The sequence below is a fragment of the Anomaloglossus baeobatrachus genome, chromosome 11 (assembly GCF_048569485.1).
Source record: "Anomaloglossus baeobatrachus isolate aAnoBae1 chromosome 11, aAnoBae1.hap1, whole genome shotgun sequence".
Taxonomy (NCBI): domain Eukaryota; kingdom Metazoa; phylum Chordata; class Amphibia; order Anura; family Aromobatidae; genus Anomaloglossus; species Anomaloglossus baeobatrachus.
Genome location: NC_134363.1, coordinates 63,004,351 through 63,148,529, shown reverse-complemented (window position 1 = coordinate 63,148,529; position 144,179 = coordinate 63,004,351). Strand labels below are relative to the sequence as shown.

Sequence of the window (144,179 nt, the reverse complement as noted above, 5' to 3'; positions counted from 1 at the left end):
ACCTACCCCCAGGGACTCAGAAGACCAGTGCCAGTAACACCAAAAAACACATGGAGCTGTACAAAAATTCTTTATTGGAAAGCGGGTTACGGATCAAGGCATCAGGGGAGGGAAAAACACACAATAATGCCGGACAACGGACGTTTCGCGCCCTCTCGGGGTGCTTCCACGGGTCCACTGGACCCGTGGAAGCACCCCGAGAGGGCACAAAATGGCCGTTGTCCAGCATGTTTGTGTGTTTTTCCCTCCCCTAATGCCCTAATCCATAACCCGCTTTCCAATAAAGGATTTTTGTACAGCTTCACCGCTGAGTGCCTTTTCATCTTTTTTCATTGCATTTTGCATGTGTTTTTGCTTTAAAAGAGCACCACAGTGATTTTTTTTGCCTGGCTGCTGAAGGTATTTACCACTGTGAACTGTGGTGTTTGATGCCTTTTTATCGGTGATGGTTTAACGGAGCCTCCAGTGTTACTGCTTGAACAGTGCCCAGCGTTTTCGCCTATGAACCTCTTGATTGAACCCAAACCTGTCCCTTGTACCTGTTCCAGTGTTCCTGTCCAGCCTGTACCTGCCATCCTGTCTGTGCCAGCTGACCTGTCCGTATGAGATATCCAGTATGTTCCTGCCATCTCATCAGATACCCTGAGTCTAAACCTGCATTCCTGACACCTGGGGTCAGCTGCCGCAGAACCGGCGACTGCTTTGGAGTGGTGCCTGGCGCCTACCTGCAGTACAAGCACCATCAGTGGCAAAAATGAAAACCAGATAGTCGCTTAGTCACACTCCACCCGGGTAAGCCCAGCCCTGTGGTTCAGTGGGTTCGCACCCACCAGCGTGATAACAGTTAGTTAGGATACCTAAGTTGCAATGCCCTGCACATGAGGTAAGAGACATGACTATATCAGGAGATCTATACTACATTTCTAATTGGATGTATTTGCTAATATTATTATTATTACACGTACTACATATTGGGATAGGATCTTGAAGATGGGCATAACCCTTTAATAAGAGTAAAACTATAGCGAGGTTTATGGTTTCACTATGTCATTTTTCCTTGGATAAATTATCAGCCAGCACAGAAGTAATAAATGGTAAGGAAATAGAACAAGGAGACAGGAAGGAAACGCAGGAAGCAAACTGAGTAAGGGAACAGAGGCAGGCGTGACTATGTTACCTCTGCCAGTATCTCTGTACATTGGAAGATAGCTTGTAAAGTACAGCTCAAAAATAAATTTTTGATTATCCAAATAATGTAAAACTGAGTTTATTTTCATAAAATAAATTAGAGATTTTTTTAGTAAAATGTCTCACAAACCAGCGCTGAAATATAAGAGGAGAGTTAATTTAATTAATTAATTTTATTAGAACAAGAGTCCTAATTCCTACTGCTGATCAAGGACAATTATAAAAATAAAAATAAAAACTTTTTAAGCATAAAAGGACTGCAATATCGTGGGGCCCCGGCCGGCGGCAGCCACGATATGGTACAGGAATATTAAATTGACAAGGTACCTAATTCAGTTAATAAAAATACTCAAGGATAAATACATATGTATGTTTAAAATAGCTGTGAAAGTTCGGTCACAAAAGCAATCCAGCAACCCATAAATAAAAGCAATCCTCCTACTTCAGGATACCTGCAACAAGGTTAGAGTTCTGTGCTTTGTTAAATTCTTACACGCTGCACTCAATCACGGTCCCTGGTTAGAGTTAAATATACCGCGCTCCTAACGAGGAGTATAGCGGTAACTAAACCAGTGCACCGGGGGCCCGTGCCAGATCCCCAGTGTATGTTACCTGACGCCGGCACCAGTCAGGAGGGTTCCGTGAGATGTGGTCTTTGCGTGGGACAGATTTTTCTCCCAGCTGAAGAGATTGAGTAATGCTGGGTCTCGATGCACAGGGATTTGAGTCCAGACACCCGGGTGCCAAATAAGAGTTGTTGAGGATGCAGGGTTAGATTGTCCTGAATTGTAGGCTTCGCTGTAAGCTGCGCTGGATGCTTGATTGGGCATATACCTGCCAGAATTCCTTCCTCAAGGAAGGGGACCGGTGACACCCCCGAAACGCGCGTCGGATTGTGCTCAGTCCTTGCTTGTGAAGTGGACGTAATTGTCCTTGCTCTTCACTGACCACGAGACCTGCCGGATTTCTGGCAGGTATATGCCCAATCAAGCATCCAGCGCAGCTTACAGCGAAGCCTACAATTCAGGACAATCTAACCCTGCATCCTCAACAACTCTTATTTGGCACCCGGGTGTCTGGACTCAAATCCCTGTGCATCGAGACCCAGCATTACTCAATCTCTTCAGCTGGGAGAAAAATCTGTCCCACGCAAAGACCACATCTCACGGAACCCTCCTGACTGGTGCCGGCGTCAGGTAACATACACTGGGGATCTGGCACGGGCCCCCGGTGCACTGGTTTAGTTACTGCTTTACTCCTCGTTAGGAGCGCGGTATATTCAACTCTAACCAGGGACCGTGATTGAGTGCAGCGTGTAAGAATTTAACAAAGCACAGAACTCTAACCTTGTTGCAGGTATCCTGAAGTAGGAGGATTGCTTTTATTTATGGGCCGCTGGATTGCTTTTGTGACCGAACTTTCACAGCTATTTTAAACATACATATGTATTTATCCTTGAGTATTTTTATTAACTGAATTAGGTACCTTGTCAATTTAATATTCCTGTACCATATCGTGGCTGCCGCCGGCCGGGGCCCCACGATATTGCAGTCCTTTTATGCTTAAAAATTTTTTATTTTTATTTTTATAATTGTCCTTGTTCAGCAGTAGGAATTAGGACTCTTGTTCTAATAAAATTAATTAATTAAATTAACTCTCCTCTTATATTTCAGCGCTGGTTTGTGAGACATTTTACTAAAAAAATCTCTAATTTATTTTATGTAAATTTATTTGGGCAACTTTTTGGGGTGGTTTTTTCCTTTAAACCAGCTGCAGAATTATAAGTTTACTATTGGGTCAAGCGCTTACTATTGTCTTAGGACAACATTTTCTATTGAGTTTATTTTCATCTTTACATTAACCGACCTCTGATGTATTGTGTTGTGGTAATTTAAAAAGCAGCCACTAGATGTCAGAATTGTCTGACTAGTTAAATCTATCAAAACTTGATATGTAATAATATGCACCATTCATTTCATGCTGCTTTACATGGAAAGAGGGCTTATATTATACGCACAATACGTCAGAATCCAAGCGTGGTGACGTCATTGCGCGGTGCCTGGACGCTGATGTCCTGTGCGTTCGAGCACCAATCAGGATCCTGGTTTAGGGGAGTATATGATGGTTTTATTTTTATTAAAAAGTGTGGTGGGACTGTGGGGGCTTCATAAAATATGGGCGCCCTTATACATTGCAGGGAATACTATGTGGGCCCTTATACATTATAGGTAATCCCATTGCCATCATGCAGTGTTGAGGGCTTGTATACAGTGTGAGAGCTATTGTGGGGGCTGTCAAACTCTAGGGGTAGTTATACAATGTGGGAGCTAATGTGAGGGACAACATACAGTTTGGGACCATTAAACAGTGTGTCGGCTAATGTGAGGGCTATTATACAGGAGGTCATTATGCTGTATTTTGGGTGAACTCTCAGCCCATCACACTGTGTAAAAGGAAGGGGAGCTGTGGGTCCATCATACTACATATAGGGGAGCTGTGAGCCCACCATACTGTGTATAGGGGAGCTGTGAGTGTAGCGCCCCTAAACCCTTCAGGGCACTACAAAGTACTACATCCCACCAAAGATGCAGGGCCTACCCCCAGGGACCTGGAAGACTAATGCCGGTAACTGCAAAACACATTGTAATCCCAGTTTTACCCATCCCCACAGACTGGTGACAGACTAGACATGGACCCAATGGATGGTCACCCAGGGGTGGAACTGATCCAGTCCACTAGACAACGACCAGGTGCCAGGGGACAAACAATCAGTGAGTTAGAGTGAGTAAGTGGAAGTGAGAGGACACGGACGTAACTGCTCTGACACAGGAGTGTAACAGAGACCTGAGAGCTCAGGCGTGCGGTTGCCGGAAGAGTACGGCGAAGTACTCCCGGAACCAAAGCACCGACGGGGCACAGAGCCCTAGGTCAGGCAAATGCTCTAGGCAGACCTGATAAAAATTTGCACAGTGAGGGGACCATCCAGGACCTCACTGACCTTAGAAGTCTGGGGGCACCAGCAGTAACGGGAGAACCAGGGAACGGAACGGAATACTGACCCTACAGGGTTCACACTGCCCGCCATACAGACCAGAGACTGAAAGTCAAACAGGAGGGGACCCAAAGACGCTCTAAGCCACGGAGACCCACCAACTTGAGAAAGGTGCAGGGGAAAGAAGCCACCAAGCCCCAACCGGCACTGGGACTAAAAGGAACCAGAGGTGAATACCAGCCTTCCTCCGGGTACCAGTTACCATTTACTGTGAGTAAAGAGAACCAGTTAAACAGTAACCCCTCGTGTGGCCTCTCCTTCTTTCTGCGCCTAACTCCATCACCTACCCCATGAGACCCTGGCCCTACATCCAGGCTGCCATGACATCAGCCCCAGCGGAACAACTGTGCAGCGGCGGATCCATCACCATAACCGCAACCCGCAAGTTGTGTCACGACAAACTTTATTGAACATTCCCTTCTATATAAACCCCTTTTTAAAGCCACCCCCAGGGTCATGGAATCAGAGAACGGCCACCCAGTGACACATCCCAGTAGTACACTGCCCGGGACCGAGTACTCCATAGCCCTGGGTGACAAATGAACCCATGATAATATCTATAGGGGAGCTGTGGACCCATCATACTGTGTATAGGAGAGCTGTGAGCCCATCATATTGTACGTAGGGGAGCTGTGAGCCCATCATAATATCTATAGGGGAGCTGTGGGCGCATCATACTTTGTATAGGGGAGCTGTGGGCTGATCATACTGTGTATAGGGGAGCTGTGAGCCCATCACATTTTACATAGGGGAGCTGTAAGCCCATCATAATATCTATAAGCAGCTGTGGGCCCATCATACTGTGAATAGGGGAGCTGTGAGTCCATCATATTGTACATAGGGGAGCTGAAAGCCCATCATAATATCTATAGGGGAGCTGTGGGCCCATCATACTGAGTATAGGGGAGCTGTGAGCCCATCATATTGCATATAGAGGAGCTGTGAGCCCATCATAATATATATAGGGGAGCTGTGGGCGCATCATACTTTGTATAGGGGAGCTGTGTGCCGATCATACTTTGTATAGGTTAGCTGTGAGCCCATCATATTGTACATAGGGGAGCTGTAAGCCCATCATAATATCTATAGGGGAGCTGTGAGCCCATCATACTGTGTATAGGGGAGCTGTGAGCCCATCATATTGTAAATAGGGGAGCTGTAAGCCCATCATAATGTGGCGCCCTGCACTAGCCAGGTCGTCACAGATAACACACAAACACCCCACCCCCATTAGACAGGGACACCAGCCAAACACAAAAACCCTTGTTGCCTCCCTCCAGTGTCTGATGTCCGCACCAGGTGGGGCGGAGCCAAGTGGTTGGCCCCACCCACCGAGGAGTTCACAGGCCTGGAGGCGGGAAAAGTGGCAGTTGAGTGTTGGAGTTTGAAGTGAGAGGAGAAAACACTTGAGTGTCTGGGTTTGTGGCCCAGGCACTGACAGCAAGGTTGGCAGACGGTGGTGGCTGTCTGCAGGAGTGGTGGAGCAACGCGGAACCGTAGGACCGGGGTCGGGCGTTGGCCCGCCGGTACCGACCGGGGAACGAAGTGAAGCCAGCACACACAGGCAGGGCCATCGGACCCCGACCAGGCTTGGAGCCGCCGACATTAGTCAAATCCGAATGTGACCGGAACCCCAGGGGTTTCCTCACAGCAAAAGTCCCGATTGAAGGCAAACGCCCACACCATGAGGGTATACAGCTACCGCTTAAGGCTAGAGACCCAAGGGCCAGTGCCTGTGGGCAAACGGGCTCCTCCGGTACCCATACACCGGGGAGCGGACTACCGTTGGGGATCCATAGTAGTCAAACGAGAACATCAAGGTGCAGAGAAAGACAGCCGCCATCACCTGTCCGGGGAGAGACACAGCAGCCGGCTGCAGGACCCGTCCATCCAGCCGTTTGGTTTACCGAGGACTTTGTACATTTCTTACTGAGTGAGTACGCCCGTGCTATCCGGCACCGCGCCGCGCTGTCCCTGCAAACCTGCCCCTCACCAACTCTGCCTCCCCGTCACATCATTGGGCCCCGGGACCACCGACCCCCACCCACGGAGGGGGAAAACAACATCCCAGCTGCTCCCTACCATCGCTCCCGGGATCCCCGTCACCAGCAGCGGTGGTGCCCATCTTCACCACGACCCGTGGGTGGCGTTACGGACTAAATCCCCCAAACCAACCACCCCTTTCACTCACAGGCGAGGAGCGCCGCTCGAATCCCTGGATCCGGCCCACCACTCGAGCCACCGAGCAGCAGCCGCCGCAGCAGTGCCAGAACCGAGCATTAGCGAGAGCGCAGCAGCGGCGGTGTCCTCCCCGCCCACGACAACTTGGCGTCATGAAAAGGATTGAACCCCTCTACTTACCAGTAGAAGTGCACCATGTGGTCTCTGCCGGTGGTGTCCGGCCGAAAATTTTGAAGCGCCGCTATCTTGGCGCGAAAATCTCCCGCTCAAGCGTCTTCTCCGAGCAGGGAAGGCGCGAAAGCGAAGCCCCGCCCCCAATACACGGAAGTGCTGAAGAGAACCAAGGGGGGGCAGGTGTGTGTCTGCCTAATGTATCCGAGGCTATAAAAGCGGGGACGCCAGGACTCTGCAAAGCTAACCAGTTCCTGGAAGCAGCTTGCAACATGTCCGCACCATCTGAGAGGCCTGAGTCTCCGGAGCCTGCCCCCGGGACGGCGGCATTGGCTGAACACCCAAGTGATGCTGTTGTGCTGCTGTAACCGGGCCCAAGTACGGGAGCTGTTAGATCGCTGGACCGCTGAGATGGAAGAGCTGGCTGCGGTCGCGCGGGCGCATGAAATAGAGACCATGCTAGAGGAGCTGGTGAGAGACCCACACCCTTGTGTCCCTAAAGGACCGGCCTCTGCGGCTGAAGGACTCGGTCTACCCCTGGCACCAGCAGGGCCCGACCCATCGCCTGTGTTGACCGCCCGTACAACCCCGCTCAGACCGCCATCCCCGATGGAGGTGGCGGAGTCCGTTTTGCCCCGCCAGGGCCCGGAGGCCCGAGAGGAAGCCAGACAATCAACAGCCCGAGGGGGTGGCTTAGAAGAACCGATGGCAGACCTCCGTACACCGGCTGACGACAGGTCACCTGCCACTGAGGAGCCACGAGTCTAGGCTCAGCTGGAAACCGTTACCGACCTGCCAGGTCCCACCATTAACCCCCTGGAGTCAGAGGACAGCGGCTTGGGGGCTGACACGGAGCCTGTCTCGGAGGAGGAGGGAGTCTTCGGCTTGTATGACATGGAGGTCACTTACATCCCTCGGAGCGGAAATAATGGATACTGGGCCGCTCTTCCACGTCGCGCCTGCTGTGCGCTGGAGGGGCTGGAACCCGTGCTTCTTCACCTGAAGCCGGGTGAGGAGTACGGAAGTGAGCAATAGTGGCAGCGGCCCGCCATTGCAAGCAGTTGTCCCCTGTTGGGATCCTCAGCAGTTTAAATGAATGACATTAATCAACCGTGACCTTCATCTGATTGTCTACCTGATTATTCCGGCCGTTGCCGGCAAGTTGTCCCCGGAGGGACTCTCTGTGTTTGTACCACCTGCATGAAAGACTACTCATGAACATGGCAGGGAACTGGCAGGCCACCCACGAACTGGTGGGCATGTAAATAGTTTTATGGGATGGAAACCGTTGCCGCCTCCGGAGAGGCAGATTGGAGGAAGGGCCCGCAGCAGAGCAGGCTGGGGCCCGGCCACCACCAGGACCGGTGGCTATCCTCCGGGGGTCAGGGGTCCCCCTGGACGTGGGGTCCCCTGAAGTGACAGCCGGGTGCGAGTAGCCGTACCCGTTCCTGCTTGGGCAGCCTGAACCTGGACTGGGGTCAAGGGGTGCTGCCCACTTCTTAGGGGCAGCATCAGGGCTAGGTTGCTTCGGTGGGAGAGCGGAAGACATCTGTCCGTCAGTATTAAAAATGTTTTTGTTTATATGTGCAACGTTTAAGTGTCTTCACAAAAATTGCTTACATGTTTGAAATGTTTACATGTTATTTATCTTTTTACAGTTTTTGAAAAAAATTAAAACCGGTGATGGACGGGCAGCCCGCGGACGGTCTGCATTTCACCAAGGGGGAATGTGGCGCCCTGGACTAGCCAGGTCGTCACAGATAACACACAAACACCCCACCCCCATTAGACAGGGACACCAGCCAAACACAAAAACCCTTGTTGCCTCCCTCCAGTGTCTGATGTCCACACCAGGTGGGGCAGAGCCAAGCGGTTGGCCCCACCCACCGAGGAGTTCACAGGCCTGGAGGCGGGAAAAGTGGCAGTTGAGTGTTGGAGTTTGAAGTGAGAGGAGCAAACACTTGAGTGTCTGGGTTTGTGGCCCAGGCACTGACAGCAAGGTTGGCAGACGGTGGTGGCCGTCTGCAGGAGTGGTGGAGCAACGCGGAACCGTAGGACGGGGGTCGGGCGTTGGCCCGCCAGTACCGACCGGGGAGCGAAGTGAAGCCAGCACACACAGGCAGGGCCATCGGACCCCGACCAGGTTTGGAGCCACCGACAATAGTCAACTCCGAATGTGACCGGAACTCCAGGGGTTTCCTAACAGCAAAAGTCCTGATTGAAGGCAACCGCCCACACCGTGAGGGTATACAGCTACCGCCTAAGGCTAGAGACCCAAGGGCCAGCGCCTGCGGGCAAACGGGCTCCTCTGGTACCCATACACCGGGGAGCGGACTACCGTTGGGGATCCATAGTAGTCAAACGAAAACATCAAGGTGCAGGGAAAGACAGCCGCCATCACCTGTCCGGGGAGAAACACTGCAGCCGGCTGCGGGACCCGTCCATCCAGCCATTTGGTTTACCGAGGACTTTGTACCTTTCTTGCTGAGTGAGTACACCCGTGTCATCCGGCACCGCGCCGCGCTGTCCCTGCAACCCTGCACCTCACCAACCCTGCCTCCCCGTCACATAATTGGGCCCCGGGACCACCGACCCCTACCCACGGAGGGGGAAAACAACATCTCCCCGTCACCAGCAGCGGTGGTGCCAATGTGGCGCCCTGGACAAGCCAGGACGTCACAGGTACTGCAACAACACACCCCACACCCCGGCTAGGCACATCAAAGTCAGACAAAAATCCTTGTTGCCTCCCTCCAGAGGCTGATGTCCACACCAGGGGGTGGAGCCAGGCGGTTGGCCCCACCCACCGAGGAGTTCACAGTCCTGGAGGCGGGAAAAGGAAGGGGAGAGTAGAGTTCAGTTGGAGAGTGGAAGAGTGCGGTGGTAGTGGAGCAGACTGACCGTGTCCGGGAGCGTGGCCCGGGCACATACAGCAAGGTTGGCAGACAGTGGTGACCGTCTGCAGGATGGGCTGATTGACGTGAACCGTAAGGACCGGGGACGGGCGGTGGCCCGCCGGTACCGGATCGGGGAGCGAAGAGAAGCCAGCACCATTCGGCAGGGCCTACGGACCCCGACCAGGCTTGGAGTCGCCGTAAAACCGGTCAAATCCGTTAGCGAAGGGAACCTCCGGGGTTTCTCAGCAGTCAAGACCCGATTGAAGGCAACCGCTCAAACCGTGAAGGGAAATACAGTCACCGCCAAGGCTACAGTTCCCAGGGCCAGAGCCTGCGGGCAAAAGGGGCTCCCTCAGCATCCATCATAGCTGGGGAGTGGGTTACCGGTGGGAAGCCATCAGAACCTAGAACATAACACAGGTGCAGGGAAAGGCAGTCACCGCCAACCTACCGGGAGAAGAACCACCGCAGCCGTCTGTGGGACCCGTACATCCAGCCGTTTGTTTTACCGGAGACTTTGCATTCATCATTGGCTGAGTGAGTACCACCGTGCCGTGCGGCACCGCGCTGCCCCCGCGACCCTGCACCTCACCATGCCCCGTAACTCACCTGCCATTCCTCCCTCACCGGGCCCCGGGACAACCAACCCCCATACCCACGGAGGGGAAAAACAACATCTAAGCTGCTCCCTGTCATCACTCCCGGGATCCCCGTCCAGAGTAGCGGTGGTGTCACAACCTCACAACAACTGTGGGTGGCGTCACGGACAATAAATCCCCAAAACCATTCCCCTTTTCTCTCACGGGCGAGGAGCGCCGCTCGAGTCCCCGGATCCGGCCCGCCGCTCGAGCCACCGAGCAGCAAGCGAAGCAGCAGCAGTGCCGGACCCGAGCATGGTGAGCGCAGCGCGTCTTCCCCGCCCGCGACAACTTGGCGTCAGGAACAGGATCTTACCGCTCTGCCGTCTGGTAGAGGTGTGCCTTGTGACCGCCGGAGGTGTCCGGCCGAAAATTTTGAGAAGCCGCCATTTTGGGCGCGAAAAATCCCCGCTCGAGCGTCTCCTCGAGCAGTGGAGGCGCGAAGGCCGAAACCCCGCCCCTGTAGAGGAGGAGACGGAAAAAGACTAAGGGGGACGGATGGCGTCTGGCCGCATGTAGCCCGCGGCTATAAAAGCAGGGACGCCAGGACCCTGCGGCCATCTTTTGATTCCTGGAAGAGGCCGCCGCAGCGATGCACCAACCGTCCCGCAGCACTGTAGCCCCCGCGCGTGGGACCGCGGCGTGAGTAGAGGTCCGGACCGCTCAGCTACAACAACGGCTGCAGATCCGTGTGCAGCTCCTCTTGGAGGAGTGGGAGGCCGACATGGCGGAGGTGGTGGCGGCCATATGGAGACGCGAGGTGGAGGGAGTTCTGGAAGAGCGGGTAAGTGACCCACGCCCCTGTACCCCTAGCGGGTCGGTCATCGCGGCCGAGGGGCCCGGTCTACACCCGCTCACCCTGCTACCTCCCCCGCTACCCGTGTTGGCTGCTGCTGCCCCGTCACTAGGCCCGCTACCACCACAATCGGTAGCGGTACCCTGCCAATCCGCCCCGGCGGACCGACCTGCAGCAGAAGCCCGACACCGCCCTGAACCGCTTCCATGGAAGAAGCCGAAGGCTGAGCCCATCAGCGAAGATACACCGGAGACACCTGTGACTGTGCCTGGCCCCGTACCGCCCCCGGCAGCCCGTCTTGTGCAGGAGGAGGCGGAGGCTCAGCGGGAGAGGACCCCTGTACCCATTCCCCATGCCTCGGCTGAGGCCGCGTCGGGTCGCCGCTGTAAGGCAGCACCCCAGGCCATGACACCGCGGGACCTGCCGCCCAGAACGCTAGTAGTGGGCAGTGTGAAGGAGGTCTCGCGGGGCCCGATCCACACGCAGGGGCCCACCGTAGCCCCTTACTGGGACAGGGAGCAGACCCCGCTGGGCCAGGAAATCGCGGAGAGGGAGAGGAGGAAGGCGGAGCTGGTAGCCCGCACGATTAGAGAAAAGGAGAGCCTCCGCCTGGCCACCTTCCGCGTACGGGGCCCGATCTATGAGGGGCAAGTGAGGAGGTTTGACGTCCGTCGGGGGTACGGACTCATATATGAGCCGGGCCTGGAGGCCGAAGTCTTTATAGCCCGACGGGACGTCAATGCCCACCTGCCGGAGGACCACCCGGGCCGCAACCTGATGCCGGGAGATTTGGTCCAGTACACCAGGCACTGCGGGGAGAGGGGTTGGTTTTCTCTGGACGCTAAGCTGAGGGGCAGTCAAGAGGCCCGAGTACCAGCCCAGCCCCCTCCTCCGGCCGAGACCGTGGATTTGAAGTGAGTCAGCGGTCCACCGTTGCCGGCAGTTGACCCCGTTGGGACCACGAGTACCGTTAAAAGTTTGAATGATAAGATTGAATCAACCGAAGAAGTGTATCTGATTGGAACCGTGATTGAACCGGCCGTTGCTGGCAACTAGTCCCCGTGGGGACTGTCTGCAACCGTTGCGTAAGGAACTGCTTACGGACAAGCCCGAGAACTTGCAGGGCAACCACAAACTTGTGGAATGTAAATAATTGGCTTAAACCGTTACCGCCTCCGGAGAGGCTGTTTTGGGAGGATGGGCCTGGAGGAAATGGCCAGGCCCAGGCCCGCCACTACCGTAACCGGTGGCGATCCTCCGGGGGTTCAGGGGTCCCCATGGACGCGGCTCCCCTGAAAGAGACTGTACCCACTCGGGCAACTTGGTTCTGGACTGGGGTCAAGGGGTGCTGCCCACTTCTTAGGGGCAGCATCAGGGCCAGGTTGTTTGGGTGGGAGAAGAGCGGAAGCCGTTACCGTTTAATAAACATATACCGTTAGCAATGTTTAAGAATGTGCCTCCCAATATGGGAAGTTTGACTAGAAATGCTTGTGTTTTAAATGTTTTTACTCTTTTGCAGTTAACAAAAATAAAACCGGTGATGGACGGGCAGCCCGCGGACGGTCTGCATTTTACTAAGGGGGAATGTGGCGCCCTGGACAAGCCAGGACGTCACAGGTACTGCAACAACACACCCCACACCCCGGCTAGGCACATCAAAGTCAGACAAAAATCCTTGTTGCCTCCCTCCAGGGGCTGATGTCCACACCAGGGGGTGGAGCCAGGCGGTTAGCCCCACCCACCAAGGAGTTCACAGTCCTGGAGGCAGGAAAAGGAAGGGGAGAGTAGAGTTCAGTAGGAGAGTGGAAGAGTGCGGTGGTAGTGGAGCAGACTGACCGTGTCCGGGTGCGTGGCCCGGGCACATACAGCAAGGTTGGCAGACGGTGGTGACCGTCTGCAGGAGGGGCTGATTGATGTGAACCGTAAGGACCGGGGACGGGTGGTGGCCTGCCGGTACTGGATCGGGGAGCGAAGAGAAGCCAGCACCATTCGGCAGGGCCTACGGACCCCGACCAGGCTTGGAGTCGCCGTAAAACCGGTCAAATCCGTTAGCGAAGGGAACCGCCGGGGTTTCTCAGCAGTCAAGACCCGATTGAAGGCAACCACTGAAACCGTGACGGGAAATACAGTCACTGCCAAGGCTACAGTTCCCAGGGCCAGAGCCTGCGGGCAAAAGGGGCTCCCTCAGCCTCCATCCAAGCTGGGGAGCGGGTTACCGGTGGGAAGCCATCAGAACCGAGGACATAACACAGGTGCAGGGAAAGGCAGTCACCACCAACCTACCGGGAGAAAAACCACCGCAGCCGTCTGTGGGACCCGTCCATCCAGCCGTTTGTTTTACCGGAGACTTTGCATTCATCATTGGCTGAGTGAGTACCACCGTGCCATGCGGCACCGCGCTGCCCCCGCGACCCTGCACCTCACCATGTCCCGTAACCCACCTGCCATTCCTCCCTCACCGGGCCCCGGGACAACCAACCAACTACCCACGGAGGGGAAAAACAACATCTAAGCTGCTCCCTGTCATCGCTCCCGGGATCCCCGTCCAGAGCAGCGGTGGTGTCACAACCTCACCACAACCGTGGGTGGCGTCACGGACAATAAATCCCGAAAACCATTCCCCTTTTCACTCACGGGCGAGGAGCGCCGCTCGAGTCCCCGGATCCGGCCCGCCGCTCGAGCCAACGAGCAGCAAGCGAAGCAGCAGCAGTGCCGGACCCGAGCCTGGTGAGCGCAGCACGTCCTCCCCTCCCGCGACACCCATCTTCACCACGACCCGTGGGTGGCGTCACGGACTAAATCCCCCAAACCAACCACCCTTTCACTCACGGGCGAGGAGCGCCGCTCGAGTCCCCGGATCTGGCCCACCGCTCGAGCCACTGAGCAGCAGCAGCAGCAGCGCCGGACCCGAGCGTTAGCGAGAGCGCAGCAGCGGCGGCGTCCTCCCCGCCAGCGACAACTGTGTATAGGGGAGCTTTGGGCCCATCATACTGAGTATAGGGGAGCTTTGAGCCCATCATATTGTATATAGAGGAGCTGTGAGCCCATCATAATAAATATAGGGGAGCTGTGGGTGCATAATACTTTATATAGGGGAGCTGTGGGCCGATCAAACTTTGTATAGGGGAGCTCTCAGCCCATTATATTGTACATAGGGGAGCTGTGAGCCCATCATAATATCTATAGGGGAGCTGTGGGCTCATCATACTGTGTATAGGGGAGCTGTGCTCCCATCATATTGTATATAGAGAAGCTGTGAGCCCATCATAATGTGACGCCCTGGACTAGCCAGGGTGTCACAGACACAACACCACACACACCCCTTCCCCGGACAGGTGACAACAGTCACACTAAAATCCTTGTTGCCACCCTCCAGGGTCTGATGTCCACACCAGGTGGGGCAGAGTCAGGCGGTTGGCCTCGCGCACCGAGGAGTTTACAGGCCTGGAGGCGGGAAAACACAGTTCAGTTGAGTTGAGACAGAGAGGGGAGAGGAGAGAGACACACACAGGCGGACCTGAGTCCAGGCCCGCCAGTTGAACTGCTAGTGTCTAGGTCGGAGCCCAGGCACTTCCAGCAAGGTCGGCAGACGGTGGTGGCCTTCTGCAGGAGTTGGTGTACGGTTGGTGGAACCGTAGGACCGGGGACGGGCAGTGGCCCGCCGGTACCGAACCGGGGAGCTGATTGGAGGCCAGGCACCAGGCAGGGTACTCAGACCCCGACTAGGCTAGAAGCCGCCCTGATAGTCAAATTTACTGATTGCGGTCTGGACCTCAGGGGTTCATTCCCACCCAAGTCCCGATTGAAGGCAACAGCCCAACCATCCAGGATAAGTGCCACCGCTAAAGGCAAGAGATCCAAAGGGCCAGCGTCTGCGGGCAAACGGGCTCCTACGACACTTACACGCCAGGGAGCGGACTACCGATGTTCAGGCACAGGAGTCAATATCTACATAACACAGGTGCAGGGAAACGACAGCCATCACAAACCTGTCCAGGGAGAACACTACAGCCGGCTGTGGGCCCCGTCCATCTGACCGTTTGGTTTACCAGAGACTCCGTTATCTTGTGGCAGAGTGAGTACACCAGTGCCGTCAGGCACCGCAACACTGCATTCTGCACCCCGGCCCTCACCTTCCCGCGGGCCCCCGGGACCATCTCCCCTGCCCACGGAGGGGTTAACACCGAGCTGCATAACACCGTCCCCGGTAGGCCTAGTCAACGGCAGCGGTGGTGTCCACCATACAATCACCACATCCCGTGGGTGGCGTCACAAACTTTATCAATTCCACCAAACAATCACCCAAACCCGTGCGTGCACTGCCACTACTCCTTTCAGAGCAACGTGACCCCTGGGTCCGTGAGAGGCTCGAGCCACCCACCGTACGAGCACGGAACCGAGTGGCTCGGCGGCCACAGCTGAGGCCGCGGGGCGGTACAATAATATATAAGGGAGCTGTGGGCGCTTCATACTTTGTATAGGGGAGCTGTGGGCCCATCATACTGTGTATAGAGGAGCGGTGGGCCCATCATACTTTGTATATGAGAGCTGTGAGCGATTAATGAAAGCACTACTAGCAATTAGATCGCTTTCCCACAGCACTCTCTCCTCCTCCACCCAGCATGGCATCTGGAATGCACTGCATCTAGCCCTGGGTAGAGAAGATAGCGTTGTGGGCTTGTGAAGATACTTGTGAGGTAGAGAAGATAATGTTGTGGGGTAGAGAAGATACCTGTGGAGTAGAGAATATAGCGTTGTGGGCAAGTGCAGATACCTGTGGGGTAGAGAAGATAAGATTGTGTGGTAGTGAAGATACCTGCGGGGTAGAAAAGATACCTATGGGGTAGTGAAGATAGTGTTGTAAGGGGTAGCCGGACCCCTGGTAGTGAAGGAGCGGTTTTTCCCCCCTGAAAACGCCACAGTAGTATGGTGGCAAATTGTAAATGTTGATGGTAAAATGTTACCTGTCATAAACTGTTTCCCCACTAGGTGCCAGTGTAGAGCAGTGGTTCCCCTGGTAACAGTGGCAGGGAAGGAAGGGGCAGGGCAGCCTAGGTGGGGAAGGAAGGGTTCTGAATGCAGAGTCCAGTGTGCAGTGAGATGTGAGAGGCGAGCAAGCTCGGTCTGAGGTGACGGGGCAGAGTGTGGGAGTGAGACGAGGCAGTCAGCCTGAGTGAGTACTCTTGGCTAGAAAGCAGAGGAAACCCATGAGAAACAGTGGAAGAGTTGGGACTAGTCCGGAGCCGGTGGTGTGTACTAGAGTGGAGTGCAGCTATCAGGGGGATAACAAGTGGCCCCTGCAGGCGAAGGTTAGTGCCCTGACAAAGAAGTGGAGAGGTGAGAACTTATCCAGAGCCGGTAGTGTGTGCTGGATCTGCCCTACAGTAAATCCGGGTTAGAGCGCAGCTACTAGGGGGTTAACGTATGTCCCCTGCAGGCAAAGGAAAGTGCCCGTAGAGAAAAAGGAAACCGTTTTTGTAGAAAAGGACCTGTAACTTGTAACGTACTAAAGTAAACCTGCTGCAAACAAAAAGATGGAAGCTTTGTTTAATAAATCGGTGTTTGGTTTATCCGCTGCCTGCAATTGTCTCTTTCCTGAAAGTGAAAAAGGAGCTGGAGAGCTGAGAAAGAACGCTGTCATGAATGGGCCCCATGCATCCACACTCTGCCCCAACAACACACCTGTTTTGCAAGTAACGGCCGGGCCGGGGTTCAGCCTGCGGCCCACAAGGCGAGGGGACCCGACTACACCCCCTGAGGCACCCCCTGCCCCCGTTACAAACTGGCGTAGTCGGCAGGATCAAGCCCGCAGAAGAGAAACCCCGAGCAGAGACCAAGTGGTGCCTGATGTACTGAACAGGCCACAAGATGGCGGCAAGATGGCGGCCGTCCTCATGGATTTAGTGAAGGCGCGAAAAGTGGGCGCCAAACCAAAAGCGCTGGGCTGGCCTGTAAGGAAGAAGCCCGGAGTGCAATGCCCAAAGAGGGGAGGTGCTTGCCCCGAGATACTGCAGAGGTCTAGAGACGTGGGCGGCGCCGCAAGAAAGAAGAGGCGTCGCAAACGCTGTGCCGACCTGGTGGGTGAGGCCGGGGGCGGAGTATGGGCAGAAGCGGGAAAAGAAGAACCGCCTCCACCTTCCCCGGCGCGATTGCAACCCCGGCAGTGGAAGAAGAAGCAAACTCCAATTCCTGGACCAAGCAGAATGGAGAACAGAGCGTGGCGCGCTCAGCATAAGCAAGCACTCGCTGAAGCCTGTGGGCTGAAGAGTACCCCGACAGTCGCGCCAAAAGCGGCCGCCGAACCTACGGCTGGAGACAAGCCAAGAGAAGCATCTGCATTACTGGTGATACATCAGAGTATGGTGTCGCACCCGGTAGTTGTTGTCGGCAGCCCACTGCGGTCCCGTCCAGCTACCCCCTCACCCCCGCAGGAGGCTGAAGGGCCTGAACCGGAGAAGGAAGTACCGGAACCACCGGGTTATGAGCCGTTTCGTAGGCTACCCCGCTTACCTGGACAGTCCCTCTCCGACCATGTGAGGGCCCAGCGGGCCGAATGGCTGCGTGCATACCACCCAGCGTGAAGAGGTGGTCATCCGGAAGAGACGTCTGTTTGCTGTTAGGAGCCAGCGAATGTTACAGCTCAAGCAACGTTAAAAGTACTGAACCCGGGAGGAGCTTAATGCAGAACTGTGCGTGGACTCCTTCCGTGACTGTTAAGAAGGAATCTTGTTGTCCTGTTGTTTTCTGCCCACCCAAAGACCGGGAGCGCTTGGAAATAGCCTCCGGGCAGAAGGTCAGCTAAGACCGGCAGCGCCTGAGGAGGGCCTCCGGGCAGATGTGCGACTAAGACCGGGAGCTTCCCTGGAGGGACTCCGGGCACCAAACTTGTGTGCCAGTCTGTGTGTTTTAAGTATTGTGTTTTCCTACATGTGTTGTTTTGCAGATACGAACCTCGCCAGGAGGCTGAGGTTAAAGAGGGGAGGAATGTAAGGGGTAGCCGGACCCCTGGTAGTGAAGGAGCGGTTTTTCCCCCCTGAAAACGCCACAGTAGTATGGTGGCAAATTGTAAATGTTGATGGTAAAATGTTACCTGTCATAAACTGTTTCCCCACTAGGTGCCAGTGTAGAGCAGTGGTTCCCCTGGTAACAGTGGCAGGGAAGGAAGGGGCAGGGCAGCCTAGGTGGGGAAGGAAGGGTTCTGAATGCAGAGTCCAGTGTGCAGTGAGATGTGAGAGGCGAGCAAGCTCGGTCTGAGGTGACGGGGCAGAGTGTGGGAGTGAGACGAGGCAGTCAGCCTGAGTGAGTACTCTTGGCTAGAAAGCAGAGGAAACCCATGAGAAACAGTGGAAGAGTTGGGACTAGTCCGGAGCCGGTGGTGTGTACTAGAGTGGAGTGCAGCTATCAGGGGGATAACAAGTGGCCCCTGCAGGCGAAGGTTAGTGCCCTGACAAAGAAGTGGAGAGGTGAGAACTTATCCAGAGCCGGTAGTGTGTGCTGGATCTGCCCTACAGTAAATCCGGGTTAGAGCGCAGCTACTAGGGGGTTAACGTATGTCCCCTGCAGGCAAAGGAAAGTGCCCGTAGAGAAAAAGGAAACCGTTTTTGTAGAAAAGGACCTGTAACTTGTAACGTACTAAAGTAAACCTGCTGCAAACAAAAAGATGGAAGCTTTGTTTAATAAATCGGTGTTTGGTTTATCTGCTGCCTGCAATTGTCTCTTTCCTGAAAGTGAAGAAGGAGCTGGAGAGCACAGAAAGAACGCTGTCATGAATGGGCCCCATGCATCCACACTCTGCCCCAACAACACACCTGTTTTGCAAGTAACGGCCGGGCCGGGGTTCAGCCTGCGGCCCACAAGGCGAGGGGACCCGACTACACCCCCTGAGGCACCCCCTGCCCCCGTTACAGTGTTGTGGGCTAGTGAAGATACCTGTGGGGTACAGAAGATAGCGTTGTGGGGATGGGAAGATATTATTGTGGGATAGTGAAGATACCCGTGGGGTAGAAAAGATACCTGTGGGTTAAAATAGAAACTTGTGAGGTAGAGAAGATACCTGTGGGTAGAGAAGATACATGTGGGGTAGAGAAGATATGAGAGTTGTGAATACATCCTGTTTAGCTGAGGTCGGGGCAGGTTTGTGTTAGAAAACAGGTTGCTTGAATGTGATAAAGCCTTCCTTTGAGGGTGATTTTGTCCAGCAGGTTTGCAATCATGGAAGCTTGCTGAGGCTTTTTTGTGAGGTTGTTATGCCAAAGTTGTATATTAATTTGTTGCATTATGCTGTGCACAAGGGACAACCAAGTCAATAGATGAGTAGATTGTGGCATTGAAGAACACAATAGCTGGAGTGAGGATATGGGGAAGAGTGCAAGAAAAGAGTGTGAATGTCTGGGCAGAAGAGCTTTCTGTGGGGAGGTTCTATTTGCTGACAACTCTACGTAATGTTCACAATGTCATTAGATTAGGGGGTTTACATTGTCTTTATTTTCACCCCATAAGTAGGACTGTGTCACTTTTTCTAGTGCTCAGTTTGTGGGAAGAACCATTCAATAATAGGGGACTGGTTTGCCCCTCTTCTTAAGAAAGTGTTGTCCATTTTCATGAGAAGAGACAAGATAACGTAACTCCAGCAAAAACACATGAAACTGCACCATTTACAATTTTTTTTTCTGTGGCTTGTTTTGTTTGAGTTAATATGAATTATATCCACAAGGTGGCAGTATACTGCTGCTTATTAGAAAATGAATTCACAGACCTACTGAGCCCATTTATGAAGACCAACTATGAGTAGCATGAAGATACCATGATGACCTATGAAGTGACTCACTAGATGTAGAAACTTTAGAAAATATAGAAAAATGTAGAAAAAGTTAAGGATTCTATGTACTCTTCTTAATAACGGTAGGTGAAACCTGAAAAGTGGGAAACAATTTTAATAAGAATCACCAGTTGTATTAGTCTTCGTGTTAACCAAAAAAATGGGTTCTCTGTAAAAGTAGCAAAATGTAAACTTGCATTAATAAATTTACTCTATATTGATTCTTTTTCTTAATAAAAACATATTACTATATCATACCTCCCAACTTTTGAAGAACAGAAAAGGCACAAATTCTGCGGCTCGCAAAGCACACCGCAGTGAATTTTGATTACGCCCCTAGCCACACCCATTTAGCAGTAAAGGTCATTCAGCAGATGCCCCTGACTGTTCATTCATAGTCATAGCAGCCAGAACTTTCTCATATTTACTTTGCACATGTTGCTGTGCCGCCCCAGCAGCGTATCGAGCCGCTCGGGTCCGGGGGAGGTAACTACTCGTGGCTCTAGGGTCTCCGGACCTGGGGGCCTGGGGCCACACTCTAAAGTAAAAGGGGTATATTTACAGGGGATTTGGTATAGTTCGTGACGTCACCCGTGGTATACGGTAATTGGGAGAACCGCTGCTGCCGTTGGGAGTACCGGGGTGATGGAGTGGGGCAGCAAGGTGTCGTTGCCCTCCACGAGTAGGGGAAGGCCCCGGGACTCTAGATGGTGCTCTGGGATGCAGGGACGCAGTGCAGGGATCAGTCGGGTACTCACTCAGTCAATAAGCAGACAACAGGGTAAACCAAGTCTCTGAACACCGTTGCCTCTCGAGGGAAGCTCGTCCGGGTCTCGTTCCCTGCAGTGCTGCTGGTGGTCTGTGACCTGCCTCTTGGCACCAAAGTTTTAGATTGTCCGTTGTGGCCCGGGAGCTTGGAGCTTTCCGGGCCCCGCTCCCCACTATGGCTAAGTTAAGGAGCCTGCTCTCAGGAGCTCACGCTTGGGATTTCAGTGGGCTGCTTGCAAGGAAAGCCCTATCCCCCTCGTTGTGCTAGTGCCCCCAATCTCTGAGCTGGTGGGAACAGTCCATAAAGGCCCTATTCTCCTCAGGTTAATTGCCGAGTTGCCTGAAGTTTCTCCCCGACCAAGGGTCCGTGTACCCCATTGTGCCATCGGTCCCGGACCGGTGATAGGACCAGGCTGCTGGTCGTCCTCCTTGACGGGTTCCAGGCACCTAGCCTCAATCCCCTGCGACCGGGGGTCCGACTTCTCTAGGTCCAGACCACTGTCTGCCACCTAGTTTACTTCTCCCATGGGAGCTCCAACTCCCAGCTTCCTCAGAGCCCCTCACAGCGCGAGGGTTACCACTCCACTGAACTGACACCTCACACCTCCCTTCCTGACCCCTAGGTGGGCGGCCCTATTCCTACTTGAGCAACCCACTGGTGTGCCTGACAGGTGTGGTGCTGGGTGTATCTAGGATTTGTGAATGCTGATGGAAGCAACACTGCAGGATGGAGACCCAGAACCATGGGTGGTCGAATACTGCATGGGGAGGGCAGTTTGTACAGTACCCTGTGACGACCTGAATAGTCCAGGGGCGTCACATTGCTTATTTGTGCCTATAAGACCGTGTTCACACGTTGCATAAATCCTGTATTTTTTGTTTTCTGCTGGCTTCTGCACCAAACTACACAATAACAATCCTCTCTGATTATTGCATTTTTGCCGCATTTTTTATGCCTTTTCCCCATTATTTCTTGCGTTTTTGGTGCAGATGTGAAGCCGCATTTTTCACTGTTTTTATAGTACAGAAAAGCTTTAATTCTGCATTTCTAAAAGTAACTGCAGTTTTTTCCTGCATGTTTTTAAAGCTCCACATAGAAAACTGTAGAGGAAAAAAAGTACGAAAACTGCAGAGTTCAGCGGCGTCTTTTCATGAAATCACATCCACTTTGCTTGGACAATTAGTCACAGCAGAAATTATGTGCAAAAAAAGCAGCAGAAGTAAATGCAGCATTTACGCTACATGTGAACACGGATTAAATGTCCAAGCAGAGTGGATGAGACGTCATGAAATCTCCGTCCTTGGAGCACCTAAGGGCGCTGCTGAACTGTGCAGTTTTGGTGTTTTTTTTTCTCTAGCGGCTTCTTTGTGGACCCTGAAAAAAAATACAAGAGAAAAAATGGCGTTACGTTTTAAACGTAGAATCAAAGCTTTCCTGTACTATTAAAGCATTAAAAACCTGGATTCACATCTGCACCAAACTTATCAAATGTCGGGGAAAATGAATAAAAAATGCAGCAAACACGCAATAATTAGAAAAGATTGTTATTGCGCTCAAGGTGCAGACACCTGCATAAAAAAACCGCAGCGTTTACGCTATTATCTGAACACGGCCTCAGCGATACATTTTTAATACTTTTTTTATTGGTTAAATAGAGAAAAATCAATTGCGCCATGTTTTTGCACCATTTACCGATCCCCATAAATAATCTGATTGCTGTGTTGTTTGGGTCATTACAATTACAGGGACACCAAATACAGTATGTCCATGTTATTTGATGATTTGTGATGTTTGTTATTTTATAAAAAAGTTCAATAAAATTACATTATACTAATTCGTCTAAATAGAAGGAAAAAAACTCTTTTTCTCCACATCTAGAATACAGGACATAGAGATACTGCTCTGTACAATGTATCTCTATGTCCTGTGTAATCAGAGGCTGTAATGCAGATTCATGTATATAAAATCTCCCTTTGACATCATCAAAGCTGGTGGCTCAACAGCTAGGACATGTAGGGACTACTAGAACATGCTTGAAAGTTGCTGGTTTGCTTCCAAGTGGGGAGAAAATAAAGAAAACATGTATTTTTTTCTCATTTCTTTATAGTAGTTTTATGGGAACAAAAGAATCTAACTTCTTCCTTTAGCTACATAGAGATGCAGTATATATCTCTATGTAACTGAATAATCTGCTTCTGGCTTCTCTGCCTGAAATACAGGTTAAGATTACCAAATCCTTCTATTCCTTTCAGTTCAGGCAGTGGCTCAATGGTATAGCTGCTGTTTATGGACATGTAGTTGATGAGTTTGAGTCCTGTCCTGGTAAACCAAATCAGATGAGAATTCAATTTATGCACTGTACTTAGTTAATTTATGGACTGCACTGAGAGGACCGGGACAAGATCTGTGAATAGTGGGACTGCGGGAGACAGCTCTCAAATCGGGACAGTCCTGCTGAATCCGGGAATGTTGGGAGGTATGCTATATCCAAATATATATATATTGCGGAACACCCAGAAGACATTGGAAGATGCGTAATAAAGTCCATAGCGACGTATTGCCAGGGAGCTTACTGAACTGGAAGTGGAATAAGACATCCCGTTGGGACTTGTTTAGGAGTTTTGTTTTGTGCATGTGAAGGGCAGGCAGAAACTAAAGGCCGCTTTACACGCAACGACATTGCTAATGAGATATCGTTGGGGTCACGGAATTTGTGACGCACATATGGCCTCATTAGTGACGTCGTTGAGTGTGACACCTACGAGCGACCGCTAATGATCAAAAATACTCACCTAATCGTTGATCGTTGACACGCCGTTCCTTTCCCAAATATCGTTGCTGGTGCTGGACGCAGGTTGTTCGTTGTTCCTGAGGCAGCATACATCGCTATGTGTGACATCCTGGGAACAACGAACCACAGCGTCCCTGCGTCCTCCAGCAATGAGGTGGGCGTGTCGTTAATGCGGCTGGTCTCCGCCCTTCCGCTTCTATTGGCGGGCCGCTGAGTGACGTCGCTGTGACTGTGCACGAACCTCCCCCTTAAAAAAAAGGTTGTTCGCCGGCCACAGCGACGTCGTTAGGAAGGTAAGTATGTGTGACGCGTACTAGCGATATTGTGCGCCACGGGCAGCGATTTGCCCGTGACGCACAAACGACGGGGGCGGGTGCTTTCAAGAGCGTGTAAAGCAGCCTTTATTCTACAATATCTTTTTACATGTTCGGCCACCAATAATGTCACTAGATAAGAAGGAAGGTCTTCTTCTGACCGGCATGATCAGCTAGCAACACCTTCTTTCTGTCAGACTCCAAGATGATAGTCTTGTTATCATCTTGCAAGGGTCAATGATGTGCTGAAGGTCTCCTCTTGGTCAGTGGGAAGAAAGAACCTTGAAAGTGTGTCCAACTTGACATTCTTATCTGTCAGATGGAAATGTGGGACAAAGTCAAAATGAACAAAGAGCAGCTACCATCTAGCCTGCCGGGGATTCACCCTGTGCACTGACTGCTGATAGTCCAAGTTATTGTAGCCAGTGTATATCATTAGTGGATGTACTGCACCCTCAAAAAGGTATCGCAACGCCTCCAAAGACATTGTAATATCCAACAACTCACAATCTCCAATTGTGTAGTCCCATTTCAGGAGCCGAGAAGGCCTTAGAGAAGAAGCCACAGGTCACTATCCGTCCGGAGGAAGCTTTCTGCATGAGGACTGCTCCAAGTCCCAAAGATGAAGCATCCACTTCCAGGAAGAATTGCTTATTTAACTTGGGCCTATGGAGCACATGAACAGAAGAGAATGCTTGCTTTTAGGGAGATAAACGCCTTCTCTGCCATCGGAGTCCAGACCTTCAGGTTGGCGCACTTATAAATCATGGCTAGAGATTAGAGCAGTTTGTGACAAAAAGTGAGGAATAAATTGCCGGTAATAGTTGGCAAATCCTTGAAAAGGCTGGATAGCTTTAACACCCACAGGATGTGACCATTTGAGAATTGAAGACACCTTCTATGGATATATCTCCAACCACATGTCAGAGATTATATAACCTAGGAAGGGAAACCAGGATTGTTCAAAGAGACCCTTCTCAAATTTGGCGTACAGGCGATTCTCTCTCAATCTCTGCAGCACCTGGCAAACATTCCTCCAAAGGGAAAGCAGGTCCAGAGAGAAGACCAAGATATCGTCTAGATAGACCACTACGCACGTATAGAGGAGATCACGGAAGACGTCATTAGCAAACTCTTGTAAGACAGCTGGGGTATTACTAAGACTGAATACCATAACACGGTACTTGTAGTGGCTTTCCAGGGTGTTGAAAGTGGTCTACCATTCACTCCCCTCACATATGCAGATCATAATGTATGCCCCTTGTAGATCAAGCTTGGTAAAGATCCTGGCTCCTCTCAGATGATCAAGTAATTTCGATATGAGAGGTAATGAATATTTTTTCTTGATCATAATCTGATTGAGACCTCTATAGTCAATATGTGCCACCCCCGTGCCAGCAGCCGGGCTGCTCGGATCCGGATCCGCGGTGGCTCGAGCGGTCTCCGGACCCGGGGGTCGTGCGGCCACTCAAATTAAGGGGGTATTTGCAGGGGATGGTGTGGAAAGTTTGTGATGCCACCCATGGTGTGTGGTAAGGTAGAGTACCACCGCTGCAGTTGGGAGTACCCGGTGGCGATAGTGTGGGCAGCCAGGTGTTTAACCCCTCCACGGGTAGGGGGAATGCCCCGGGACTCGGTGATAAGGATAGGGATGTGCGGTCGGGACGGTAAGGTTCACTTGTGTACTCACACTCAGTCCAATAACGCTGACACCGACAACTGTGGTAAACCAAAGTTCTGGACACCACTGCCGCTGGGAGGGAGCACGCCTGGATCCCGTGCCCGTTGGTGTTGCCTGTTAGTCTATGACCTTTGCCTTGGCACCTTGTCTTCTAGTTGGTCCCTTTAGTGTGAAACTAATTGGGTCCCGCTCCCCAGTATGGCTAACTGGGTGAGCTTGCTCTCAGGTTTCACGCTTGGGATTTTCTGGACTGTATGCGTGGAAAGTTCTATCCCCCTCGTTGCGCTAGTACCCCGATTTTGGAGTGGGTGGAGAATGGATCTTGAAAGCTCCGTCCTCGTCGGGTAAATTGTCAGGACGACTGAAGCTACTCCCTGACCTAGGGTCCACATACCCCGTCGTGCCCTGGACCCTGCCCGGTGATGGCACAAGGCCGCCGGCTGTCCTCCTCGACAGTCCGTGCCCCTTGTTACGATCCCCTGCGGCCGGGGTCCAGCTCCTACCAGGCCCAGACCGTCTGCCACCTAGTAGTTCCAAGGAGCCCAGCTCCTGACCTCCTCTCACTTTCACCTCCAACACTACACTGCCTGCTCTTGACACTCCTGACCTCCCCTTAACCAACCCCCCCAAGTTGGCGACCCTATTCCACTCAGGCCGTCCACTAGTGTGTCTGGTGAGTGTGGTGCAGAGTGTTCCTAGGATTTTGATTAGCTTGTTCTTGGCAACACCAAAGTTTAGGGACCCTTAACCAAGGAGGAGGTGGATATTGTACAGAAAGGCAGATTGCACAATACCCTGTGACGACCTAATAGGCCAGGGCGTCACAAATATATTACCGGAGAGTACCCTAGCCCCTTCCGGTGAGGAGGACTTTTAGATAAACCCTCTAGCCAGGTTCTCCTTGATGTGGTCTGACATGGCCTGACTTTCTGCCAGCGATAAAGGATAGATATGACCTCAAGGAGGGTAATATATCGGAAGAAGATCTATAGAACAGTCATACGGTCTATGAGGAGGTAACGTCTCCTCTTCTTATGCAATCTTTTTACATAGTGACCCCAATCATGAGGGAATGAGTCCCAGCGGGTGGGAAAAATCATGATCCTACTGCAAGGGGGTCCTCAGATTTTGGGCATTTTCTTTATCTCCACTAGTCCCAGAACAGTCATCTGTTGATTCCTTTTTTGACGCATTAGGATTGATCTATGACAAACCTGACTGTGTCCAGGTGTCAGAAGCAAAGATCATGAATTTTACGCAGGGGGCAGCACCTCTGAGGACTATAGTTTCGAGTTCCATCAATGGTCCTCTGAAGTTCTTTGGAATGACGCAGCTCTCAAATGCCAGTTCAACAGAGGCCTCTCGGAAACTCTTAAGGATACTCTGGCTCTGCATACTCCATTTTGTTCCTTGGCAGAGGTCATGTCGCAGGCTATTCATATGGAATGTAGAATTCGTAAGGGACACGATGAACGACAAGTGGTTTCAGTCTTTTTTCCCAGATTAATGAACTTATCTGAGGCGGAACTTATGGAGGTGGTTAAAGCCAGATCAAGGACCATTGACAAAAGACGACAATGTGATCTCAGGCTCTGTTTCTATTGATATCACGCTGGACATTTCCTTAAGAACTGTTTGGAACACTCTGAAACAAGCAAGCCATCAGGAGAATAGTAAACGGATGAGAATAAAGGAACCGCACTCTGTCCGCTGTGCTGGGTAATGTTTATTCAACACACGTGCATGGTGAGAGGCTGGAGACGCACTGTGAGCTGGCTCCTCTAAGACGGACGACGGCCGTTTCGCCCACAAATTGGGCTTCCACGGGTCCACATGTGGAGCTACAGCTACGCCCCTTTTAAAGGAGCGCTCACAGATTGCCTGAAGCCCACATAAAAACAAAAGGAGATTGTACATGTGCATAATAATAAAATATAATCATGTTGTACATATATTAAAATCTTCAAACATGTTTACAATGAAGAATATAAAAAGATTTATGTAAAAAAGCAGACAATGAAGTAATTTTTTACAGGAACACAGTCAAATCAACCCGATCGTTTAACCCTTGTGGACCTTGCGCCCCATAATTAATAATAAGCCTGGCCTCTTCTTGCAATAGAAGTTTATGTAGGTCACCCCCCTTGAGAGGGAGAGAGACCTTCTTTAGGCCGGCAAAACGCAATACGTCGGGGTTACTGTCATAGTACTCCTGAATATGTGAGATTAATCTGGGAGACCCTTTTCCTGATGTTACTGAACTATAATGTTCCCTAAAACGTATGTATAGACACCTGATTGTTTTGCCTATGTAGAACCTGCCGCAAGGGCAGAGGACTACATAGACCACAAATTTTGTCTTACATGAAATAAACTCATGGACAGTGTGCATATGCGAGCCTACCTGCAGGGAACGACCACTCAAATGTAAGTTACAAAAGCGACAATGACCACACTGGTAATTACCAGGTGGGCAACATTTGTCCAGCCAAGTCCCAGGGCTGGTGAGTCTGTTCCTCACAAGTTTATCACGCAGATTGCCGCATCGTCTGAATGACACTAGAGGGTTGGAATTAGTCCTCTCAGATAAGGCAGAATCCTTCTCCAGGATATGCCATTTTCTGCATAACGCACTCCTAATAGCGTGCTCCAAAGGTCCAAATTTAAAGTTGAAAACAAACCTCTCCAAATCACAAGCATTCCTTTTGGTGCGGTTCTTGCAGACAAATGTGGTGCCGGACGAGTTGGCCCTCTCACAGGCCGAATCTACCAATTGTTTGGGATAACCCCTCTGTTGCAATCTTATTTTCAAATCTTGAGATTGTTGCAAAAAAGATTCCTCCGAACTGTTAGCCCTACGTACTCTCAAAAATTGACTGTAGGGCAAACCCATTTTTGTGTGGAGCGGGTGCGCACTTTGATAGTGTAAGAGGGAATTAGATGCTGTGGGTTTTCTGAACAACCGAGTATGGATGTCCCCATCCCTGATGGAGACCTCAATATCCAAAAAATTGAGGGTATCGCCACCATATGAGGAAGTGAAGGACATATTCATCGTGTTGCAGATATTAAGATATGACACAAAGTCAGCAAAAAGGGCCTCAGTGCCGGCCCACACGATGAATATGTCATCCACATACCTCAAATAGTGGCGAATGTATCTCAAAAAAGGATTGGTGTCAGAAAAAACATGTTTGGATTCAAAGGAGCCCAAAAATATATTGGCCATGGCACAAGAGACAGGGGTACCCATAGCGGTACCCCTGCACTGCAGGTACCAACGGTCCAAAAACATAAAAGCGTTCTTAGACAGAACAAAATCAAGGGCTTCCTCAATAAAATCACAAAAAAGCACATCTTTTCCCGTCTGTGCCACTGTCTCTCTAACAGCCTGTATACCCAATTTATGAGGAATACGGGTATACAGACTTTCCACATCAATGGAAGCCAGGGAAAAACCCTCCTGCCATGTCATACCTTTGAGCAGAGTCAAAAAGTCACCGCTATCTTTTACATAAGAGGGGATATGACTCATAATAGGTCTTAAGAGCCAATCCAAATAATGCGACAAAGGCTCAGTTAAAGAGCCGATGCCCGCCACTATTGGACGACCCGGTGGATTATCCCTACACTTATGTATTTTTGGCATGCAGTACACAAAGATAACTATGCTGCCTTAACTGCTGAATTAGACACATTAAAACAAGACACCCGGGCACAGATGTCTGTAGATGAATGGAATGTTTTTTGTTAGAAATTGGATAAACGATTGGTAATCGTTCAGACTGAGATAAAACATAGAAAAAGGGAGAAATTCCTGAGAGACAAAAAGGATTATGAAAAGAAACAGATTTTTTGTTGGACCAAAGATGGGGCACGTAATTATAGACAAAGAGCACATATAAAAAGGAGGGGTAACCCTGGCTCCAATAAGGGGTACTGGACCACGGACTCAGAATCCAGTGGATCTGAGGACGTAGTTCCAGGCCCCTCTGGAACAATGCCCCATGATGCCAGACCGACCACCCCTTTAGGAAACGCACCCGACGGGGGGGGGTAGGAAAAGGCACAAGAGGCAAGGGTCGCAAAAGAAAGTCTGTGACTTGGAGGAGTTAGGTTCTCAGCCTGACTCTTGTCTCTCAACTGATACGATTATAAATCTGACATCGCATACCCTTACTCCTGATATGATCTCTGTGCTAACCAAGGGTTTCAAGTTTTGTGTCCCAGAAAATTTTGATTTCGCTGATTTCAAGATTGACCTGTTTAAAGCCATTAGAAAATTCACCTGTATAAATATTTTAGAACATCACCTGAAGGGACAGGGACGGTTCCGGCCGGGCATGTTCCGTGTGGTGTGGCTGATTCTCAGCTTGATGTTACAGGGGCTTTTAATCCTGAAATTTTTCAGGATGCTAGGCTATTGCTTAGTTTGAATGAATCGCAGCAGTCAACTGGCACAGCTGATGGGGACATCGCCCCACCTTTGGAGAGATTTACCAAAGGTGTTAGATCTGATTTTTGTCCCCCTACTGTGCCAGGAAACTTGATCGATTTATATCAAGAGGCGGTCTTGAAAGACGTGGAATCTTTATTCTATGTCAAACCTATTCAGAATTTAAGTTGGAAAGAAAAAAACGCGATATGTATCATGCAAAGTTGGGAGGACACGGTGTTCCGGGAGGCTGACAAGGGGGGCAACGTGGTCCTCCTAGCTAGGCATGATTATATCCGGGAATGTAATAGGCAGTTGGCGGACATCTCCACATATGTCCCCCTTCGTTCTAATCCAATTCAAGACTTCAAAAAATCTTTGGTGCGTTTGTTAGACAAATATGTGGGGCTGGGGTTTTTGTCCCGCTCACAGGCTGATAAATTGGTTCCACCCTTCCCGACTAAGCCCCACTGGTATTGCATACCAAAAATACATAAGTGTAGGGATAATCCACCGGGTCGTCCAATAGTGGCGGGCATCGGCTCTTTAACTGAGCCTTTGTCGCATTATTTGGATTGGCTCTTAAGACCTATTATGAGTCATATCCACTCTTATGTAAAAGATAGCGGTGACTTTTTGACTCTGCTCAAAGGTATGACATGGCAGGAGGGTTTTTCCCTGGCTTCCATTGATGTGGAAAGTCTGTATACCCGTATTCCTCATAAATTGGGTATACAGGCTGTTAGAGAGACGGTGGCACAGACGGGAAAAGATGTGCTTTTTTGTGATTTTATTGAGGAAGCCCTTGATTTTGTTCTGTCTAAGAACGCTTTTATGTTTTTGGACCGTTGGTACCTGCAGTGCAGGGGTACCGCTATGGGTACCCCTGTCTCTTGTGCCATGGCCAATATATTTTTGGGCTCCTTTGAATCCAAACATGTTTTTTCTGACACCAATCCTTTTTTGAGATACATTCGCCACTATTTGAGGTATGTGGATGACATATTCATCGTGTGGGCCGGCACTGAGGCCCTTTTTGCTGACTTTGTGTCATATCTTAATATCTGCAACACGATGAATATGTCCTTCACTTCCTCATATGGTGGCGATACCCTCAATTTTTTGGATATTGAGGTCTCCATCAGGGATGGGGACATCCATACTCGGTTGTTCAGAAAACCCACAGCATCTAATTCCCTCTTACACTATCAAAGTGCGCACCCGCTCCACACAAAAATGGGTTTGCCCTACAGTCAATTTTTGAGAGTACGTAGGGCTAACAGTTCGGAGGAATCTTTTTTGCAACAATCCCAAGATTTGAAAATAAGATTGAAACAGAGGGGTTATCCCAAAAAATTGGTAGATTCGGCCTGTGAGAGGGCCAACTCGTCCGGCACCACATTTGTCTGCAAGAACCGCACCAAAAGGAATGCTTGTGATTTGGAGAGGTTTGTTTTCAACTTTAAATTTGGACCTTTGGAGCACGCTATTAGGAGTGCGTTATGCAGAAACTGGCATATCCTGGAGAAGGATTCTGCCTTATCTGAGAGGACTAATTCCAACCCTCTAGTGTCATTCAGACGATGCGGCAATCTGCGTGATAAACTTGTGAGGAACAGACTCACCAGCCCTGGGACTTGGCTGGACAAATGTTGCCCACCTGGTAATTACCAGTGTGGTCATTGTCGCTTTTGTAACTTACATTTGAGTGGTCGTTCCCTGCAGGTAGGCTCGCATATGCACACTGTCCATGAGTTTATTTCATGTAAGACAAAATTTGTGGTCTATGTAGTCCTCTGCCCTTGCAGCAGGTTCTACATAGGCAAAACAATCAGGTGTCTATACATACGTTTTAGGGAACATTATAGTTCAGTAACATCAGGAAAAGGGTCTCCCAGATTAATCTCACATATTCAGGAGCACTATGACAGTAACCCCGACGTATTGCGTTTTGCCGGCCTAAAGAAGGTCTCTCTCCCTCTCAAGGGGGGTGACCTACATAAACTTCTATTGCAAGAAGAGGCCAGGCTTATTATTAATTATGGGGCGCAAGGTCCACAAGGGTTAAACGATCGGGTTGATTTGACTGTGTTCCTGTAAAAAATTACTTCATTGTCTGCTTTTTTACATAAATCTTTTTATATTCTTCATTGTAAACATGTTTGAAGATTTTAATATATGTACAACATGATTATATTTTATTATTATGCACATGTACAATCTCCTTTTGTTTTTATGTGGGCTTCAGGCAATCTGTGAGCGCTCCTTTAAAAGGGGCGTAGCTGTAGCTCCACATGTGGACCCGTGGAAGCCCAATTTGTGGGCGAAACGGCCGTCGTCCGTCTTAGAGGAGCCAGCTCACAGTGCGTCTCCAGCCTCTCACCATGCACGTGTGTTGAATAAACATTACCCAGCACAGCGGACAGAGTGCGGTTCCTTTATTCTCATCCGTTTACTATTGGACTGTCTTCCATTACCAGCACCCCGCTTCTGGACTTTGGTTTTCTCAGGCTCTCCATTCGGGCACAGGTGATATTGCAGGCGATACCGCAGGTAACGTGCGGTGGTGCAGGACCTATAATCTTACTTTGCCATCGGGAGAATGCCTAAGGGTACCGTCACACTAAACGACGTACCAGCGATTCTGACCACGATATGACCTGGTCAGGATCGCTGGTACGTCGCTACAGGGTTGCTAGTGAGCTGTCAAACAGTCAGATCTCACCAGCGACCAGCCACCAGCCACCAGCGACTTCGTGTAATGATGCTGCGCTTGGTAACCAGGGTAAATATCGGATAACTAAGCAAAGCGCTTTGCTTGGTTACCCAATATTTACCCTGGTTACCAGCGTACACCACTTACAGGCTGCCCGCTCTGGCTCCCTGTATACGTAGCTAGGGTACACATCGGGTAACTAAGCAAAGCGCTTTGCTTGGTTACCCGATATTTACCCTGGCTACGTGTGCAGGGAGCCAGCGCTGGCAACCTGTAAGCAGCGTACGCTGGTAACCAGGGTAAATATTGGGTAACCAAGCAAAGCGTTTTGCTTAGTTACCTGATATTTATTCTGGCTACCAGCGTACGCTGCTTACACAGAGTCGGTGCTCTTTGGTCTTCCGCAGTCAAACACGTCGATGCGTGATGCACAGTGGGAGACCAACGAGCAAAAAATCAACCAGAACAGTATGTAACTGTCGCGGGCGGGGAGGAGGGTGGCAACGCTGCGCTCTCCCACTGCTCGGGTCCGGCCGCCGCTGCTCTGCGGCTGCTGCTGCTTGGTGGCTCGAGCGATGGGCCGGATCCCGGGGACTCGAGCAGCGCTCCTCGCCCGTGAGTGAAAGGGGGGTTGTTTTGGTGGTGGGGATTTGGTTATTGTCCGTGACGCCACCCACGGTTGTGGTGATTTTAGTGACACCACCGCTGCTCTGAACGGGGATCCCGGGAGCGGTGACTGGAGCAGCTAAGTTGTTAGTCCTCCCCTCCGTGGGTAGGGGGTTGATGGTCCTGGGGCCCGGTGATGTGGTAGGACAGGATGGCAGGCGGGTTACGGGGCCTGGCGAGGTGCAGGGACGCGGGAGCAGCGCTGTGCCGTACGGCACTGTGGTACTCACTCAGCCTGAGACGTTGACACAGTTCACGGTAAAACACACGGCTGGAAAGACGGTTCCCACGGACGGCTGCTGTTGCTTTTCCCCGGTAGTTAACGGTGACTGTCTCTTTCCCTGCACCTAATAGTTCTGTTGGTTCCGATGGGTTCCCACCGATAACCCGCTCCCCGGCTTGGATATGGGCCGGAGGAGCCCCTCTTTGCCCGCAGGCGCTGGCCCTGAGAAACTGGTGCCTTGGCGGTGGCGGTGTCTCTCTCATACGGTTGGACTTTTGCCTTCAATCGGGACTTAGTTGTTTGGAAACCCGGAGGTCCCCTTCACTGACGGATTTGGCAAATTACGGCGACTCCAAGCCTTGCCGGGGTCCGAAAGGCCCCTGCTAATGGTGCTGTCCTCTCTTTGTGTACCGGTCCGGTACCGCCAGGCCACCACCCGTCCACGGTCCTTTCGGCAACTCCGATCAGCCACTCCTGCAGACGCTCACCGCCGTCTGCTAACCTTGCTGTCTCTGTCCGGGGCACACACCCGGACGCAGTCTGTTTGCTGCTCTCTTGCCACTTTTCTCCTCACACTTCCACCGTCTAAACTCAACTCTCACTTTTCCCGCCTCCAGGGCTGTGAACTCCTCGGTGGGCGGGACCAACCGTCTGGCCCACCCCCTGGTGTGAACATCAGCCCCTGGAGGAAGGCAACAAGGGTTTTTGGTTTTAGCTCTGATGTGCCTAACTGGGGTGTAGGGTGTGGTGATGTAGTTACCTGTGACCCCTGGCTTGCCCAGGGCGTCACATTACGATCAGAGATTTCACAGCAGGGGCCAGGTCGCTGCTTAGTGTCACATACACCGAGATCGCTGATGGGTTCCCTGGTACGTCACGAAACCTGTGACTCAGCAGCGATCTCGCTATGTGAGAAGTACCCCTAAGTCTGGATGATTATCAAGGAGGTCACCCAGACTTCCAGATACCTTTTTACTCCTCAGATAAAATATTGTTGAATGCGTAACTACTTTTCCAAAATCAGTCATTATCAGCATTCACTTTCATTGACTGTGGGTCTGCAGCCAACTCCAATGATTTAGGACTGGTTTTGAAACTAGGATTAGGGACAGTTAGGTTGGAAGGACCCATTCAAAATGTGGCCATTGACAGAATGCCATTACTCCAGAACCTTCTACAGCGCGTATCGGTGGAATTCACACTCAAAATGGGAACCCCACTTGAGTACACCTCCTGTTATGTATTGGATAATTTACCTCTGGGGTTGTTTTGGGGAATTCCATGGCTCCAAATTCATAATCCTGCATTTAATTGGTGTCTGAAGGATATTGTTAAGTGGAGTCACTATTGTCATAAAGACTATCTTAATTCTATACAGGTTTTCTCCAATAGTCTTGGTCTGGTGGGGCACCTGAAGGACTTTGGAGTGTGTTCTTTGAAAAAGAAGCATAGATATTACCTCCCCATCGTCCTTATAACTGTATTATCAATCTTATCCCTAATGCCATATTACCAAAAGCTCATCTGTATAATCTATCCTGAACAGACCACCATGAAATAATATGTAAACAACAGTTTATGGAGAGTTCATATTCATCCTTCCTCCTCGCCTGTTGCTGCTGGATTTTACTTTGCTAAAAAGAAAAACAGAGATCTCTATCCTTGCCTCAATTTCTGTGAATTAAACAAAATTACTGTTCAAAATTCTTACCCACTTCTACCTATCCCCAACCTATATACTGTAATCATCTTAAGGGGGCTAAATGTTTTTCCAAACTTGTGTCTCATGTTGTTTGGCTCAAAACTCGCCGAGTGTCTTAGCAGCATCTGACGCTGTTCACACTGCAGAGTCTGACACTCCACACTATGCCTTTGGTGCTTCTGAGTTACACAGACAGGCCCGGGTGTCGACCAGCTGAATTATCATTAGTGATCGGGCTTGCAAGAGTTTATTTGTGCTAGTGTCGAGGGCTGGGGCCAGCTTTCCCCGTCGCGGGGGCTGCTCGAGGAGATCGCGGTCGGATCTGGTGCCTTCTCCTCGGTGGCTCGAGCGGGCCGGACCTGGGGCTCGAGCAGCGCTCCTCACCCACGAGTGAAAAGGGAGGGGAGTTGAATTTTTGGGATGGATGGAGTGTTCATGACGCCACCCACGAGTTGTAGTGACGGTGGGCACCACCGCTGATGGTGACGGGGTTCCCGGGAGCGATGGCGGGGAGCAGCTAGGTGTTGGCCCCTCCGTGGGTAGGGGCTGTTGGTCCCGGGGCCCGGTAGGAGGTTGGATTCCTCAGGATGGGTTTTGGAAGGGTGCAGGGTCGCGGTGCAGCGCAGCGCGGTGCCGGATGGCACTGGTGTACTCACTCAGACACAGATGGACAGAGTCTCTTGTGGCGCCCTGGACTAGCCAGGTCGTCACAAATAACACACAAACACCCCACCCCAATTAGACAGGAACACCAGCCAAACAAACCCTTGTTGCCTCCCTCCAGTGTCTGATGTCCACACCAGGTGGGGCGGAGCCAAGCGGTTGGCCCCACCCACCGAGGAGTTCACAGGCCAGGAGGCGGGAAAAGAGCGGTTAGAAGTTGGAGTTTGAAGAGTGAGGAGTAAACACTTGGGTGTCTGGGTTTGTGGCCCAGGCACTGACAGCAAGGTTGGCAGACGGTGGTGGCCGTCTGCAGGAGTGGTGAAGCAACGCGGAACCGTAGGACCAGGGTCGGGTGTTGGCCCGCCGGTACCGACCGGGGAGCGAAGTGAAGCCAGCACACACAGGCAGGGCCATCGGACCCCGACCAGGCTTGGAGCCGCCGACAATAGTCAAATCCGAGTGTGACCGGAACCCCAGGGGTTTCCTAACAGCCAAAGACCCGATAGAAGGCAACCGCCACACCGTAAGGGTATACAGCTACCGCCTAAGGCTAGAGACCCAAGGGCCAGCGCCTGCGGGCAAACGGGCTCCTCCGGCATCCATACACCGGGGAGCGGACTACCGTTGGGGATCCATAGTAGTCAAACGAGAACATCAAGGTGCAGGGAAAGACAGCCGCCACCACCTGTCCGGGGAGAGACACTGCAGCCGGCTGCGGGACCCGTCCATCCAGCCGTTTGGTTTACCGAGGCCTCTTTCTCTAGGAAATTCTTGTCTGCTGAAGGAAATTATGATGTTGAGAATCATGAACTACTCGCTGCCAAATTAGCTTTTGAAGAATAGAGACATTTTTTGGAAAGAACTATTCATCAAATCACTGTTGGGACGGATGATAAAAATTAGCTTATATTGAATCTGGCAAGTGGTTCACCCCAAGACACGCCATATGGTCCTTATTTTTCTCTAGATTAAATTTTTCTATCATGGTAAGGCCTGGGTCTAAGAACGTTACGGCTGCCGCTTTGTCATGCAGCTTTGATTTTGTTTCTCCTCCAGAATCTCCATCCTGGTAGAGTTACAGCTCAGTCATCCAACCTGGAGCATGGGTGTGCTGAGCTATCAGTGTTTTGAGTGACAGCTCAGTCCTCTAATCTAATACTGGGAGGTGCTGGGTTTCTGCAGGTGTTCTCTGTTTTGGGTAATTGATCAACTATTTAGCTGAGCAATATATCCCAGAGCACTGCTAGTTTTAGCATTCTGTTTAGTGGTGCTTGTTGGCCTCAGTTATATTTGCCCTGTGGAGTGATCTTCAGTCCTCTGACTTCATTTGACCTTCCTTTTGCCTTATCCCTTTGCTGTGATCTGATACCCTGCAGTATTCTGACTCCAGACTGACTTGACAAGGCCCCTATCTTTCCCCTTAATCTTGACGTGCTCTCCTGGTAGCGGACCCAGGCAAGTTCAACAATCCTTCCTCTTCACTGGACCATATAGTGACTAGTGTCACATTAACACTTGTTACCACAGGAAAACAATGCAGAAATACAAACAGTACACAAATATGAGTGGGGTCTTTAGTGGGGGAACATGCCTGTCCACCTCTTTACACCAGCAGAGCTCAAATGCTAAGTTGTGTATAACCTCACCCACTCCTATGATTGGCAGCATTTTGTGTGCAATGTCTATTGAAAGAGAGCTGCTAATCAGTGTTGGACTAGGAAGCACGAGTTCATCTAGTCTTGCAGTGAAAATATCTGATAAAACACTGATCTTATTAAATTAGTAAACCACATCCCAATAAGTGACACATCGTTGGAATCAGGGTCTCTGATGCATTGTCCAACAGAAGTGTCTTTTCTTTTTCCAATATAAGCAAGACCCTGTGCATCTAGTGCAGGATACTCGAAAATGCAGCTCCCTCTGCTCCTACTTGAGGCATAAAATGATCTGTGATCACTTGACGTCAAGAACCTTCAATAAACACCTCTCTGATAAGCTGGAAGAATGTCATCTTTGTCACCTCTGTTCATGTTGGGCACTAGGAAGAACAAGTACGACTTCATCTTCTCATAGCTCTATTTATAGGTAGTCTGCATAAAAATAAAAAAATAAATGGACACAGGTCGGGCATCTGTTCTGCCAGAGCCCAGAGACTGGTGTCACGTTGAGGAAAATGGTTCCATCCACCCTGGCAGGATGCCATCTGTGGTCTTGATATAAATACTGCTTGCAAATAGTGCTGAAATGCCTTCACACCCTGAACTTCATAATTCATCTTATCTTAAGCCACTCATCGAGTGTATCCCTATCCCGATAAAATGGCCAAACCTTCAGGAGAAATTACTTAATCAAATCCCTCGGCATTTTGAAGCTATTTTCAGACTGTTGGAATGAACTCTCTGGCCACGTTAACAATGAATTGTAATCCAAGTTAAACAAGCTGGTAATGCAAATCTGATAATATAGGCCTGGTAATGTCCATATTAGACTTAGGAATGACAGATATACTAGTATCAATGATCACTGACATTTGGACTGGGGTTGTACAGGATCCATTTATGTATAATGTCTGGTTGTCACACAGTGTTTTGTGCAAAAGTCATTGACTGTCATGGCGGCATCAGGCTCTGTTCACATTGCAGAGTCTGACACTCCATAAATTGGTTTTTCTGGTGTTTCTGATCAACTTTGGCACACCCAGGCATTGACCTACTGTCTGCTCATTTATAGACAGGCTAGCAAGAGTTAACCTCTGCTTCCCTGCTCGTTAGTCTTCTTTGATCACATGTTGTAAGGAAGCCAATCACTTCTGCTCCTCTCATTTTTAGGCTGGAGGAACTCTTCTACCTATGCCAACTATAGTTTATGTTGTGCTGGTCTGTGAGTTGTGGAGTCCCAGACATGCTGGAGAAAGAGTTTCTTTGTGCTTGGTGTTGTTGTGGAGTTAAGAATCCAAACCAGAAACTCAATTTGCAGACACGTGTTTTAGGGTGTTACCCCCTCCTGAGTGCAAAATCTATATAATTATGTGGGAGTTTTCTTGAAGGAGGAAGATATTATTATTATTATTATTTATTATTATAGCACCATTTATTCCATGGCGCTTTACATGTGAAAAGGGTATATCTTTATATAGTCACGGTACATGCGTGGCAAGTGCGTTCAGACCAACAAATGTCTGAGGCGCAACAAAGAAACACCCAACAATAACACCACAAACAAGGGGAAACACCAGGAAGACAATAACAATTGTGGACCCTGGCACTAATGAGAGGGTAGGGTGGATTGACACCTCCTGCCTTTACCTGCCGCTGTACCCTGCACTCCTCGCCAGACCCTATACAGGCTCTGTACCTGTCACCGAGCAGGAATACCTGAAACCCTAAAAAATCCCTACTATAGTCCTAGCTGAGGAGTGAGGCAGTGCGGCTCACTAGGCCCACCACTGCACTAATACAACAAGAGAGTAGGTACGACAAACAGGGGGATACAACCAAAAATGGAGAAGATCCAACTTCAGGATGAATCCTCAGCAGCATCTTCACCAAAGGGGGCCAGTACACAAATGGTTTTGTAAAGACAGCAAAGCTTGCTGGGAGACCTTGCTATTTAAACCCATGGGGGTGTGGCTACAGAGCAGGTGCAGCTGACCTTAACTGCAGGTGAGCTGCTAGCAGAAAAACTGGCATTAACTATTTCGAAAGAAATTAAATCACATTTAAATGCAAAGTCCCAGATAGAAATAAGCTACCACTAATCTCCAAACAGGGAGACGGCAGTGACAGTCGTGACATATATACCTTATTTGGTGTCTCATGAATATCGGCATCAAGCTTGTGGTTGTGAGGGGGCCGAGGTCCAAAAGTTGCCTCTGATACCTTAGGTCTATAGTTCTTCTCTTGACCAGGGCCCCTGTTGGCCACTTTAATTTTATTTACGGGACAGAATTAACTGCTATGAGGGACACCAGTAATACACATACATTAGTGTATGGCTATGCATTCTGGTTTATAAACATACAAAACGAATCTTTTACTAATTTGCTATAAGACTGGTACGTAAACTTCTAGACCAGACTTCTCCCTCTAGTAGGCACCTAGTCATGTGTGGTTAGAGGGCGCTCTGTGCTAGCACCCATGATAATAATGCTGAAGATTGTCTTTGGGAATTGATGGAATGTTTTGACGTTAAGCAGATGGGATTAGTGATTGAAACTGTGTCGTTTTAATCTCTGTTCCTCCAGCTGGAAAGCCAATCTGCTCTCTCTTGCTCTGACCTTGAGCCCTCTTGTCGCTTTTGTCTTGGCAAACTCCTATGCACTTTTTGTGACAGATGATATGAGATGATAGGTGCAGCAGATAAGCGAAAACCATTACCAGTCACTGACAGGTGATCTGACTTCAGGAAGGTAAATCAGATAATATGCATAATATTGGGACAGGATAATTTTGCCCGTTACAATCCCATGACTGGAGATGTGAGGACTCACTGCTTCTTCCTACTCCTCACCTGGCCATGGACAATGTGAGCTGTTTATCTTCTCTGCTAATTAGCATTTTCATTCATTCTCTTAATGCTGTTTGGCTCATATTAACATTAATTGTAAATTGAGTTTTCAAAGTCAGTACACCAGCCACATCAAGCATAAGAGAGCTATTTAATAATGTATATCTTTTTTATCTTGAAATCTCATTACAAATTCACTTTAAAGGGAAACTGTCACTGGATTTATGATAAAGGAATCATGGGCAGCATAAAGCAGAGCTTGACTAAGGGGTGCTTCACACACAGCGAGCTCGCTGCCGAGATCGCTGCTGAGTCACGCTTTTTGTGACGCAGCAGTGACCTCATTAGCGATCTCGCTGTGTGTGACACTGAGCAGCGATCTGGCCCCTGCTGCGAGATCGCTGCTCGTTACACACAGCCCTGGTTCGTTTTCTTCAAAGCCGCTCTCCTGCTGTGACACACAGATCGCTGTGTGTGACAGCAAGAGAGCGACAAATGAAGCGAGCAGGGAGCAGGAGCCGGCGTCTGACAGCTGAGGTAAGCTTGTAACCAAGATAAACATCGGGTAACCAAGGTGGTTACCCGATATTTACCTTAGTTACCAGCCTCTGCAGCTCTCACGCTGCCTGTGCTGCCGGCTCCGGCTCTCTGCACATGTAGCTGCATTACACATCGGGTTAATTAACCCGATGTGTACAGCAGCTAGGAGAGCAAGGAGCCAGCGCTAAGCAGTGTGCGCGGCTCCCTGCTCTCTGCACATGTAGCTGCATTACACATCGGGTTAATTAACCCGATGTGTACAGCAGCTAGGAGAGCAAGGAGCCAGCGCTCAGTGTGCGCGGCTCCCTGCTCTCTGCACACAGCGCTGGTAACTAATGTAAACATCGGGTAACCATACCCGATGTTTACCTTAGTTACCAGTCTCCGCAGCTTCCAGTCAGCGGCTCCGTGCAAGCGCAGCGTCGCTTGCACGTCGCTGCTGGCTGGGGGCTGTTCAGTGGTCGCTGGTGAGATCTGCCTGTTTGACAGCTCACCAGCGACCATGTAGCGATGCAGCAGCGATCCTGACCAGGTCAGATCGCTGGTCGGATCGCTGCTGCATCGCTAAGTGTGAAGGTACCCTAAGCGATAGCAGCCAGGTATGTTTTACTCTGAAATGGTACTTCACTCTGCCCCACACCAGTTGATTGACAGATCTCTCCTATGTTTGTTGAAAGGGAGAGACATGTCAATAATTTAAAAGGAAATCTGTCACCAGATTTTTGCCACTCCATCTAATAGCTGTATGACGTAGGGGTAGAGCGTCACACGGAGGTTTGCACAATCTTTGCCGACTGTCATGGCGGCGTTGGAATCTGTTCACATTGCAGATTCTAACACTCCTCCCAATGGGTACGCTGTCATCAACACAGGTAGACTCGGGCGTTGACCTGCTGTGTGCTGAATCATAGGCAGGCTAGCGGGAGTTAATCTCTGCTAGTCTGCTTATCAGTTCCTTTGATCATATGTGATGGGAAGGCCAATCAAATCTGCTCCCCTCCTATATAAGCTATAGAAGCTGGACAAATCCTTCTACCCATGTCAGCTATAGTTTCTATATTGATCTGTGAGCTTTGGTGTCCCAGATTCTCTGGTGAAAGTTGTGCTTTATGCTTGTGGAGTTAACCCCTGTTGTTTTGTAGCTTCCTTCATGCTCTTGTTTTTCTCCTGAATCTCTTATTTTCTTAACCTCTGTGTGTGTGTGTGGCGCCCCAGGACCTGGTCGCCACAACAGCATTGCCCCTCCAAAGGGTTAATGCTGAGCCTGGAGGTAATTGGGGGAATCTTTGGCCAGTAAGTTCAACATCCAACGTAGTTTCTCCCTCAGGCCAGCAGGGGGAGCTCTGAACCTGGAAGTTCCAGGGAGCATTCCTTAAGTCTGACCTGAGGGAGGGGTTAGTGTTCAGTCTGTTGAGAGAGAGCAGAGAGTGCAGACGCAGAGTGTGCTGTCTTGTGGAACTGGGGCCTGGAGCTGAAGTAGCTTGGCCCAGTGAAGCAATATTTGCAGAGAGGCACAGAAAAGACTCAGACATCGGAGTCTGTGGTTGCCAGGGTATAAAATCCTTCCCTGGTGGCCAAATCCGGAGGGCAGGAGAGCTGCAAGCCCCCTGGCCCATCAGCAATCTGGAGGTACAGCTGCAGTCCAAGGGCCCGGTGTGGACTCCAGCAGAGAAGCACCAGAGAGGGCCTGCGCAGCCTACCACACAGAAAAAGGGACGAACCACCGGTCCCAGCAGCAAGAGGGCCATTGCTAAATTCAGAGTGCAGGGTCCTGTAGAAGAAAAGAAAGAACAGGGAGTAGGCCTCATACTCAACTGGCCAAAGAGATCACCCCCAGGCACTTCCAGGCCGGCCGGATCACCTTTACCACCTGTGACGGTCTCCCTGGACTACACTGTTGCCAAGTAAAAGAGGAGAAGGTAAAGCTACTACTGTTTGTGCCTGTTTCTTTCACAGCCTGTCGGCCCTGCACCGTATTATTCACACAACATCACACCATAGACTCTCACGAGCACCAACTGTTGCCCCGGGGTACCGCTCCACCTGTGGGGAGCAGGACCACCCAAGCTGCCATTCCATCAGCCCCGGAGGCCTCCTACAGCAGCGGCGGCTTAATAGCCGCAAACCACAGGTGGCGTCACGACATCCATAAACTTTATTCACCAGCCCTATTTAATTGACACCCACCAGGGCCACGGAGTCGGGCCCCGCCACCACTGACGACCCCCCGGACTAGTCCGGCCCGGCACCGGGTGTCCCATAGCCCTGGGGTGGGCGAGTCATGTGTGTGCAGTGTGACAGAGTTTTTGTTTTCCCTTATCTGCCTATGGCCTGCAACACACATCCGTAGAAAACGTGCGTGTTTGGTCCATTTCCGTATATACCGGAGACACGGCCAAATGTGCACCAATGTTATTTAATGTTTGAGGACACATGTGCGTTTTTCATTAAGGTCCGTGGGTCCGTGTGCGTGCTACGTTTGTGTCTCCGTTTTGCACGGAAGCATGTCCATTTTAAGCACGCAACACGCAGCACGGACCCAATGAAAGTCAATGGGTCTGTGCGCACGTCCGAGTGACACGGACGCATCTCTGTTTGTTCCCTGTATGTTTTGTGCTTTTTTCATGTGATGTCGGTCTTTTTTCTTTTTCTGTTTCGTTCTCTCCCTCAGTCCGTCGGTCGGTCGGTCTCTCTCTATGTCTGTCGGTCGGTCTCTCTGTCTTATCTGTCCCTCTCGCTGTCTGTCGGTCAGTTCCCCCCTCTCTCATACTTACCGTCCCCCGATCTCCGGCGCGGCGCTGCACTGCTGTTATAAAAGCTCCGGCGGCTTTTACTATTTTGAAAAAGCCGGCCGCTCATTAATCAATCTCGTATTCCCTGCTTTACCGCACACAGGCGCCTGTGATTGGTTGCAGTCACACACGCCCACCACACTGAGTGACAGCTGTGTCACTGCACCCAATCACAGCAGCCGGTGGGCGTGTCTATACTGTGCAGTAAAATAAATAAATAAATAATTAAAAAAAACGGCGTGCGGTCCCCCCCCTATTTTAATACCAGCCAGATAAAGCCATACGGCTGAAGGCTGGTATTCTCAGGATGGGGAGCCCCACGTTATGGGGAGCCCCCCAGCCTAACAATATCAGTCAGCAGCCGCCCAGAATTGCTGCATACATTATATGCGACAGTTCTGGGACTGTACCCGGCTCTTCCCGATTTGCCCTGGTGCGTTGGCAAATCGGGGTAATAAGGAATTAATGGCAGCCCATAGCTGCCACTAAATCCTAGATTAATCATGTCAGGCGTCTTCCCGAGATACCTTCCATGATTAATCTGTAAATTACAGTTAAAAAACACACACACCCGAAAAATCATTTATTAGCTTTATTAGAAATAAAAAACACTAACAAAGTTCCTCATCACCAATTTATTAACCCCGACAAAGCCCTCCATGTCCGGCGTAATCCACGGACCTCCAGCGTCGCCTCCAGCTCTGCTGCATGCAGGTGACAGGAGCAGCAGAAGACACCGCCGCTCCTGTCACCTCCACGCAACAAATGAGGTGAGTAGCGCGATCAGCTGCTGTCAGTCAGGTAACTCACGGCCACCGCTGGATCCAGCGGTGGCCGCGATTAACCTCAGTGACAGCTCAGCTTGTGTGACTGCAACCAATCACAGGCGCCTGTGTGCGCTAAAGCAGGGAATACGAGATTGATTAATGAGCGGCTGGCTTTTTCAAAATAGTAAAAGCCGCCGGAGCTTTTATAACAGCAGTGCAGCGCCGCGCCGGAGATCGGGGAACGGTGAGTATGAGAGAGGGCTGCTCAATTCAGTCACTCAGGGGATTAGCAGTCACCAGTGAGTCCTTCACGGGTGACCGCTAATCAGTACGCGGCACACAGACAGAGCCGCGGCATGACAACGAAGTCGGGTGAAGTTCACCCGAGTTCATTCTCATCGCGCAACTCTGTCTGCTGTCTGCCGACATGTATCAACGACATTGTGCATCACACACACACACGGAACATTTCACACGGACAACACACACACATGTCAGTTATTTCACTCACGCACACACGGACATTCCACACGCACATACGGCTAGCATACGGGATACATACGCAGGCCACACATACCATAAAAACGGACCTAAAAAATGGAAAACGGACCCAAAAAACGGCCCGTTTTACACGGACGTGGTTTTAACGGATGTGTGTTTTTGGCCTAGATCTGTGATTTTCATGACACTCCTGTCCCATCCCTCCCTGGGTGGAGGAGGAAGGAGAATCAGATCAGGACTGGTCAGGAGCAGGGCCAGGAAGGAGACTCAGGCATCCCCACCATTAGGTGTATCCCTGAGATTATGGATAGCATAGGGCCCCCTAGCTTAAGTGACAGCTTAGGTTCCCTGGTTCCCCACTATTCCAGAGTCATCGTGACACCAAGCCCTCGATTCTAGCAATGTGTCACTTTTTGGGCTGCTTGTTGCAGTTGGGATAGAAAAGCAACCAATAAAGGTTAAGTACCCCAAAATGGGGTGCCAATAAAATCTGCAATTCATCACTACAAAAAAAATATTTTAGGCCCTAAAATGACATAAACTAATTGGATAAAAGTATTGAAACACCTCCACATTACGCTTACAGAAGCTGCAGAACATCCCATTGTAAATGTCACAAGTGTGTCGCGCTGGGGGATCGAAGATCAGAAGGTCTCAGTGTTTAGTTGATCGCAGATCTATTTTAGAATCTGATCATTGCTTATCCTGAGTAGGAGCATGTTTAATACCAATCCTTGCTGAAGGGGTTAAGGTCTCTTTTGTTTATATATAAACTCCCTCTTCACTCTCTCTTTTGCCAGCTACAACTAATTGTATAACTGACCACTTTGAAGGAGCCAGGCTCTGGAGAAGCTGAGGTGTTGTTGTGCTGTTTCTATTTGTCTTAGTTAAAACTGTTATTTAATGTTTTTCATGCTTGTCTCTGCTGCCATCTACTGGTCAGACCTTTCGGCTCCTCTGTTTCTTTTGTCCAGCCCATGGGAGTGTCTGATGACCCTCTTGCATCACATCCTGGTATGTTCATTCCAAACCAGAGTTTGTGAGAACAACATCCCTTATTGGAGCTGCTAGAAGCAAAGTCTTCTGACCGTAGTAGCTTCAGAGACAAGCATCACAGGAGAACTACAATGACAAGTACTTGGACCACTGTACTTCTGCATGTCCTTAACCTTTGGAGAAAATAAACCACCATTGTTTCATCTCAGCATGTGCGTGTTTAACTCTGGAGCGCTCTGGTCCTGTCTGCCTCACCTATAGGAAAAACGAAGGTAAGATTCTCACAACCTCTCACAACTACGCGCCTTCAATCGCCTTTAAGTGGGGACAGAACAGTCAGAAGACTGCTTAACAGCCCAAAGCAAAAACTTCCTGGAGAGCCCAAATCAGTCAGAAGACTGCTTAACAGCCCAAAGTCAAAACTTCCTTGAGAGCCCAATCAGTCAGAAGACTGCTTACCAGCTCAATACCCCGGCTACAGATCCCTAAGAACACTGTAACTTCACTTGTAATCTGCCTAGCAACAAGCCTTGTGCACTAGTCTGCCTGCAACAGTGCATGCCTGGACAAGCCTAAGGGGAAGCTCTCCCATCTGCCACGTCCTGTGTCACTTCTGCTTGCATTGTAAAGGGATAGTTTATGCACCTGCTGTTTCCCTCTTGCTATACCCCTTCTATAGACTTAATCCCAACCAAAACAACTCGTGTTGGATAACCACAACATGATATATTGAGCCAAAGAGAAAGAGTGGTACAACTCCAATTAATAAAAAATGTAAATTTTATTTCACATATAAAACTCACAACATTATAAATACAAAATTCACAGCAGTAGATCCTCAAAAAGGGTGAGCTGCTATCATGGAACAAAAAGTGATTATAAACAGTTCATGCAGAAACAGGTCAGCAACATTTGACAATGATATTGTAAGCAGTTAGTTTTGAACTTTAATGCCAAGGAGCAAACCAAACGTCTATTGGGGCTTTAAACAGTCAAGCAGCCTACCAACTAGAAAGGTAATCCCTGTAAATCATATACGCGTCAAAGAGCTGAACCCGTACTGACCAGTAAAGTGGATACCGCACACCTGCCTGTCCCAACGTGCGTTTCACCTTCTTCCTCAGGGAACGTATGAGGGACTAGTGTGGATCGAGGGTATATATGTGCTAGACAATCACCTTGGAATTAGAAACACGTGTGCTATCCCGGTTACTTAGATTATATGTGTGTGGCTGCATAACCGCCCCCAGGGGCGTTCCTTCCTGACTCATCGCACTGATGGCCTATCATAAAATATTGTGTCAGTACCTGTAATCACCCGGCCCACCAGTGGGGTACAGCAACACCGTGATTAGCCAGTGGCTGGCCGGACATATCATGGCTGTATACTAAACGATATGAACTATGCTGAAGAGAGAGCATGCCTACATGAATAAACGAGCTGTACTTGAAAAAAACCCTTGCACCGAGGCATATAAGTGGGCCGCGGCGTTTCTATTTACCATGACAACAAACAGTCGTCATGGTTGTTGAATTATACGCCCATCAGGGCGTTAGTTCCAAGTTTTTACTTTGAGAGCCAATCAATAACCTTAACGTCAGTATCCATAGTATCCGGCTTACCAATAATGCACAGCGAAACCGTAACCAGTCTCATGGTGGCCCGCCCACACAGCAAATATATGGTGCTGGAACTGGGCATGCGTCAGGTACGTAATTGTGCCGCGGCGTCCCCAGTTTACAATAAATCGTCATGGTTATTTAGACTAAACGCCCATCTGGGTGTGACTAACGGCTCAAAGCACTGAGAGCCAATCATTGGACATAACGTCAATGCCTATAATCGCCCGGCCTACCAATGAGGCTCAGCCAAATTACGTCCGGCCTCAAGTTGGCCGGGCACATCAGACCGCACAGCATCAAAGCAGTGTTAGAAGATGGGCATATGTGGAGGCAAAAAAGTATGCCGCGGCGTCCCTAGTTGCCATAATAGCCTCATTCATCATGATTATTTAATCATAGGCCCACTAGTCACAACCTTATAAGCTCGGAGCAGTGTAGGGAACAACTTATAACGTAATCAATAAAGCATATAACTCAATATTATCAAGGTGGTTGCCGAACATCTGAATCTAGTCCTATCATATAGGCCACCCTGACCGTCAGGGGCCATATAGGAGAAGATGATATATAACTCTTAAATAGCTGAGCTCACTCATAGACGCATGCTGCAGAGCATCAACCTATAGTATAACGATTACAAAGTGTATGGACCCCTCATCAAAGTTGACTAGAGCCTAAATCACCAGATGAGCAGCATCACATCCATCCTATATTTTATTGCATTTATTACTCATAACCGTGCCAAGGTCTAAATACTGTTGTAACAATTATATTTAAATAAAGTTTGACTTCAGGAGCTGTAAATATTATTCAACCCCCTCTATGTAATCCTGAATTAAACCCAAAATACATAACCAAAACCCCACATGTTATCAGCATTGGGACTCAATTAGGAAACTAGAAAGGTGTCTAGGGTGAACCACCAGGACCACCTCTACATACTAAAACCAATAGTCGTCAACTTAAGTTCAAGCGGACAGCTACCCCTCAGTGTTATAATTGGTGGGATGGAGGGCTATTACCAATCCAGGGCACAACCCAAATGCTCACTACTGGTCAGTCTATAAATCATTCCAACTAAATATCTCAAAGATGCCAATCACTCCTATTGTGAGCCATAAACTAGTAAAGGTTGAGAGAACGGCAAAGGAGCACAGTAACCATAAGGGCAGGAACCACAGTCTCTGTCTCGTTGCGGCCGTGGGTGGGCCAAAACCGTCAGGCAAGGTTGCCCCGACAAGATTGGCCACCGATAGGGCCGCAATCAAGAAGGAGACATTCATGACCCTGATGGTCCTGCGCTCAGCCAGAATCGCAACCTAATATGTAGGAAAAGGAAAAAAAACAAAAAAACAAAAAAAAAAAATAATTATGGAGTCCTATACGTCCTATGCCTAGGGTTGAGGGTGGACGGCTTCAGCATTATAAGAGATCATGTCCAAATTCCATGGATTCAATCTTGTAAAAGAGTCCTCACATCACACAAATCAGCATGATTATGTCAATACCATCCAGGGCCTTAGGAAAAAACACACAAGAATTAGTACAAACAAGTCATTAATGAAATATGATCTAGCAAACTGCATCGGTTGCATCATTCCTGGAGCGATGAAACTCCAGAACATATATATCCAAGATCCAAAAATCACCGTTAAATTACGGTCTTTGTGATAATGTAAGCTAAAAACAAAATAGAATGTTAAAAACATGATTAAAAAGATATTTATATATATCTATATCTCACTCCTCGTTCAACCTACAGGAAAGAACTAAAGCCAAAGTGCTCATTAAGCCCCTTGGGTACGACAGTGTCTAGCAAGTAGATCCACTTGCTTTCCAATTTACCCAGAGTTGTGTTGAAATCTCCCCCCCTGGGGTCGTCTTTAATCTGATCTATTGCCTTAATTTTTAATGATGCAGGATTGGAATTATGGAATTTTCTGAAATGTCTAGGAAGAGTCTTTAAATGTTCATTTTCTAGGGCTGTTTTGGATTTTTCTATGTCACGTACGTGTTCACGTGTACGAATTTTGAGTTCTCGACTTGTGAGGCCAATATAAAATTTACCACAGCCACAAGTGGCCTGATATACCACATTTTTGGATGAGCATGTTAAATGTTGTCTTATAACATACTCCTTCTGCTCTCTGGTACCAGTAAATGTTTTAGACTTGATCATGTTCAAACATCCTTTATACATCCCACATGGGTAAAAACCCAGAGAAAGTGGGGTTTTCAATTTGTTTTTGGAGCCCTGATATGAGCTTTGCACTAATAGGTCCCTAAGGTTTTTTGACCTCCTTGCTGTGACTAAGGGATGGTCAGGCAAACATTGTTTCAGGATAGGATCCATCAGCAACACTTGCCAATGCATATCCAAAATTGCCCGAAGGTCACTCCAGTGATTATTGTATGTAGTAATTAGCCTGACCGGTTGTTCCTCTTTGATCAGATCACGACTAGAGTACAGTAGTTGCTCCCTCGGGGTGTTCAAAGCTCTCCTGTATCCTTTCTGGATACATTTCCTGCTATATCCTCTACTCAGGAACCGATTAGTCAGTTCTTTAGCTTGAGTCTGGAATTTATCATTAGAGGAGCAGATACGCTTGGCTCTCAAAAATTGGGAGGTAGGGATGCTTTTGATGGTTGCTGGATGGTGGCATGACTGAGCATGAAGAAGGGTGTTTGTAGACGTTGGTTTCCTGAATACATCAGTGCTTATATCACCACTGGGAGAGGCATGGATTTTGATATCTAAAAATTCCACTGACCGGCCATATTTATACGTCAAAAAAATGTTTTTGTTATTAGAATTAAGCCGATTCATGAACATATCCAATTGTTCGATTGTGCCCTCCCAGATAAACCAAACGTCATCAATGTACCTGATCCAATTCTGGACCAGGCACACAGATTCATCCGGCTCCGTCTGGAAAATTTTACGTTCCCATTCCCCCAGAAACAGGTTAGCATAAGAGGGGGCGCATGCCGCCCCCATTGCCGTACCCTGCATCTGGAGGAAAACCTCATCCTTAAACATAAAGCAATTATGCCGCAAGATGAAATTAAGTAATTTAAGGATAAGGTCCACCAATCCCTGATCCAAGTTGCTGGATTGTAAAAAAAAGTGTACTTAGTGGCATCCTAAACGTGGCTGTTGGACTTCTGTATCGTCCCACAAGTGCAAAGATATTTGCAGCACGTCTGCCTGCATTGCACACTCAAACTCATTGTTACTAAGCCATTATACTAGCAAACACTGAGTGTACTTAGTGGCATCCTAAACGTGGCTATTGGACTTCTGTATCGTCAGCAGCAGCCAGCCCATCATGATGTCTAATAGAGGAGTATAGGGCCTCCACGTCCGCCGTAACCATCAAGGCCCTATCCCCAATATTAAGATTATCTAACCTTTTCAAAGCCGCAGTGGTGTCCTTGATGTGTGAAGGCAATGTAAAAACAAGTGGCTGTAAATAATATTCAATAAAGTCACACACCTTCTCACACAGCCCACCATTGCCGGAGACAATTGGCCTTCCGGGGGGGTTTTGTGGGTTCTTGTGCAACTTTGGAATTATATAGAATGTTGGCATCCGAGGGTTAACAATCAAAAGTGAATCCCAAATTTTTTTAGGAATGACTCCTATCTGGAACGCCCTATCTAGAATTTCTAATAGTTCTGCCCGGTATTCCACCAAAGGACTGTATGACAACTTTTTGTAGTTAGCGGTGTTTTTAAGTATTTTATAGACTTGTGCCTCATATTGGGTGTTAGGCCAGATAACTAAATTCCCGCCTTTATCAGCGGGTTTTATTGTGACACCGGGTAAAGCTTGTCGTTCTTTTAATGCTTTTCTTTCAGCATAATTGAGGTTGGAGGTGTGATGCTGGTAAATCCTCAAACCCTCAATCTCATTGCTGACCAGCTTGACAAATATGTCAACCGCAGGGCATGAACTAAATGGAGGGAATTTTTTGGACCTTGGATATAGATGTCTCGGGAAAGTTCCAAGAAGGTCTCAGTGTTTAGTTGATCGCAGATCTATTTTAGAATCTGATCATCGCTTATCCTGAGTAGGAGCATGTTTAATACCAATCCTTGCTGAAGGGGTTAAGGTCTCTTTTGTTTATATATAAACTCCCTCTTCACTCTCTCTTATGCCAGCTACAACTAATTGTATAACTGACCACTTTGAAGGAGCCAGGCTCTGGAGAAGCTGAGGTGTTGTTGTGCTGTTTCTATTTGTCTTAGTTAAAACTGTTATTTAATGTTTTTCATGCTTGTCTCTGCTGCCATCTACTGGTCAGACCTTTTGGCTCCTCTGTTTCTTTTGTCCAGCCCATGGGAGTGTCTGATGACCCTCTTGCATCACATCCTGGTATGTTCATTCCAAACCAGAGTTTGTGAGAACAACATCCCTTATTGGAGCTGCTAGAAGCAAAGTCTTCTGACCGTAGTAGCTTCAGAGACAAGCATCACAGGAGAACTACAATGACAAGTACTTGGACCGCTGTACTTCTGCATGTCCTTAACCTTTGGAGAAAATAAACCACCATTGTTTCATCTCAGCATGTGCATTTTTAACTCTGGAGCGCTCTGGTCCTGTCTGCCTCACCTATAGGAAAAACGAAGGTAAGATTCTCACAACCTCTCACAACTACGCGCCTTCAATTGCATTTAAGTGGGGACAGAACAGTCAGAAGACTGCTTAACAGCCCAAAGCAAAAATTTCCTGGAGAGCCCAAATCAGAAGACTGCTTAACAGCCCAAAGTCAAAACTTCCTTGAGAGCCCAATCAGTCAGAAGACTGTTTACCAGCTCAATACCCCGGCTACAGATCCCTAAGAACCCTGTAACTTCACTTGTAATCTGCCTAGCAACAAGCCTTGTGCACTAGTCTGCCTGCAACAGTGCATGCCTGGACAAGCCTAAGGGGAAGCTCACCCATCTGCCACGTCCTGTGTCACTTCTGCTTGCATTGTAAAGGGACAGTTTATGCACCTGCTGTTTCCCTCTTGCTATACCCCTTCTATAGACTTGCAGTACATTATACCTCATCACTGCACATTACTGGACTGCGAACCCCAAGGTTTGCTAAAGACACCTTGGGAATCTCATCAGGGAGTCCTCGCAGAGCTGCACAACAATTTTCGGACCCGTATTCAAAAGTCAAGTTTCTTAAAGAGACAGTACACCTTAAATCAAAATGGCTGAAAAAGACCTCGGACAGTTCCCCACTGCTGAAACAGAGCAAATACAACCTGATACTGTCCATTATGAAGCCCAGGAGGCAGATCCCACGCTTGTAGCAGACCAAGTTGTCCGACCGAAGCGCTCTTCCAAACCCACGATAAAGGCCACTGAAAACTATCACACTATGAAAGATGAGCTATGTGAACACCTGGAAGAACAGTGGGAACGAGTCACCTATTACATGTCAAGACTTGAATCCTCATCAGGTGATGCCCCATGCTTACTAGCCACTCTGGAACGGCTGAACACAGCTTATGAAAGATACAAGAGACTGTCAGCAAGGTACATTACCTTTGTAAAAGACTCTAAAATTGATGAAGCTCTTTCAGACCTGAGCAAGGCAGAAGAGGTGGTCAAGGAAAGAGATGCCAAGGTGCAAGATGCCATAGACACGGCCGAACGCCGTATCTCTCACCAGCAAGAAACTAGATCACACCGATCAACCTCATCTAGACTTTCCTCTCGGTCATCTGGGTCATCATCCTCAAGAAGCTCAGCCCTGAGCGACAGGATACTAGAGGCCCGCATAAGAGTGGAAGAATCCAAGGTGAGACGTTCCTTCACAGAAAGAGAAGTAGAAGCAGAAGCCAAAAGGGCAGAAGCAGAAGCCCTTGCAAAAGCAGAAGCCGCTAAAGCAGAAGCCAAAAGGGCAGAAGCAGAAGCCCTTGCAAAAGCAGAAGCCGCTAAAGCAGAAGCTAAAAGGGCAGAAGCAGAAACCCTTGCAAAAGCAGAAGCCGCTAAAGCAGAATCCAAAAGGGCAGAAGCAGAAGCTCTTGCAAAAGCAGAAGCCGCTAAAGCAGAAGCCAAAAGGGCAGAAGCAGAAGCGCTTGCAAAAGCAGAAGCTGCTAAAGCAGAAGCCACAAGGGCAGAATCAGAGGCTCGGATAAAGATTCTTTGGTCACAGATGGAAGAGGAATTGCACTAGCTAAAGTGAGACTACTTGAGCAAGCATTGATCCAAGGTCCTGATACAGCTCACTTGCCACCACTGGAAGCAGACAATTCAGTTGATCGCACAAGAGACTATGTACTGAATCAGTTACCTGTAGCAAACCTGGTTTCCAGTACCGTCCAAGCCGACAACACCGAAACCTCCAACTTACCTCTACCAGTGCCAGTACCACCTAAAGCACCCAAGCAAATTAATAACAGTTGCCAAGAGGTGCCCTCTCAAACACAGTCACCACGGCAAGATGGCAACCAAGTGTTTCCTGACCCACTTCCACAGCTCAAGCAGCGGTCATCAGAATCTACAGAGGCTAAACCACAGCTCAACCCTGCAGCAACGTCATTCTACCCGGAAACATCTCATCCATTCACGCCTGGCAGCCCATACGCCCCAGGGGCATCACGAGTCGTCGTGGCAGCAAGTGGTGAGAAATCAGATATGTCTGAGTTTGCCAGGTTCATGGTGAGCATAGAGCTAATCAACACTAGTCTCACGAAATTCGATGATCGTGCAGAGAGCTACAGGGCCTGGAAAGCAACTTTCAAGGCGGCCATCGCCAATTTCAACTTAACTGCAGAACAGGAGCTCGACCTCCTGATCAAGTGGTTGGGCCCAGGCTCTACAAACCGTATCAAGAGCCTCAGAACCGTCTATGTGGGACAAGCAGAAGCAGGTCTCGCTGCTGCATGGAAATGACTGGAACGCACCTTTGGCAACGCAGAAGCAATATAGAAAGCCTTATTCAAGAGACTGCAGGACATCCCAAAGATCAACCTTAAAGAAGTCCACAAGCTTCAAGACCTAAGTGATCTGCTCATGGAGCTGGAGCTTGCTAAAAGAGATCCTCGTCTGTCTGGGCTGTGCTACCTGGATACAGCCCATGGAGTGAACCCAATCGTGATGAAGCTGCCATACAGTCTGCAGGAGAAATGGGCAACGTCAGTCTCAAGGTACAAAAGTGTGCAAGACGTCACCTTTCCCCCATTTATTCACTTCTGCAAGTTCAACGGGCAGGCCCAGATGAGGAACGACCCCAGCCTCGACTTCCTAGAGTTCAACACTTCGGCAGCAGCAACAACACCATCATCAAGGTATGAAGGTGCCATACACAAACGCAGAGACATTAAGAACACTGTGAGTGTTAGGGGTGCTTCACACATTGCGAGATCGCTACCGAAATCGCTGCTATGTCATGGTTTTTGTGACGCAGCAGTGACCTCATTAGCGATCTCGCTGTGTGTGACACTGAGCAGCGATCTGGCCCCTGCTGTGAGATCGCTGCTCGTTACACACAGCCCTGGTTCATTTTTTTTATTGTTGCTCTCCCGCTGTGACGCACAGATCGCTGTGTGTGACAGCGAGAGAGTGACGAAATGAAGCGAGCAGAGAGCAGGAGCCGGCATCTGGCAGCTGCGGTAAGCTGTAACCAGGGTAAACATCGGGTAACCAAGGTGGTTACCCGATATTTACCTTCGTTACCAGCCTCCACCGCTCTCACGCTGCCAGTGCCGGCTCCCTGCTCTCTGCACATATAGCTGCAGTACACATTGGGTTAATTAACCCGATGTGTACTGTAGCTAGGAGAGCAGGGAGCCAGCGCTAAGCAGTGTGCGCTGCTCTCTACACATGTAGCTGCAGTACACGTCGGGTTAATTAACCCGATGTGTACTGTAGCTAGGAGAGCAGGAAGCCAGCGCTAAGCAGTGTGCGCGGCTCCCTGCTCTCTGCACATGTAGCGACGTTATGATTGCTGCTGCTTCTGCTATATTTGACAGCTAAGCAGCGATCATAACAGCGACTTACAAGGTCGCTGCTACGTCACAGAAAATGGTGACGTAACAGCGACGTCGCTGTCGCTATGTGTGAACCCAGCCTTAGGACGACTGAGCTACCATCACCTGCAGCACCCACAGATAAACAGTACATCTCATCAAGAGATAAGTCTTTCAATCAAGAATGTCCCATCCATAAAAAACCGCATTCACTGAACAAGTGCAGAGGGTTTAGATCCAAAACCCTACAGGAGCGCAAGAAAGTCCTCACAGAGCATGGGATCTGTTTCAAATGCTGCGCATCACTTGAGCACATGGCCAAGGACTGTAAATCCATCGTCAAGTGTGAGGAGTGTCATAGTGAAAAACACGTTTCAGCCATGCACCCAACCCAGCTAGCTAGAGACACACCGGCTGCAGTCACCACCACTCCCACTCCAAGTTATGGCGGGGAGTCCAAGAATCAGACTGAGACCACCACAGCCATCTCCTGCTCATGCTCAGAGGTATGTGGAGAGGGCCAAACGCAGAAATGTTGTGCCCGAATATGCCTCATCAAGGTTTATCCCGAGGGACATCCAGAAAAGGCAATGAAGGTGTATGCCATCATAGACGACCAAAGCAACCGGTCCCTGGCAGGAACCAAATTCTTTGAAGCCTTCGGAATTAATGGACCATCAGAACCCTACACCTTGAACACCTGCTCGGGTCGCATAGAGACTAGCGGCAGAAGAGCCCAGGGATTCATTGCTTCTCCTATCAATGGGAAGACTGAAATACCTCTACCAACGCTCGTTGAATGTGACCAAATACCCAGCCACAGGAATGAAATTCCTACCCCAGAAGCTGCATTTCATCAACCACACCTGAGACACCTCGCTAGTGTTATCCCACCTTTGGACAATAACGCAGAGATTCTACTACTGCTCGGCAGAGACAATCTAAGGGTACACAAGGTGCGACAACAGTGTAATGGGCCTGACTATGCACCATACGCCCAGAGACTGGACTTGGGATGGGTAGTCATAGGAAATGCGTGCGTTTATCGATCAGAAATTGACTCCTTCAAGACTTATGTGCATGGAGATGGGCGCACAACCTGCTTAAAGCCATGTCCTCATCACTATGGAGTGAAAGAGAAGTCTCCAGACACAATACAGCTACCTGACATTGCTTCTTCTCTGCATATCGACAACTTGGGAAGATCAGTCTTTCTCACAACCAAGGACGACGATAAAGTAGCCTTGTCAGTAGAGGACAGAGAATTCATCGGAATAATGGACTGTGAGTTTTCTAAAGACAAAACCAACCACTGGGTCTCTCCATTACCCTTCCGATCTACCAGGGGAAGACTCCCAAACAACCGAGATCAAGCTCAGACTAGGTGTAACTCTCTTCAGCGTTCTATGAACAGCAAGCCTGCAATGAGAGAACACAGCGTCGCCTTTATGGACAAGGAAGTCTGCAACAACCTAGCAGAACCTGTACCAGCCGAACTGAATCCAGCAGATCACGCAACTAGACCTACATCTATAAGTTCTTTTGCTAACTCTTCTTGGCTTACAGGTCCAGAGTTCCTGTTGAGACAGTCAGAAGAAGGTGTCCAGGAAGCCTTCAGCATCCTAGATCCAGACAACGATCCAGATGTCCGAGCTGAAGTCAATACCCTGGCCACCAGTGCAGAAAAAACTTCCAACCTCGGTTGCCAACGTTTTGAACGTTTCTCCAGCTGGATGAGGCTCGTCAGGACTGTCGCTAGGTTAGTGCACATCGCCAGATGTTATTATACAGACCTTAAAAACAAAGACTGTCATCGCTGGCATGTCTGCCACAAACCCCTTTCTGCTGAGGACATCTCCCATAGCGAGTCCCTCATAATACGACACCTCAAACAGAGTGAATTCGCCATAGAATGGAAGTGTTTATACAACAAACAGCAGATTCCATTAAGAAGTCCTCTCGCCAATTTAAACCCAGTCATCGACAGTTTTGGCTTACTGAGAGTTGGCGATCGTTTAAATCAGGCTCATCTTGGAGTTGCAGAACAAAATCCTCTCATCATTCCCAACAAACACCATGTTACAGTCTTGCTGATCCGACACCACCATGAAAAGACTGAACACCAAGGCAGGCAAATTACAGAAGTTGCTTTACGGTCTGCAGGCCTCTGGATTATTGGGATGAAGAGACGTGTAGCACAAATACTACACGATTGTGTGCACTGTCGTAAAGCGAGAGGAAAACAACTGTACCAACAAATGGCTGACTTGCCTACACACAGACTTTCTACAGAGCCACCTTTCACCTACGTGGGCCTAGACGTTTTCGGACCATGGATGGTGTCCACACGTAGAACTCGCGGCGGCCAAGCAAACAGTAAGCTGTGGGCTGTGTTATTCACCTGCATGAGTGTTCGAGCTGTTCATATTGAGGTGTTAGAGTCCATGGATACCTCCAGCCTAATCAACGCCTTGAGAAGGTTCCTTGCCATCAGAGGACCAGTGAAACAGCTGAGGTCTGACCGTGGAAGCAACTTCATCGGTGCATGTAGAGAACTGAACATCGACACCAAGCCTATCCAAGATCAGCTGGCAGAGAAAGGTTGCACCTGGATCTTCAATCCCCCTCACAGTTCTCACATGGGAGGCTCCTGGGAGAGGATGATCGGGATTTGACGCAACATCTTGAACTCCATGCTAATGGACGTCAATTTCTCAAGACTCACACATGAGACTCTAGTCACTCTTTTAGCTGAAGTCTCAGCCATTATCAATTCAAGACCCCTTGTGCCGGTGACCATGGATCCAGAAACACCAACCATATTGACTCCTACTATTCTTATTACCCAAAAAACTGACAACACGGTAATGCCCAGCAGAGAGTTCACCCACGCGAACACTTATCAAAAACACTGGAAACGGGTTCAATACTTGGCTGACTACTTCTGGAACCGATGGAGGAAGGAATACCTCACTATTCTTCAAGGAAGAAAGAAGTGGCGACATCTCAAGCCGAACTTCAAAGAAAGAGACCTAGTCCTCATCAAAGACCAGACCACAGAAAGGACTGACTGGTCTATGAGACTGATTACTAGGATACTGCCTAGCCAGGACGGAAATGTTCGGAAGGTAGAGCTAAAGGTCATCAGGAAAGGTGAGACGAATACCTTTGCAAGGCCAATTCACAAACTTGTTCTGCTGTTGCCCATAGAGAGCGTCCCTACGGGATGAACGCTACCGGACCTGAACTTTGAGCCATCCTCCTTGTTTGGACTCAATTGATCTTGTTTTTGCATTTAACATGCCTTTCCTTTCAGGTTGTATTATGGACTCAATAGTGAAATCCCCAAAGTGAATTTCAGACGGGGAGTGTGCTGTTTCTATTTGTCTTAGTTAAAACTGTTATTTAATGTTTTTCATGCTTGTCTCTGCTGCCATCTACTGGTCAGACCTTTCGGCTCCTCTGTTTCTTTTATCCAGCCCATGGGAGTGTCTGATGACCCTCTTGCATCACATCCTGGTATGTTCATTCCAAACCAGAGTTTGTGAGAACAACATCCCTTATTGGAGCTGCTAGAAGCAAAGTCTTCTGACCATTGTAGCTTCAGAGACAAGTATCACTGGAGAACTACAATGCCAAGTACTTGGACCGCTGTACTTCTGCATGTCCTTAACCTTTGGAGAAAATAAACCACCATTGTTTCATCTCAGCATGTGCATGTTTAACTCTGGAGCGCTCTGGTCCTGTCTGCCTCACCGATAGGAAAAACGAAGGTAAGATTCTCACAACCTCTCACAACTACACGCCTTCTATCGCCTTTAAGTGGGGACAGAACAGTTGTTTCTGTTGCAGCTGAGAAGCTTCCTGCTTGAGTAGCAGTGGAGAACTATTTGTTGTGTCTTTCCCGTTTTTCTTAACATCCTCGTGTTGTCTTATCGTAGTAGCAAGACTAGCATGTTGCTGGCCTTTGCACTAGTCAGGGTAAGCTCAGGGCCAGCAAGGACCTAGGCATGTGATGGTGCACGGGGGAAGGACCTGACTTGGAATGTTAGGGAGCACAGAGATCAGCCTCAGGTGAGTGTTTGGAAGTGACCCTGCTCCCCTCTCTCTATTGCTAGGACCATCCGTTGTGTTGTTTTCCTGGTTGTACCCTTTGTGCTGCGTCACTGGCCGGGGATCCTCCTGTCCCCGGCATGACAGTAAATCCATAAGCATTAAAATGTAGTGTGTCAATCTCTGTTCTAGCTCATCCCAGTGTTGTTGGATGTGGTTGACGTCAGGGATCTGCTCAGCTGGTCATCTTCTTCTACACTAAACTCCACCAATTATAACTTTATAGACATTTTGAACTAAGCACAGACATGGGGAGCAAATAAGGGCCTTCCCCAAACTGCTCCACAAAGTTGAAAGCTACAATTGTCAGAAATGCTTTTTTGTACCGGAGCATTAATATTTCTCTTTGCTGAAACGAAGGTGGTGAAAAATGGAGCTGTTTCGGAAAGGCCAAACCTGGCTCTTACATTCAAAGGTTAGGACCATTTTAGCACCCTTCATTTTGGTTTATTGCTGTAATGCAATTTTTTTTAAAATCCTACCAGATTGTGTATGGAGGACAAAAAAGGATCGGTCTCATGGAGCACTAATGAAAGAAAAAATTCAGAGGTTTTTTAAAACAAACCTTTTATTTGTGGTCCCTTATAGCCACAACGCGTTTCGACAACTCATGTTTTCTTCCTCAGGTGATATATATCAATATCACGGGGTCCCATAACAAAAGTCCTGATTGGTTCCCCCTTCTTTCCACATCACCTCAAAAAATATTCAGCATAGTAAGCGGTCTTATACCTTTCAACTTTTAAAAGCAAGCGGAAGGATATGTATTGTAGCACATACACAGTAATAATGCCCATACTGAAGCCCCTTAGTAGTCTCCCCCACTGCAATATCTCTCTCATGGCACCCATAGGGTATGATACAACAAAAAGTGCCCCCCCCACACAATATGATATCCCCACAATGAATCTTCTCCACAATTTGTCCCATACTAACCTCCACTTGCACAGTATAATGCCCCCACAGTGCCCTTAGCACACTATGATGCCATCACAGTGTCTCAACACACAATGATACCCATATAGTACCCCCACACATTATGATGTCCCTCAATGATCTTCAACATAGTATAGCACCCCCCATAAGCCCCAACACGGATTAATTATCCCCACAGCATAATGCTTCTAATGTGCTTCTCTCAGAGAAGGGTGTAACCATAGTTCCCCTACACAAAGTGTGATGACCCACACACACAGTATTAATGGCCCCCATAGTGTATTCCCCACACACAGTATGATGACCCCCACAGGCCCCAACATGGTATAATAATCCCCACAGCATGATGCCTCTAAAGTGCTCCAAACAGAATAGGATGTCTCTATAGTTGACCTACACAAAGTGTGATGACATTCACATCCCCCATGCACAGTATTATGGCCTCCACAGTGCATTCCCCCACACTTAGTATAATGGTCCCACTTCACCCCACACAGTATTACCTTTTCCCTCACAGCCCTTTTACACAGTATGTTGGCCCTCACAGCCACCAACATTAAGTATCATGGCTTCCACTCAGTTTGGTTCCTCTACAGCTTCACACACTGTATGATTCTCTCACCACCTCCCACACATGCAGTATCATGGCCTTCTTAGTACCCACACACACAGTATCATAACACCTCTACTCAGTATGATGGCTTCCACAGCCAACCCACACAACATCATGTCCATAGCCCCCCACAAGTAAATACATTAAAAAAATAAATTACTCATCTCATCTGTTCAATAATTTGAAGTGTGAGGACTGTGGCTACATGCAGCAGGCACGATCTACTGATGTTATCGTGCCTCCTGGGCAAAGACTCAGACTCACTGACTATATGTGCCGCCCCCACGCCAGCAGCTGTGCTGCTCGGATCCGGATCTGCGGTATGGCTCAAGGGACTCTACCGGACCCGGGGGTCACGCGGACACTTAGGCGGGCTTTGCACACTACGACATCGCAGGTGCGATGTCGGTGGGGTCAAATTGAGAGTGACGCACATCCGGCATCGCATGCGACATCATAGTGTGTAAAGCCTAGATGATACGATTAACGAGCGCAAAATCGTCGTAATCATATCATCGGTGCAGCGTCGGCGTAATCCATAATTACGCTGATGCGACGGTCCGATGTTGTTCCTCGCTCCTGCGGCAGCACACATCGCTGTGTGTGAAGTCGCAGGAGCGAGGAACATCTCCTGCTGGCATCCCCGCGGCTTCCGTAGGATATGCGGAAGGAAGGAGGTGGGCGGGATGTTTACATCCTGCTCATCTCCGCCCCTCCGCCGCTATTGGCCGCCTGCTGTGTGACGTCGCTATGACGCCGCACGACCCGCCCCCTTAGGAAGGAGGCGGGTCGCCGGCCAGAGCGACGGTCGCAGGGCAGGTGAGTGCATGTGAAGCTGGCGTAGCAATAATTTTTTCTACGCCAGCTATCACATGATATCGTACCTGCAACGGGGGCGGGGACTATCGCGTGCGACATCGCAGCATCGGCTTGCGATGTCGCAACGTGCAAAGCCCGCCTAAGAGTAAAAAGGGGATGCATTTGTACGGGTGTTGTTGAAAACTGTCTGTGACGCCACCCACGGTGTGTGGTGAGATGTAGCACCACCGCTGCTGCTGTGGAACTCCCGGGGGCGATGGACTGGCAGCTGGATGGTAACGCCTCCGTGGGCAGGAATGGATGCCCCGAGGCCCAATGTCTCTGTGCAGGGGATGATAACGGCAGGGGTCGGCGCACCAGGTCAGACCGGGGATGTTACTCACAGTTGAATAAATTACACAAGTCCTTTGGTTAACCAAGGTGATGGTGGTTGGTTGCCGCAGATTGGTGTATCTGGTCCCACACCCGGACCGGTGGTCAATGCCCCTTTCCTCTGCACTTTGTGTTTTCTGTGGTGGACTTCCTGGTGTGTAATGCAGGAGCCCGCTCCCGGTCCTTTTGTTGGGAGCCGTGCCCGTCAGACGCTGACTCGTATGATCTACTGGGCCCTGGCGGATACCCTATCCCTCTCTGTGGGTGGTTGTCTACTTTTCGGGACTTAGGTTGGGACAGGACCTAAAATCCTGCTCTCAATTGGTTAATTAGCTATGCCGTTGGTGCCGGTCCTGGCTTTAGGGTCCAAGTACCCCCTTCTGTGCACGGTTTCCGGGTCGGTTCTCCGTTGTCGGTACGGCAGGCTACAACCCTGCCCCGGTCCACCTCGGATCTCCGGCAGCCATCTTCCCGTCTCCTGCTGGCGCTGACCACTGTCTGCCATGTGCCGCCCCCGTGCCAGCAGCCGCCGCTGCTCGGATCCGGACCTTCAGGGGTGGTGGCTCGAGGGTCTCCGGACCCGGGGGTCTCGCGGACACGCCGAATAAAATGGGGGACGTAGATGTACGGGCTAGGCCGTAATAGGTTTGTGATGCCACCCACGGTGTGTGGTGAGGTGGGACACCACCGCTGCTGTTACGGGGCAGCAAGATGTTAACCCCTCCGTGGGCAGGGATGGTGGCCCCGGGACCCGATGGCTCTAGTGCAGGGGAGATGACGACCGCTGGGGGTGTTGGTGTACTCACTTTCAGTAAAACACACAAGTCTCTGGTAAACCAAGGTGGTGGTGGCCGGTGCCGTGGCCGGTTGTGTTCGGGATCCCCCACCCGGCTGGTGGTCTCTATCCTTTTCCTGCACTGTTTAAGTAGAAAAGACTTCCCAGTTTGAAACGTAGAAGTCCGCTCCCGGCTGGATGTGGCCTAAGGAGCCGTGCCTGCAGACGCTGGCCCGTGGGATCTATGGGCCCTGGCGGTGACCTCTTATCCCTAATCGGTGGGCTGTTGTCTTCTATGAGGGACTTTGGGTGGGACAGGACCTCTAGTCCTGGCCTCAATCAGTTATTTAACCAGTTCCACTTGTTTCTGGCTCTTGGCTTCAGGGTCCGAGTACCCCCCTTTGTGCTACGGTTTCCGGGTCGGTTCCCCGTGTCGGTAATGGCGGGATACAACCCTGGCCCGGTCCACCTCGGTTCCACTGAGCCGTCTTCCCATCTCCTGCTGACGGAGACCACCGTCTGCCTCCTAGCCAAGGCACCAGGGCTCCTACCTTGGTACCTGTCAGTCAGCTTCAGGCCTCAATAAAAGTGAATCATGGTCTAAAGGAGCGCTATGGAGGTCACAAATCGTTTAGTAAGTTTTATTTGTTTTATCAAAGCCACAACGCATTTCGATATGCACAATATCTTCGTCAGGTGAATATAGAATGATATATTCACCTGACGAAGATATTGTGTATATCGAAACGCGTTGTGGCTTTGATAAAACAAATAAAACTTACTAAACGATTTGTGACCTCCATAGCGCTCCTTTAGACCATGATTCACTTTTATTGATACCTATTTCCCCCTTCGGGGGTCCATGGCAAGAGCTGCTTAAACGGACGCTTCATCAAAACCAAGACCTTTTGGACACCTATTCCCTCCACTAACCCGCGGCTGGATCAGGCTCACAGGAATCCGTCTCCCTGGAAGGATCTTACGGATAATCCTCCTGACAGCGGAACATTACACTCCCGTCTATTACCGTGGTTGTGCGAGGGCTGCACAACCACTCCAGGTGAGCAGTTTTAATTACCGGTCTCACCATTACTCCTGTCCTGAGACTCTTCACATGCGCTCCCTGTTTTCACTTCTTTCAAGCTTCAGGCCTGACACACAGGCCTGACCTCCACTCCACACTCCTCTGTTATTGAACTCTAAAACTGATCTGCTGCTTTTCCTGCCCCGGGCTGTCTAAACCCCTGGGTAGGCGTGTCCCAACCACCTGGTCACGCCCACTGGTATGTCTATCTTTCCCTATGGGGGGTGACTAGGGTTTAATGGTTGGCTGTGTGTTTCCTAGTGAGGGAAGGTGTTATGCAGGGGCCTATTTGTGACTACCTGGTTTTGCCAGGGCGTCACAGCCACCTAGCCAATGTGTCAGGGCTCTGACCCTGGCACCTGTCAGCTTCACCTCCAAACTCCCTGACTTCCCAAGGTCAACTCCAAACTTGAGTGACTGTTTTTCCGCCCCGGGCTCTCCAGACCCCTAGTTGGGCGTTTTCCTTCCACCTGGTCCCGCCCACTGGTGAGTCTGTCCTTCCCTGAGGGGGTGACTAGGATTTTGTCGGCTGGTTTATCCCTGTTTGGGAAGGGTGTTACGCGGGGGCCTACTCTGTGTGAATACCTGGTTTTGCCAGGGCGTCACATATACATTTATCTTTAGGCGTCATAAAACTAAGAGATCGGAGGCACAGACATAAATCTGTATAATGGCTGTATACACAAAATATCACAATTAATCTAATCAACTACTGGCAGAATTATCTCATTTTTATTACTACTGCATTGGAGCAAATAATAATCTAAAGAAATTTTTGGAAAATTGTAAATAGCTTTCAATATAACAATAATATTCACAAATTTAAATTATGTTTATATGCTTATAATACAAATTGGTAGAAGTCCGTAGTCTGAAGGGAAAGTGAGCGCACCGACACTGATAAAATGCATCCACTCTGGACGCTCATCGTCAGTTAAAAGAATAGATTAAATCCCTTTAGGATATCCTCTTACTCTAAGCATCAGATTATTAGCTGTGTGTCTGATGTTTTCCAAAAGACTACATCAAAATGTGATTGTTTTTCCTAGAAAGGTACAGTATTCTGAATGTTTATAACATCAGGCTCATCATTTCAATGTTTCTCCAGAGAAATAATTTCCTAAAATACTTTGACCTTTTATTTTAGAAAGGGAGAGTATTTGAACAGATGCATTTTGTAATGGTCTCTGCTGGGAACCACAGGCAGATATACATACGCAGAATAGGACAGGAATGCACTGTTCCTCTTCATATACTTCAATAGGAATCTGTCAGCTGGTATCATACACACAGTTAGTAGTCACCTGGCAGCTTCAAAATGGCCACCATGAACAGCCTTGGGGCAATCTACTCCATTTCCCAGAACCCAGAGGTTGCCCTGGCCTTCACCCTGTAACCCCTGTACAGGGATCTGGACTTAAACAGGGGTCCTTGGGCAAAGGCGATAGAGTCAGCTGCTGTTTGGTGGCACTAGCTGGCAAGAAGGATAGTCAGGAAGCCGGGTCACATCCATGAGGTCACGTCAGGAACAGAATCAACAACTAGCGGGTTAGCAAATGCAACGCCGAGGTCGGAACGGAAAAATCAGATCAACATATAGGAGCTCAGGACAGAGGCACAAACCAGGACACAAACACAAACCAGGACAGAGGCATAATCCAGGACAGATGCAAAAACCAGGACAGAGGCAAAAACTAGGACAGAGGCACAAACCAGGACAGATTTGTGACACCCTGGGCAAGCCAGGGGTCACAGGTCATTGCACCACCACACCCTACACCCCAGTTAGGCACATCAGCTAACCCCAAAAATCCTTGTTGCCTTCCTCCAGGAGCTGGTGTCCACACCAGGGGGTGGGCCAGGCGGTTGGCTCCGCCCACCGAGGAGTACACAGCTCTGGAGGCGGGAAGAACCAGGCAGTTTAGCTCAGGGAGAGCTTGAGTAAAGTTCAGTTTAGGAGGTGAAAGTGAAAGGAAGGAAGTGAAGTGGTAAAGGAGGACAGTAAGAGTAGTGACAGAAAAGAAAGAGTTTGAAAAAGCCTGAAGAGAGTCCGGGTGTGTACCCCGGGCTAAGTGACAGCAAGGTCAGCAGACGGCGGTGATTGTCCGCAGGGGTGACTGCTCGGAGGTCACTGGAAGGACCGCGGACGGGTGGTGACCCGGCGGTTTGGAGCAGTGTACAAGGAACAGTCAGCACCAGGGCAGGGGCCTCTCGGACCCCGGCAAGGCTAGGAGTCGCCATAATTTGCCAAATCCGTCAGTGAAGGGGACGACCGTCTCCAAACAACCAAGTCCCGATTGAAGGCAACAGTCCAACCAGTAACGGAGAGACACTGCCACCGCCAGGGCACCAGTTTCTCAGGTCCAGCGCCTGCGGGCAAAGAGTAGGGCTCCTCTGGCCCATATCCAAGCCGGGGAGCGGGTTACCGGTGGGAACCCATCGCAACCACAACCATCATAGGTGCAGGACAAAGGGACCGTCACCGTCACCTTCTGGGGAAAGCAAGTGCAGCCGTCCGTGGGAACCGTCTTTCCAGCCGTGTGGTTTACCGAGAACTGTGTCATCGTCTCAGGCTGAGTGAGTACCACAGTGCCGCAAGGCACAGCGCTGCCCCCGCGTCCCTGCACCCACCAGGCCCTGCTTCTCCCACCTCATCCCTGGGCCCCGGGATCACCAACCCCTACCCACGGAGGGGCAACACAACAACTTGCTGCTCCACACCATCATTCCCGGGATCCCCATACAGAGCAGCGGTGGTGTCAACAAATCACCAGAACCATGGGTGGCGTCACGGACAATAGACTATATCCCAAAACACAATCCCCTTTCACTCACGGGCGAGGAGCGCCGCTCGAGACCCCGGGGATCCGGCCCACGGCTCGAGCCACCACTGAGCAGCGGCAGCAGCCGGACCCGAGCAGAGGGGTGAGCGCAGTGCTGACACCCTCCTCCCCGCCCGCGACAGATTCACAAACCAGGCAGAGGTACAAACCAGGACAGATTCACAAACCAGGCAGAGGCACAAACCAGGACAGATTCACAAACCAGGCAGAGGTACAAACCAGGACAGATTCACAAACCAGGTAGAGGCACAAACCAGGACAGAGGCACAAACCAGTACAGAGTCCAAAACCAAGACAGAGGCAATAACCAGGACAGAGGCACAAACCAGGACACAGGCACAAACCAGGACAGAGGCCAAAACCAGGACAGAGGCAAAAACCAGGACACAGGCACAAACCAGGCAAAGGCAAAATGTCATACACAGGCACAAACCAGGACAGAGGAAAAAACTAGGACAGAGGCAAAATCCATTACAGAGGCAAAAACCAGGACAGAGGCACAAAACAGGACAGATTGACAAACCAAGGCACAGGCACAAACCAGGACAGATTCACAAACCAGTACAGTACACAGGCACAAACCAGACAGAAGATCTATTGACTGGCAGTCGGAGCTGGCTCTCTGAGGTTTATATAGAACAGGACCACCCAGTGCAGACATGAGACAGAAATCAAGGCTGTGACGCCACCCACGGTGTGTGGTGAGATGTAGCACCACAGCTGCCGTTGCGGGGCTCCCGGGGACGTTGGGCTGGCAGCTGGATGTTAACCCCTCCATGGGTAGGGATGGATGTCCTGGGGCCCAATGTCTCTATGCTGGGGATGGTGAGTGCAGGGGCCAGCGCATCCGGCCAGGCCGGGGATGTTACTCCTGGTTGAATAAAGCACACGAGTCCTGTGGTAAACCAAGGTGAGGGTGGCCGGCTGCCACAGACGGGTGTATCTGATCCCACACCCGGGTTGGTAGTCAAAGTCTCTGTCCTCTGCACTCAGTGTTTTGTAAGTTGTACTTCCCGGTCTGAAACGCGGGAGTCCGCTCCCGGTCCTTTTGTTGGGAGCTGTGCCCATCTGACGCTGACCCTTGGGATCTACGGGCCCTGGCGGTGGCCCTATCCCTCTCTGTGGGTGGTTGTCTACTTTTCGGGACTTAGGTTGGGACAGGACCTAAAATCCTTCCCTCAATCGGTTAATTAGCTAGGCCGTTGGTTTCGGTCCTGGCTTCAGGGTCCGAGTATCCCCTCTGTGCACACGGTTTCCGGGTCGGTTCTCCGGTGTCAGTATTGGCGGGCTACAACCATGTCCTGGTCCACCTCGTATCTCCGCAGCCGTCTTCCCGTCTCCTGCATACTCTGGCTACCGTCTGCCACCTAGCCTAGGTGTCAGGGCTCCGACCCTGGCACCTGCCAGCTTGCACCTCCACTCCAAACTTCAACTCCAACTTATCTCACTTTTTTCCCGCCCCGGGCTCTCCAGACCCCTAGGTGGACGTGTCCCAACCACCTTGTCCTGCCCACTGGTGTGTCTGTCCTTCCCTGAGGGGGGTAACTAGGGTTTCAGGTCGGCTTATTTAACCCTTCGTGGGATTGGTGTTATGCGGGGGCCTACATGTGCAACTACCTGGTTTTCCAGGGCGCTACAGGCGCTTTGCACAATTCCACCTGGTATGAAGGTAGAAGTGACTCCCATACCTCTTGGACCACAGGTTGCATGAATGATATGTCGACCCCTTTTTGCAACTGTACATGCTTCATGTTCACTTTTACATTTTTATTGGGCATTATAGCTGCTCAAGGACAAATCATTATGTTTCAGTCTCAGCTGGAGAAGATGTGAAGTATATTCCACCCACAATTTTCTCTCTTTTAATTGACTAAAAAAAGGCATTATTTCCTAATTATCCTGGTTAAAGGGGTTTTCTAGGGCTACAAAATTGATGGCATATACGTAGGATAGGCTATCAATATTAGTGTCATGGGGTATAAGGAAATAGAACAGGGGCGCCTAAACTGGCCCTCAGACTTGCGACCCTGCACTGTCCCTTTCTCAGAGATAGGTTTGATGGTAACCAGGTTCGATCCCCCAGTGTGGCCCTAACTCTTGCCCGAGCCCTGATCTTACTCCCCCTCTCCCACACCCTTGAAACACAATGACGAAATCCTACAAAATCACACGGACAAGGGAGAACTGAAACTCGTAGACACAACACTCAACACACAGAGGAGAGATAATATGTGTATTGGGGAGTAGTGAAAAAGGGGTGGAAGTAACACACAACAGGGAACCGCTCACACCACTCAGAGGCGTAGCACGGATCACCATAAATAGGGGAAACCCCAAGACCGAGACCGCTGAAGATATCATTGGCACATAAAGGAAAGAAGCCCTGCTTAATATAGGGAGGAGAGAACTGCACTTAGCAATCAGCAACCTGAGCATTTAGATCCTACTCGACAGTCTGAAGGGATTAACTCCTGCACAGCTGCAGAACAGTGAAGCTGAAGCAGCCAACCTCCGGCTCTGGCTTAACACTCCAGAAGCCTCAGGTTGCTCGTCAGACTCTGAAGTGTGAACAGAGTCTGACACCACCATGCCAGCAGGTGTGTGCAGAGCTGAACATCGCATGACAATGAGATTGGAAGGGGCCAACCCCCAGCTTCTGCTGTTACAAGTGTTTGCTATTAAATTTTAATGTTTCTCACGCCACTGCGCTATAAAAGTTCTGTTTTTAGTGGTGAGGTGTGCTGATGTTACACATGCGTCTACACCTACATACAGCGCTTTCCCTATAACCACTGTGGTCTGAGGAGGAAGTTCTCTTCATACGGTTCAAAACAAAAAAAGTAGAGAAAAGATCAGCAAGGTAAGATTTGCTGCTATCGCTACTTTTGTCTCACAATATTTGCTATTTACGATGGAAGTGCTCGGCTGCTGCTTCTGTCATTGATTATTTCCCAGATTTGAAACATCCAGCAAAGGTATGTAACTTTACCTGTCCTGCACGTAGACTACAGTTGTGATAGAAGTCAAATTTAGAGAATGTGGTGGTCATATAGTTCTACAAAACAAATTGTCATGGGTGTGTCACGGGTGACAGACAGTCATCTGGTTTCTGGCAATAGAAGGTCACAGTGATTGGCTGCACAAAATGCTCCCTGACTTTCTGTTGTTCCTGCTGTTAGTATTCATTGGTATAGGTAGCTTTCCTGCTGGATTCATCTCTCCCTTTTGAATCCAGCAGAAACTCGTCTTCCACCCAGCTGCAGATCATCAGTATTCTTCTGGTGCTTAAATACTCCCTCAGTAGGTAGGTCACCATCTCCCCTTCCCTAGACACAGGGTTTCCCTTCCCTTCCCTTTCGCCACACGCTTGGTACTTCCCCGTACCAAATCTTGAAGAATTCAGATGTTTTTTGTAACATTTTTAGTTCTAAAAAAAAAAGTGAAAAATATAATAAGTATTGATGGGTAAGCAGTGCACTAAAATGCTTGGGTGCTCGGTATTCGAATCGAGAAAATCGGACGGATCGGGTGCTCGTTTCGAGTAACGAGTATAATGAAAGTCAATGGGTAACTTGAGCATTTTTCCGGCAGACCCCTGGGAGGTCTAGGCGGCAATAAAATTATTGAAAAGAATGAAACAATTGCTCAAATTGAATGGGTACAACATGGGGAAGATGCCAGGACTAGAGTTGAGCGATCGGCTATAATCCGGGTCCGACGGATCCGGATCGGGTTGCCGTCGAAGTCCGGATCCGATCCGGAATCCGCTCCTATGTAAATGAATGGGGATTTTTAAGATCCGGGTCCGCTCAACACTAGCCAGGACACATCTCTGACTCTCAGGTTGTTGCTGGGAACAATATTGTCATTACACCGCTTTTACGGACTGACAGTAAAACATTACAAACAGTTCATAACATGGATTTTATATGTTAGGAAACATTCTTTCCTGTATAATAACTTGTATTTAAGGTAAATTTAAAGGAGAGAAAAAACGCATCCTTCACCCTTCAGGTTATGTTCACACAGTTTTTGCGCTGCGTTTTTGCACTTTCTCATGGCTTCCAAGGGTGAAAAATACTGCAAAACCTCTGAAAGAATTGACATGCTCTTCAACAGTTTTTCATTTCAGTCAGGGATAAAAAGGAATCGTGTGCATCAGGTTTCAGCATTTTTTGTAAGGAGTGAGACTCCTGAACTGGTTAAACCTATGCATTAAGTGCAAGGCCTATGAAAAATTAAAAGGAGGGTTCCTGAGATGTAGAAGGCTAGTAAAATGGTGCAATACCTGAAAGACCTAGTTGGTACAAAAAGTTCACATCTGATAATGCTGGCGTCAGAGGTCATAGTTCCTTGGGCAACCAAGGAGGAAAGACTAGAGAGACACCCACCAGGTCCAGCAGAGGCAGGAGAACACTATCAAAGGTCTGGAACAGTTTCATTAGACCCTCCCAGGAGCCAGGCCCTGATACGTGGGGTACTCTGACAAGGAGGAAAAGTTTAGTAAGATGGTGAAGGAGTACCTAGCCGTTTGAACCAGCACCCTCAATGATTCCTTTGTGCTGTACAACTATTGGGTATCCAAGCTGGACATGTGACATGAACTTTCCCTCTACGCCTTGTAGGTGCTGGCCTGCCTTGTTGCTAGTGTTTTGTCAGAGCGGGTTTTTAGTGCCACCGGGGGCATAATAACTGATTATGTGATTTTGGTTTATTTATTTTTTATCATTATTTTTTATTTCCATGTAGCCCCTTTTTTGTTTTGTTTTGCATTTTAGACTCATTTGTGCCACTGCTGTTAAATGATGTCTTCAGTTCAGTGGCCATACTTTTGTTCTTTCATTGTGAAAGTGTCCGGTCTTGCCTTAGGTCACAAAAAGATTGAGGGTAAGGCTGGGGCCACATGGGGATTACTGCGATCCCCTCGCATGACACGCTGGCAGTACAGCAGAACCGAATGTCATGCAAGTGTCCCTGCGACTGAGGTCCGATTGTGCGAGCAGACCTCAGCTGCGAGGGGCGAGTCGGCACTGAGGAGGGGCGGGCCGGTGCTGCGGAGGGGAGGGCCGGTGCTAAGGAGGGGAGGGCCGGCTTTGAGGAGGGGAGTGCTGGAGCTGCAGAGGGGAGGGATTTATCTCCCTCTCTCCTCCGTTGCCGGCTATTGCTATTCTCGCCCTGCACTCGAGGTACACTGGTGTACCGCGAGTGCAGTGTGATTTTTCTCTCTCCCCATAGACTTGAATGGGTGTGGGACAAAACAGGATCGCATTACAGTTGCAGCATGCTGCGATTGTTTTCTCGGTCCGATTAGGGCTCAGAAAATAATCGCTCATGGGTGCTGACACACAGGCTAATATTAGTCCGAGTGGAATGCGATTTTTTATCGCACGCCACTCGCACCAACTTTCATGCCGTGTGGCTTAGGCCTAAGGTGAATTGGGTATAAGATGACCCTTGTAACAGCTCAAGAGATGTCAATGGATGACAATGGAGTTCGGGAGAGCGATAGACAAGTGTAGTTTGCTGTTGATTATGTGTTGTGTGGAGGATATCCCTAAAGCGGGCTTTACACGCTACGACATCGCTAATGCGGAGTCGTTGGGGTCACGGAATTCGTGACGCACATCCGGCCGCATTAGCGATGCCGTTGCGTGTGACATCGATTAGCGATTTTGCATCGTTGCAAAACAGTGAAAAATCGCTAATCGGCGACACGGGGGTCCATTCCCAATTATCGTTACTTCAGCAGTAACGAGGTTGTTCCTCGTTCCTGCGGCATCACACATCGCTGCGTGTGACGCCGCAGGAGCGAGGAACGTCTCCCTACCTGCCTCCCGGCCGCTATGCGGAAGGAAGGAGGTGGGCGGGATGTTACGTCCCGCTCATCTCCGCCCCTCCGCTGCGATTGGGCGGCGGTTCAGTGACGTCGCTGTGACGCCGCACGGACCGCCCCCTTAGAAAGGAGGCGGTTCGCCGGTCACAGCGACGTCGCCGGACAGGTAAGTATGTGTGACGGCTCTGGGCGATGTTGTGCGCCACGGGCAGCGATATGCCCGTGTCGCGCAACAGATGGGGGCGGGTACGCACACTAGCGATATCGGGACCGATATCGCAGTGTGTAAAGTAGCCTTAAGTCTTCCTTGGCAGCGTTGGAGAAACACTGATTTAGTGACATGTCATACTGTAATCCTCTTTCAGAAGATGCACTGACGTGAGATTTTCATATCCAGAGGGGATTTCATTGAGTGATTGTCTTACATTCTGACGTAACCAGTGGAATCCTTTGTACATGTGACAGATTTTCTTCAGCTAATGATTAGCCATAAGTCATGCTGACATCTCAACAGCCAAAACTTTAAGTGACAGGTGTGATGTGCCAATATATACTTAAGACTCTATTATATGTGAAGTCCATATACAGTGCTCATAGACAGTAAGGTTAGGTCCAGACTCTGTACATTTTGTGTGAATTTGTGGTGCGAATCAAATCTCAAGCAATTTTTAGTACGATACAGTTGAAACCAGAAGTTTCCCTCCACTCTCTATAAAGACACATCTTCATGTTTTTCTCACTATTTGACATGAATTCAGAATAAACCTTTCCCGTTTTAGGTCAATTAGGAACCAAAATTATTTATATTTGCTAAATGCCAGAATAATGAGAGAGAGAATGTTTTAAGGCATTTTTATTACTTTCTGAAAAGTCAAAAGTTTACATACATGAGATTTTTGGTATTGAATTGGGAATACATGTGACTTCAGCTTTATATATTAAAAGGAATATTTGTTGTATGTGTATTTAATAAATTGACATGTGAAAGTAACCAGTGGTTCAATACCTTGGAGAAAGAGCAAGGATTCACAGACAACCATGAGAATAAATGTTAGGTCCACTATATTGATGAGCTCCAATAAAGCTACGCGTTTCAGAGCACCAGGGAATCTTATTCCTTTCCCTCCAATTTGATTAAAGGGAACCTGTCATCAGAAATTTAGCTATAAAGCTAAAAGTTTCCCCCTCTGCAGCTCCTGGGCTGCATTCTAGGAAGCTTCCTATAGTTTTTGTGGCCCCTTTTATTCCAAAATAAATACTTTGTAAACTTGTACCTTTTCTTATGCAAATTTCTTTAATCGTCCATGGGGGCGGGCTGCCTGATGTACGTTGCTGTCCTCCTGCCGATTTACGCCGCCCCCGAACGCTGAATTTCAAACCTCAGGACGCCGCCCCTGGGCGCCCGTGGTCCCGCGCATGCGCTCTGCTACTGTAGCGGTGCCGTGCACTGCGTGCACGTGTGACCGCTAGTGACGCTTTGCGCGGGCACCGACTGCTCCGTCCGCTCCTCCCATCTATTTCCTGCTGCTGAGCAGGATGGGAAGGAGGTGACGTCCGGTCATCTGACCAGCGAGCAGAACGCTGGAGGAATAGGCGAAAGTGCGGTCACGAGGTTATGGGCGGCACTTGCTTATGACACTCACAGCGCCGCCCATAACCTCGTGCCCGTGCAAAGCGTCACTAGCGGTCACACGTGCACGCAGTGCACGGCACCGCTACAGTAGCACAGCGAATGCGCGGGACCACGGGCGCCCAGGGGCGGCGTCCTGAGGTTTGAAATTCAGCGTTCGGGGGCGGCGTAAATCGGCAGGAGGACAGCAACGTACATCAGGCAGCCCGCCCCCATGGAAGATTTAAGAAATTTGTATACGAAAAGGTACAAGTTTATAAAGTATTTATTTTGGAATAAAAGGGGCCACAAAAACTATAGGAAGCTTTCTAGAATGCAGTCCGGGAGCTGCAGAGGGGGAAACTTTTAGCTTTATAGCTAAGTTTCTGATGACAGGTTCACTTTAAGGGGCCCTAAAATGTGCAATCTTATTGCATAGGTTTTTTTTTGTTTGTTTTTTTAAAAACCCTCAAGTCATCCTTATATTCTTCTGTGCATCCTTGTGCCATTTTCAAGGTATTGTGTTTCCAGTATTGGAGTCACGACTGTGTCACGCTTGACAGACAGTCCTGTACTTTTGGCTGTAGAAGGTCGCAGCATTTGGCTACACAAGCGATCTGACTTTCCCTTTTTCCCTGCTTGGGGTTTATCCCCTTTTCTTTAGGACCCTGCAAATTTCCTCACCTTTGCAGCTGTTAATAATCAGCACTTCCCTTTGTGTCTTTAAATACCCTTATTCCCCCCTTACTCTGTGCTGGTGATAGATCTAATACCCTTATCAAGTCTTCAGTGAAAGCAGTCGGCTTGTATACATCTGGAGAAACTTTGTTGTTGCAGTTCCTTTCCCTAAAGGTCCAGTCACACTAAGCAACTTACCAGCGATCCCAACAACGATAGGGATTGCTGGTAAGTTGCTAGGAGGTTGCTGGTGAGATGTCACACTGCGACGCTCCAGCGATCCCACCAGCAACCTGACCTGGCAGGGATCGCTGGAGCGTGGCTACACGAGTTGCTGGTGAGCTCACCAGCAACCAGTGACCAGCCCCCAGCGCCGCGTGGAAGATGCTGCGCTTGGTAACTAAGGTAAATATCGGGTAACCAACCCGATATTTACCTTGGTTACCAACGCACGGAGCTACACGTGCAGAGAGCAGGGAGCAGCGCACACTGAGCGCTGGCTCCCTGCTCTCCTAGTTACAGCACACATGGGGTTAATTTCCCGATGTGTGCTGCAGCTAAATGTGCACACAGCAGGAGCCGGCACTGACAGTGAGAGCGGCGGAGGCTGGTATCAAAGGTAAATATCGGGTAACCAAGGACAGGGCTTCTTGGTTACCCGATGTTTACATTGGTTACCAGCCTCCGCAGAAGCCGGCTCCTGCTGCCTGCACATTTAGTTGTTGCTGTCTCGCTGTCACACACAGCGATGTGTGCTTCACAGCGGGACAGCAACAACTAAAAAATGGCCCAGGACATTCAGCAACAACCAACGACCTCACAGCAGGGGCCAGGTTGTTGCTGGATGTCACACACAGCAACATCGCTAGCAACGTCACAAAAGTTGTTCGTTAGCAGCGATGTTGCTAGCGATGTTGCTTAGTGTGACGGGGCCTTAAGGGGTACTTCTCACATAGCGAGATCGCTGCTGAGTCACGTTTTTTGTGACGTACCAGTGACCTCATCAGCGATCTCGCTGTGTGTGACACTAAGCAGCGACCTGGCCCCTGCTGTGAGATCGCTGATCATTACACACTGTTCTGGTTCATTTTTTGCTCATTGGTCTCCTGCTGTGCAGCACACATCGCTGTGTTTGACCGCGGGAGACCAACGAGCAACCGACTCTGTGTAAGGGTGGTGTCACACACAGCGACGACGACAACGACGTCGCTGCTACGTCACCATTTTCTGTGACATTGCAGTGACGTCCCATCGCTGTCGTTGTGTGTGACATCCAGCAACGACCTGGCCCCTGCTGTGAGGTCGCCGGTCGTTGCTGAATGTCCAGCTTCATTTTTTGGTCGTCGCTCTCCCGCTGTGATGCACACATCGCTGTGTGTGACAGCAAGAGAGCGACGAAATGAAGCGAGCAGGGAGCAGGAGCCGGCGTCTGGCAGCTGCGGTAAGCTGTAACTGTGGCGCCCTGGACTAGCCAGGTCGTCACAGGTAACACTTACACTCCCCCACCCCCACCAGACAGTAACATTAGCCAAACATAAAACCCTTGTTGCCTCCTTCCAGGGTCTGATGTCCACACCAGGTGGGGCGGAGCCAAGCGGTTGGCCCCACCCACCGAGGAGTTCACAGGCCTGGAGGCGGGAAAAGGAGCAGATGAGTCCTGGAGGTTGAAGTGAGAGGAGTGAAGCGGAGGGTGTCTGGGTTTGTGGCCGAGGCACTGACAACAAGGTTGGCAGACGGTGGTGGCCGTCTGCAGGAGTGGTGAATCAACGCGGAACCGTAGGACCGGGGTCGGGCGGTGGCCCGCCGGTACCGACCGGGGAGCGAAGTGAAGCCAGCACACACAGGCAGGGCTATCGGACCCCGACTAGGCTTGGAGTCGCCGTCAACAGTCAAATCCGAGTGTGACTGGAACCCCAGGGGTTTCCTAACAGCCAAAGACCCGTTAGAAGGCAACCATCCGCACCGTGAGGGTACACAGCTACCGCCTAAGGCTAGAGACCCAAGGACCAGCGCCTGCGGGCAAACGGGCTCCTCCGGCATCCATACACTGGGGAGCGGACTACCGTTGGGGATCCACCGTAGTCAAACAAGTACACAAAGGTGCAGGGAAAGACAGCCGCCATCACCTGTCCGGGGAGAGACACTGCAGCCGGCTGCGGGACCCGTCCATCCAGCCGTTTGGTTTACCGAGGACTTTGTGCATCTCTTACTGAGTGAGTACACCCGTGCCATCCGGCACCGCGCCGCGCTGTCCCTGCAACCCTGCACCTCACCAATCCTGCCTCCCCGCCACACCAACGGGCCCCGGGACCACCGACCCCCTACCCACGGAGGGGGAAAACAACATCCCAGCCGCTCCCTACCATCGCTCCCGGGATCCCCGTCACCAGCAGCGGTGGTGCCTATCTTCACAACAACCCATGGGTGGCGTCACGGACTAAATCCCCCAAACCAACCACCCCTTTCACTCACGGGCGAGGAGTGCCGCTCGAGTCCCCGGATCCGGCCCACCGCTTGAGCCACTGAGCAGCAGCAGCCGCAGCAATGCCGGACCCGAGCGTTAGCGAGCACGGCAGCGGCGTCCTCCCCACCCGCGATATAACCAGGGTAAACATCGGGTAACCAAGGGAAGACCTTTCCCTGGTTACCCGATATTTACCTTCGTTACCAGCGTCCGCCGCTCTCGCTGCAAGTGCCGGCTCCCTGCTCTCTGCACATGTAGCTGCAGTACACATCGGGTAATTAACCCGATGTTTACTGTAGCTACGAGTGCAGGGAGCCAGCGCTAAGCAGTGTGCGTGGCTCCCTGCTCTCTGCACATGTAGCTGCAGTACACATCGGGTAATTAACCCGATGTGTACTGTAGCTAGGAGTGCAGGGAGCCAGCGCTAAGCAGTGTGCACGGCTCCCTGCTCTCTGCACATGTAGCACAGCGACATGTGTCGTTATGAACGCTGCTGCGTCTGCTGTGTTTGACAGCTAAGCAGCGATCATAACAGCGACTTACAAGGTCGCTGTTGCGTCACAGAAAATGGTGACGTAACAGCGATGTCGTTGTCGCTGTCTCTATGTGTGAACCCAGCTTAAGCAGCGTACGCTGGTAACCAGGGTAAATATCAGATAACTAAGCAAAGCGCTTTGCTTGGTTTCCCGATATTTACCCTGGTTACCAGTACACACCGCTTAGCGCTGGCTCCCTGCACACGTAGCCAGAGTAAATATCGGGTAACTAAGCAAAGCGCTTTGCTTAGTTACCCGATATTTACACTGGTTACCAAGTGCAGAGTCGCTGGTGGCTGGTCGTTGGTCACTGGTGAGATCTGCCTGATTAACAGCTCACCAGTGACCATGTAGCGACGCACCAGGGATCCTGACCAGGTCGTATCGTAGTCGGAATCGCTGGTACATCGTTTAGTGAGACGGTACCCTAAGTCATCAGGAGGTAAGCTATTAATTTACTTCCCCTGTGTGTTTTCCCTGTTTATTCTTTAGAGCTTAGTAGAATTGACTAAGCACCCAACCCATCCGTTCCCTACCTAGGGCCTATTTCAGGGTCAGCCTGGATCAGGCGCATAGGTGCGGAATTATCTAGGGTGGTGAGGGACCAACAGTAGGTTTGGTCAGGGGTCACCATCTCCCCCTTCCCTAGACACAGAGTTTCCTTTCCCTTCCCTTTCGCAATTCGGTTTGTACAGCCCCTTACCTAGTGTGAGAATTGGCTACCATCACATTTACATTTGTTGCTCCCCAGCCAGGTTGGCCCCCACTCGCAGAGGGAGAAAAATACCAAATAGCACCAAATCCACTTTACATGCAATGCAATAGTGTTATGCCTATCAATGCACAACTATAGGGTGGGAGCACCCACCTGTTACCTTGCCCCAACCTGTTTCCCACCTATCCTAATGCACTAACCCGAAGTAGCACCTTTGTAGTCTGTTTTCTTTTTATATGCTACTCATATATTCAATAAACGGATTTTTTATACATCTTACTTATTCATGTGTCAAATTGTATGTATTGATAATGATAGGCTTTTTCCTGGCCTCATTAGTCTACTAAAGTTATTAGAATTCTTGTGCTTGATTCGTGTATAAGTATTTTTATATAATACTTATTTAAATTGTTATTTATAACATTCAGTTACTTTTTTTATGATGGGGTACTAGATCTCTCTCCATATCCCATGCTAGATAGGGATTCATAGTATAGTGACAGATCCATTCCATAGGAATTTAGCCTAAAATATTTTTTGCGTCATATTTATTATGTGTTTTAGACACTTTTAGTTATTTGTCCAACAATGGAGAAGACCTATCTGCAGATCTCAAGCCTCTGTCATTCCAGCTCTATTCTCTGGCCACTGTTGCCCTCTCCTACTTGACTGACTGCCCCTTTGCTTGAAGTCACTCAGCATCGAGATTGTCAGGTAAGATGAAGGAGGCGGCACTGGGCATGGAATAGAGCTGGAGTGACGGAGGCTTCAGATCTACAGTCTCATTTGCATAGCTATTCAAATGCTGATTTCTCAGTAACGGAGGAATGAAATAGCCATGAAAAGGTATCGCTGGACTTCTCTTTGAAGGTACTACATGCATGACACGCCCAGGGGGTCAGGGTTACTCGTTGCCGAGCCGCAGTGCTTCTCCTTGGGTGCCAATAAAATGGCTGGGGATGGGGACGATGGGGGTTGTTGTTTGTGACGCCACCTGTGTTGTGTGGCCAATATGAGTCGGCACTGCAGGACTTCTTTCCTGGGGCGGATGACTACGCAGCTCGGATGGTTCAGCTCTCCATAGGCAGAGCTGTGCCCCAGGGGGGATGATGGTGGTGGTAGTCTCTCAAGCGCCGATAGCACTGGGGGCGCGATGGTGTGGGCGCCGGCAATAATGGGTCGACACAAGCGGTGCAGTCAAAGTTCTCTTTACTCACTTTATGTCACCCTTTGAGTGCCGGTCCTCGCTGTGATGGGCTCCGGTCGATCCCGAATTGTTCAGAGGCCACCACTGGTGTTGTGAACTGTGAGACCTTTCCTCCTTTGCGCTGTTTGGTGAATCCCTGTGACATAAAGCTCTACAGGGACTCCTGATCTGTGTTTAAGTCTGGTCCTGTTTAGCAGGCAACGCGAGTCCTTCGTTGGACCGGACCGTGGTCCCAGCTCTTGGCTCTCTTTGCTGCTGTGCCCTGGGCACTTGAGATGGGTGAAGGAAACCTGGAATCTCCTCACCCGGCAGATTTGTTAAAAGGACATAAAGTCCCCTCTAACCTAGGGCTCTACATCCCATCGGCGCCGGTCCCGATGGAGCTCCCAGCTCACATCTCAGCGACCGTGTACTCCCGCGTCTCTCTCTGTTCCTGTCTGTGAATCTTCTCCTCTTTCCCCGAGGGGGCTCTGCAGCACTCCCCTCAGCCGGTCCCGAGGGAGCTCTGAAGCACTCCCCTCAGTAGCCGTATTCCTTCGTGTCCTGGACTGTTCTGAGGTGAATGTCTGTGTGTTGTCTTACTTCCTCAGTGCTGCCTTGCCCCCCAGGCGGTTGTTGTAGCAACAGGGAAAGTCCCAGTGGTTGGCTTCTAAGCTGGAAAAGCACCTAAACTGTCTATGCTGTGTGAATGTGATAAATACCAGTGAATAACCGCCTCCTTACCCGGGATGAATATTGCACCTTAAGTGAAATGCAGTACCCTGTGACGACTGAAGCCTCAGGGGCGCCACATGCACATATAAATAATTTGGAAGTGGGGCAATTATGCTAACAGATTCTCTTTAAAACATAGTTTACATCTGTGCTGTCTAAGAAGTGAACAGGAAGCTGTTGCAATGTGTTTTATTAGCAGCAGAAACAAAAAGTGTCTCTCTCTCTCTCTCTCTCTCTCTGCTATAGACTGTGGGTTAACCACATATTTTATGACAAGTCTGCTTCCTTCCATGCTGAAACTAAACTCAACTGTTTTAGACAGCTGGATACTTGTAAATATCCTTAATGTCTCGGTTTTTACATGTTATTTTGCACACAATTCTCTAATACCACAAGAAACTCTGAAACTACGAAATGAAGCCCAATTGTATGTAGGGTTCACCCCAAAACTGATTCCCATTTAGATACATACTGTAGATTTATACGAAATGGGGATGAAGTAAATGCAAGGCATATAAGTCTCCTCATACTGGCATGACTGGTGTGCCATTCTCCATAGATGTATACCAAATGGGGAGTGAATAAAATTAGATTAGAGGTAACAAATAATGCATGGGGAGTGAGAAGAGGATGTACATCTTTGTTCAAATTATAGTAATGGGTGGGAATTGGAGGCTGAAGAAATTAGGGATGAGTGAATGCAAGGCTTTTAAGTCTCCTCATACTCCCATGTCAGACCTCATGTGTCACTCTCCATAAGGAGAAAACTTCCTCCTGAGATGAGGTGAAGTGCTTTAGCTGGAGATATCAAACTTTTTTAAGCAGTTAATCAGTTTATATATTAGGATAGAATATTTAAAGTGGACATGTAAGCCTAGATGTTATGCACGATGGACGTTTATTCCAGATGATGACCTGACGAAGGCTTGAGAGAATGCTAAGGAGGTACGAAGCTGTCAGAGTAAAAGGGGGACTGTGAGGAATTTAAAGAGTATATCTGGGACCTTAACATCAACAAAAAATATGTGCCTAAGCATTATCAGGCAGGTAGTTGCTACCTACCTGCCTTGTGCCTGGTGCCGTTCTTCGCCTGCTGAGACCGCTCCTGCCAGTGATACAATGGCTTCATTATCAGAGTGGATGCTTCTTTTCCGCTTTTGCTCTGTAGACGGGGAAGCTGGTTGTCAATCAGTGTGACGTCGGTTGTTCCTTCTCGTCTACAGAGCTAAGTAGATGAGAAGTCGCCGCTCTGTTGTCAAGATGTCAGCGGAAGAAGCTGTATTGCCGGCAGGAGCGATCTGTGACCGATCTGTTCTGGCAAAGAACTGCGCCAGGAAAAACAGGCAGGTAGGTAACAACTACCTGCCTCTTAATGCTTAGGCACATTTTTGTTTTTTAAGTCCTGAATATACCCTTTAAGGATTAAGAGATATTCTAGTGTGATTCAGTGTTTCTTTACTTCTCGTTTCCATATGTGATCCTTTGTGGTTTTGCTAATGACCGGGTAGCTGAGGCAGATGACACGGCCGGGGTGGACAGACACCGGAGTACAGATGGGACTGGGAGACAGGCAAGGACACTGTACACTGTAATGAAAAGCACAGAGGACAAGGGGACCTGACAACTAGCTGGCTAGGGAGCAAACCACTAACTAATAGCATTGATCAGGCTCCTCCCCTAGTGGGAGAGTGTCTTAAGTACCAGTGCCTCTCAGCGATAGGCTGAAAGGCACTTCCAGGAAATGGCACTCTGGCCCTTTAAGAGAAGGGCAGCGGTGCGTGCATTCACCTTAGAAGCACTCCCAGAGGACCTGTGCAGTGCGCACAGGCTCCGGGAGGGAGAAGTGTTGCGCCCCTGAGGCTTCAGTCGCCACAGAGTATTGCATCCAAATTTGGGTGTAATGCTAAACCCGGATGCTGAACAGATAAGTCCCGGTTTCACTACATTACACACTCAAATACACACCAGGTTGCCGTGTTCCCACTGGGGACTGGGCTAGGGTCGGGTAATAAAGGGGTCGCCGACAGAGTGGCATTTCCAGGATGCCCTCAAACAGGTGACCCAGTCCCACTAGCTTAGAACCTGGGAGAGTGTAGGTGCAGCCAGCAAGGGGAGTCAGGAGCCATTACAACAGTAAGGAGTTTTCCAGCAGGAGAGGAACGGAGCAGTCGCATCTTACAGGTGCTCTGGTGGGAAGGAGAAGTTCACACGATTGCTGTTAGGAGAGTGAACCTGCTCCCCACGGAATCGACACCACACAGGGCGGCAGGACCCTAGGGAAGATCATACTCCACGTTGGTTTTCCAGAATCTGCCTGGATGGGGAAGTTTCAAGCTTCCCTGATCACAAAGCACCTTAGAGCACAGTGCCATATAGGATCCGGGGCCTTGGATGACTTCAGACCCCACAGCGGAACCACGGCACCTGCATATAAGGCACAAGAGTTCTACTCATGAAACTCAGGGTCCCCTCGTAGCTTCAAGTCAGGGGATCCACAGACAGGCGTTATAAGGAGGAAACCCACCAAACACCCCAAACCGGACTGATCTCTAACGGGTTCGGGTTCGATGGAGCCCATCATAGCAAGTGACCGGTATTACCTGGGTGAGCGGCACCGCATTAAAAATGAGTAAACAAACTGGAACCTCAGCCATAGACTCTGTTTCTTCATTACCGGCTCCGTGCTTCAGTGCCTGCCATTACTTCCCTCATCATCCTCCCCGGGGCCCGCTCCACCTGTGGGGAGCGATACCATCCATAGCTGCTACCACCATCTGCCCCGGAGGACAGCGACAGCAGCGGCAGTCCATTCCCTGGCTGCGTACCACAGGTGGCGTCACGACATTAACCTCACTACTACCCCCATCATCCTTCCCCAGCCATCTTCTGTACACCTTGGGGCAACGGAGCCGGGCTAGGCCGCCCGTCACGACAACAGTCGACGGCCCGGTGACGAGTAGGTTAACCGCCTGCCCAATGGGGTGCTATAGAAGCAGTGAACGTCCATGTGCAGGACTATGGGAAAGCCCTGTAGCATGGTGCGAATCAGCTGCGGCGATGAGTGAGATGACTTCAGAGATCAAGTCCTCTTCCTTCTGAAGAAGCTAGTTGCATTTGTAATCCCATTAAAGACATTTTAAAAATATTTCATATCAATATTCTTAGCTCCTGTGAACTGTACTCATTTTTATTGCAAGAGATTCACATGCTCAATAAGTCGATTTATTAAAAACAACTATTGCTGCAATATTTGTAGAGCATAGAAACAGAACTATTCTACTAAGATCCAAAATATTCTTTATTCGAAACAAACCTGAAACATTTGCACCATGAAAAGGAATAACAAGGTGTAGTTGGAAACATTTCCAGTTACACGTATAAATAGTTCTTTTGGCAAAATCTTAAAGATATAATGTATGTCAAAACAGGATTAATGATACATGTAGTTTTGTTTTTTGACTCCACAATACTCTATAACCAGACCATTGGGCATGGCCAGTACAGACCATTTTTTATCCTTCTCTTCTGTATGGTACATAGCACTTGTAGGGTTTTTCGGCTTAATAAAACTAATTTGGAGAAACATCTTCCCAGAATGATGTTATGGACTTGACAGTGATTCACGACTCCAGATTCCATCAAATTTTTACATTTGGCACTCTCTTGAGGTTATATGAGACACAAAACTTTGACTCCATTCTATTTCATGTTTGGAAAAATAGTTGAAAAGCTCTAAAAGAGACTTAGAAAGTAACACTGCCCAAGAGCTTAATGTATATTGGTAAAGATGTCATACATACGGAAAGTACGGTACCAAAGTCTTGCCTCTGCTTAGTGTGAACATTCCGAAAAATTGATGAATGATTAATTTGACTATGGAAGATTGAAGAGATTGAGCACAACATTGAGTAGCCTGTTTAGGTATGAGATAATGTGCCATGGAGACGTCCAACATAAAAAGTGTATCATTTTTAAAACAGGAGTCTAAAAGTGTGATGAGTTTACATCGGAGCGCAATGAGGTCTTCAAAAACTGCAAATATGGTGGAGACGTTTTATAAATGTCCTGAGAATTATTAGACATGTCTACTACCATACCATATTATTTCTTGGTAGAGAACATCATAGCAAACACACAGCCATTTTCTTCTGCTTGCGTACTATGCCAGAAGTTGGTAGCTGTACATTGAGAATCTGGGTCAAGTGAAATTTAAAGAAAAAAAAATATCATGTTACCAAATACCAAATACCAAATGCTATTAATCTGCAGATATGGGGTGAATTCCACAGGTTAAGAGTGCTCTAAAGCTGCCCGGCATCTACACTGGAAGCCTAGCTACCGGGAGGAAGTGAACTGTATTACTGCGGTAGCCTTGGGTATTTAACCATAGTTGGCGTGGCTTTAGTCACTGCTCACAGCATTGTGAGTGGCAGCTGTGACTGGTCCCTGACACTAACAGATGGCTCAGGACAGAGTTGGCTGTCAGTAAGTGCTGAGGCTTGGTAACAGCCACCATTCACTATGTACAGAGCTGGCTGCCAGTCAGTGCTGGGGCGTGGTTACAGCCACGATTCACTATGTACAGAGCCGGCTGTCACTCAGTGCAGGGGCATGGTTATAGTCACCGCTCACTATGTACAGAGCCGGCTGTCAGTCAATGCTGGGGTGTGGTTACAGCCACCGCTCACTACGAACAGAGCCAGCTGTCAGTCACTTCTGGGGCGTGTTTACAGCCACCACTCATTATGTACAGAGCCAGCTGTCAGTTAGTGCTGGGGCGTGGTTACAACTGTCACTATCTTCAAAGCTGGCTGTCAGTCAGTGATGAGGGCACGGTTACAGCCACCATTCACCATGTACAAAATGGTGACAGAAGCCACGCCTCTATGACTGAAAGCCTGAGGCTGTTAAGAGGTATAAAGTTAATTTTCTCCCAGTAGCCAGACTTTCAGTGCAGCAGCCGCACAGCTTTAGAACACTAGTAACCTGCAGAATAAACCAATATTTGTAGGTTAATAGCATTTTTAACCTACTGGCACTAAACAACTGCTGATTGTTAAACATTTCCCGATCTGTGGTCATTTAACAACCTATTTATACAGGCAGTCCACATAAAATGATGCACACAGACTGATCTGTAGTAGATCATTCAGTGCATATAGGCCCATATCACCCCCACAATACATTTTAGACTAACTCTGTAGTGGTCTAGGGTACCTAAACTCTATAAAATTCATAGTAGCGCTGTAGCTGTTACTGGTGCAGTGTTTATCAAAGTAACTTTTAATCCAAATAAGGGTTCTTCGGTGCACCCATATTGTGGCCTCAGCCCCTCAATTTGCGTTTTGGGGACTACTGTAGCTTGTAATGCACAACACTCACTATTAAAACAATAACTACACTGAGGTTGTGCGCATTCACACTGATACTGGCTGTCCCAACAGTGCATGCACCTGGTGGCTGGGTGTGCTCTCTCTTACATAGTTCCTCTTTACTGCTGCCGCTCATATACCAGGAAGTTTAGCTAGCGGCATCTGCAGAGAGTGAGTTAGGAAAGCACACTGAGCCAGTCAGTCTCCATGTGCATGCGCAATAACATGGAAAAGAACTCCCTTTAGGAGGGAGCACTGCTTATCATAAGCTAGGGTCGTCCCAAAGATGTAAATTGAGAGTGTGTAATGGTGCACCCAGATCTTAACTCTTGGGAGTGTAATGTTGCACCGAAGGCCCCTCATTGGCATATGGATTAACCAGTAATAGCTACAGCTCTAGTATGAGTTTTATAGGGGTGAATCCCCCTATATCACTGTATAGATAGTCTAAAAGGCATTTTTGGGGTTACAAACTCCCTGTAAATTTAATGCTGGAAGATTTGATTGCAATTTGTTTAGGCCATGAGTGAGCATAAGGTGTAATCCTCAAACAGTGAATGCTTGAGTAAAGTTTTAGGAGTGATGTCTTACTTGATAAATATCATATTACGGGTTATCGGCAGTAGATCTTCTGATTGGGTGATGATCCAGGGAACTGGTCTGACTGCCGTATGTGGAGTTGGGAAGGGATGTTTCCCCCTAATATGGGGCAATTATCACCTGCCTCATAGGTTTTGTGCCTTCCCCTGGATCAACATATTTGGTGATAGGTTGAACTTAATGAACTTGTCTCTTCTGTCAGCCTTAAAACTATGAATATTTACCGAAATTCCCCTTAATAATTTTTTAGGACCTTCGGACATAATGGTGTCACATGTCCTAAGAATTTTTTATTTTCTTTTACACATCTCAATACCAAACAAACAATTATTCTCCCGTTGTGTATTGGTTATAGGTATGCTTTGGTTGACCTTTCAAGTTTCAGGGTTGCATTTGGTTTGGCTCTTAAACTTTACGAATTGTAATTCTCAGCAAAATGTTTCACTGATATTCAGAACGAATTGTGTTTCTACACTTCACAGAAGTCAATAAAGTGTCTTAGTTTGAAAAAAGACACGTTAGTCTTTGTTATAAGGTTTTCTTATTAAGCTTATTTTTGCCGAAGGTTTGCCAAATCTCATAGTTATAACTTGTATTATATGTACGTAATCAATTTTTGGCTTCTCGGAGTCACCAAACAAAGAATAAGCAGTATTTTCTGAAAACAATGAAAGAAAAGCAATCTAGTATCCGAAAGAAAATGACCCGATTTACTTATTATTAATACAGATATCACTTTTCACAAAACTTGAAGGCGAAGAGGCGCCAATGCAGGTTTTGTTTAGTTAAGTCCAATCTCCTACTCCATTAAAAATTACATTTCCCCAATACCAGAAAACCCTTTTTTTTTCTTGTAAAAAGTTGCTGGAGTAAAAATTATTTCTTCGGCATGTCTACTTGCTCAAGACAGTGAATTTCTGTTTTTCCTTTTCAACCTCAATCATGTTAGTAATATTTCTTCTAAAGGATCTACAACCCTAAGCCTGTCTAACTCAAGTGAAACCTCCGGAGTTAGTGATTTAGTGTTCACAAGAGCAGGTGCCTCCTCATCACAGATGCAGTTAAGGGCCACTTCGTTCTCATAGCAGAATGAACTACGAGACACTATCGAATACTTTCTTTCAGAAAGCTCTTTGGCGCTGCATGTTGGTGTATTTGTAACTTCATAAGTACGATGAAAGTGAAGGTAGTCCACCTCGTAATGATTGCGTTTCTCAAACAGAACTGGTTCAAACCTGGAACCCCATAAGATCTCAGAAGGAAGATAAGAACTCCGACATTGCGTAGTCATTGCCGTGGCCTCCACCATGCCTTCTAGGATGACCACTAACTCAAAGTTAGCCGTTTCCAGATCTGCTTTGCCAATCTCATACAAAGGACTTTCTTCATCAATCTCATGAACAATGGTAACTGGAGAAACCAAGAATATTCTGTCTGTACCATTGTCAAATCCAACATTGATATCTGTATGGTCCAATGGAAGGTATTCTCCTTCTGGGGTGACTCTAGGCTGTTAAACAAATAGGTGAAAACATAATTAAAATCAGAATAAATACACAAACAGAAAGACTAATACATAACAATAATAAGATATAGGAATGATGCTAAATACAAATGCCTTTGCAGTCACGTTTTATGTATTTATGGAAGTGACATTTAGAAATTTGGCACTAAAACACAATGTGGCTGCAAGTGGAAACCGGCACATTACGGGATCTTGAGTTAGGGCCAAGTATGTAGGGGTTGCAGAGGTAACAAAATATGATGAAAGATGGCCTGAAGCATAACCTAAAGGTTTGTAAAGCCAAATAAAAATTTACAATTTAGTAGAAATTCAGAAATCAGTAAAACTATTTAATGTGCATTGTTCAGTATTGAATATTATATATTATACAAGAATTGCATAACGTAACTAACGGTTAACATGGCATTCCTATTTTGTAATTTTGGCTCAAAACTGCAAAAATGGCATTATGTAATTTTCTTAGAAAATATATCCTAAACTCTAAATCGGATTATCCTCTCTGGTTCAGAAGTTAACATTGGAGAGAAATGAAATCCTGTAACCCAATACATCCGGCACATTTTTATCCTGGTGTTTCTGCCAGTGCGACCTTGGATGCCAATAGATAAATGCTCAACTAATTATTGCTAAGAATAGAACCCTCTAGCTGTGAAGGATAAAAAAACCAAAACATTTCTTAACATCTACAACATAGATTCGGTGGTTTATGAAGAGTTAGAGACTTAAACATTTATTTGCCACATTTCTAGTTGAAAATTGACAAAAGGCAACCAGGAGCAAATTCCTGAATTCAATGTAGCGTAGGCACTGATGGTTATGGGTATAGGTCTTAAAAAGGTTGTCCACTACTTTTATACTGATGGCCTATCGTTAGGATAGGGGTAGGTCATCAATGTCTGATCGGCCAGGGTTCGAGAAAACGGCACGCCCACTGATCAGCTGTTCTCTGTCGTTGGTGGCTGGAAATGCTCAGTTCCGGAGCTGCCCCGTCCTTTGAGATAAGTAGGAACGGGGTCTTTACAGTTAGAGCAGTCAGATTGTGGAATGCCCTACCACAAGAGGTAGTAATGGCTGACACAATAACATCTTTTACAACAGTGCTGGAGGTTTTTCTCAAAACAGCATTATGCGTAATAAATAATCTAGTGAAAGTCAATGTATAGCAGGTTGAACTTGATGGACCTGTGTCTTTTTCACCAAGGCACACTTAAATCAGTGCAAATAATACTGGTGGCTGATCTGGTGCCCAGTTTATTGGTGGCAAGTCAGGGCTTGACCAACAAACAAGTTTCACTTTTATAGTTAGTGGATTCTGTATATTTGTGACCTGCATATGACATCACAACTTCCATAATTTGACGGTGTCCCATACACCCAACTGCACATGTAAAGAACATTTTTACCAGGATATATTTAATAAGTGAAATAAATATATATATGGGTGTGTGTTTATGTGTGTGTATGCATATATATGTGTTCTTTTGTGCATTTGTGTGTATATTCCTCCCAAATGTAAAAAATGACATATCAATAATGGCAAGTGGATGCACATGTTGGTTTTATAACTGTAGGGCTGTTGTACATATCATGAAGACATATCTTGTGTTAGGTCATCAGTATGGTATTCCCCATGTCTGGGACCCCCTTGTTGAGCAGTACTGCAGTTCCTACAAGGACATGGCCACTCCACTTTGCTGATTACCGGCTTCAATAGTTACACTTTGACGTCCTCTACCTACAATTTTACTGGAAATCTCATTTATATATATATATATATATATAACAACTCTGGCAGAAATTAAGAGACCACTGCAAAATTGTCAGTTTTTCTGATTTTTCACTTTATAGGTATATTTTTTAAATATTTTGAAATGTAAATTGTTCTTTTATTCTATACCCTACTGACAACATCTCCGAATTTCCAAGCAATGAATTTTCTATTTATTTTCTGAAAATGAGAAATGGTCAAAATAACAAAACAATGCACAGTGCTTTCACACCTCAAATAATGCAAAGAAAACAAGTTCATAATCATTTAGAAACAACAATACTAATAATGTTTTACCCCAGGAAGATTCAGAAATCAATATTTTGTGGAATCACCATGATTTTTAATAACATCTTTCATGCATCTTGGCATGCTTTCACACTGCTTTTGGGTGACCATATGCCACTCCTGGTGAAAAAATGTAAGCAGTTCTTCTTTGTTTGATGGCTTGTGACCATCCATCTTCCTCTTGATTACATTCCAGAGGTTTTCAATGGAATTCAGGTCTGGAGATTGGGCTGACCATGACAGGGTTTTGATGTGGTGGTCCTTCATCCACACATTGATTGACCTAGCTGTGTGGCATGGCACATTGTCCTGCTGGAAAAAAACAGTCCTCAGAGTTGGGGAACATTGCCTGAGCAGAAGGAAGCAACTGTTTTTCCAGGATAACCTTGTACGCGGCTTGAGTCATATGTGCTTTGCAAAGTTTAATCTGCCCAATTCCAGCCTTGCTGAAGCATCCCCAGATCATCACAGATCCTCCACCAAATTTCACATTGGATGCAAGATACTGTGGCTTGTACGCCTCTCCAGGTCTCCGTCTAACCATTAGACGACCAGGTGTTGGGCAAAGCTGAAAATTAGACTCATCAGAGAAGATTACCTTACTCCAGTGCTCTATGGTCCAATTGGCAGATTAAACTTTGCGAAGGACATATGAATCAAGCCGCATACAAGGTTTTTACAAACATCGCCAACTGTCATGGTGGCGTCAGGATCTGTTCAGACTACAGATTCTGACACTCCACCTGATAACATCTCTGGTGTCTGTGATCAGCACACGCAGACTCTGGCATTGACCACCAGATAAGTAGTTCATAGGCAGGATAGCAAAAGTTAATCTCTGCTGGTCTGCTTGTTAGTCTGCTTTGATCACATGTTGGGGGGGAGCCAATCACATCTGCTCCCTTACTGTATATGCTGGCTAGATCCTTCCTTCTACACCAGCTATAGTTTATCTAAGCTAGTCTGGTGAGGTGTTGTGATCTAGACTATTTGGTGATTGTGGTACTTGTTGCTAAGTGTGGTTGTGGAGATAACCCTTGTTGTCTTTTTATTGCTACCTTCCTGCTCTTCCTTTTCTCCTGAGTCTTTCTATTTGTTCTTGTGACTTTGCAGTGTGTCAGAGTTTTGGTTTTCCCTTGTATGTCTTTATCTGTGTTTTCATCTTGCTCCTGCCTCTTCCTTCCCTGGTGGTTGGGGAATCAGATTAGTTCTGGTCAGGAGCATAGCCAGGCATGAGACTCAGGTTTCTTCACCATTAGGGGTAACCCTAAGGTTAGGGATGGCCTAGAGACTCCTAGCATGAGGGTCAGCATAGGAGTGCCTGTCCCTCGGTATCATATAGTCACATCTTGACAATGTCATGATCTGTCTGGGGAGGTTGGGAGATCCCTATACATTACATGGTCAGCTGGTCATACCAAAATCTGCTGGTTCTGATGAGGGCCTTTTGTGTAGTAATATAGATAGGAATGGTATTTATCTTCCACTGTCCTTCTAATAATCAATCTCCTTTTATTTAGGACATATTGGAGCATAATTTTAGAGTCAAAGAGAGGACGGAATAGTAAAATTGGCACAGGTAGGTCCAAAACGTAATAGTAGTTAATAGTTATTAATGTTACATAATCATCTAGACTCTCCGAATGTGTGATTTTAATTAAATTCATCACCTGTCATCTCATACTGAATTGTGCATAGGAAACTGTGGAAAAACAAAGCGCAATAGGGTCTTACCCCAAAAATGGAAGGGGGTAAAAAGGAGTATCACACTCACCTCTGATGGTTGTGCCAGTCACAACCACTATATAAGCATGTAAGAATCCGGGTCCAGGCAGCAGCCCCAAGGAAAGCTGATAACAGAGAGTAATAGAGGAAGGGTCTAAAATCCGCGCCAAGGACTCAATGGATTCAATGAAGAGATTAATGCTTCTTTTAATATCATGCACAGGTCTACGCGTTTCAGGAGTCGCAGCTCCCTTCTTCAGGACAACAGGCAGTAAAACATCAAATCCCAAGATTTGATGTTTTACTGCCTGTTGTCCTGAAGAAGGGAGCTGCGACTCCTGAAACGCGTAGACCTGTGCATGATATTAAAAGAAGCATTAATCTCTTCATTGGATCCATTGAGTCCTTGGCGCGGATTTTAGACCCTTCCTCTATTACTCTCTGTTATCAACTGAATTGTGCATAGCAGACCATTAAGACCTCTGCCACACTCACGTGAAAATCACGCATGTGCCGCGAGACACGTATTTTCCCTGCATGTTGCGTTAGGTAAGTACGTGTCTTCGGTATGTGCGGTCCACGTGTGTTCTCCGTGTGCTATCCGGGATAACACACGGAGAACCGGTAATTTACATACTCACGTGGTCCTCGCTGCTGTCCAGGGTACTGATCTTCGGCTCAAGCCATGCCCACTCCCCGCTGATGCTGCTTCCGGCCGAGCGGAGGGGCGGAGATCAGCGCCCGTGACATCACGCCCACCTCTTTAACACGCTCATAATGAGCGCCGGCTGTCAGCAACTGTCTACAGCGGAAGATTCTGCAGGGCTGAAGGAGGTGAGTATTTGTATTTTTTATTTTAAAATAATGACACATGTTTCTCCGGCGCGTGTCACACGGGACCTCATCCACACTACATTCGTGTGGTACGGGTGCGGGCTGTGCGACACCCGTGCTGCCGGAGAAAAATGGACATGTCGGCATGAGAAACTCACGGACACATGTAAGTACGGAATGGACACACGTTCCGTTACAAAATACTTAAGTGTGTCCAATACATTAGGAAAACATTGGTTCACGTGTGTACGTGCCTTCAATACGTGAAAAAACTGCCAAACACGTACCGGAGGCCTGAACGTGTGACAGAGGCCTAAGACAAAGTATATTTCCTCCCTAGTTTCTATTCCTTGAGTCATTGAAAATGTCTTACTTGCAAATGTGTTGCAGATCTTGCTGTGTTATGCTGCAGATTTCACCTTGTATTAAAAAAGAATTTGTAGCTAAAATCTACAATTCCAAATCAGAAAGAGTATGCTATGTATTCAAAGATTTGCAGTATTTTCTGAAATTTCTACAGTTTTTTTTTTACTATGTGTGGATGGGTTTCTGATGTATAGAATTATAAATTGCTGCAGATCTTTATTGTGGGAAACTTTTGATTAATTCACCACTTTTTTTCAGTTTTATTTTCAAAATAGTTTTTTTTTTATTTTTTGCATTGTTTTATTAAATAAGGAATGGTGAGTGAGTGATGAAAGGGTTAGGTGAACAATGGCGATGGGGAGGAAAACTAGGTGTTTTAATGGGGAAGGGGAAATATAGATAAAACAGTAATAACACTTGTAAATCGACCACTTTTGATCACCGCCTTGCATATGTCACAGTCGTCTTCCTGTTTTTTAGAGACTAGTGACAGCTTTAGGACTGGAGCCTCTCATCTCCATCTGGAACTCTACATTTAAATTCAGTTTTGTTTCTCTTGGTGCTCTAGCAGTTAATGTCAGTTTTTCTGCTAGCAGCTTCCCATCAGTGTAGGTCAGCTGCAGCTGCTCTGTAGCCACACCCCTTTGTGTTTAAGTAGCAAGGTTTCCCAGCAATCTTTATTGATTATACAAAACCATTTATATTCTGGCCGCCTTGGTGGAAGGAGCTGCTCTGGATTCATCCTGAAATCGTATCTTCTCCATTTTGGTTGTTATTCCCCTATTTTTCTCTCCTACCCTTGCGTTGTATTGGTGTAGTGGTGGGTCTAGTTAGCTTTACCTTCCCACTCATCAGCCAAGACTATTATAGGGTCTATTCATGGCTTCAGGTTAATGCTCAGCGATAGGTGCAGAACCTGTCTGGCTAGGAGTGCAGGGTAAGGGCAGAAGGTGTCCCATCTACCCTCTCACTACTGCCAGGGCCCACCGTTCCTTGTGTAGTCCTGGTGTCCCCCTTGTTTGTGGCATTGTTGTGGTTTGTTTTTGTTGCGTGTCAGACATCTTTTGGTTTGAATACACGTGCCACATCAAAAGCATGACGGTATAAGGCCTTTTACTAACTGAATTTGGGATTTAGATTAAAAAAAGCATATATCTGGGTGCGGTGCATGAGGTCAATGATGTCTGCACATGCTTTAAAGGTTTCCAATTTTGACCATTCCAGGGGAATCATCATCTTGAAATGATACCCAAACCATAAATGGTAAGGGCTATCATAGACTATTGACTGCCAAAACAAAAATAACTTGTCAAGGTGGCATTTTTTGGCAAGTGTTGGCTGAATACAGGTGGGGTTTTGACTGATCAAAATCTTACGTGTATGGCCAGTTCCACCTCACAAGGCACTACCAGCAACGAGGAGGTGGCCTCTTCTCTGCCAGTTTCTGCCTCTCTGGTCTTCTTGGTGGCACTTGGTGGAGATGCTAATCAATGCATGCGCCATGAACTCCACCACCCAATCAGGTTGAGTGACGCTCAAAGTGTCCAATCAAGGAGACCAGTAATCAGACCAATCATAAGGCAGCCTTGGCGAGTTAGTAGTCCTAGCCCATTTTTCAAGCTTCCTACCTTAAAATGTATGCCTGCCTCTCCTGGATTCTAACCCTGCTTTCCCTAACCATTGCCTCTGATTCTTTCATTGACTTGGAATTCTATGGATGATAATGCAATATTTCTATTAATATCCATGGTTTGTGCTTTCTGGTGCACTAGAAAAACATCCATCCTTTAAACATTGTATACTCAGTATTTTCTGAATTCTCTTATGAAAAAAGAAGCCTTCTTGGCATCATGTTGCTTACCTGCAAGAGCTGCGCTCGTACATGTGCTTCTACTAGATGGCTTTTCCGTAGATTTGCAACTCTCCACATGAGACACAGTTTTCCATCTCTTAAAGCTATGATTGCATTTTCTGTGAACACAAGAGTTTCATTTCTCTTTTTAGGTTTGGCAATTTTTGCCATGATGGCTCCAATAATGAAGGCATCAATAATGCATCCCACAATGCACTGCAGTACCACTGTCAATACCGCCGATGGGCATTCTTCTGTAACACTCCGAAATCCATAGCCAATGGAAGTTTGAGTTTCTAAAGAAAAAAGGAAGGCTGCCATAAAGCTGGTTACTTGTAAAAAGCATGGAGGGGCAGGGGTCTCCTCTGAGCCAGGTTCTGGTGGTGGAGCCAAGTCTCCATGCAATGAGGCAATGAGCCAAAAAGAGAAACCAAAAATGAGCCAGGAAACTACAAAAGTAAAGGAAAAGATAAGAAACATCCACCTCCAACGGATGTCCACACACGTGGTAAAGAGGTCAGTCAGGTAACGTTGGCTCTTCTCGCTGAGGTTGATAAACTCTACATTGCAGTGGCCATCTTTCTGCACAAATCGGCTGCGCTGACGGACAGGCCTAGTGTGTACTTTTCCGTTCCGGTAGGCAGTTGGCTTCATACCCTGAGTTAGTTCTGATTCCTCTTCTTCCCGAAGAGGGTCAGGAATTTCTGTACTGAATCGACGAATGGCACGTGCTACTCCCATGGCTAGGGCACCACGAGGAAGCATGGCGGTGCTACCCATCCTATGCTTGAGGTTGTAGGTTTGGTCCAAAAATCAGGATCACGAAAGTATTAAAGGCACAAAACACTCATGATGCAGAACTTTTAACCGATCCTACAACAAAGAAGAGAAGAAAAAGTAAATATTGTGCAGGAGAATGTATCTGTCCATATGCATGCAATAAGATTTTATGGTATAGGATTGGGAAGGATGGCTACTATCTGTCTTTCTTATTTTACATTAGAGTAATTGTTTGAGGTCCACTTTTCTAAAAGTGGAAAATCCCTTAAACTTCCTTTCTGGGGACTTACTATAAACGTACCTCATGGCGTAAAGTCATAGATAGTAGTATTATTTCAGCAATGTGGCCATTGTACAGCACTTTTACATAAGTCTCAAATAAAATACAGCACTATTATATAAATCTCAAGAACGAGACCTAATGCATGGCACTGGAAGAAAAAAGTAGTTAGAACGACTGGCAGACACAGACAGATGGTGGCCCCTTTGCAAGAACACTATGTGGGCCCCAAAATCCTAATATGTCCTTCCCCCATCACGTCACGTGCCTAGGCCCTCACTCACCCTGGCTAGTAAGAAGGCCAGCAAGAGCACTAGTCTCACCACCGCAATAATACAACACAAGGAAGTGGAACTTGTTTTCCTGTCCCCATGTTTGACTCGTAAAATGACTTAAATAAAGAAACATTTTTGGATTTTACATGTGGATGTCAGCTAAATTTTTTCTGGATTTGTATATATTACCCTGCCGACGAGTGGTTTGGAATTCTCATCAATGTACTATTAATGTATTATATATATATATATATATATATATATATATATATATATATATATATACTATGCTATTAATCCCTTGTGAGCATACTAAACTCTTATATACTTACAAGGAAGGGGAGACAGAGAATAAACAAGTAAAACACTTCAAGCTCCTCTAATGCAGCTAAACACCGCAGCTGCAACAATCACGACTCCACAGCTTCTTCCAAGAGACAGGCTCCTTCCAAAGAGGTCAGCATAGAAATGAGAATCTATAACTGGTGTAAGATGGTAAGACATCGGACTTTTTATAGCGAAGGGGATTGGTCACAAAAGAGCTGCACCTGATATTAAGGCTACAAAGGACTAGCCAAATAGGAAAAAGTCCTTAACCCCGTAGATTCACTCAATACCAGTTATAGACCTGCAAACAATAAGGCATTGTCATCTTCTGGTCCCAGACTTGCCAGAGATTTCCCCAAAGCGGGACACACTCATGACAATAGCTCATCATAATGTACAATTGTACTTGCTTTGGAGGTGTAAATGGGCCCCCTTACCTCTTGGGCCCCTGCGCGGCTGCTCGGGTTCACACATGATATGACCGCCCCAGGTCAGAACTCCCATTTATTTTTATGTAACCTCTGATTAACCTATCCACTGACAGCAGTGCAAGACATGGCTGGCGCTTGAGATTGATGTGGGTCTCAATGACATACACACATGGTCAAAATTGTTGGTACCCCTCGTTTAATGAAAGAAAAACCCACAATGATCACAGAAATAACTTGAATCTGATAAAAGTCATAATAAATAAAAAATCTATGAAAATTAAAAAATGAAAGTCAGACATTGCTGCTTTTCTGCTTCCACAAAATTTTAAAAAAAATAAAACTCATGAAATCGGCCTGGACAGAAATGACAGTCCCTTAACTTAATATTTTATTGCACAATCTTTTGAAGCAATCCCTTCAATGAAATGATTCCTGTAACTGTCATTGAGACTTCTGCACCCTTCGACAGGTATTTTGGCCACTCCTCAAGAGCAAACTGCTCCAGTTGTCTGGTGTTTGAAGGTTGCCTTTTCAAGACGGCATGTTTCAGCTCTTTCCAAAGATACTCAATAGGATTTAGGTCAGGGCTCATAGAAGGTCACTTCAGAATAGTCCAATGCTTTACTCTTAGGGGTACTTTACATGCTGCGACATCGCTAGCAATTGCTAGCGATGTCGCATTCGATAGCATCTGCCCCCGTCGTTGTAACGATATGTGGTGATCGCTGCCGTAGCGAACATTATCGCTACGGCAGCGTCACACGCACATACCTGTTCAACGACGTCGCTGTGACCGCTGAACAATCCCTTCCTCAAGGGGGAGGTGCGCTCGGCGTCACAGCGACGTCACTGCAGCGTCACTAAGCGGCCGGCCAATAGAAGCAGAGGGGCGGAGATGAGCAGGACATAACATCCTGCCCACCTTCTTCCTTCCACATTGCTGATGGAGGCAGGTAAGGAGATGTTCGTCGTTCCTGCGGTGTCACACATAGCGTTGTGTTATACCGCAGGGACGACAAACAACATTGTACCGGTGGTTGCAGCGATATTAAGGAACTGAGCGACGTGTCAATGATTACCGTTTTTGAACGTTTTTGTGCTCGTTGATCGTCGCTCATTTGTGTTACACGCTGTGATGTCGGTAACGGCGCCGGATGTGCATCACTAACGTCGTGAACCCGACGATATATCGTTACCAATATCGCAGCTTGTAAAGTACCCTTTAGTCATTGTTGGGTGTTTTTAGCTGTGTGTTTTGGGTCATTATCCTGTTGCAAGACCCATGACATGCGACTAAAGGGGGCTTTACACGCTATGATATCGTTAATGTTTTATCGTCGGGGTCACGTTGTTAGTGACGCACATCCGGCGTCATTGACGATATCGCAGCGTGTGACACTGACCAGCGACCTTAAGCGACCTCAAAAATGGTGAAAATCGTTCACCAAGGAGAGGTCGTCCTAAACTCAAAAATCGGTAAGGGTTGTTTATCCATGTTGTTCATCGCTCATGCGGCAGCACACATCGCTATGTGTGACACCGCAGGAGCGGGGAACGTCTCCTTACCTGCCGCCGGCCACAATGTGGAAGGAAGGAGGTGGGCGGGATGTTACGTCCTGCTCATCTCCGCCCCTCCGCTTTGATTGGCCGGCCACTTAGTGACGTTGCGGTGACGTCGCTGTGATGCCGAACGTCCCTCCCCCTTGAAGGAGGGATTGTTCGGCAGTCACAGCGACGACGCCGACCAGGTCAGTACGTGTGACGCTGCCGTAGCGATAATGTTCGCTACGGCAGCGATCACAAACAATCGCATGCGCGACGGGGGCGGGTACTTAATTTTGACCACTTGTGTATCCACTGAATATGTCAAATGTATGAGATGGGATACCCCTTTAATTCACAAGTGGCAATATTATTTGCGAACAGTAGAAAATATATGTTAATATTCTTTAGATATATTCTGGTACTATTACTAGATCATCGAAGTGATAATATTAATGGGGTTCTCTGGTTTAGAACAGATTATTGTCTATAAAATGAAGGTAGTCTCACGCTCAATGATGTGGTGGATGGTGAGATATGGAGCCTGAAAGTCAAAAGTTCAAAACATTGTTACCCTTTTGCTTGTCATTATACATTGCTGGAAACAGGGTCTCTGTCCCTTACATCTTCACCTCTCATATTCGGTGGCAAAAACCTGTGACCAGAGTATTCATATACATTTTTCCTTTACCACATTCCCTTCTTCCAGGGCCGCCAGGGGGTGAAGTTACACCTAAAACCATACAGAGTCATTATGATATAAAAATATTTTCCTGAGTACTAAGTATTGCCTTAGAAAAAGAAAACAAGGAAAGCAAGGAAAACTTGTATATTTCTCATAAAAGAAATAGTTCTGTACAATTGCATGGTGTCCTCTGATGTATGTGGGTCAACACCTTCTTGTGGCTCCGGCCCTCGTGACAGCTACAGACCTCACACACACTTGTACTTTCTCTCCTCGAACAAGAGCTGCTTATGTTTCCATATAAAGCAGATGTGAAGCTTAGTGGCAGCAGACTAGGAATTTCATGACAATGTCATATCTAATCTCAGGCAAGGTATCCAATTTGCATGTAAGGTCAATGATGCAGCAAGAAAAAAAATAATCTATGCTGTGTATTCCATATTGACCGTAGTGCCGTCTCTATCACACGCCACATTTGGTGATGGTAATGTCATACACATACTGATTTTCCTTGTGACAATTATCTCTGCAAATTATGGTCTCATTGATAATCTGCTAATGACAAATGTTCATGCCGCACAGTAAACTGCATTAGAGCATGTTCACACTTAGTGGTTTTCTTTTCCTGCATCAAAAACTAAAGCATTGGCAGGAAAAGTGCTGCATAAAATATTCGTGTATTTACTTGCACTTTTTTTTACTCCATTCATTAGAATGGGTTAAAAACAGTAAGAACGCTGAAGGTATTAACTTGCTGTCACGCACGGACTAAGGAATGTCCGGCACACGGCGCAACACAAAGGTTACAATGGGATGGAAAGAAGATAAGAAGGCCCTTACGGTAGGGAGAGAGAAGACAGGTCTCACCTGTCATTAACCTGTTTCTGCACCCTAAGCAGGTCCTTCCCCCAACCACTGTCACGTGCCTAGTCCCTTAGTGTCCCTTCACTTAACCTGACTAGTGCCAAGGTCAGTGAGTGCATTAGGCGTCACCACTAAAATAATCCAACACAAGGGGAAGGGCGACAGACAGGGGAACTTAGACAAAGGGATATCAACAAACAGCAAGGTAGCAGCCAAACACCAGGGCTGCAGATGACTAGGCTGCAAATTCCAAATATGTCCTCTCTCCACCATGAACTGAGTGATTTCTATATAACCGGCATCATATGATGGACCATGTGACAATTTAAAGGAGATGGGAGTGGTCACAAGTCAGCTACAAATAAGGAGAACTAATTAAGGGCTGCTAGCAAAGAAAATTAGATTATCCCTATCTCCACCAACAGAAAGAAAATACATTTGAAATCCAGAATCTCCCAAGTCCCAAACCAGTCACGTCTCCTAATGACTCGAGACACTCATGACACTTGCTATAGGTTTAAAAATAACGCTCAGCAGATCAAAAACTGCAATGAAAAAGAATAAAAAGTGTGTATCTGAGATTCTTGAAATCTCATATATTTTCTTAGTACTGCAAAATGTAGCCTTTTTGCTGCAGCAAAAAACGCTGTAATATGCCACTGTCATGCAGTGTTCAGGTCCACACTCACAGTGCCGTGTTATCATCGGACTCTGTTCACATTGCAGAGTTTGACAGACTACCTGATGTCTCCTAGTTGCTCAGCCTCAGTCGAGCGTTGGCTCAGTCTTTTCCACTGCTTTCCAGTCCTGCAGGAGTTTTTTCCTGTGGAGTGGTGTGCGGCTCCTTGAGACTCAGGTTGGGAGTCTGTTTGTTGCTGCCGATAATAGGTTCAGCTTATGCTCCTGCGATTCCGGTCTTTGTGGTGAACCTATTCTTGGTGGTCAGTAGTTTGATGTTTGAGGGGTGTAGAAGTTTCCCCATTGTGTGTTTACTTCCTTATTTATACTTTATTCCCTCCTGTACATATATAGTCTCTCCTTTGTGTTTGTATGCAGTGTGAATGAGTTTTGTTTTTTTCCCAGTCTGTTTCATTTTGTGGGGCTTGTTACGGTGTGCCCAGCCTGTCCCAAGGGTGGGGGAAAGGAGTAAGAACAGGGCTTGAACAGGAGTCAAGATCACGCTGGGGGCTCAGACCTGGCTACCATCAAGCCTATCTCTGAGATATGGGATAGCACAAGGACCACAGTCTGAGGGCCAGTATAGGTGTCACTATTTTGTAATTTTATACCCGTGATATTCACGTGGGAACATACCTTTTAAGTTGTTTGCCATAGGGATCACCTGGATGGTAGGTACATCATGCTAGAGAATTAAGCATAGTTTTTAGAATTGGTGAGTTTCCTAAAGGTCGAACCGCCACCAACCCAATCATAAAGTGATGGCGTGTGCCAGCCATTGAAATGCCCACTTTAATGGCTTGGATTAACCGGCTAGCCATCTACAGATGTAAAACATTAACAAAATTCAGCTCAGGGATCGAGAACTCTCCGAAGTCCAACAACTTTGAAACTGATAGCCTGTGGATGTCAGTGAACACTGGCAGTTGTAGTGTCTCAACAGTTGGAGTACTGAAGATTGCTGATCCCTGGCATAGCTAAAAGTTTCTCGATACTATGTAAGGCCTCCTTAACACATCCGTGTGTCCGATGCGTGTGACATCCATTTTCACATACTGGAGACATGGACACACGTAGACCCATTAAATTCAATGGGTTTGCGCACACGTCCGTGATTTCACACGTGTCTCCATGTGCTCCACATGGCGACATGTCCGTTTACTGCCAGCAGCACGGGTACCATACGGACCGCACACTGATGTGATCTGTGTGACATCAGTGTGACACGTACTGGAGAAAACACAGGTGACATAAAAATAAAGAATATTAATACTTACGGTACCTTTCTCTGGCTCTGCTGTTACTTCCGGGTCCCACTCATTAAGCTCATGCATATTCACTGCACTGACCGTAGACCTTGAAGTAACAGCAGCGCTGGAGATAGGTAAGTATACAAGTTTATGCTGTCCATGTACTATCTGGATGTCACATGGCTAGCACAGGGACCGCACATGTAGAACACACATACAGATACACGGATGGCTTTTCGTACCTTCCCCATGGACTACACACACATGCGTTTAATGCACGGATGTGTGAAAGAGGCCTAACATATATGGATGCCTCCCAACTTTGAATGATAGGAAAAAAGGAGACAAATTGTGGCCATTGCAAATATTTATTTTTACAGCTCAGCCACACCACCAACCTTGCTTAGTCCTTTTTTTGTGCCTACAGAAATAGTGCCCCTGATGAAGCTTCTTACTGTATCCAAGGTGAAACCCCTTAAATTACTCACAAGCTTCCCATGTAACACAATATACAGAGAATAGAATACATAAAATGGGAACTTAGTGAAGTTTATACTATAACACGCAACTAAAACCCCCATACCAGACAGTGGAAAAATGCTTCTAATCCTAAAATTGCCAACTATACTGAACCACTCCAAAAAGCTGCAAAAAAATCTAAAATGGGATTTGCCATCTGAGAGATTTATAGCCTATCAAAAGTATATGATTTAACAATAGAAGTCCCAGAGAGGGGTCATTTAACATTTCTACCTTTGGAACCCAGAGACGGGTCGAATGACCTGAAGGATTTTAGCTAACATCCTATAATCACCGTCTTTTGTTCTGTAATTAAGGCCATTACTGTCGCACCACAGGAGGTTATTGTTTTCCATTGAGTTTAGCCATTTAGTTTCTAGTTAGTTCTATTCAGTTTATTGTATGTCATTTGACCCTCTTTCGGGACTTCAGGGGGGAGCTCGGAATTTCTGGGACTTCTAGTGTTAAGTCTCTGATATGTACAATTTCCACTTCTAGAATCCCTTAATAGAGGAGACATTACATTCATTTGTCTTCACTATAGTGGGAAGAGCCACATAGATTGGTAGCCACCACTATCTTATAAACCGATTTCTGGGATGTAAAAAAAATATTAAAAGACTCCATTTGTCTGATATTTGTACTGTACACAATGCCTGTCCATGATTCTGAGTCGTATACCAATGCTCTCCTTCTAATATAAACTACATGTTAACTCAAGTGCCAAAAATCTAGAAATTTTTGCATCCTGAAGGTTGGGTGCGCACTGAATACAATGCGGTTCACATGGACACCCCAGAGTTCCTGTTGTGCACCCCCACTTTAAAGCAAGTTTTCCAAAGTGTTTTTAGCAATGCAAAAAATGCCATGAAAAAGTAACACAAAATGTTGCCTTTTTTCTGATAAAGCTATGCTCAAGCTTAAAAGTGCACTTACAGCCTTCTTTTATGGTATATTTATTAATATATGCCAACTTTATGCACTAAGTGCAGTAAAGATATCATTTTAAGAGTTTGTTTAGTCCAGACATTAGCAAACTCTCACCTGCCTTTACAAGGTCTATACCAGGGTACAAACTTTGGATGCAAACAAGGAGGTTTCCTTTTTTCTCACATCAAGAACAGGTTTTGGAAACAGTGATGAACATTTGATCATACTGTCCAAACATGGAAAACCTCTTTAAAGGGTCTATCTCGGAGGTGCACAACATGTTTTGGTCCAAGGGCTGCATTGCCATACTGAACCAATCCCAAGGGCTTCACAAAATGTAAAGAGATACTTACATAAATACATCCCCAGAACCACCATGAGTACATTCATACATCGCCAGAACCAAGTTTTGAGGATTTGGAGAGATTATGCTCAGTTTCTGCTAAAAGAAAATAAGTGTGAACATATGCTAATTTACAGGTTTTAAAGCAGAAACTGAGCAGAACCTCCAAATCCTCATCATAATCTCAAAACTAAGTTTTGAGGATTGTTACATTTTAACATAGCCATGAAGGACGTTTAGGATTTCTACATGTGTTCAAGATCAAACCATGTCAGCACATGAATGCAGCATCAGAACCGCTGTCTTTGCTTGAATGCAGCACCAGACTCACCATGAGTACATGACTGCAGCACCAGAATCAACATCAATAGATGAATGCAGAGCCACCATCAGTACATGACTGCAGCTCCAGAAATACCATCACTACATGACTGCAGCACCAGAACCATCTTCAGTACATGACTACAATGCCAGAAGAACCATCAGTACATAAATCACCAAGCTTAGTACAGATCAATTGTAATGTCAGTTCCATTTACAATTGTATCATATGAACCTACAACTCCCAGTATGCCTTTAACAATGGTAAGGACAAACTGTTAACAGTCATCATCAAACTGCAGACCATACAGGAACCACAGTACTACTGAGACATAGTCAATATTGCAAATAAATATGTACATGCAATTACCTTATAGGTGACATCTCTAATTTCAGTCATTCCCATCCTTTTTGTCTCCATATAGTATAGTCACTGTCATGATAACTCATGACCAGATCATCTCTGCAGACCTCATTCTTCTCTGGTCTTCTGCAGCACTTCCTGACATGATGCACTTAAAAATTAAAGTATGATTAAATTGCCCCATAAAATAAAAATATCTCCCATACTGTGCCCCTGAATAAATAATTGTTGCCATTACTGCACAAAATATGTACCCCCACACATTGCCCTTCTACCAAAATGTCACCCCTCCCCCACACTGCTGTTTTTCAAAATATCCCACCGTTCTGCCCCTATGCAAAATATTTCCCCCACACTGCCCCTATCCAAAATATCCACCCACACTGCCCCTCTCCATAATATTACTCCTCCCCACACTGCCCATCTGTAAAATATCCCCCTCCCACAAACACACTGTCCCCCCAGCAAAAACATCCTCCACACTACACCTCTCTCTGTCCACACTACCCCTCTCTTTATTTCCCCACACACTGGCGATCTGCAAAATATCCCCTGCCCACACACATACACTGCTCCTCTGCAATAAAATTCCCAGCACTGCCCCTCTGAAAATTAATCCCCTTACTTGCAAAACTGTGCCCTCTTTCACAATTGTCCATCCATTATGCATCCTCCCCCATCCATTTAATTTTCAGCTCCTTGATGGAGCGCTTACTGTTGCTTGGGCTGTTTCCGCTACCTCTTCTGCAGTGGTTTGGTGCTGAGGTGCCACCAGCAGCGTAATAATATCAGCAGTATGATGACCTTATCACGCTGCTGCATTCCGGGGCTTGGGATGACGGGCAGTCTTTTGCTTCTTTGCCGGAGCCACATTGCTCAAATGTATTCGCATCTGAAAGACACAAATACATTTGCATATGGGAAGATGGAAGTCAGCGTCTCCTGAACAGGACAAACCCTTTGGAGGGCCACATTCAGCCTGCGGGCCCTAAGTCATGCTAGCCTGGTCTAGGCTATGATTAATCTTTTAATTTCTTTGTTAGATCACCCAAAAAACAACTAATTTTATATTGTTAATTTATGATGAGTTGTGCATTTTTGAGAATTTTTTTTTATTACCTGAATGGATGCATCTTGGGTTAAAAATCACTTTTGTATATGGGTATCATTATAGTTCTGCACCATTTTGCTGGCTGTGTGTTTCGTTGTACACTTAACTTTGATGTGTACTGTGGTCATAAATCAGTTAAGCACAGCTCAGAAAAGACAGATAATATAGTTATAAAATTGCTTTTTACGATAATAGGATGAATCCTCAATTTGTCCATTTTGCAGCCAGCAATAGACAGTGCAACACAGAGGCTATTTGAAATCCAATAACGCAACTTATTTTTACCCCAAATACATGTATTTATGTAAGAAACAAAATGTCCCCAAAGGTGGACAACCCCAAAGATGCTCCTTTGTGTGGATACTACTACTGTTACATACTTGTAATTGCGCCCCCTGCTGTTCTCCTAATTCTCATCACTTATTGTGCCCATTAAGGTGGAGAGAAAAAAAATTATTGGCAGGACTACACAATAGAAAAATTAATACTGCTCATTTATGAGCAGGTCCTTCAGGTGCCACTGATGTACGGAACATGAGAGACCACCAGGACCTGACAGATGAGGTGAAAAATCTGAGACAGAATCTAAAAAAACCACTGTGTGCGACAGATAACTCCTTCAGAAGTGCTTTAATGTAGTCCGTTGTCCGACAGATAACTGTAATATCTAAACTGTATTTTATTTAAAGGGAATCTGTTAGTGTGAACTAAGAACATAATATATAGCCCCCCCTATAGATCTCATTGTTAATGATTTAATCACTGCTTCTGTTCTGCAGAACCTGACGTTTAAAGGGAGACTGTCACCCCCAAAACGTGAAAGAAAACAGTTATACCTTCATATAGGTGACTTACACAGATATAAAAGTTATATTGGTGGTACAGATTTTACTTTTTTTTCTACGTAAAAAAAAATTTTTATTAGATAAGTAATTGATGTGGCTTTGGTGCACCCCTGGTGTGGCTAACTGCTTGGTGCACCACTCCGACCTGTTGATTTCCATCCTCCCTGCTCTTTGTGATGGTTTATAGTGTGCTGCCTGTATCGGATCCACAGCCTGCACTTACATCTGCTGCTGTGCGATCTTGTGTGCAACAAGCGGCCACTGCAAACTGGAAAGGAAGATAACTGACATTGTGTGAGCTCTTAGTTCTTGCAGTTTCAGTATGTGCAGGTAGGGGAGTTTTATCAACCATCATAAGGAGAAGTGCAGAGGATGGTAATTGAGAGGCGGAACAAGCATTTGGCCACACCAAGGGTGCACCAAAGCCCCCTCATTGTCACATGTAATAAAACTTTTTACATAAAACAAATATTGTAAAATCTGTGCCACAAATATTTTTTTACGAAGGCTAAGCCCTCTACATGCATGCATAAATGGTTTGATTTCAGCTTCCTTTTATAGGAAACTTGATGTGTCCAAATGTTGTAGACCTGTAAATAAATAGTGTTTCAATGCTGTCCGGCCGCCTTAGTGACACAGTGAGCAATCGGCTGTAATCATGCTGCAGGCTTTTGAGTGACAGCTCACTCTGCAGCTCAACTGTATAGAGAAAGCTGTCAATTGAAGTGCTAAGGTGTGATTACAGCCACCGCTCACTGTGTACTGAGAGGTGATAACTGAAAACCAGTTGCTCCCAGGAGGAATTGAGGTAATTTCCTCCCAGTAACGCATTTTCAGTAAGGACACAACTAGAACGCTATTAACCAAATATCTACTGGTTAATAGCGTTTGATGTCATAAGTTCCCTTTAATCAAATATTTTAATTTGGGTGCTCGGTGCACCCTTAGGGCGGCTTTGCACACTACGACATCGCAGGTGCGATGTCGGTGGGGTCAAATCGAAAGTGATGCACATCCAGCGTCACTTGCGATGTCGTAGTGTGTAAATCCTAGATGATACGATGAACGAGCGCAAAAGCGTCGTTATCGTATCATCGGTGCAGGCTCCGACATTTCCATAATGCCGGTGCCGCGACAGGTACGATGTTGTTCCTCGTTCCTGCGGCAGCACACATCGCTGTGTGTGAAGCCGCAGGAGCGAGGAACATCTCCTTACCTGCCGCTGGCCACTATGCGCAAGGAAGGAGGTGGGCGGGATGTTTACATCCTGCTCATCTCCGCCCCTCCGCCGTTATTGGCCGCCTGCCATGTGACGTCGCTATGACGCCACACGACCCGCCCCCTTAGGAAGGAGGCGGGTCGCCGGCCAGAGCGACAGGCGCAGGGCAGGTGAGTGCATGTGAAGCTGGCGTAGCGATAATTTTCGCTACGCCAGCTATCACAAGATATTGTACCTGCGACGGGGGCGGGACTATCGCGTGCGACATCGCAGCATCGGCTTGTGATGTCGCAACGTGCAAAGCCCGCCTTAGTGTGGCCAAGAGTTTCCGTGCCCACTGGTTTTTTTATGTCCTCATCAACCTCACTGGAGACTGACAGCACTTTCTTACCTGAGCATTTTTTTAGACAGTTTTTGGTCTAGGCGAGCCAATACTATCAATCAACAGTTAGGAGTGTGGTGACATGCAAAAACTATGGGCAGAATGGGGCACTGAGCATTTTGGCCACACCAAGAGTGCACCAAGCAGCACTCAAATTAGAATATTTGATTAAAGGGAACCAATCATGTCATCAAACATTATTGACCTGCAGATATAGGGTTAATCTTCAGGTTAATAGCCTTTGATGACACAGACATTTGAAAGTTATAATTGAATTGTCCTGAATGTTTTTTCTTTCACTTTTGACTAATCTTTTTCACTGTAGAATAATGGGCTACAAATTGATTAAGAATAGCTTTATATCTCTTGCCAGATTGATGGGCAGCCGTAATTATTGCTTCTTATTTTTATCCAGTAGGTACTTATGGTGGATCAATGCCTTGGCATCTGTCCTGACTGTAGCCATTATTGGGCAAATATCTTCTAAAACTATGCACCCAACAAAAGGCACAAACACAATGTGACCCACACCTCCATACATAGAATGATTCAATATCAGCACAAGTGATGCGCAGGCGTGGTCACCATTGATAGATACTCGATCGAGCATCAGCGTGCTTGGGCATGCTCGTTACTTGATTGAGTATCGCGGGTGCTCGAATGCTATGCTCGAGTCCCTGGCCAGAATGTTTTGTGGCTTTTTTACAGCTTATCAACATACAGGGATTACCTGCCATACACAGTAGTGCCATACCCATGTCATGTTGGCTACTGGCATTACAGTGATTGGTCAGGTTTTACATAAGACCCAGATGTGCGATGCTTGGCACACTTCAGTTTAGGGATAGTTGATGTAGGAGGGAGAGCTTAGAGGAGAGCAGGCATATAGGCAGGGTTTATTGCAACACAGTCCTTCTGTACTTATACTGCTGCAACCTAAAATCCAAAGTCTTTTTCAGAGCTAAATACTGTTTTTTCTTGTAGTAAAACTGCTTTTACCTGCATTCACTGTAGGGAAAGCTGCTGGAGGAGGGATAGTTTGGGATTAGAGCAGGCGTATCGGCAGGTTTTATTGCAAAACAGTTCTATACTTCTACTAGTGCAGCAATCTAGAATCAAAAGTCTTTTTCAGAGCTAAATACTGTTTTTTTCTTGTAGTAAAACTGCTTTTACCTGCATTCACTGTAGGGAAAGCTGCTGGAGGAGGGATAGTTTGGGATTAGAGCAGGCGTATCGGCAGGTTTTATTGCAAAACAGTTCTATACTTCTACTAATGCAGCAATCTAAAATCAAAAGTCTTTTTCAGGACTAAATACTGTTCTTTCTTGTAGTAATAGCACTGTCACCTGCAATTTTTTTTTCCCTCTTTTTAATTTTGCCAAATATACAAGTCATTATACAGGGAAGGATGTATCCAAACATTATTTCCTGTAACATTCATTTTATGTTTGGTTTTGTCTGTTTTATTGTCAAACGGTAAAAGGAGTATTTTCTGCAAAAAAATCTATAAGACACAAATAAGCAACATGTGCATGATACTTTAGGATTCTCATTGACTTTGCTGGAATAAGGATTCCCTTCAGGTTTTGTGACAAATCTGCTCTAAAAAACACATTTAAAAATGCAACATGTGCACACAGCCTAATTCTCTGACAACATTGTTTCCAACAGCATCCTGGGTGTCAGAGATGCATCCAGGCACCTTTCCCATGCTGTTCTCGTTCCATTTGAGCATTGTTTCCATCCATTTCAGTGATTTTCCTGCCCCCCCAGTCCTCCTGTTAGGGTCTTCCAGAAAAATGCTCAAGTTTCCCGTTGACTTCCATTATACTCGTTACTCGAATTGAGCCCATCCGAGCGCCCGACCTGCTTGATTCGAGTACCAAGTATTACAGCATTTTAGTGCTCACTCATCATTAACCAGCACCATTAAATGTCTAATCGATCTATATAATAAATATTGATATTTATGATGATCGTAAGCTTCGGAAAGGACAACTATTCGGAAAGGACAACCCTATGAATGGCCCAGTGTCATGAGTGTATCTTGCTCGGGGGAGAGCCCGGGTGCATCTGGTGTCAGAAGGTCATATCGCTATAGCTGCCAATCTCAGGTGTGGCTCTTTGGGATCACTCCCTTCCCTATTTAAGTCATGAGATCTTATTACATGATGCCTGTGATAGAAACTGAATCCTCATTTCTATGTGGTCCACTTTGGAAGGAGCCTGCTCTAGGAAGAAGTCTGTCGTGTTGTGTGCAATGGTGTTTCCTGCACTGGAGCCACTTGAAGCGTTTTTTTCCTTCCATGTCTATGTCCCCTGTTTGTATTCCTTCCCTTGTGTTTTTGTATTGTAATGGTGAGTCTAGTGATCTTGTTGGCCTACGCACTAGCCAGGGTGAGTGTAGGGCTAGCTGAGGGCCTAAAGTATCCGGCTCGGTGACAGGTTGCAAGAACCCATATAGGGACTCTAGGAAGCTCAGGGGTCAGCTGCAGGTGAGTTCAGGAGGTATCTCCTCACCCCTCTCCCTAGCGGCAGGGACCTCCAATGTATCGTGATCCCTGTATCCCCTGGGTGTTGTAACATCTTCTGGGTGTTTACCAGGCACTAGGTAACCCTGCTAGTCATGTGTGTGACACCAAATCTGTACTACTTTACAATTTCCTATTATGTTGCTCTTCATTTCAATAAGAAATACTTGAATCAAGAAGCTGCACTTTATTGACTTGCAATGCATAAAGCAAGGCGGCACAGGAAACGAGTATGGCAAAGTCGATTTAACATTTCGGACATATTGAACATGATACCCAAAGAGGTCATCTAAGTTTTTGGTGTGGAATGCTACAAATGTTTTTGCTGGTGATGCAATTTGTCTATGTAGAAATCAATCTTACGATCCTAAATCACCCAGACAGTAGCGTGCAGACAAACCCCGAGCGGGTACAACATGTAATTGTTAAAGGTTCATAATCCTTTAGTCCTAGACTGGAGGCCAGTTTACTTTGTTTTGCACGTGACTACATGGCTTTCCACAACTGTTATGTTCCAAATCTATTACTAGAAAGCTCACAATGCACATGCAAAGTCAACAGTTCTAAAAATTACGCGAAAGCATTTCAGATGCCCAGTTACAACAATGGCAAGACTTATACGAAAGCAACAGGATTTGGACAGTAACAATAGCTGGCCAATGGTTTATTGAGGAATTTGAGGAAATCTAAAGAGTTATGAAAAAAAGTCAGGATGACTAAATAGCCTGGTGAATGTGTTCAGTACGGCACGCAAATGTCTGGTGTCCTCATTGGTCTACTATGCATCCGAAACAAGGACAAAGTTATTTTTAGTACGGAGTTTCCCAATGAACCAAAATTTTGCCCACACTGGTATCTAAAAGCTGTAATTGCATCTTTATCTGTTTGCTTTGCACTGCTATTTATCTTAGTTGTTATTTTTTCCCTCTAAAACAGTGTTCCCCAACTCAAGTTCTCAAGAGCCACCAACTGATGATGTTTTCAGGATTTCCTTAGTATTGCACAGGTGATGGAATTATTACCTGGGCAATACTAAGGAAATCTTGAAAACATCATTAGTTGGTGGCTCTTGAGGACCGGAGTTGGGGAACACTGCTCTAAAATATCCTCACTAGCACAGTTATTCAGGGGCTAGGTATCGATAGTGCAGAGGTAGTGCACGTATTGATAATGCAGAGGTAGTGGTTGCACCAAACCTTTGCACCCAAGGAGACCTTGCTACATAAGACGCTAGTATGAATGGTACATGGTAGATGGATTGCCCGAGCACAGATTTTGTATTAGGGCCCAGAAGCTTTAAGTGTCATGGCTGTCTCTCTGTATTATCAGATTAGTGACAGATTCAGGGCTAGAGAGTCATTTCCATGCAAGGTTCTCAATGTTAAATCTATTTTCTTTCTTTTGGCAGTGTTAGGGTTAATGTCAGTTTTCCTTGCCAGCAGCCTTCTCATTACCTTTTCAGGTACTTCCAGTTTGGGACCACTCCCAGTCCCTATATTTACCCCCATTCCCGGTTATACTGAATCATCAGTCTGAGACTTGGCCTGGAGGTGGAATTAGCGGTTGGACTTTTACTATCTGTTATGGTGTAGCCTGCAGTCCTGGTGCCTGACTGCAGCCAAGAAGTTGGAGTTCATCCTTTGTTGATTTTCCTGTTTGTCTTCCTTCTCTTGTGTGTTGTTTTAGTGCTAGCGTCCATTACCTGCCCACTCTTTAGCCGTGCACTATTGTGGGGTCATTTCAGGGTTTCAGGTTCCGGCTCAGCATCAGGTGAGGAACCTGTGTAGGGTCTGGCTAGAAGTACAGTTTACAGTTGCAGGTACAGTCATATGAAAAAGTTTAGGCACCCCTATTAATGTTAACCTTTTTTCTTTATAACAATTTGGGTTTTTGCAACAGCTATTTCAGTTTCATTTATCTTATAACTGATGGACTCAATAATATTTCTCATTTGAAATGAGGTTTATTGTACTAACACAAAATGTGCAATCCGCATTGAAACAAAATTTGACTGGTGCAAAAGTATGCGCACCCTTATCAATTTCTTAATTTGAACACTCCTAACTACTTTTTACTGACTTAATAAAGCACTAAATTGGTTTTGTAACCTCATTGAGCTTTGAACTTCATAGGCAGGTGTATCCAATCATGAGAAAAGGTATTTAAGGTGGCCACTTGCAAGTTGCTCTATTTGAATCTCCTATGAAGAGTGGCATCATGGGCTCCTCAAAACAACTCTCAAATGATCTGAAAACAAAGAATATTCAACATAGTTGTTCAGGGGAAGGAAACAAAAAGTTGTCTCAGAGATTTAAACTGTCAGTTTCTACTGTGAGGAACATAGTAAGGAAATGGAAGAACACAGGTACAGTTCTTGTTAAGCCCAGAAGTGGCAGGCCAAGAAAAATATCAGAAAGGCAGAGAAGAAGAATGGTGAGAACAGTCAAGGACAATCCACAGACCACCTCCTAAGACCTGCAGCTTCATCTTGCTGCAGATGGTGTCAATGTGCATCGGTCAACAATACAGCGCATGTTGCACAAGGAGAAGCTGTATGGGAGAGTGGTGCGAAAGAAGCCGTTTCTGCAAGCACGCCACAAACAGAGTCGCCTGAGGTATGCAAAAGCACATTTGGACAAGCCAGTTACATTTTGGAAGAAGGTCCTGTGGACTGATAAAACAAAGATTGAGTTGTTTGGTCATACAAAAAGGTGTTATGCATGGAGGCAAAAAAACACGGCATTCCAAAAAAAGCACTTGCTACCCACAGTAAAATTTGGTGGAGGTTCCATCATGCTTTGGGGCTGTGTGGCCAATGCCGGCACCGGGAATCTTGTTAAAGTTGAGGGTCGCATGGATTCAACTCAGTATCAGCAGATTCTTGACAATAATGTGCAAGAATCAGTGACGAAGTTGAAGTTACGCAGGGGATGGATATTTCAGCAAGACAATGATCCAAAACAACGCTCCAAATCTACTCAGGTATTCATGCAGAGGAACAATTACAATGTTCTGGAATGGCCATCCCAGTCCCCAGACCTGAATATCATTGAAAATCTGTGGGATGATTTGAAGCGTACTGTCCATGCTCGGCGACCATCAAACTTAACTGAACTGGAATTGTTTTGTAAACAGGAATGGTCAAATATACCTTCACCCAGGATCCAGGAACTCATTAAAAGCTACAGGAAGTGACTAGAGGCTGTTATTTTTGCAAAAGGAGGATCTACAAAATATTAATGTCACTTTTATGTTGAGGTGCCCATACTTTTGCACCTGTCAAATTTTGTTTCAATGCGGATTGCACATTTTCTGTTAGTACAATAAACCTCATTTCAATCCAGAAATATTACTCAGTGCATCAGTTATTAGATATATGAAACTGAAATAGCTTCTGCAAAAACCCAAATTGTTATAAAGAAAAAAGGTTAACATTAATAGGGGTGCCCAAACTTTTTCATATGACTGTAAGTGAAAGAGGTGTCCATCTTCCCTCTCACTATAACTAGGGCCCACCGTTGTTACATTTCCCCCAGTCTACCTCTTGATTGCCATGGTGAAACCCCTGTGTTTTGTCTGTTTTGCCTCACTTCCGGACTTTCCCTAAGTCTGGGAGTAACATTAAGTTACTCTTCCCTATCCTTAAAAAATAGCCCACTCTGCATCTAGAAGTAGATTTAGTTCTCTCTTAGCCTTAACAGTTACTACTTTACATTGGTACATCTGATCCTGAGTAATACCTTCTATAATAATGTTTTATGTAACAGAGCTGTATTCACAATTCTGAATCTTCCATTCTTTCTTCGTGGTTCAATGACTGCACAGACCTTGTTTTGGTGATTTACATTCTAGGATGTGTATTCTTTGTCCAATTGTAGAAAAACCTCGATACTTCCTGAATTGGGTTCTCAAGTAGGATTCTGTTACGTAACTGAAGAGAAAAATAGACTTGGCACTCGAATAGGGTAAAGTAGTGAAATGTTTTAGATGATGTAACAGCAATCCAGAGTGTGCAAATGTTTCCGTTCAAAAAAAACAACGTTCCAATTTACCAATCAATTTTGCCCCTATCTACATAATGGGGAAAAAGTGAAACGAAAAGTGTATCCGCACCGTCGCATTTACAATCACGAAATTTTGCACAGACACCTCATGTGACCCAGGGAACGTCGTAGACTATGTTTAGACAGGAAAATGTAACCCTGCGCTTTACAGTTACTCTCCAAAAAACATGGCTCCATTAATGTAAATGGAGCCTGGAACTACAGGTTATTAGTAGGAGCTGTGATTGGTTGCTATAGGAACAAAATACATTCATAGTATAAGAAGCTTATATGTGAGGTAATAAGATGTCGGTGGGGAGATGGATAGAGAGAGACAGACAGAGACAGAGAGACAGATGGGGAAAGAGACAGACACAAACGGTGAAAGAGACACAGACAGACTGGGAAAGAGACAGACAGAGACAGACCTGGAAAGAGACAGACCTGGAAAGAGACAGATGGGGAAAGAGACAGATGGGGAAAGAGACAGATGGGGAAAGAGACAGATGGGGAAAGAGACAGGTGGGGAAAGAGAAAGACAGACATACAGACAGACAGGGAAGGAGGAGACAACCAGAGAGACAGACAAAGATAGATGGGGAAAGACACAGATTTTGATAGAGACAGACGGGGAAAGAGACAGACAGAGACAGGCAGACAGGGAAAGAGACAGACAGGAAAATACACAGACAAAGAGATGGGGAGACGACAGGGAAAGAGACAGACCTGGGAAAGAGACAGACCTAGAAAGAGACAGGTGGGGAAAGAAACAAAGAGATAGAGACAGACAGAAAAAAGAGACAGACAGAGACAGACAGACGGGGAAAGAGACAGACCTGGGTATAATAGCAGATTCTGCCAAGCAGAAAATATAGCCCAATAGTCCAATATAACAGTGGAAAATAGCAAGGACTAAAACATAGCTTTTAATAAATACATTAAAAAGGGTAAGTGCTTGTGCATAAATTGTGCAAATAACAAAAAGTGATGCCAAATGGCAATAAATCAGACAAATCTCACCCAGATCTTCTCCATGGGCAAGATTAAACACCGGTCCAGGGTTGGTCACTGGCTGGAAGAACCAGGGCAATGCGTCGGGTGATGGAATAATAAACCCTGTCGTGCCCCGTGATTGGACTTCCGCCCTGACAAGGGCAGCCCCAAATGAGTTGTCTGCCCCTCAACCACAAAATATGAAAATATATGTCCTCCCAACGCGTTTCCCTCTTAATAACAAGAGTTCCTCAGGGGAGACAAGGAGGGAGATCAGCCTGCAATGGCAGGAGAGAAAAGATCAACCTGCAGTGGCAGCGATCAATACAGGCTACAGGTGTATCACCGTCTACCCGGGCACATAGGTCTTTTTTGATCCATTAGCCTGTATTGATCCCTGCCACTGCAGGTTGATCTTCTTTTCTCTCCTGCCATTGCAGGCTGATCTCCCTCCTTGTCTCCCCTGAGGAACTCTTGTTATTAAGAGGGAAACGCATCAGGAGGACATATATTTTCATATTTTGTGGTTGTGGGGCAGACAACTCATTTGGGGCTGCCCTTGTCAGGGCGGAAGTCCAATCACGGGGCACGACAGGGTTTATTATTCCATCACCCAACGCATTGCCCTGGTTCTTCCAGCCAGTGACCAACCCTGGACCGGTGTTTAATCTTGCCCATGGAGAAGATCTAGGTGAGATTTGTCTGATTTATTGCCATTTGGCATCACTTTTTGTTATTTGCACAATTTATACACAAGCACTTTGGTACCCTTTTTAATGTATTTATTAAAAGCTATGTTTTAGTCCTTGCTATTTTCCAAAGAGACAGACCTGGAAAGAGACAGACCTGGAAAGAGACAGACGGAGCACATTACTTGGCCAATTTAGTTAAATCTGTGTGGAATATCTGTGGTGTTGAAATATATATTGTAAAATGCTTCTATTAGCTTAGTTTTTGCCTTTTAATAATGAAATTTCTATTTGTTTTGTGGTTTTTGTGTGCAGAATACATTTTTGTTAATACATTCTATTTTGTTAACAACAGTTATTAACCCGGGAGAAGTACAGCTAGTACGGTGTATATATATATATATATATATATATATATATATATATATACACGCTGTATATACAGTATATGATTTGCATGGTGCAATCATTTTGGTCCTTCATTATTATATGGCAATTTAAAGAAAGGGTGACTCTAATAAAAAAATAAATAAAAAATACTTTTGACACTGCTTTGGCTCTATATATACACAAGCCATTTAATTGCATATTTGCTACTTAATGATATGGTGAGTTTGGCTAAAACTGTTTTTATACCATTTGGGTCCACATATTCCAGCCATTATATATACAATATTCCCACCTCTGGACTGAATATTGTATAGATTTTTTTTGAAGATCAGGAAGAATTTTATTTTCATTCCAGTGTATTTTTTACTTTTATCCTATATGTTTATATTGTGTGCTGCTCTGTTTTTTATTGTTAATACATGACTACTTGTCCCATTACTAAAACTTAATTTTATGTCTTTCCCTCAATGACAATTATTCAGGAGGGTGAATTGTGATCTCTTTCCTTGTAACTGTGTGATATGAGCTGTATAATCATCATCAGTAAATATGATAGGCGTTTTTGTTTCCATTGTGAATGAGATGGTGACCTTCTCAGAGAACATAAAGGCTAGTAGTTTCTAGGGGGTTATTATGAGATCGCATAACCCAAATTAAAAAGAGGTTAGTGAATTTTCAGATATGAGAAAATAACTAAGTAAGGTAATACTAGAATTATATGTATTGGAGGATTAGTGCTAGAATAAATAAAAAAAATAATTTATTGCTACTTTAACTTTATGTGCAAAGGAAAGCAAAAGGATCTATGGGTAAAAAAACAAAGCTCCAACAACTCTAAAGATATAAAATAAGACTAGATATTATCTGTAATAAATTATTTAGTTGGTCGAGTTTTGTTACATTAGATATCTAGAAGATACATTTGAATTAATGATAACATTTAGTTTACAATATTATTCCCTGATTGAGATTTCACATATTATGATGGAAGTGTTCTTTAAAACTAATGATAATAGAATTTGTAATCAGTTTAAAACCTAATAACTTAAATTTCAACCATCCGTTTATGTATTGTTTCTAGTCGGAAATCACCAGAGATGCTTTAACGTCAAAGTACTATTTCTCCGCTGTGACCTTTGACCATCATCACACAGTCCTCGTTTTAGTATTGATCCATTTCATACAAAAAGCCAGAAAAAATATTCCTCCCTCATCTTGGGAAGCCTTAGGCGAGGATTAACTTTAATGTGGGGTTAACGGTCCAGTAATTGTAATATGTGGTTCAAAGACGAGTTACAAAGAAGCATGCGGCTCATTGCTCAAACATTTTCATGTGCAAAATCTTCAGGAAGATTTTTAGGAATGGCTTGAAGAACCTAGATTAAACCAGGCTTTAGTTAACATCTCATGGCCAAAAGAAACGGTCCCAATCAACATAGGGTATGATTCAGTAGAACCAGAGGAGGTCCAGATCTTGGTGCCGTAAGTTGAATTTATGGATAGAATAATAATCAATAAGGAAAAAGCCATTATTTAGGTGCACTAATGTGTTTAGAACTGCCCCCCTTTGGCTATGATGTTCTCTACTTGGAGAGCTAAATATGAAGTGACTGATCTATGAAAAGGATATAAATCCCACTCCACCTTCAGCGGAGAGTTAAGTATAGTCATTGAGGAACTAAGTGGAAAACCATTCAGCAGAGTGCTTTTGTTCCCTTCCTTCCTTTAGCGATCAATGAAGGTCTCAGCACCTGGACCTCAAACCAATTGTAACTTCTGATACGTCACCATGTCAAAATGATAGGTACCCTTTATTTGCATGCTCTTTTTATGCTGAGGAGTTCTGCGGGTCATTCTATTAGTGATTGAGAGCCTTCACATTGCAAGGGATATAATGTCCAGCCCCAGTAACAGGGGAAATCGTCAATATCATAATTTATTAAACTGTTGAAATGCCTCCCAAATGTCAAAGGTCTGCGCCAGCCCCAGTTACAGGGGAAATTGGCAATATATAAATTTATTAAAATGTTGAAATGCTTCCCAAAGATCAAAGGTCTTCTACATCAGTCCCAGTTGCAGGGGAAATCGGCAATATTATAATTAGTTAAAATGTTGAAATACCTCCAAAAGATCAAAGGTCTTCTATATCAGCCCCAGTTACAGGGGAAATCAGCAATATAATAATTTATTAAAATGTTGAAATGCCTTCCAAAGGTCAAAAGACTTTTATGCCGGCCCCAGTTACAGGGAAAATCAGCAATATAATAATTCATTAAAAAGTTGAAATGCCTCCCAAAGGGCAAAGAGCAAAGGTCTTCTATGCCAGCCCCAGTTACAGTGGAAATCGGCAGTATAATCATTTATTAAAATGTTGAAATGCCTCCCAAAGATCAATGGTCTTCTATGCTAGCCCCAGTTACAGGGGAAATCGGCAATATAATAATTTATTAAAATGTTGAAATGATTCCCACAGTTCAAAGGTCTTCTACACCAGTCTTAGTTACATGGGAAATTGGCGCACGCCAATACAGTTTACAGTAGCGATGACTGCAGGTGGGCCCCCTCTGCTCCCTCGGTGGCTATGCTACTAGTTGTCCCCCAACCTCAACAGCATTTACTTACCCCATTATTCAGCAATTTTGTACTAGAAATGTTATAGTTTACCAGAAACAGATATATTTCAGAAATAACTAAATGGATTATTATGAGGAATGAAAGACCTCCCATATGATGAGAGGTTGGAAAGTTGGGCTTGTTTAGCTTAGAACAAAAACGTCTCAGAGATCTCATTTATATGTATAAATACATGTGTGGTCAATATAAAGGACTGGCACATGACTTATTCCTTCCAAAGACAATGCTAAGGACCAGGGGGCACTCACTGCGAGTGGTAAAAAGATAATTCCAGCAGCTAAATAGGAAAGGGTTCTTTACAGTAAGAGCAGTCAGACTGTGGAATTACGATCACAAGCAATAGACACTCTATAACCGCTTTTAAAAAGGGCTGGATGATTTCCTCAGCACACATAACAGTGTCCATTATAGATGATTTAGTGACAGAATTGTAGACCTAGGTCTTTTTTCAATCTATGTAACAATGTAACTTGTAATAGAAACCATTATGTTTATGTAAATATTTATGTATTATCTCCTTGACAAAGAAAAGTATCTGTTACCAGATTTCACAGTACAGCCCTAGCCGGATGCATGAAATGCTATTCTGCCATGGATTTGCAAAATAAGTACACCAGCCTCATCAGGTCCAACAAAACTATTTAATCATGTATGCAGTATACACTGCGAAATCTGATGACAGATCCCCTTTAAATTGACTTTTTAGTATCCCTGCATTGCATTTAATACATTGCACTCTTAATTTTGCATTTCTTATGTAATCTTGCTTGTAGCCCATTGTCTCAATCAATATGACCTAGCGTTGTTATTGGAACATTTTTTCCATTGCACACAGACCCGGTGAACGTCTGATGCCGTCACATTGCCACACGAGAAAGTGATGATTAAGTACTCTTTGTAACAAGGAATATACTTTCTGATAGGACTAAGTGAAAAAGGTCACGCTGCATTTCCTGGCACGGCTACATTATTGATGCTTTGTTCCTACTGTTACATTTGCTTTATCCCATAGGAGAATCTTTCCTGTATCTCCCGAGCTCCCATTACAGCCTATGACCCATAGCATAGTGACACGGGGACAAATACGGGAATATTACGTGATCAATTATTCATACTATTTATCTTTGCTGCACATGTGACCCTCCAGTTTTCCCTTTTTTGTTTATATCCTCAAACAAATCTAATAATGAATTAATGTACTTAGACTTTGTGCTGGATTGATCTGCTATTGTTGAATATTAGAAAATCATACATAAATTTTGATACAAGTAAAATCTATCTTTGTACCGTGTTAGCCAGTAGAGATAAAAAAATTTGTTTAAAAGAATTGAAGTCCTCAGTGGTTGATACCTTTTAATGGCTAACTGAAAAGATGGTAATAATAGCAAGCTTTCGAGACTACTCAGGTCTCTTCATCAGGCATGGTATAACACAAAATCTGAAGAGTCACATATTTATACACAACAGGACATAGAATGGGGCAGTAAAAAAAAAAAAAAAAAAAAAGAACCAAAAAACAAGTTATATACAGTTATATATATATATATATATATATATATATATACAGTTCTGTTTTATATAACTTGTTTTTTGGTTCTTTTTTTTTTTTTTTTTTTTTACTGCCCCATTCTATGTCCTGTTGTGTATAAATATGTGACTCTTCAGATTTTGTGTTATACCATGCCTGATGAAGAGACCTGAGTAGTCTCGAAAGCTTGCTATTATTACCATCTTTTCAGTTAGCCATTAAAAGGTATCAACCACTGAGGACTTCAATTCTTTTAAACAAATTTTTTTTTTACATAAATTTTATCAGTTGTCAATGCTGCTGTTGTATTGTCATGCATTGTTGTGCTCTAATCTCACCAGGTGGCTTGGCGTCTTCAGACTATATTCACACTGCAGAGTCTCACGTGACAACTGGTGCTGTTGAGTTACTCAGTCAGAGCGGTTTTGTGCTCACTGGTGACCGGTCTTGCAGGAGTTAATATCTGCTGGCCTGTGAATTGCTGCTGGGGTCACAGGTTGCTGACGTCCTATCACAGCCACCTCCGCTCTTTAAAAGATGGTGGAACCTGGTTCCACTTGCCGATTATAGCTCTAGCATTGCTCCAGCGATACCGGTCTTTGTGCGTGGTGAACTGTTGTATGCTATTTGGTGTGCAGTGGAAATATCCTTGTTTTTTGTTTATTTCCTCCCTGTACTTTATTTTTCCCTGAGCATGTATTGTCTATTCCCCTGTGTATGCTTGCAGTGAGTTTGAGTCTTGGTTTTCCCCTGTCTGTCGGTATTAGTGTGATTCATTACTCCTGTCCCAGCCCTCCCCGGGGGTGTTAGACCAGGGCAATTCAGGAGTCAGGCCCATACGCTGGTGATCAAGACCTTGCCACCATCTGATGTACTTCTGGAATAAGAGACAGTTTAGGGTCCCTAGTCTAAGGGCCAGTCTAGGTGCCCCTACTCTTAGTTACCATATAATACCCCGTAATATGTATTCTTTTGCATCTAGGGATCATTATTGTAAGTCAAAATGACAAAGTATGTCTAACAAACTCCAGAGGGGGTATGTCACGCAGTGACTGCTAGGGTTCCGGCAGGTATAAGGGAACCCCAAGCAAGCACCATGGTACTGGGAACACAATACAATGGTGGGCCCTGGCGCTAGGCAGACGGGAGTGGGATCACCTCCTACACTCATCTGAGGCTGATCCCTGCACTCCTTAACATCCCTATATGGGTCCTTCACCCCATCGCTAATCACAAGCCTAGGCCCTCGTTTGCCCTGAGCTCACCCTGGCTAGTGAGAAGACGGTTGAGAGCACTAGTCTCATCAGTACAATATTACAAGGGGAGGGAGATAGACGGAGAAAAATGGACACAAAAAGGATAACATTTCAAGCTCCTCCAATGCAGCTAACACCAAAGCTGCAATTGTCAAGACACCTCAGTTTCTTCCAGAGACTGGCTCCTTTCAAAGTGGACAGCATAAGAATGTCTTACAGACAGTAAGACACATGACTTTTTTTTAGTGAAGGGGAGTGATCACAAAGAGCTGCACTTGAGATTAAGGCTCCAAAGGACAGCCAGATAGGAAAGAATCATTGACCCCTACAGCACCAGAAGGAAGCAGATACATTAAACACAAGCTGCAGACCTGCACATAATAAGGCATTATGACCTTCTGGTTCCAGACTCGCCAGAGGTCTCCCTACAGCGCGACACATCCAAGACAGCATATGAATGTTCAGTAAGAATTTTTCTAAGTAGGTTGCACTCCTGATTTTAGCTTCCAAACACTGATGTAGAATAGTTACGAAATACTGACATATCAATAAGGTATTATAGTTATGCATGCTATTTAAATATTGAATGGATTTGTGTAAGACCCTAAACCAAACCAAGGTTGTCATATGTAGCAATCAGTTTTGTGAATTACTTTGGTGATGCTACTTTTTAAGAGGTTTTTTTGTAAATTCACAGACCATGGACTTTACTTGACTTTTCCCTCTTACTAAATTTGATAAATCTTGCTAGTAAGTCATCTACATGCACTAATTATTTATCGGAAAAGAGGATGATCAGTAACAAGATGGATTCAGACAATTACAGAATTAATATAAAGCTGATAGGGAGTCTGGTGACAAAGAGAATACAGGAAATTCAGACTGTATTCAATTATATAAAGTTATTCAGGAACCAATGCTGTTTTAAACTATTATTATCATTAATCATAATATTAACATGTAGAAACAAAAAAGAAGCATGCTAATAGTAGCTGATTTTTTTTTTTTGTTATGCTATGTTCACATTTGCATCATTACTCTAGTCCCATGACTTTGTACTGACCCAATTGTCCCCCATGCTACAGCAGCGTCTTCCCATTCTTGATGTCAAGTGACAGAGGGCAGTGAAGGCCATTGTACTGTGTTGGGGATCTGTGGGTGATCATGCTCTTTGGAGGGGCTGTGGAGATCATCATACTGTGTGTGGGAGGGCTGTGAAGGCCATTGTACTGTGTTGGGGATCTGTGGGTGATCATGCTCTTTGGAGGGGCTGTGGAGATCATCATACTGTGTGTGAGAGGGCAGTGAAGGCCATTGTACTGTGTTGGGGATCTGTGGGTGATCATGCTCTTTGGAGGGGCTGTGGAGATCATCATACTGTGTGTGGGAGGGCTGTGAAGGCCATTGTACTGTGTTGGGGATCTGTGGGTGATCATGCTCTTTGGAGGGGCTGTGGAGATCATCATACTGTGTGTGAGAGGGCTGTGAAGGCCATTGTACTGTGTTGGGGATCTGTGGGTGATCATGCTCTTTGGAGGGGCTGTGGAGATCATCATACTGTGTGTGGGAGGGCTGTGAAGGCCATTGTACTGTGTTGGGGATCTGTAAGTGATCATGCTCTTTGGAGGGGCTGTGGAGATCATCATACTGTGTGTGGGAGGGCTGTGAAGGCCATTGTACTGTGTTGGGGATCTGTGGGTGATCATGCTCTTTAGAGGGGCTGTGAGGACCATCATACTGAGTGTGGTAGGGCTATGAAGGCCTCTGTACTGTGTTGGGGATCTGTGGGGTGATCATGCTCTTTGAAGGGGCTGTGGGGACCATCATACTATGTGTGGAAGGACTGTTGGGGTGATCATGCACTTTGAAGGGGCTGTGGGGACCATTATACTATGTGTGTGGGAGGACTGTGAGGGCCATTGAATTGTGTTGGGGATCTGTGGTGTAATCATGCTCTTTGGAGGGGCTGTGAGGACCATCATACTGAGTGTGGCAGGGCTGTGGGAGCCATCATGCAGTATTTAGCAGCTTTGGGGTATCATGCTCTTTTCGGGGCTGTGTGCACCATCATATTGTGTGGGAGGGCTGTGCGGGATCATACTGTTGGGGCATCAAACCTCATACTGTGTGTTTGTGACTGTTGGGGATAATACTGTTGGGGGAGATATAGAAGCCACCATACTGTTTGGGTTGATTTAGGAGTTATTATACAATGTTAGGGGCTGAGATATAAAGGTCATAATACTGTTAGGGTGGCTTTGGGGCTATTGTACTGTGCTAGGGGCTGTCAGGGCTATAACACAGTAAGAGGGGTAAGCTGTAGGGGATCTTACTGTTTCAGGGAACTGTGGGGTTATTATACTGGGTGTGGGAGAGCTATGAGGGAAGTCATACTGTGTTAGGGGACTGTGGATAGATTATACTAGTTGAGTGGCTGTGGGGGGCTTCATACTATGTGTGGGAGGGCTGTGAATGATGCCATTGTACTGTGTTTGGGATCTGTAGAGTGATCATGCTCTTTGAAGGAGCTTTGAGAGCCATCATACTGTATTTAGCAGCTGTTTGGTATCATGCTCTTTTGGGGGCTGTGGGGACCATCATATTGTGTGGGACAGTTGTGGGGGATCATACTGTTGGGGCATCTACCTCATACTCTGTGTTTGTGACTGTTGGGGAGTTGAGGATAATACTGTTGGGGGAGATATAGAGGCCACCATACAGTTTTGTTTGGCTTTGGGGGCTATTATACAGTTTCTGTCGGGATCATACTACAGTGAGTGGTTGGCTGTGGGGGATGATACTGTTTGAGGAAACTGTGGGGTTATTATACTTCATGTGGGAGAGCTGTGAGGGCAATCATAATGTGTTGGGGGCTTGGGATGGATTGTACAATTTAAGAGGCTGTTGGGTACATCATACTGTGTGTGAGAAGGCTGTGAGGGCCATCATACTTTATTGGGCGGATGTGGGGTATCATACTGTTTGGGGGCTGTTGGGGCCATCATACTGTGTGTAAGAAAGATGTGGAGGATGAAACTGTCAAGGCAGTTGTAGGTATATCATGCTGTGTGTGGGGGCTGTGGAAGATACTCTTTGGAGACCATCATAATATTAGGAGAGCTGTCATTGCCATTATACTGTGTGAGGGGCTGTTGGGGCCATCAGACAGTGGTGAAGATCACACTACTCAAGGGAGCTGTGGGGGATATCAGGCTGTGTGTGGGATGACTATGAGGGCGGATCATACTGTGTTGCTGGACTGTTTGAGAGGCCGTGGGGGTCATCATACTGTGTGTTTAGAAGGGTTGTGTTGGATCATACTGTTGAGGGGAGCTGTGGGTATATCATGCTGTGTGTGTGGGAAGGCTATGAGGGCAATCATACTGTGTTGGTGGGGTGTGGGCGGATCATACTGTTGATAGTATGTGTTGAAGGGCTGTGTTGGATCAAAGTGTTGGGGTAGCTGTAGGGGAATTGTAGTATGTGGGGGCAGTGGGGACATCATGTGTGGGGGAGCTGTGTGGATATCATGATGTGTATGTGGGACGGCTATGAGGGCGGATCATACTCTGCTGGACTATTTGAGAGGCTGTGGGGTGCATCATATTGTGTATGTAGAAGGGTTATGTTGGATCATACTGTTGAGGGGAGCTGTTGGGATATCATGCTGTGTGTGTGGGAAGGCTGTGAGGGCAATTATACTGTGTTGGTGGGCTGTGGGCGGATCATACTGTTTGAAAGGCTGTGGGGGGCATCATAGTATGTGTTGAAGGGCTGTGTTGGATCAAACTGTTGGGGGAGCTGTAGGGGAATTGTATTATGTGGGGGCAGTGGGGACATCATGTGTGGGGGAGCTGTGTGGATATCATGATGTGTATGTGGGACGGCTATGAGGGCGGATCATACTCTGTTGGACTATTTGAGAGGCTGTGGGGGGCATCATATTGTGTGTGTAGAAGGGTTATGTTGGATCATACTGTTGAGGGGAGCTGTGGGGATATCATGCTGTATGTGTGGGATGGCTATGAGGGCAATCTTACTGTGTTGGTGGGCTGTGGGTGGATCATACTGTTTGAAAGGCTGTGGGGGGCATCATACTGTGTGTAGAAGGTCAGTGTTGCATCAAACTGTTGGGTGAGCTGTAGGGGAATTGTATTATGTGGGGGCAGTGGGGACATCATGTGTGGGGGAGCTGTTGATAAAGGTAGAAGGGCTAAATGACAGGAGCAGTATGGCTATAAACCTTTTATATAGAGCTGTCCAATGACAGAGCCATGAAAAGATCCTGAAATTACCAATATCTTTTTTTGCACAGAGGAATATATTGGTGCTAATAATAATACTATTATTATACTGTACTGCTATTTCTATTATTATACAGTATGAACACATCGCTGTCTTCCCTACCATACAAGTAATCAGTGCTCACCTCTGTTGACTTATTTTGTACTAAACATTGATTAGAAATGTTCCCAAATACAGATAATTTCCTGCTACGGATTCATTTTGGATACAAAAGGAAAATCACAAATTAATTGGAACATTTCATGAATTCATTGACGGAATTTATCCTCATTTTCAGGCTCGTTAACTGTTTCATGTCAAATCTCTTCCGCACATCGTGCAAACAATAAAGTGTGCAGATGCTTTTCCTGATTAGTTAAATGGGATCATTTATTTAGATTTCAGCCTTTCGAGAATTGACATAAGTAACAGCAAAAATCTCCGCAAGATATTAGTTTTAATTAGATGTTTCATGTGTGAAATGGATGATACATCGTGTTTAGCCTATACATTCAAAAAGAAACAGTTGTTGACAAATATTGGTTAATATAATGCTGAACAGTTTGAATATATTTGTAAATAAGCAATATTAAAAACAATAATCATTGAGAACGTTTATGGCACATACAGGGTTAATACTGTAGTCCTTCTGTATATCAAGGTAGCATGGATGGAGATACATCCTCATAGCCTGTATAACTACTGTTCACATTGTTTAGTATTTGGTGCAGAAGTGTCCACCATTTCTGCACCTGTTGGCAAGAAAAATGGACAAAAAAGGCGCATTTTTTATGCAGTTTTTGGTGCAAATAATTTTTCCCACTCATTGGAATGGGTGATATCTGTATCACAAATACTGCAAAAATTGACATGCTGCAGATATAAATCTGCAAGGAGAAAATACTCAATATAAGACTTCAGGAATGTCGTTGACTTTACTGGCATCAGAAATCCCTTCAGGTTTTGTGACAAATCTGCACTCAAAAACCGCATCACAAAACGTGATAAAAACGCAACATGTGCACCCAGCATCACAGTACAATAACAGTTTAGGAGTTTTAATAACTGCAGCTGTATGATAAAAGAAATGCAGTAAAGTACAGCACTGAGCATATGAATGTCACAAATACACAAGTGTTTACACACCGGATCCTATTATTTATATGATATGTATATAGTATAGATTTTGTTATTTATACACTATCTATATAGTATAGATCCTTTTATTTACACACTATGTATATAGTATGGATTATATTATTTATACACCATGTATATAGTAAAGATTATATTATTTATACACCATGTATATAGTATAGATTCCATTATTTATACACTATGTATATAGTATAGATCCTATTATTTACACACTATGTATATAGTATAGATTATATTATTAATACATCATGTATATAGAATAGATTCTATTATTTATACACTATGTATATAGTATAGATTCCATAATTTATATCCCATGTATATAGTATACAGTCTATTATTTATACACTATGTACGGTATATAGTATAGAATCTGTTACTTATACACCATGTATATAGTATAGATTCCATTATTTATACACTATGTATATAGTATAGATCCTATTATTTACACACTATGTATATAGTATAGATTATATTATTAATACATCATGTATATAGAATAGATTCTATTATTTATACACTATGTATATAGTATAGATTCCATAATTTATATACCATGTATATAGTATACAGTCTATTATTTATACACTATGTACGGTATATAGTATAGAATCTGTTACTTATACACCATGTATATAGTATAGATTCCATTATTTATACACTATGTATATAGTATAGATCCTATTATTTACACACTATGTATATAGTATAGATTATATTATTAATACATCATGTATATAGAATAGATTCTATTATTTATACACTATGTATATAGTATAGATTCCATAATTTATATACCATGTATATAGTATACAGTCTATTATTTATACACTATGTACGGTATATAGTATAGAATCTGTTACTTATACACTATGTATATAGAATAGATCCTATTATTTATACACTATGTATATAGTATAGATTATATTATTAATGCATCATGTATATAGTAGATTCCATAATTTATACACTATGCAGATAGTATAGATTCCATAATTTATATACTATGTATGTAGTATACAGTCTATTATTTATACACTATGTACGGTATATAGTATAGAATCTGTTACTTATACACTGTATATAGAATAGATTCTATTATTTATACACTATGTATATAGTATAAATTGCATAATTTATATACCATGTATATAGTATACAGTCTATTATTTATACACTATGTACGGTATATAGTATAGAATCTGTTACTTATACACTATGTATATAGAATAGATTCTATTATTTATACACTATGTATATAGTATAGATTCCATAATTTATATCCCATGTATATAGTATACAGTCTATTATTTATACACTATGTACGGTATATAGTATAGAATCTGTTACTTATACACCATGTATATAGTATAGATTCCATTATTTATACACTATGTATATAGTATAGATCCTATTATTTACACACTATGTATATAGTATAGATTATATTATTAATACATCATGTATATAGAATAGATTCTATTATTTATACACTATGTATATAGTATAGATTCCATAATTTATATACCATGTATATAGTATACAGTCTATTATTTATACACTATGTACGGTATATAGTATAGAATCTGTTACTTATACACCATGTATATAGTATAGATTCCATTATTTATACACTATGTATATAGTATAGATCCTATTATTTACACACTATGTATATAGTATAGATTATATTATTAATACATCATGTATATAGAATAGATTCTATTATTTATACACTATGTATATAGTATAGATTCCATAATTTATATACCATGTATATAGTATACAGTCTATTATTTATACACTATGTACGGTATATAGTATAGAATCTGTTACTTATACACTATGTATATAGAATAGATCCTATTATTTATACACTATGTATATAGTATAGATTATATTATTAATGCATCATGTATATAGTAGATTCCATAATTTATACACTATGCAGATAGTATAGATTCCATAATTTATATACTATGTATGTAGTATACAGTCTATTATTTATACACTATGTACGGTATATAGTATAGAATCTGTTACTTATACACTGTATATAGAATAGATTCTATTATTTATACACTATGTATATAGTATAAATTGCATAATTTATATACCATGTATATAGTATACAGTCTATTATTTATACACTATGTACGGTATATAGTATAGAATCTGTTACTTATACACTATGTATATAGAATAGATTCTATTATTTATACACTATGTATATAGTATAGATTTTGTTCCATATACACTATGTACATAGTATAGACTCTTTTACTTATACACTATGTACCGTATATTGTATAGATTATGTAATTTATACACTATGTATATAGTATAAATTTTATTATTATGCACTACGTATAAGTATAGATTCCATTATTTATACACCATATATATAATATAGCTTCTGTTACTTATACACTATGTATATAGTATAGATCTTGTTATTATGCACTACGTATATAGTACAAGTTCTATTTATACACTTTGTATAGATTCAATTATTTATACACCATATATATAGTATAGATTCTGTTCCTTATACACATTGTACATAGTATAGATTCCATTATTCATACAGATTGTATATAGTATAGATTAGATTATTTATATATTATGTATATAGTATAGATTCTGTTATTTATACATTATATATATTATAGATTTGAATATTTATGCACTCTGTATCTTCCTATATGCGCAGTGTTCAATTCCAGTGAGTTTTATTCCGCCTTTATATATCACTTTTTATGCTTATGTGTCGGTTTCCATCCTGTCTCTGTTGTGTTTTTGTTCTCACCTCTTGAATAAGGCTCAAGTGATTTTGTCTGTTTTCCTTAAGCCTGTCTCTCTTTCCTCTAATCCCCGCGTCCTGGCCTCTCCTTACCTTACCTCTGCATGACTGTCTGAGCCCAGCAAAATCATCATTACCAGCTGCAAGTGTTCTGCAATCTAAGTACGGTAGTCTTCTGAAAAGAATGAGGGATCTTACCTGGAATCACTGTGGACCTCAGCATTATTGGCTTCTGGTGCGGATACAATGCCCTACTTGAGACTTTCAGATGATCTCTTTAATTCTGTAACGTCCTGCAGGTTGATAAATGCATATGAAAAATCCTCATTTGGATAAGTAAAAAGCCCCTTTATTTTTTTTTAATATTTTTTTTATAAAATGAGGTGTTCCTTGTCCCGTCAGGCAGCCGGTAATATGACTGTCATTCTCTTTGCTTCACTTCTCCAGCTTCACATGTGGGAATTTCAGAGAATAAAATTTAAATCACCACTGAGAAGATCCAATCAGTGCTGTGCCCTAGGCCTCCAGCCAATCCCCTCTCCACCCTGTCCTCTATGAGGATGAGCCTTTCTTAAGCAGGCTTGGAAGTGACTGGAGTTGAGGTCCTTCCCACCGGCCACTTATAGGCTAACTTTAAGTGTCGGACTGCAGTCCTTCTCACCTCCTTGCTTTATGGTGACAAAAATAAAATAAAATAGATGATATAGGAAACACAGTAATAGAGACAGACATTAGCTGGCATTACGGAGAGCTCATTAATGAATTTGTTGGTGCATGGGCTGAAGCTAGTTTCATTCAACAGAAAGGTCAATGTGCATATTGATCCGAATAACGGGAGAAGAGGAATTGCAGAGTAGTGTTTTATGGACATATTAAAACAGAAGATCAAAGCAGGAAAATAAAATATTCTAAACATAATTTTTATGTAGACGCTAAAATATAAATGTCCCGGCATCAACAGTTATGAAGTCTATTTTTATTATTGACTAATTTTAGTTTTTAAACCTTTTGGAAGAGAGGTTTCTTAAAGAGGTTGTCAACTACTAGGACAACACCTTCCAATTCCTCTTTTTTCCCCAGGTAAAATAATGGAACCTATACTCACCTCCCGTACCGGTGCCCTTCTAGCTCTATCCAGGATTGTGGTCCCAGGGCTCACATGTGGTTGTGACGTCACACAAGTCCTGCATCCAATAAGCACTGGCTTCCTTCTTCTCGCCTTTAGACCAAACAAGTTAATCAACAGGAAGTGAGCTCTGTGGCTGTGGTCACTTCCTGTTGATTGTTCATTTGGTCCTAAGCCAAGGCTGATTGGATGTAGGAGATGGTCGCTTACCCCTCTCTACTGTTTTATACTTATTATCTATGTTGTAAAAGTAACATGTTTTAGGTACCAAGTGTGCTGTTAATGTATGTGGTAAAGTTATTGCTGCTGCTTGGAAGCACGGGTCCTTGGTGCAGCAGAGCCGGGACCAGGTACTGGCCAGCGCCACCTAGCGGCTGGGTAAAAGCCGCATTAGATTAGATGTTAGGTAAGATAGAAGGAGGAGGAATTGGGAGTTGGTTAGAGAGGCCGACCTTGTGAGACGTTAGTTCTGCAGAAGGGTTCTAGGACTAAAGACACGGTATGGAGTAAGGGTCAGTCAGGTAACCCTGAAGTCACCTTCCACAGGTCCAGAGCCTACAACTCACCCCGATGGGCCCAGGGAATTCTTCCGACTAGACAGCAAACAGTGCTCAGAAGCAGATAATGGTGAGAATAAGAGTGGGGGAACTAAGGCACAGGCCCAGCAGATTGCGGACAAGTTCCAAAATAGTGGGGACAGGTCAAGAGAGAGTACCCCATATAAAACACCAGCAGAACCGTAGCAGTGAGGTCATGTCTGTCATAGTGGTGAAAAGAACAATAAACTGTTCAGGTTTGGTTTGCCAAGAGAAATCCAGTGTCATGTGTTTGTCTACTGAGTCTACAACAGAGACTGGCTGCGGGGTAATGAAGACCATCCTAAAGATAATGGTAAGCGTCACACACCCTGCTCGAAGACCTACATACACTAACTCTCTCTGGTGAAGGCATGTGGAGCTCCCACTGCCTGTAATCCGTACCATCCTTCATGGATGCATTTCTCGTATGACGTCACAACTCCACGTGAGCACAGCATAGGTATGGCAGGTGTGTATAGGCTTTATTATTTTACCTTTGGAATGAGAAGGGGTTGTCCTAGTAGTGGACAACCCCTTTAACACTAGAAGTCCCAGGAATTTCGAGCTCCATAGGGTTCCAATGGTAGAAATGTTAAATGTTAGCCCTCTACAGGTTAAGGGAGCACATTTGTTACTCACCTCACTCTACCATTCCTTACTGTCTTCCTCCTGCGAATAGTAGTTGCCAGTAGTGCCACCAGTTCCCTGGTTTTTGTTTACTTCCTTTAGTACGTTGCCATCACCTTGCACTCCTTAATTGGCACCCTACTAGAATTCCAATGTCTCAATCCTTTTTTTGCCTCAGTTTTTTCACTGTTTGCCTCCTTTGAACCCATTCTGTTGTAATTCCTTTGAACTGTTCTGTCCGAAATTTTGATAGAATGTTTGACACTCAGCATTGCTTTATGTTACCTCCAGGCGTCATAGTTATGGTTTTAGTTAGTCGCTTTCCATTGCAATCCTGCTTGCTGACTCTAGTCTAATGCAGCTTTTTTTCCTGGTTTTGATAAGACTTCACAATATAAAGGGTTACATTGGGGCACGGTGCTGGCAGATGTCCCACTTGCAGGAGTCTGACCCCAGACGAACCTCAACATTGTAGTTGCACTTTGAAAGTGCCGTGTCGCTTCATCCCCTAGTGGCTTTATTTAGCTATTTCTGGACAGCCAAATTGGGGGCCACATAAGAAGAGCTGTCATCTCTTCTTCCACTTTAGTAAATAAATGTATCCTTTGTGAACTATCAAGACTGGAGAATCATTGGTTAGAACTGGTGGTAGGATCATTTGAAAGTAGAATGATCAGGAATTTTGTCCAAGAGATGGATACAGATCCGACATTTGTGCCAAGTAACCAAAGTGTCCGCTGAGATCCCTTTACCCTGGATTTGTCAATCCTATTTGACAATCCTTATGCCACTGCAACTAACACTATTTAGCAACTTCTCCAAAGAGCGAGGACTATTATTCTGCTCCAAGGTCTCGGACTCCATAACATACGAGTTCTCTCAGTCGACTTGTACTTATCCAGTCTGTAAAAGAAGAAAATCGGCATGAATAAAATTCATATTTGTCATGGGTTCACCTGATGAGGTGAATTCTGTAAGCTGTATGTTTGTGTGAGCAGCATGGACTGGAGGTGATAATGCAGTGGAAAGGACAGCACATGAATCAGTGAGAACCAGAAAAGCAGTGTATGCTAGACATCAGATGGGAAAGCATAGCTCGAAGCACCCAATGCTGCTGGAAGTCAAAGTACATGTAGTCTGGAACTTTCAGCAGGGACAAGGTTTATAGTTGAAAAATATGCAATCAGAAACTTGCAGCAGAGACATAGTTAATAGAAGAGACATATGCAATCAGGATCTTGAAGCAGGGACAAAGTTAATAGTAGAGACATATGCACTCAGGAACTTGGAGCAGGGAAATGGTTAATAGTAGAGACACATGCTATCAGGAACTTGCAGCAGGGATATGGTTACTAACAGACAGCTGTCCAATTAGGAACATGTAGCAGGAATACAATAAATAGCAAAGCATATGCAATCAGGAACTTGCAGCACAGACATGGTTAATAGTAGAGACATATGCAATCAGGAACTTACAGCAGGGACATGGTTAATAGTAGAGGCATATGCAATCAGGAACTTGCAGCAGGGATATGGTTAATAGTAGAGACATATGCAATCAGGAACTTGCAGCAGGGATATGGTTAATAGTAGAGACATATGCACTCAGGAACTTGCAGCAGGGACATGTTAGTAGTAGAGACATATGCAATCAGGAACATGTAGCAGGAATACAATAATTAGCAGGTACATATGCAATCAGGAACTTTCAGCAGGGACATGGTTAATAGTAGAGACACATGTGATCAGGAACTTGCAGCTGTTGAATCAGGAACTTGTAGCAGGAATACACTAATTAGAAGATACATATGCAATCAGGAACTTTCAGCAGGGGCATGGTTAATAGCAGAGACATATTCAATGAGGAATTTGCAGCAGGGACATGGCTAATAGTAGAGACACATGCAATCAGGAACTTGCAGCTGTTCAATCATGAACATGTAGCAGGAATACAATAATTATCAGATACATATGCAATCAGGAACTTTCAGCAGGAACATGGTTAATAGTAGAGAGTAGATAAACTGGAATGAGGTTGGAAATAAATGCTAGTAGTAGCATGGAAGTCAGGATAGCAGAGGAGATTATTAGCAATTACTTATCTTTGCTGATTGTTCTTACCCAACCACATAAAGCAACCAAGTATGGTCATAAAAATACCCTAAACTGTCATAAATAGAAATCAACTGGGATTATATTCTGGCTAACACAATTATTTTATTTTCCTTAAATAGTTTTACATTTCCTGCCAATCTGAGCTGTCTAACATCTCCCAATCTCCAATACTTTCCACCATTACTGCAACATCAGTCTATCGGTTTCTGCACAAATGTGTTCTGAAATGGGTAATGTGCCCAAGAAAGCGTTTAATTGTATGATTGTAATGTAGCCTCTCAATTGAGAGCTTTCCAACCATAAACTTGAGTACGCCAAACACTCAAAATAGCCCATGGCGTGCTTCAATACTTTATAATCATCTAATGTATCTCAGTTTTCAGTATCACATGGCAATGCCGGACACAAGCTTTCCTTTACAAATGTGCATGTTTTATTGCATTAAATACATCTATAAAGCAATATAAAGTGTATAATTTATTTTTAGCAATAATATATATTATATAAAAAAAGCAATGGAAAAAATATAATCTCTCCCAGTGCCCATGTGCCCCATTGTTATACACAGAAAAACTTGTTCAAAATGTTAGTAAATCAAACTCAATGGATTTAACTGACATAGCTTAACTTTTAAAGGGTTCCTAGGGTCCCTAATAATGTTGCTAGGATGCTTATTAAAATGATACCTTTAGTTGAGAGATCCGAGGCTAGATCTTCAAAACTGATGTAGCGGTAATTGGTGCAGTGGCTTGAGCATCGGGACGGGATTTTGTGGGTCGGGTCCTCGGTGATGATTCCTCCTCCGGCCTTGCCTCCTTTTCTTTATTTATTTTTCATGCAGCTGCAATTACCGCTATTGGCGGCGCATGCTCATTGTTATTGTGATGTCTTCAATAAAATGGTACCAAATCAGGGCATGCGCGTACTGTGATCTCTGATGCCACTTTACTGAGGACACTGTAGAGATGACTATGAGCAACGGGGCAGGGCTTTGTTGGTTGGGTCCCTCTGTGTTGATTCCTTCTCCTCCCTTGCCTCGTTTTCTTTATGTATATTTCAGGCAGCCGCAATTACCGCTGTTGGCAGCACATGCGCATTGCTATTGTGAAGTCTTCAATATAATAGCACCGAATTAGCGCATGCGCGTACCACAATCTCCAGCTCCATGTTATTGAAGACACTGTAAAGAGGACTATGAGCAGCGGCGGCGCATGTGCTGATAAAAAATTAAATCTGTGCATGAGCCGCAACCACTTATATTCAGCTCCACAGTGTCTTCAATAAAATGGCACCGGAGATCATAGTATATGCATGCGCTAATTCCAGCACCATTTTAATGAAAACAACAGCAATGCGCATGCGCAACCAACAGCCGTAATGGTAGCGCGAGATTTAAATAAAGAAAAGGAGGCAAGGCAGGAGGAGGAATCGTCACAGAGGACCCCAATGCTCAAGCAACTGCACAAATTACGTAATTTCTGAAGATTTGAACAAGGATTATTCCTCAATCAAGCCTCAGGTTTCTCAACTAAAAGTATCATTTTAATCAGCATCCTAGCGCCATTATGGCACTGCCTCTAGTTTATTGGGCAAAAACCTGGTGGTTGGTTCCATTTAAGGTCAGTTTCCATACTTACGACCCATAAGTATCGTTTTTTTGGCCTCAATTGTTGACAATTGATGTCAAAATGGCATCAATTGTCACCAGTTCAATTGTCTAGGACAAGTGATGTGCCAGATGAATGTGAACAATCCCATTGTAACCTATGGGATATGTTATCAATGTATTAGTCCAAGTTTTTTACCTATACTTTATATATTGTAGCAAACGTTCTAAAGTTTCTCTTGTAGACAGTGTCAAGCTGGAGTAAGGAGACTTATAGGACATGCAATGCTCCTCTGCAAAACTATATTTGCAAATTCTCTTTGAAAAGAGAAGGATTTGAACTCTATTGCAACCTATTAGAAGTAGCAATCCTACCAGTCAATATCAACTCTTTACCAAGCTTTGCCACTCTATTTGCAGATGCATGTTTTGGGGTATTTGCCCCTTCTCAGTGCACAGCAAGAGCTCTGATTTTGATGGATAAGAGGCTTTTGATGCAGATTTAAGGGGAAACAGCTCTCCTTGTGGAAAGTTCCAAGGTGGCATAATGAGACTTATAAGCCATGCAATGCTCCTCTGGAAAATTGAATATGAAAATAGTCTCTTCGGAGTGGAAGAGGACAGAAACTCTTTTGCTGCCTATTGGAAGTAGCAATCCTAAAAGTCAATATTTTAATGAGCCATGAGACATGACTTAGGATAAAAACCAAACCAGGCACTCTGTTTGCAGATATGTAATTTGGGATGCTTGCCCCCTCCTCAATGCACAACAAAAGGTATGATTTGGCTGGATGAGTGGCCTCCGACGAGTGTCTCAGGGGTAATGACTCTTTTTGTGTAGCGTGCACAGCCAGCATAGGGAGATACAGTATATAGGCCATTCAATGTTCCTCTAGCAAATTAGCAAGCCTGTGTTTGGCCCATTTACTCGGCCAATTTTGAGGCCCTTGGACTTGACATTCTAAGGATGCACTAGATTTACCAATAGTATGAATAACTATCATATTTCTGCCACATTTTAACCCCTTCATGATCTTGGACATACTGATACCTCCAAGGTCATGTCCCTGCCTTTGATGTGGGCTCGCATCCTGAGCCCGCATCTTTCCCTGCACATGTCTGCTGGTCTGATCAGCCATCATGTGCCTGTAACAGGTGTGGGTGGATTAGAGATCCGCCCTTGGTTGGTAACCAGTTAAATCTTGCTGTCAATCTCTGACAGCAGGATTTAACACATCCCGGTTGGGAGCGAGTCATTCCCTGCTCCAATCGGCGGCCCTGTGATGTGATCAACGGGCACCGATGTGTTGTAATGACAGCTGGAGTAATGTTGATGACCCCTGTGTTTGTCATTACGATCCCCCTGTGAACGCTGGCTGCGAGTAACATTCATAGGAGACCGTGATTTCTGCTGATGCTCGTGCCCTGCTCTGTACAGCAGAATCAATTTGCTGATCGTAGCTTTAATTCCCCTAAGAGGACTAATAAAAACAATGAAAAGTGATAAAAAAGGTTTTAAAAATATGAAAAAAAACCCCAAAAACCACAAAAGTTTAAATCACCACTTCTTTTGCCTCAATGTAAATAAAACAATAAAAAAAAACATCCTGGTATTGCTGCATTCAGAAATCCAATCTATCAAATTCAATCCAATCTATCAAAATATAAAACCGATTGGTAAATAGGATAATGGAAAAAAAAAATTCAAACCGCCAAAATTAGATTTTTGTGGCTGCCGCAGTGGGTTTGTGCAGAAAACAAAGTTCCCTGAAGATGTAAGGTAGCGGCATTATTAACCGCATCACTGAGATGTAATCTTTTCCTCTGTAATCAATACACACCTCTATGAACCCTCAAGACAATCTTTCACTACCAATTAGATGAGCAGCGGTCTGGTCCAATATTGGATGTTTCATGAACTGTTCATTAGTACTTCTTGCAAAGACCTCAAGACTGATAATATAAAAAGTCTATGCAGTGGCATAACTAGAATCTGTTGGGCCCCAATGGAAAATTTGGACCTGAGCCCTCCTACATATTTGTCAGATAAATGAGCCATTATAGCATTCCAGATGCTGTGAATACATAGGTGTTCACCCCCTTATGTTCCCCATCCTGGCCCCTTTCTGTAATAATGTCCACCATCCTGGCCCCTACCTGCAATAATGTCCCCCATCCTGGCCTCTTTCTGTAATAATGTCCCCCATCCTGACTGCTTCCTGTAATAATGTCCCCCATCCTGGCCCCTTTCTGTAATAATGTCCGCATCCTGTGTCCTTCCTGTAATAATGTCCACCATCCTGGCCCCTACCTGCAATAATGTCCCCCATCCTGGCCTCTTTCTGTAATAATGTCCCCCATCCTGACTGCTTCCTGTAATAATGTCCCCCATCCTGGCCCCTTTCTGTAATAATGTCCGCATCCTGTGTCCTTCCTGTAATAATGTCCCCCATCCTGAACCTGAAAACCCACCTGTTCAGAAATGCCTACAATCTACAATGAACTCGCTGCCGCCCGACCACCGTGCGGAGCTGCCGCCCGACCACCGTGCGGAGCTGCCGCCTGACCTACACCCCACCTATTGTCTCCTCCCCATAATCCTATAGAATGTAAGCCCGCAAGGGTAGGGCCCTCTTCCCTCTGTACTAGTCTGTCTACTGTAACTTATATATGTATTTTGTATGTAACCCCCTTCTCATGTACAGCACCATGGAATTAATGGTGCTCTATAAATAAATAATAATAATAATCCTGATCGCTTCCTGTAATAATGTCCCCCATCCTGGCCCCTTCCTGCAATAATGTCCATGCTGATCCCTTCCGGTAATAATGTCTCCCATCCTGGCCACTTCCTGTAATAATGTCCCATATCCTGGCCTGTCACTTTAATAATGGCCCTCACCCTGGCCGCTTCCTGTAATAATGCCCCCCATCCTGGTCCCTTCCAGTAATAATGTCTCCCATCTTGACTGCTTCCTGTAATACTGTCTCTGATCCTGGCCGCTTCCTGTAATAATGTCCCCCATTTTGTCCCCTTCCTGTAATAATGTCTCCCATCCTGGCCCCTTCCTGTAATAATGCCCCCCGTCCTGGCCCCTTTCTGCAATAATGTCCCCCATTCTGTCCCCTTCCTGTAATAATGTCTCCCATCCTGGCTGCTTCCTGTAATAATGTCCCCCATCCTGGCCCCTTCCTGTAACAATATTTCCCATCCTGGCCGCTTCCTGTAATAATGTCCCCCATGCTGGGCCTCTTCCAAGTATAACTTTCTCCATGTTGGGCATTTTCTTGGCAATGTCCCCTATCCTAGACCCATTCCAGTAATACTTTCCCCCATACTGGTATGTCTTCATCTTGGACCCCTTCCTGATATAATGTCTCCCTTTTGCTGGTATAATGCCACCCATAATAAGCCTCTTCCAGTAATTTATGTCCCCATTCTAGTATTCTTCCCCCCATCTTGGCCCTTTTCCACTAATATATGTCCCTTCTCCTGGTATAATGCCCCACATCCTGAGCCCCTTCTAGTAATATATGTCCCTCATCTTGGTAAAATACCCCCCATTTTCCAGTATTGTAAGTGCCCTATCCTGTAAAATGTGCCCAATCCTGGGCTTCTTCAAGTAATACTGTCCCTGTTCTGTGGCTCTTTTCAACAAATGGAAAAAAATTAAATTATTTTACTCACCTTCTCACGCTCCCATGATGTGCAGCATCTTCTTATATAGCGGGAGCAGAAACCAGCTGATTTCAGCATACAAGCGACATGCAGCACAATACCTTACTGCCATGCGCCACCAGTCATTTACCTACTGACGTCAGCCTCCAGACTCTAATTGACTGGCAGCGTGTATTGCTGTGCAGGGACCCAGCAGGTCTATGCAACCCAATATATTCCAGTAGAATAGTTGTCCTCGGATACACATCCAGCTGAAATAGCTACCAGTGAGACCCCTCCTGTATGGACCCAGGTGCAGTCGTATTTTCTGCTACCAGGATCATTATGTCCCTGGGCCTATGACCCTATGACATGAAGTTTCTTGGCATAAAACATCTGAATAGTTCCACATCTGCAACTGACTGCATAGGCGGTGTTAAGGGTTAGAAAAGAGCTAGGTTAATGGCGAATCATGGGCTTTTGTCTATTTCTTACCAGAGAAGCTGGGGTTAAGTCTGCAGGTTGTTATAGGAAGGGGGATGTTCTTAGGGTCAGGTGGTCGGGGTAAGGGGGAACACTACCGTGCTCGGGTGCTTGGCACTTGTTAGAGCAGTTGAATGCTTGGATGGGCACAACTTGAGGACCTGAGTATATTGAAAGTCAATAGGGAACTTGCATTTTTCCGGAAGATTTTAGCCATTTACTTTCAGTATACTTGGTACTTCAACTGTTCCTATGTGATCATCCAACTACTCTTCACAAGTACCGAGCACCCGAGCACAGTAGGGCTCGCTCATCACTAGTTACGAGTACCGAGCACCCGAGCACAGTAGGGCTCGCTCATCACTAGTTACAAGTACTGAGCACCCGAGCACAGTAGGGCTCGCTCATCACTAGTTACGAGTACCGAGCACCCGAGCACAGTAGGGCTCGCTCATCACTAGTTACGAGTACTGAGCACCCGAGCACAGTAGGGCTCGCTCATCACTAGTTACAAGTACTGAGCACCCAAGCATGGTAGAGCTCGCTCATCACTAGTTACGAGTATTGAGCACCCAAGCATGGTAGTGCCCGCTCATCACTAGTTACGAGTACTAAGCACCCGAGCATGGTAGTGCTCCCTCATCACTAGTTACGAGTACTGAGCACCCTAGCATGGTAGTGCTCCCTCATCACTAGTTACGAGTACTGAGCACCCGAGCATGATAGTGCTCGCTCATCACTAGTTCCGAGTACTAAGCACCCGAGCATGGTAGTGCTCGCTCATCACTAGTTACGAGTACTGAGCACCCGAGCATGATAGTGCTCGCTCATCACTAGTTCCGAGTACTAAGCACCCGAGCATGGTAGTGCTCGCTCATCACTAGTTACGAGTACTGAGCACCCGAGCATGGTAGTGCTCACTCATCACTAGTTACAAGTACCAAGCACCCGAGCATGGTAGTGCCCGCTCATCACTAGTTACTAGTACCGAGCACCCGAGCATGGTAGTGCTCGCTCATTATAAGTTACGAGTACTGAGCACCCGAGCATGGTAGTGCCCGCTCATCACTAGTTACGAGTACTGAGCACCCGAGCACAGTAGGGCTCGCTCATCACTAGTTACGAGTACTGAGCACCCGAGCACAGTAGGGCTCGCTCATCACTAGTTACGAGTACCGAGCACCCAAGCATGGTAGTGCTCGCTCATCACTAGTTACGAGTACTGAGCACCCGAGCATGGTAGTGCCCGCTCATCACTAGTTACAAGTATCGAGCACCTGAGCATGGTAGTGCCCGCTCATTACTAGTTACAAGTACAAAGCACCCGAGCATGGTAGTGCCCGCTCATCACTAGTTACGAGTACAGAGCACCCGAGCATGGTAGTGCCCGCTCATCACTAGTTACGAGTACAGAGCACCCGAGCATGGTAGTGCCCGCTCATCACTAGTTACGAGTACAGAGCACCCGAGCATGGTAGTGCCCGCTCATCACTAGTTACAAGTACCAAGCACCCGAGCATGGTAGTGCCCGCTCATCACTAGTTACGAGTACTGAGCACCGGAGCATGGTAGTGGCCGCTCATCACTAGTTACAAGTACAAAGCACCCGAGCATGGTAGTGCCCGCTCATCACTAGTTACGAGTACAGAGCACCCGAGCATGGTAGTGCCCGCTCATCACTAGTTACAAGTATCGAGCACCTGAGCATGGTAGTGCCCGCTCATCACTAGTTACAAGTACAAAGCACCCGAGCATGGTAGTGCCCGCTCATCACTAGTTACAAGTACTAAGCACCCGAGCATGGTAGTGCCCGCTCATCACTAGTAATGGGTACCGAGCACCTGAACATGGTAGTGCCCGCTCATCACTGTCATCGGTTTACTACGGTAATAGGGTGAGCGCAGTATGCACTTCCTCCTTATTCATACAGCAAGCCATTAAGATGTCCTTCTTTTCCTCCTCTGTTGAGATTTATTATGCAAGATGTTTGGTGCTATTACCTTTACATATTGTTATTTGTTCAGATGCCATGGATATAATACATTTTCATATTTAGAAAAATAATAATTTTTGTAACTATGTGATAAGAGTAATGTATATTAACACAGTGTTTTTCACTTTACGGATGTTTGGCAAGTGAAGTCACAACAGTAAATGTGAATTCATCGGGAGTTTTCCACCAGCTATAAGGGCTTTGGGTGTCCTACAGTGCTGATCATTGGAGTACATTCGGTGATATTAAATAAAGCTTTTGCCAATTCCCACCATCAAAGAGTTAGGGATCCGTCACACTTAGCAACGCTCCAGCGATCTGACCTGGCAGGGATCGCTGGAGCATCACTACATGGTCTCTGGTGAGCTGTCAATCAGGCAGATCTCCACAGCGATCAGAGATCAGCCACCAGCGACCAGTGCAACGACGCTGTGCTTCGTAACCATGGTACACATCGGGTTACTAAACAAAGCGCTTCGCTTAGTTACCCGATGTGTACCTTGGCTACGTGTGCAGGGAGCAGGCAGCCGGCTTCTAGCAGCTGCGGACGCTGGTAACCAAGGTAAATATCTGGTAACCAAGCAAAGCCTTTGCTTGGTTACCCGATGTGTACCTTGGTTACCAGCGTCCGCAGAAGCCGGCTCCCTGCACATTCAGATCATTGCTCTCTCGCTGTCAAAAACAGTGATGTGTGCTTCACAGTGGGAGAGCAATGAGTAAAAAATTAACCAAAGCAGTGTGTAACGAGCAGCGATCTCACAGCAGGGGCCAGGTCGCTGCTCAGTGTCACACACAGCGAGATCGCTGATGAGGTCACTGGTGCGTCACAAAAACCGTGACTCAGCAGCGATCTCGCTATGTGAGAAGTACCCCTTAGTCTGTGTCTGTGCCTTAATTAGAGGGGGTATTTATTTGTCCAGAATGGGGGTGCTATGTTCCCTTGAACGGCGATTGAGGGTGTTATGTTCCCCGTGGTCTTCAGTGTCACAAAATTGTTGCTCAATTCAAAAGTTACATGAATGTTTAGCAAAAAAAAAGTTTTTGTCCAGATTCTAAGCAATGATGATACCATTATATTTCTTATTATTCCATTATACCTATGAGGCTGTTGAGCTCGGGACAGGAGAACCGCGGTTGGTCCAAGATCATGCCGATGTGCACAGATGTCTGAATGACGTCCTTACTCTTTACTAAAACACAGACTGCCATAAACAGTTGCCTATATATTTGCTTTTATGGAGAAATGGTTGAACTTTTCTCCTAACCAGCTTTATCATTGAAACAGATTTTGCTCAAAGTTTATTGGGTGATTGTTATATACTGTATGTAATGGGCTTAGAAAATAATATGAACATGATATCTTTATTCTCATGTACCTTACCTTGTTTCAACACTATCTCTATATTCCCTTACTGGATAATGAAGTCGGAGAGGAAAAGTAATCAATGAATGGAAAAATCCCTAAGGCCTTCATCCCGCTCCCTCCCATCAGGA

The 144,179-nt window shown here is 46.1% G+C and overlaps 1 protein-coding gene across 1 annotated transcript; it reads right to left on the bottom strand.

The window, feature by feature from the left end:
- Positions 1 to 84,017: 84,017 nt before the first annotated feature.
- On the bottom strand, positions 84,018 to 130,935 carry LOC142255985 (ATP-sensitive inward rectifier potassium channel 14-like). The gene is made up of 3 exons (XM_075327456.1): positions 130,698 to 130,935; positions 95,051 to 95,914; positions 84,018 to 88,193 (listed from the first exon to the last, which is right to left on the bottom strand). Exons 2-3 carry the CDS (start codon positions 95,819 to 95,821, stop codon positions 87,624 to 87,626), a joined length of 1,341 nt encoding a protein of 446 aa, XP_075183571.1. The 5' UTR covers positions 95,822 to 95,914; positions 130,698 to 130,935; the 3' UTR covers positions 84,018 to 87,623.
- Between the last annotated feature and the right edge of the window lie 13,244 nt (positions 130,936 to 144,179).

Coding starts and splice junctions, on each gene's coding strand:
- LOC142255985 (XM_075327456.1), bottom strand. CDS start 95,821: ATGGGTAGCACCGCCATGCTTCCTCGTGGTGCCCTAGCCATGGGAGTA. Junction 88,194..95,050: donor TACGAGCGCAGCTCTTGCAG/GTAAGCAACATG, acceptor TTTGTTTAACAG/CCTAGAGTCACCCCAGAAGG.